The sequence below is a fragment of the Paramisgurnus dabryanus genome, chromosome 5 (genome assembly GCF_030506205.2).
Source record: "Paramisgurnus dabryanus chromosome 5, PD_genome_1.1, whole genome shotgun sequence".
In the NCBI taxonomy this organism is placed as follows: Eukaryota; Metazoa; Chordata; class Actinopteri; order Cypriniformes; family Cobitidae; genus Paramisgurnus; species Paramisgurnus dabryanus.
In genome coordinates this window covers 20,913,130-21,033,368 of record NC_133341.1, presented here as the reverse complement: position 1 = coordinate 21,033,368, position 120,239 = coordinate 20,913,130, and the positions used below count along the sequence as shown (strand labels likewise).

At 38.9% G+C, this 120,239-nt stretch overlaps 3 protein-coding genes across 5 annotated transcripts; all 3 read right to left on the bottom strand.

Annotated features, from left to right (window-relative positions):
* Positions 1 to 12,868: 12,868 nt before the first annotated feature.
* Positions 12,869 to 30,789, bottom strand: LOC135732320 (dual specificity testis-specific protein kinase 2). 2 transcript variants are annotated; one of them, XM_065250268.1, is made up of 10 exons: positions 30,454 to 30,789; positions 29,928 to 29,997; positions 22,637 to 22,830; positions 20,866 to 20,987; positions 19,870 to 19,918; positions 18,139 to 18,288; positions 15,100 to 15,267; positions 14,931 to 15,014; positions 14,720 to 14,806; positions 12,869 to 14,411 (listed from the first exon to the last, which is right to left on the bottom strand). In XM_065250268.1, the coding sequence occupies exons 2-10, from the start codon at positions 29,956 to 29,958 to the stop codon at positions 14,319 to 14,321; spliced, it is 978 nt and encodes a 325-aa protein (XP_065106340.1). In that variant the 5' UTR covers positions 29,959 to 29,997; positions 30,454 to 30,789; the 3' UTR covers positions 12,869 to 14,318. The 2 variants fall into 2 exon arrangements, with proteins under 2 accessions (XP_065106340.1, XP_065106341.1); XM_065250269.2 differs by lacking the exon at positions 29,928 to 29,997.
* A 1,877-nt stretch (positions 30,790 to 32,666) lies between these two features.
* b3galt8 (beta-1,3-galactosyltransferase 8) lies at positions 32,667 to 34,882 on the bottom strand. Its single transcript, XM_065250267.2, has 2 exons — positions 34,652 to 34,882; positions 32,667 to 34,464 (listed from the first exon to the last, which is right to left on the bottom strand). The coding sequence occupies exons 1-2, from the start codon at positions 34,652 to 34,654 to the stop codon at positions 33,592 to 33,594; spliced, it is 876 nt and encodes a 291-aa protein (XP_065106339.1). The 5' UTR covers positions 34,655 to 34,882; the 3' UTR covers positions 32,667 to 33,591.
* A 3,678-nt stretch (positions 34,883 to 38,560) lies between these two features.
* On the bottom strand, positions 38,561 to 106,294 carry tncb (tenascin Cb). 2 transcript variants are annotated; one of them, XM_065250265.1, is made up of 23 exons: positions 106,170 to 106,294; positions 67,312 to 67,849; positions 65,084 to 67,141; positions 64,674 to 64,937; positions 64,420 to 64,535; positions 63,504 to 63,657; positions 60,547 to 60,816; positions 60,187 to 60,372; positions 56,855 to 56,944; positions 55,686 to 55,949; positions 51,267 to 51,542; positions 44,846 to 45,118; positions 43,926 to 44,048; positions 43,353 to 43,496; positions 42,764 to 42,883; positions 42,521 to 42,664; positions 41,968 to 42,098; positions 41,701 to 41,833; positions 41,434 to 41,585; positions 40,704 to 40,800; positions 40,388 to 40,549; positions 40,136 to 40,299; positions 38,561 to 40,046 (listed from the first exon to the last, which is right to left on the bottom strand). In XM_065250265.1, the coding sequence occupies exons 2-23, from the start codon at positions 67,778 to 67,780 to the stop codon at positions 39,936 to 39,938; spliced, it is 5,901 nt and encodes a 1,966-aa protein (XP_065106337.1). In that variant the 5' UTR covers positions 67,781 to 67,849; positions 106,170 to 106,294; the 3' UTR covers positions 38,561 to 39,935. The 2 variants fall into 2 exon arrangements, with proteins under 2 accessions (XP_065106337.1, XP_065106336.1); XM_065250264.2 differs by lacking the exon at positions 106,170 to 106,294 and adding an exon at positions 78,552 to 78,888.
* Positions 106,295 to 120,239: the final 13,945 nt, after the last annotated feature.

Below are 120,239 nucleotides of genomic sequence, written 5' to 3'. Positions count from 1 at the left end.
TACCGAGAATGATGATAGGGTTTTTCCAGCCTTTATCTCATAGTACCCAAAAATACGCGGTGGGTTACGACCGATTTATTTACGCACCGGCTCTACAAATGTGATCCTTTAGGATGATACGCCGAGGCTCGTATTTCAATATTCAGATCGGTTTGCAGCATAGACCTGTAGACGTGTACTTCATGTGTCCATCTCCCCTCGCCTTAGACCGTTTTTCGCTCTGCGTTCATGGAGTGGACATATTAATACTAACTACATCATTCGAGCTGTCTCTCTCTCCCCGTGTCTCCATGGAAGTGCTAGTCGGCATTTAAATCTCCGAGAGAGAGAGCGTTGTTCGCATTCTGCTTATATTTACGTCAACTATAATGGCTCGTTCTTGGCAGACGTGCGCGAACACAGAGAGTTAATGCTTTGGCATCTCGCTCGTTTAAGTCATCAGGTCAGCTGGGAAAAGAGCAACTTTGCCCCGTGCAGAGGATCCTTTTCTCAGTATGGAAATAGACTCGATCGATTTATTGGCGTGTTTTACAAGAGCGCGCAACCAGTCAGTTCTGACTTGCCTCGGTTTAATTCGAGGGAAGTACGCGGTCCCTCTGAAACAATTTCAGACATATGGCAGCAGCTGCGGCGTGACATCTGCTCGAGCTGCTTCATATGAGACCGCTTCAGCATTGGTTTTACGATCGAGTCTCGAGGAGAGCGTGGCGCAACGGCATACACTGTGTAACCATTACACCTGCGTGTCATTTCAATTTTACCCCGTGGCAGACCCAGCATTTCTGATAGCAAGATATGCCTCTGAGTCGGGTCTCCTGGCATTCTGTAGCATGCGATGCCCCCAGCACGGGATGACCAGCCACGTATGACGGGCTTGCAGTCTCAGGGGTGTGCATAGCACCCCAACTGCCGCGAGCGGTGCGCTGTATATCTGGGACTTGTACGCTCCGCTATGGAGATGCGAGGGAAGGATGTATTAGCCGACACCGACAACATTGCGACTGTTGCGTTATTTACCGTTAAGGCGGTTTTTGCGCTCTCGTCACCTGTCGCATCTCGCTCGTCATCTCCTCCTTTGGAGTCAGAAGCATCTGAGGTCCCTTCGTGCCATTCACTTTCCGGGTACGCTCAAATACAGCGGCAGACGCGCTTTCCCGAGCTGCGCGCCCCGGAGAATGGCGACTCCACCCCCAGACGGTCCAGCTAATTTGGAATAAGTTCGGTCGTGCGCAGATAGATCTATTTGCGTCACCGGACGATACCCACTGTCGCCTGTTTTATTAACTAACCGAGGACAGCCTCGGCGTGGATGTGCTGACACACTGCTGGCCGCGGGGGATGCGCAAATACGCATTCACTCCAGTGAGCTTAATCGCACAGACACTGTGCAAAGTCAGGCAGGACGAGGAGAGCCTTTTATTAGTCGCCCCGTACTGGACGACCAGGAATTGGTTTTCAGAGTTAATGCTCCTCGCGACAGCCCCTCCCTGGCGATTTCCCCTGAGGAAAGACTTTCTTTCTCAAGGAAGGGGCACATTATGGCACCCGCGCCCTGACCTGTGGGATTTCCATGTATGGTCGTTGAGCGCGCGCAAGGTTTAGGTGATTTATCGCAAGCGGTATCTAACACCATCGACGCGGTACGAGCACCGTCCACAAGACGGGCTTACGCGCTTAAATGAAACCCTTTTTCGTCACCTGGTGCTCTTCGCAACGCGAGGACCCCAGAGAATGCTTAACATTGTGCTTTTATATCTTCTACATAGGTTAGATGGTAGGCTGTCCCTCCGCCATTAAAGTTGATATCGCCGCTATTTCTGCTCATCACTCACTTATTAACGGCAGTTCAGTTGGCCAGCATGATTTGGTTATTAGATTTTTAAGAGGCGCTCGCAGGCTAAACCCCTCGCGCCCTCCCTCTATTCCTCCTGAAACCTGTCCATGGTGCTGAAGCCCTACTACAGGTTCCGCGTTCGAGCCTTTGCAGTCTGCGAGTCTGAAGTTTTTGTCAATGAAAACTCTGACCCTGCTAGCATTGGTCTCCGTGAAGAGAGTAAGGAATTTACATGCATTCTCTGTTGACGATTCGTGCCTTCAGTTTGGTCCTGCTGTCTCACTGAGACCCAGACCAGGCTACGTGCCCAAAGTTCCCACCACTCCCTTCAGAGATAAGGTGGTGAGCTTGCAAGCGCTGCCCCCCGGAGGAGGGCAGACCCAACCATGGCTTTATTATGCCCCGTACGAGCGTTACGCATCTACGTGGATCGCACACAAAGCCTTAGGACCTCAGATCAGCTCTTTGTTTGTTATGGTGGTCAGCAGAGAGGGAAAGCTGTCACTAAGCAGAGGATGTCTCATTGGATAATTGATACTATCGCCCTTGCTTATAATCTGCAGGGCATTCCTTGTCCATTTAATTTGAGAGCTCACTCTACTAGAAGTGTTGCCTCATTTTGGGCATTCGCTCGTGGTTCCTCGCTAACAGACATCTGCAGAGCTGCTGGTTGGGCGACACCTAATACGTTCATTAGATTTTAGTGTTCGTGTCGAGCCTGTCTCCTCTCGTGCCCTTTCCTCGTTAGGGGAAGCACAGAGAACAGGCTCGCAGGTCGGCTTGCAGCCTCCGACTGCTGCTCCAAACTGAGCTCAGTATGGAAGGCCATCAAGGCAAAAACGCGTAATAATTTGTTTTGCCTTCCTCCGCTGCCTTGGCAGCCTGATGTTGCGGAGCATCCGCTGCCAGCCTCTCACTAGCTGCATCCTCGCGAACCTGTGTTTGGCTCGGGCATCCACACTGCGTCCCACTGGGTTCCTTTGTGAGTATTTTTCCGTGGGGTTAATCCTACTAGCCCACGTTTCCCTCAGCAGAGCACTGCTTTGCTTACACAGCCACGGCTGTCATTTATACCTCAACTACGGTTGACTTTCGCCCACCAATAGCCCTTAACGGGGCGGTGGCTTCCGCAGCGTCCCTATACCGCTCAGATAGGGCGCTTCCCAGTCGCTGGCACTACTGTGGGGTTAAAGGAACATCTAGTGCCCGGCCTTCTGCCTTAAAACCTAATTCTCCTTATCCTTAAGTGGAACGACGTGACGTCTCCGTTCCCTTCCTTCAGGGAACGAGGGTTACATACGTAACCGAGACGTTTTGTTTATACAAAACACGGCTCCCCCTTGTGTTTTTTAGAGAGATGTGCAATCATTGCGGTGATCTGTTATCATCACGATGAGGTCAAACAATCGCGATGAGACGATTATTTAATAATTGTGACAGCCCTAGTTAGAATCACTTTCTGTTAAATTTTTAGACATCCAAACCCCAACTCTAACCCAGGCGAGAATACATAAAAGTACATCCTAACCCAACCCCAAATCTAACCCCAACCCCAAACGACAATGATTTAAAAATAGGGGAAAAAAGAAAAAAAACTACATAATATGACGGGAAAAAGAAAGTTTTGCCACTGACACGAAAAACTATTCATAGAAATTCGTGCTAAGTGACATGAAAAAGACATTCATGCTTAAGGCACAAAAAAGTTGCATTTTGTGCCATGGACACAAATAAATAAATCACATTTTGCTGACTATTGGCCTTAAAGGTAGGGTAACACATTTTGAAAAATGCTAACGGTAGCCGCCTAGCAATGAAATCCCGATCCCACCCTCAAGTCAAATCGCCATCCAAAGTCACGCCTCTTTCCAAACACATGAACACGCACAGATCAGACGGTCACATCTCATGTCTCATTCACCAGTGAGAAAACTTTGCAGTACAAAGTGAATAACACTTCCAAAATAACCAACATAAACAACTGGTTTACATCAGAATTAGTTTAAGCACACGTTCGATTGTGTAGACGTAGTAACTATATCGTTATGCTAATCCGGAAAACGAACACAAATTTCATAAGCAACACAACGTTTCATCAAAGTAGAATATCTGAATCCATCTCAATACAAACATATCGCGTACCTACCTTACCAAAATAAACAGTGCAACGACCCTTTCAGACCCTTTGCCTCCTGCAGCTGTTTGAATCTCGTGGTAAAGCAGTAAAGTTACAGATGTTAATTTCGGTTTTTGCTCTTGCTCATCCAGGCAGTTTTTGCTGTTGTTGTTATAAAAGATGCATTTAGTTTTGTTGCTCCTGTGTAGGTTGTCAATTCAGCAGAAAAGTTTGGTGTTCTCGCTGTTTACAGACAGAGCGCACGTGAACGCGCCGATGACGTATGGTATCTGCGTGGACTCGCTGCGCGGTGGGAATTCAAATTACGCTTACGTATGAGGGACATAAAAGGAAACGTCCGTTCGGACCGAAATCTATGATTTGTTGAACATTTTTTGGTCCTACGCCTTTCACAGATGACATAAATTTTTACAAATACATTTAAACAACTTAACACAGTGATTGCTATCAGAATGTGAGGAGACTTTTAACCAGCATAACTAAAAATGTTTCAGGATCAAATCTGTTACCCTACCTTTAATGTATGTGAACAGTTTACCCAAATATGAAAATTCCTAAACAATACATTTGTAAGAAAAACAATTAATATTTTGAGTGTATTTAGAGATTGAAATTTTGTTTATTAAAGGAAACATCCAGATCAATGTTGTAAAATAAAAAATTGTGGCACGTTGATAGCGCTGTTTTTGACTGAGTCTTAGACACACAGAAACCATTGAAGTTAAATGCTAAGGTTAGAAGAACCGTATAAATATATCCTTTTTTTATTAGTCTCTGTAATATGGAGTAGGGTATTTTATACACTGTAAAATAAAAATCTTTAAAATTCTGCCAGCTGAGGTGCTGGAAAAATACCGTAAAATAACGGGCACAATAAAAACATTTTCTGTAATTTTACATTAGTCTGTATAAAGTAAAAATTGCATTCTGTTCTACACCTCATCTTTCAATAAACAAGCACATTTGCACACCTATTCCCAAGCAAATACAACCTTCATTAAATTCACCTCCCTCTCTTTATTCACCTCATTGGTTGCCTGTTCTGTGTGCACAAGAGCTGTTTGTATATAGCTGTATATAGCTCATGTTACCTCAGTTGTGCAGACGCTTGCTAATTTATCACCTTTACATCGTACTCCTCTTCTCCCAGATAATATTCACTTTCCCCTTGGATGAATCTTCTGGCTTCAGGCTGAGTTTCTTCATCGTTTTTGTCATTTACAGCATCCCGTCTATTTTCATTATCTGTCCTTCCACCTGGCTTCTACTCGGCTCAGTGCAACAGAATCACTCACAAAGAGCACAGTGTATTTTATAGAGCAATCCAATTTTAATATTGCCGTGTTGTCCTTCGTGTGACTGGTTTAGCTGCTATTGTCCTAATGCCTATATTATTCTGCATCTGTAATTCAGATTCTCATTAGCTTCCACATAAGTTTGCTAATCTGGGGTCCACATTAAAATATGAAAAATATTTATGATGACATAAAAAAACATAATCATATGATGCTTTATTCATATCACTAAAAACATCCTCTTAACATTTCAGAAAACCCTACAATATTGAAAATAAAGGTATTGCTGTGAATATCCTCTTGTAGCTAAGCCTGTAGGGTAAATATTAAAAGTACAGAACATTACAAATGCCACCACTGATTCCTTTAATAGCCATTAACCTACTTGGTGAACTTCCTGTCTTGACTGATATAGGCTGATGAATTACAATAATTATTCTGGATACAGTATTCATTTGAAGAGTTTGGTTCCAAAACACAATAAATCCATTTAGACTAATTTGGGTAAAAATGTGACTAGATGAAAAACAGGTTTTTAAAATAACATAAAAATTCAAATCCATAATTTGATTTTCAAAAATTTATTATAAAAACGGATTAGTAAAAACTGATTTCCGCAAAATGCCATAAATCTATTGAATCAATATATAAATGTGCATTCATCTTTGCCATATTATATTCATTTAGTTGACTAACTAAGTTAGTCAAGTATAGTCAAGTTAGTTGACTATATTCATTTAGTATACCACATTAATGGCCTTAATCAAACACTTGTCATTTTAAGAACACTGTCACTGCTGCTGTCATCCTTGGGACGTCGTCGCTGAACTTTTTTGACAGCAATCAGCTGTAAAATGTTTTGGTCCTGCTCGATTTTCGTTGACTTTGAGTAAAATAATGGAAAGTTTTTCATAAGATCACCTGGGGTCAATGTGTTAGCATGACAGAAGCTTAAAGCTGTCGTGTGAGAACAAGCAACAGCCGGCATTTTTCCTTCGCTCAAGTGCCTCTCATGTAAATTATTAGATTTTGATGGCTTATGTTTCTTTCCTGTCACCACGGGTTTATCAATGCCATCAAATTATTATTTTGTTTTTGTTTGTTTGTTGATCACAAAGTATAAAGTAGATGAGGAAAACAAGGATTCAGTGTGTATTCAAAGCAGCGCCATTATTGTTTACAATACGTGGAATGCTGCGCTGTGATTGGTTAAGCAGATTTATTGCATTCTGCAGAGAAGGAGGACTGGCGTTTGTCACGATTTGGGGAAAAAGGGAAAAAAATATTACAGAATAACACGGCGGATATCAAATTTTGCGTAAAATGGAGAATTAACTTTTAAATACTGACCTGATACAATTGGCATAACTACATTTTTTTTAAATGGCATTTATCGCGTTTTGGAACCAAACTCTTCTTTTACTCTATTTAGCTTTTTTTGTATTTTTTATTAGACATAAATGGCAGCACTCAACACAAACCGTCTCTTGTCTCTTCAAGTCCTGGCTATTGCCCCACAGACCTGATGATAAATTTGATTTAGGTTTAAAGCAGACAATTCTAGGCTTGGCATCTTATCAGCATCCCCTCAAGCTTTCAAAGAAATGAGATAATCTGGCAGTGAATGCATCTTACAGTATCTGCGTTCAGATAGCCCCCCCCTCGCTCTTTCTTTGAAGGCCACTGGTTATTTTAGCACCAGCTTTATTAGCCTGCTGACTCCTCACCCTTTAAACAAGAGCCACGATAAGTCTTTGCTGATCTATTTTTGCATCCCTAATCATTTTTCACCTTGACCTAGCACATTTTTCTTTAGAAACAGCAGCGCTTATGTTCCTACACTCATCCTCATCTCTGGACGTCACTGTCCATTTGCTTATCATTGACCCAGATGTCTTACACCATTCTATCGATCACTGGCTAACACTTTAAATAACTGACTTTTCAGAGTTTTCATTATTTAGGGCAAGGTTGCATGAGTAGTGTTTATGAAAGTTTGGATTTGATTTATTATTTACGCAATTGTATTTGGTAGGCCCAGTTAACTATCCATGCACCCTGTAATGGCAACAAATATAATTTTGTGTGCACATTGTTATTGAATAATATGGCAGCAGTAATTTTTAAATAACACTCAAATGATGTACCAGATACCCAGTGTACTCGTTTTGCATTTTAAAGACCTAGTTGGGAAGTGATGCTACACCTTTTCATATAAGTATGCCGTTCTGCTGCATCCTCCATAGTTTAGCACTCAGAAACCGACACACAAGAGTCGTGCCATTTACATTACATTCGGTAAAGGTTTTTGGAGCAAGTTTGGACTTGATTTGCATAGTCCAAGAATTTGCAATTCTTTCCATGAGCTGGATTATACAGTGAACAACAAACAGCGAATGCAGATAAAGTGTACAATTAATTCTTCTGCATGTCTCTGTGTAAAGTAGTTTGTGTATGACCCCTTAAATCAATGCTTACCACTAACCACCTTTATGATCTCTTTTTACGGTTTTCACTTTGCTTACGTTTTACTCCAAAGTAACCCTCACCGGTGGAGATCAGATAAGAAACAGACCTGTCACCAGCATAATATTCTGGGACTTGCCAGCTCTGATCGATCTCCAAACACATGCTATTGGAAAAGTTGTAAATCCCCTGTCATCTCAGCACTTCAATTACAGAAAACAACTGTAATGTACAGTCCCGTTTACACCCACCTAAACCACCAGAGAAGCTTCCTGGAATACAAATCGCTGTTTGCAGAGATTTTGCGATACAGCAAGACCTCCACTTGATGTTGTCAGCAAAAGAGAGGTCATTTTTTAAATGAACAAATTAATAGCCTTTTCTCCCAAGGGCATGGCATACATCATTACACAAATTGCTTAGTAAGTGGAATGACTTCTGAACAGAAAACCGTTGAAAAGCAAACTGTATTGCTTGTAGAGTAGAAAAGAAGATGGCACATTATAGTCTTTTTATTATGACACATAGGTAATATTCACATTGTAATTTATTTTTTGCCAAGAAAAGAAGTATATAAAATGACACAAAACACTTTGTTGTTGTTTTTGTGAGTTTATCTGAAAGAGGTTACAGCATGATAATAAATTAATGTAACTTCAATGATAAAGTTCTTGCTGACAGAGAATGGCCTTTACATAGCATTGCAATAAGGTTAAAAAGGCTGCAACCCCTTCAGCCGTGATTTATTCATCATGATACAGCAGTAGCCTCAAGTACCTTCTTACTATAACCCTTGTAATAAAGCTATAAATAGTTAAGGCACGACTTTCTTTTTCGTTTCGCTTCATTTTATGTATTGTTTTCTCATTGTTTTTCCTATTTTCTTACCATTGTCGCCTGGGGTTGGGGTTTGAATTACTTTCTGTTACATTTTTAGACATCCAAACCCCAACTCTAACCCCCAACTCCAGGTGAAAATAGTTAATAGTTTTAAAAGCGGAAGAAAAACATGTAGAAAGCAATACATAAAAGTACAATTTAAGCCCAAGCGACAATGATTTTGTAGGAAAAAAATAGAAAACAATACAATGACACGAAAAAGAAAGTCGTGCCACATACACGAAAAACTATTTATAGAAATGTATGTGAGTGACACGAAAAAGACGTTCGTGCTCATGGCAGTGGCGAAGCTACGGGTGGGCCTGGCCGGGCCTGGGCCCGCCCACTTTGAGTTGTGGCCCATCCAATCAGAAGGCCATTTTCCAGACAAATGTGTAAATAATTTAACAAAAATAAATAATAGCTATACGAATAGACGTCTTATCACAATTATATTTCATATATGTAATACAATTATAAATATTATTAAAATATAAAATATAAGTGCAAGTTTGCATGTTCAAGCAGTTTCGCAGTTTTCTTTTACCCTATTGGTGCACACGCTTGTCAACATGAAACGTTGAATATGATTCGTCAGTCATTGTTAGTTCCGCCTACGCGCGATTGAACTGAATTTGAAAACAGCGAGTCGCAAATCATCAAGTTTAACAACCTTTCCACGATGACATCTGCTTATGCCTGTTTACTTTTGGAGACGGAGACTATACATCACTCATGGAAATGTTGGATTACTGAGGAAATCTTTTCAAACGTCGTCAAAATGAAACGAGCACTTATTACTTTGATAAGACGTCATGCTGTGTCAAAGACTGTTCTTCACCACATACTGTATAAAACATATAACGTTACGCTCATCGATGATAAATGCTCGTCTGAGAAATGTATTTCTGCTTTTCTTTGCGCGAAGGGACATATTATTATCAAAGATATTGGACTTTGTTATTATGATCGAGACTTTCTCCATCTTTAACCAGAAGCCCCGTCTCAGACTAATACAGTAGGACATCTAAAGGTGAGTTCAGACATTTTCGTAATGTTTATAGTGGTGTCATTACTATTTACAGTTTATAGTCAGGAGTATTACTCCAGTCAACTATTTAAGGGGGCAGACTCTGTGTCGTGTCATAGGCTGTATGATTTACTGTTGTTGGAATAAAATGTACACTTAAATGACAACACATGCAATTTTGTATTGCGCCATGTTGTTTGATGGCCATTTTCTCATTAAATAACAATCTCTCAAACGAGTTCTTTAGTAAAATCAAATCACTAACGTTACCTGTTGAATCTGTCGTATCATATGACGCTTTCACGTCATGCATTTTGCTGACGAGGAATGACAAATCATTGTTCGGAACTATGTTCACGTAACGTAAATAACGTAAAAACTAATTCCTTTACTAATTCAGTTTATATTGAGTTCTGTGTTTTCAAGTGGATTAATAATTTGGTGTGGCACTGCCCATAGACTGTATAAAACAGGCACAGCCCCACCTGCCTATATACTGTAGACAAGCTACTGTTGGTTATTTATAAGTTGTTTTATAATTTTGGCTGCGTGCACACCAACGTTTTAAAACGCGGCTGAAAACGCCTAGAGGACGCCAAATACCAGCTGTTTTTTCAGCCTAGCGCTTTGGTTGCTGTGATACTTGAGCTGTGAGCCGGTTGGTTGTTGTGATATTTGTCCGCCGTTTGAGAACTTACATTGGCGAGCTGAGCTTTTTCAATAAATGGACAGCTGCTGGCTGTTTTGAAAAACGCCATGCTTCCATCGGGGAAAAAAAACATACGCCCACCACGGGCGTAAACATTTTGTTGTGCACGCCCCCAGTTTATGTACATTCTATGCTTTGCCCACCCTGTTTTATAAAGGCCCACCCACTTAAACATTTCTGGCTTCGCCACTGGCTCATGGCACGGTTTAAGCTGAGTTTCGTGCCATTGACACAAATAAATTAATCAAATTTTTCGTGACAATAACACGACTTTCCATGAGATCATGTTGCATTATGTTATATGTTGATTATGCCAGCATCTCTGATATTTAAAAAATAATTATTGATCACAACTTTAGCAGGCTGTGGGAAACATGAACCCCACAGAGGGTCCAGTGTTCTCTAATGCGTGTGTTTGTAGTGGAAGATTATGTCAGTGGTTCTCAAACTGGGGTCCGGGGCCCTCAGGGGTCTGCGAGACGGTGCCAGGGGGCCCCAGTTTTATGACATTTTATAAAATATATTAATTTATCATAAATTTTGTGTAATTAAACCAAAAAAATAAGCCTACTAACCAACATCACTACTTTGTATAATTTAATATGTTTTATTTAATTAAAATGTTACATTTTAGAACAGTTTTTGTCATAAATTTTCTTTGGGGGGGGGCGCGAAGGAATGCACCGTATACAAGGGGGTCGCACGCAGAAAAAGTTTGAGAACCACTGGATTATGTTAAGGTCACAGAACTGAATGAACATCAGACCTCCATCACTCCAGGTGGACATACAACATTAAACATAAAGATGATGGCTGATGAGCAGTCAGACTTGAAGGTGCAGATGTGTCATAAAACTCTTTAACAATTGCCTACGGTACTTCAAGCTTTACAACCTTTCTGGGAAGCAAGTGTACCACATAAAAAATCCGACATATGCCAAATAATAGCTTTGTGTGCTTTTTGTGATCTAGTAAAGATTATGTTTTTATTTTAATATTTTAACAGACCTCTAAGTAATAAAATGGCAGCAGTGAGACAAAACAAATACTGAGGAGGATTATAATATAATGAGTGGATAACCAAAACAAAGGCAGAAGATGTTACTAGTCAGACACACAGATGAAGGATCTGCTACAGTTGCATAGTCCTATCTGGTTCTGTCCGAGGTAAATTTTTTAAGATGAAAAGGTTATTCTAGATGAAAAATCAAGGATTATACATATTTTTTATATCTCTTCTTAATCTCTTTTTAATTCATTTAACGCCATGTAGGCTTCATTGAACACTGTGTCCCCAAATAATTAATGAAAAGCATGTGAAAAATATGAAAAAAACGTGACCAGCATGAAATCGTTAATCTTAAAAAATACTGCCATCTAATGTCGAATTTATGTCACTACACTCTAAAAAAAACCAGAAAATGTTTATATTTGACCCAGCAATGGGTTAAAAAAACAACCCCCCATATATCATATTACAACCCAACATAAGTTGAAAAAACTCAGCTTGTTTAGTGTGTAGCCTACTGGTGTTTGTAAAATGGTTTAAATAAATATTTGCATATATTGCACTTAAAATTATACTTTTTTAAAGCCATTGCTGGGTAAATATTGGACAGAACACATGTTGGGTTATAAAAAAACTATGGGCATAGGTTTATTTATTAGCCCAACATGTGTTCTCTCCAAAACATACCCAGCATTGGGTTAAAAATAACCCAGCAGAATTTAGAGTAGGCCTATACAGTGATTTTAATCTTTTGTTGTTTATGTTAATAAAATATTAGTCACCTAGTATAAACCTTAAACAACACACAAGTCTCATCTAAATATTTGCTATAATAAAAATACATCTAAGGGAAACATCAGTTATCTAAACAAGTATCTTTGATCTTTACCTTAACAAAAGCTCCCATCAGACACCTGAAAAGCCACTGTTTACTTATTCATTCACACTGGTGAAGTGTTTTCATTTGAAGACAAATGCAGGCTGTGTGAACACTAAAAACCAAATAGTTTTATTTTCTTTTACGTTAAGTAATTAAATTCTATTCTTTATAAATGTATTTTATCTCTTAAAAGGCAGGTAAGGAATAAAATGTGAAGCAGGATGTATATGTTCTTATTGTAATAAAACTTTGATTTAGATCAAAAATGATTTTTCTTTCATCCAAGTTAATTCAATACATCACATCACATTAAAGAGTTTAACCCCATGATACACTCATTATTATTCATAATTTCTAATCATTTGCATTGAGTGGTTTGATACCAAGAGCCACAATGGTCTTAGCCTGAAATATGATTAGCATTGGGTGTTTTAAGAGCCCACACTGTACAAAAAGTTGCCAGGTAACCAGACATGAAAGCAACCAAAGTTCATTGATTTCAAACCAGTAATAATTCATGCACAAAAGCTCCATATTTTACTTTACCTTTTATCAGGCAGAGAAAAACACCATCCACCTTTTGAAATTGAAATACCATTTGCCATAATAAGGAGATAATCCAACAGGTTTTCAATGGTTTTATTTGAAAAATAAACACTGTTCAAATACACTTTCTTTCATCTTTACACTAAGTATTACAAAAACACTACAAACAGAAAGATTAAGACTTTACATGATTGGGTCTGTGTACCCATGATGATGAGGTTAGCATGAAAATATTCTCTGTATGAGATTCTCAGAGGCACAGAATATCGATTTTGTTATGTTAACTTCAAAGATCTCCAAATACAATTCACAACTGCATTAAAGCATAATAAAATGTTTTATGAACTTGTATATAAATATTAATTAATAAACAATTGACAAAATAAGAACAACCATAACATTGGTGGCAAGTAATAAACTTCAGAATGTAACGTTTTCTGCCTGGCGCACCATCATTCAGCTTGATCATGATAGTTTGGCGCAAATTTCTTATGCCACATTATCGTAAAATGTTGAAAGACTATAAATGTATTAGGTGAAAGAAACTAACATAAACAATGAAGGATGTGCATTCAACTTAAATTGTTAGAGCTTTGTTGCTTGATTAAACATTGCACTGAAAAAAAAAATCACCAAACACTCAGTCAGAGCATTGAAATATAACTACTGGTGAGTCATAGCAACACAAACACCTTAAAGGCAGAAAACAATGCTCTATGGAGAGTTTACAAAGTGCATGACTTTAGCTCACAGTGAAAGTAAAAACAACAACGAGGAACTTGCTTTTGTATAAACTGCTTAACAGTAAAGAAAATACTCTCTTGACTTTTTCAAACAAGTTTGTCCTAGTACAAAAAAAAAAAACAGTCAATATATATTTGTGCATTTTGGCATTGAAAGTTTAGTACCAAAATAAAATGTTTCCTTAATAATAATAATATATACTGTATTTTTACCAAATTCTCTCTAAAAATCTTATTTGGTTATTGGAAACCATTGACATGCTTTCTGCATTTTTTAACTATTGGATAAAGTGCCGATATTTTAAATATAAAAGTATTAATATAAAACCCAGAAACACTTTTAAGTCCATAGCTTGAAATGTTGACACTGCAAACAGCTAGGCACACTTAAGCTGAAACAGTTTTATATGCTGTTAAAACAACTTGGTTTTGCAAGTCATTTCAAACTACTATTATTAAGTTTTGATAAGTTGACATAACTTATAAAAACAATTTGAAATAGTTTAATTTAATGTGTTAAGTTAACTTAAAATAAAATATATGTTGATTTGACATCACTTTTTACAGTGTGTATAATGTATATTGTATGCAGAACAAACTACATACAGTTGTGCTGAGTTAAACTGTAATGAGGGAAGCTCACCAAGCTTCAAGTCCATAAAATGTCCTTAAGCTGCTCTTGCGATGCAAAAAGCTCAGTAATAAATCTTCAGCTGGGTTTGTGATTGACTGTGTCCAGCTGTTGGTGTTCATTGCAGGGCTGATGTGATACCGAAGCACCTGCTGCAGCTCAGCCTGTCGTGAGATCAGACTCCAGACTTTCAGAGATTTCACCCAACTCCTCCTGAAGCTCTGTGAAAGAGGGTCTCCTGAAAGCCTCTATCTGAGAGTTTCAGAGAGCAATAAACAATACCATTACAAACTTTTTCTGGGAGGATATTTTATACTTTGTGGGTAGAAGAACTTTGTGACCCTGTCTCTGAAATTCAGACTTAAGTATAAGATAAGTCGGATTTCACTTTAATTTCAATCTATGATAGGGACTTACTCAGATAGTAAAGTTATATTTTTACAGGATGTTCTTCAGGATGCTTTAATGTCGAAAACCGTAAATCACAAAAATGACTTTAGCTGGGTTTTCACAGCCAGGGTGAATATTTTTCATTTTTAATGAGCAAAATAACCACCTACCAGACAGCAGCTGGCTGCCAGCTCCAAAAGATGCTGAGGACACCCACTGACCATTTTGCTGAATGCTGACACATCTAAGCCGTAGTCCTGCAACACAAACATCCACATATCCACACAGGAACAGTATTTAAAAAAGTAAACATTTTTATAAAATTATAATGTTAGATTTTGTATTTCTTTGCCTTAGTGTCAATCAAGATATTATAGTCACCTGTGTTCGTGGAAGAATTTCTGGGTCTGCTGGGATTCTAGCCAGGATTTCACACAAAACAATTCCAAAAGAGAATACATCCACCTAACATTACATAAAGCAAATGTTAAAGCAGTACGCTTTAAGGTTGAAGAGTAAGAATATTCTCTTTTAAAAAATTTTGGATCACCTTTCGGTCGTAGGGCTCTCCACGCAACATCTCGGGTGCCATCCAGAAGGCAGAGCCCACAAGTGAAAGCTTTCTGTCCTTTGCAGGAAGTTCAACCACTTCTCGAGCCAAACCAAAATCAGTCACCAGCGCCTCTCGGCCTCTGGCCGTAACCCTTATCAGACAGTTCTGTGTAAAGAGAAACATGTCCATTATTATCTCATTATAATAAAGTTAAATATTTTTTTATTTTATTTCTATTTATCTTTTTTCCAAGCATAACAAACTTGCTAGTAAACAATTGTTTTATTTTTTTATATGTTTTATTTAGGTTCTTAACCTTCATTTAAAAAATGATTTTGTTTTTACTATGAAAGGTATTGTTTAATTAGGGGTGCACCGATAAATGCCGATATACACTAATAATGCGTGGCCGATAACTATTCTGAATCACACAGCCGATATTAATCACAGCTATTTCATGTACTACCTTTGATCAGTCCTTATCAATCTGAAATCACTGTTAGTTGGAGTCGTTTATAACATGCATTTGAAAAAGCAACACTCGTTAATCATTAAACATTATTCTTTATTATCATGCAAATACCTGAAAAGGTTTGAAAAACAGCAATATAAATATATCCTAAGCAATTTCCTGGAGCTGCGTGTGTGGTTCTTCGTCTGCAGCGCATATTGAGTTTCTGCACGAGGGCGCCCTCTGGCTTTTGGATGTAGCGGCATTTCACCGTAATTCATTGAGAAGCAAAACAAGCATTATCCCCCCCAAAAAGAAAAGAAAAATAAGTACACCCCTATTTTTAATCAAGACTGAACTTTACCTAGAAAACAACAAGTATTTTATATGGGAGTTTAAACAATGTTTCTGAGACCTGGGGGCCTCAGCAAACCTCCAAGAGGTCCTCATTATGCTTTATAATGAAATAAAAACAAGCATTAAAACACAAGATAGTGTTTAATTATTTTATAACAAATATATTTCTATTCCAAACTCTGAAATATTTCATTGGGGAATAATTATGAGTCGGGAGAGGCTTTAAATATTGTTGTGGATAATGGGTGGTCCTGAAGTCAAAAGGTTGGGGTCCACTGGTTTGTAAAATGATAATGTTGTTCTTAAAAACCGCCAGAGGGGGGCGGTAAAACATGCAAAAAATTCATCAGTGTCTCCCACAAGTCACACAAATTCACAAACAACAATCACACTAACACTGCTTCACACCGCAGCCACTTAAAATAATGTTTGTGGACAAACACACAAAAAAGAAAAATGTAACCAAAGCTAAATCTATATATATATATTAAAGATAAATGATAGATTTATTAGATAAAGCAGACATAATGTCTGTAAAACAGTGGGTCTCTTGTGTAGATACTGTATCATCTTTAAAAATCACATACATACAAACAGTCAAGAAAGTCCATATTTTCACAAGTTTACTTAAAAAATTCTGAATATGTGCGTGGAGAATTGGGTATAGACATTTCAATGCCCATTGTGTGCACACGCTATGTTTATACATCAGGCCCAATGTGCCTGGTTGCTTATGCAGAACCTTGAAGGTTCAGATTAATGAAGTTTCTCGTCATCACTGTGCCTGTTTAATTAATTATTCAGCTGAGACACCTGGACATTCATCCACAGTTCCTCGCTTCCATCCCTACACACTTTTTAATCCGAAAATCAGTTTAGAGCCAGGTTATTGTGAGCTTAATTGAAAACTTAGAAGAAAGGCAACTTTAGAGACTTTCCAGCACAAGAGGATACCAGGCACGACTGAGATATTGCATAAGACCAGTGGAGCAGAAAGTGCTGATGGATGAAATCGTTGAATTGTGCATTTGGAAGAAATTAAAACCTAAACCACACTACAGGCTCTATTCCCGCACACTCTGACCCATGATTATAGGACTAAGAAAACTCCAAGCACAGCCCTGAGTCTGAAACCTCCAAATTTAGAAAAGTAGCTCATCCATATGCCAAGTGTTGCGGCAGCCTCTGGCTGTGCTGCTAATGGATGGGTTTGGATGAGAAGCACTGAGGTTTGCCAGAATGATTATAAATAAGTAAAAAAGGCAGAAAAAAAGTCAAATAACAAAGAAAATTCATACACATTATTAGACAGATATGTAGTTGATTATATGAATGAACATTGTGGGGGATGTCCTTTAAGCATCGCCAATAATCAGGATTGTGAACACCATGGGCTGAGAAACTAAAACCGAGAGCATCTGAATTTATTACTTTTCTAATGGAGATACATTACATTAATGTTTTACCATTTAACATTGTGCAATTTCTATGCGACATAAGCAATACATGAAAAAACTTTGCAACAAGAAGAGTTAAGAAAGAAGCCATGACGTATCCCGGAAAAACCCTTGCCTTTCCTCTTTTCAGGCCGAAGTGCTAGCAAATTCACACTTAGTCAATTAAGGTTTCAAAAGCATTCATTGCGTGTTAAAACCCAAGCTTTAGAGAAGTACAGTCGACTTTAACAGCTGACACAACTTCCAACAGCCCCACAAAGTTTTACGACAAATCGCAACTTTCAGGTCAGTGAAAACCAATCGATGGTCCCAGTAACAAATGTGCTAGATCACAGTTACAGTCGTCTATGTTAATTGTGTGGTTGGCATTTTTGTTTGCTCATTGTTCAAATCTGAATGGATGACAAATAGGCTGTGGCATAGGGACAAGGCCAAAGTAAACACGAAAAGAGGGGTGGGGAGGGCAAGCCTACACAATGTTTGTGCATTTTGTATTTTCAAATTAGATGGGAAGAGTGTGAGAGAGAGAAAGAGTTTATTACCATCACAATAGAGCGGCCTCGCCCCTCACCCCAGGTTTGGTAAGCACTTACGTGAATCCTGGCAACCCATTACACTCTTGCGCACAAACATCTACGTCTGAATATCTCAGGGGAAATTCTGGGTGAAGTCTAGAGCTACAGTATCTACTGATTTCTCATTAGAAGAGATCTTCAGATTATCAGTCCTTAGTTGTGTGTTTGTGTGATTGAAATGGCAATCGTGCTGTACCTTAGAGTTAAGATCTCTGTGGTAGATGTTTTTATAGTGCAGATAAATCATTCCTCTGGTGATGTCAGAGGCCAGATCCACTTTCTCTCTCCAGCACAGAGGAACGTCTTTTCTGGCCAACAGCTCCTCTAAACATCCGCCACTAACGTACTATAAAGACAAACAAGTCAGTGGGAAATAAAGTGTTACCTTTGTACTAATTGTGACATTTATATTTTACAATTTTAGTTTCTATCCCTCATGTGATTAACTCATTTCCTGCCATTTCCATTTTTTTTTAAGTTGCCTGCCAACAATTTTTGTGAGTTTTACAAAATGTCTTCCAGGAATATTTTCTTTTTAAAATATATAAACATACAAATATCAAATGAAAAAACAGACCCTCTGCTTTCAAACAAACAATAAACATACAAAATGGGAAAAAAATTCATCCTATCTTTTTTTTTTCTTTGTTTATAAACTCTTAAATATGGGTATTTTTCTTCAAAAATACAAATATTTTGCTAGAAATCAGATTCAGAACGATTATCAAAACATACAAGTCTTGTAAAATAAATATAATTAATTTTATGCATAAAAAAATTGAGAATCGAATTGCACCGTGACCTTAGAATCAAAAATGTAATGGAATCGAGGATTTGGAGAATCTTAACACCCCTATTATAAACTCTTAAATATGGGTATTTTTCTTAAAAAAATACAACATTTTAAACAAAAAGATAAAATAATTGCATATTTGTGAAATAATTTTGTTAGAAATCAGACTCAGAACGATTATCAAAACATACACGACATACACGGAGTGTAAAATGAATAAATAATTTTTTGCTTCAGTTTTTTTATAAATTGGATAAGAGCGGCATCTAGTGGAAAATCACGGTATTACAGATTATAATAAAACCTCATCAGGAACACGCTTTTTCTGTTCAAATATTTTCTCTTAACTGACGAGATAACTCTTCAATGGCGGGGAATGAGTTAAAGGTCCACTGTTTAGATTTGTAGCGGCATCTAGTGGTGAGACTGTAAATTGCAATCAAGGGGTCAGTCCACAGCTCACCCCTCCCTTTTGAAACGCATTGTGAAGCTACAGTAACCCCTACAAGACAAACATGTCATCTTCTGAGACAAAAGTAGTGATGAAACACGCTCGTAGAGCAATTTGTCCATTTAGGGCTGCTGTAGAAACATGACGGTGCAAAATGGCCACTACCATGTGAGGGGACCCGCGGTGTATGTAGATAAAAACGGCTCATTCTAAGGTTATAAAAACAATATAGGTCATTTTGTAAGACGTTTACACCACCACCAGCGGGAGCAAAGAAGCCGAAAGTCATACATTTTTTATGAGAACCGGCGGCGAGTTCCGTCGAGCAGCGGCATGTTTTGGAAATCAGCTCAACTTTATGGTAATGAGCTATGACGCGATTTGACGTCAACCAAACGGAAGGCGAAACCATTCGACATTTATAAAACGCATTAGAGCGTCCTCTACTCTCTATCTATAGCGTCGTTAGCAGGGCAGTCAAAGCATTTTTTTACACTGTGAACGTACAGTAAAGGTTACCCAAGCACCTTTAAGTTAGCGGCATTCCAAGGGTGCTTTAGCATAACAGCACTGAGATGATCCAGTGTTTATGTCACTCCAGCACTTATGTCTGTGTTTGACTCTTGATAATTGTAATATTTAATAAAATGCATAAAATAAAGACTCAAACAAATGATACTCACCTCCAGAATAGGGTATAATTTGTCCTCTTTCACACAAATACCCAGATACCTGGTAGCAGAGATGGGAGAGAAGGTCACAAAAACCTGTTATTTTGTTAAATGTCTAATAAAATAAATTTGCTTACTAAATTAAGGATTAAACATTTAATCATACACCTTAAGATAAAGATTTTTTAAGATTATGAAAACTGTGTGTCCAAATGTGAATATTGTGTACACAATACACTTTTTAACATGTAATAACTGCACATGCGTGGAAATTAAGTTACTTAAGAGGTAAAAAAAATATTCAGACCTCAATTCTCCCCGGTAATATGAGAGAACAATAAATAGGCAGTAAATATGGGTAAACATAATATTTTACTGTGTCATGGTGTAAACATATGGTTTGTTAAATTCATCAGCCCTGTCCATAGTTCAGTGTGACTGTAATCTCTACTGGGGTAATAAAAGTTGGCAGGTAACTGGAAAGTTGTGATAGATTACAGCTGCACAGGGAACTTCGATCTGGCTTTTCCTTTCATGATGCACTGGGAAAAAGCCATTCTGAGATTGCTTAGGCAAACACACACGCTCATGGTGTTAGGTTAACAGTGATGTAACTGTGTGTGTTGGGTAGGGATTTGACATGACTGTTCATGGTTATGAGCAGGAAAATGTAGCTCAGCGGGTAGAGCATTGCGCTTGCAACACAAAGCTTGGGTTTGATTGGCAGAAAACATACATGCATACACAAAAAAAATGATTTGATCAAAAGCGATTTATAGTACAGTACAACGTATTTAAATGTACATTTATTATTATGTGTATGATTTACGAGTCATATCCAAGACCTTGTCGTTGCTTTTCTTCACCAAATCTCATCCATATATGTATTTAAATGTTTGCTGGTACTGTATACAGTAATAGAAATTAGCCATATAAATGTTGATGTGATTGGAAAGTGTAGAAAATGCCCAAAACACCATTTAGATGAGGAAGATGCGGTGGTATTACCTCACTATGTTAGGGTGAGAGAGCTTCTGCAAAAGACTGATTTCTCGCACAATACTGTCCTGGTCCACATCGTTCTTGTAGATCTTTACTACCATCACTTTTCGTGTTGTATTGTGGTTCACCTGAAAATGTCAATATATTACAAACAAAAATTACAATACAAAAGAAAACAGGTAATGTAAAACTGGTTACATAAATTCAGTTTCTTTTGCTAGAATACAATCTCAAAGAAACATTATAAGGTTGTTTCCCAGACAGGGATTAGACTAGTCCTAGACTAAAAAAAATGTAAGAGCTGTCCAAACTGAAAAAAAAACTTGCACTGATATCTTAAAGCAACACTATGTAGTTTCCATGTAAAAATGACTTACAGCTTCCCAATTTGGTTGAAAAGCGCAACAGTGCCTGGTATCAGACACTCTTCTGCAGCAGGGGGAGGGGCGGGGCTGTGTTTCCTACCCTCCACCGCCACTTTCAGAGTCTGCTTGTAGCAGCTAGGAGGCTGCTCAGGTTGCAGCAACAGTACAATTTGTCCAGTTAAAAGTTGTTCTATCACTTAAATAATTTTAGAGACATTATTTAAAGGTAAAAAACTACATAGTGTTGCTTTAAAATACATCAGTACCCTTTGTTTGCCTCAAAAAGCACACAAGTAATGTTTTTAGTAAGGCATATTTGTTAAAGCTAGTTATATTTCCTAATTAAACTAAGGCCTGGCTTAAGTTAATCCCTGTCCGGAAAACCACCCCTTTATGTCCAGTCCATGTACAGGAAGTGACAGAACTGTTGGTTTGGTCTCTGTGTGCTATTCAATCATTAGTTATGTCATTTACATGGCAGAGACTCATCAGGAAACCATTAATGGGTTTGGTGTACTCAAAGATTCCTGGTTTTTTTTTTTTTTACTGTTTGCATTTGGCAGACGTTTTTATACCAAACCAGTCATCCTTATGCAGTTATACACACATACCACACTGTAAAAAGTGAAAGATTTACTTTAAAAACAAAAAACAAAAAAAACACTTTAACTGGTAACCTAAAAAAGTAGGTTTTTTACTTTAAGTGAAAATTTTAATTTGAAAAAGATTACTTTTTTAAGTGTATATGTTTTAATAGATCAAACTTTCACTTTTTTACAACGTAGAGAGCATAAAGTCTGTCAGTTTATGCAGTTACCTTATTAAGACTGAATATATCGCATGGATTCATTTTTATCTTCGGGGTGTTTTCATATATAGTTCATTTTAAAAGAACCAAACTTAAAGTGAAGCAGAAAAGGAACTAGCCGAATATGACCTCAGTCCTTTTGGTGTTCAGAATATAGTGGACTCAGAACTGAAGTAATCTCAGACGCTTTCTTGTTCACACCACAACTTCATAAGAACTCAGACCCCAGCTTTCTGTGCAGCAGTTTATTTTGATACAATGTCCAAACGACACGCGAAGTAGACCGGGAACTCATTGATTTCACATCTCAAGAAATCAAACCACAAAAGAAAAGCAAAGCGTACTCAGACGACCTCCGGATGTGGTCTGAGTTCGGTTCACTTTTGGGTCCTTTTAGGGGGTCTGAGATCACTTGGTTTGTTCGAACTAGGTGTGAAAACACCCTTAAAGATCAAGTTTTTTGCTGAGTTCGTATAATTCTGGGTAATGTTTACAGGGTATTATGTATTTTAAATACTTTATTATATTGACTGATACATTAAACACCTATCAACAAGGATTTTGTGTAGCCATTACTTTAAATACAACAAATGAAAAGTTTTACCTTGTAAACCTTTGAGAAGAAGCCACTGCCAATGAGCTCATGCGTGAAGTTTTCCCAAAACTCTAGTTTGCGAACAGCTGTGCGTAATTTCTGCCAACGGTCCACATGGCAGTATGTATCCGAAGACTCTCTAAACAGCGTCGGGCTGGTGGGCTCAGAAGAAACGTCCACCTCGCACATCCTGGAGATCTCCGCTATAGGAACCAAACACACACATCATTTTATAATTAACGTATTGAGGTATATGAGAAATACACATGAAAACTTTTACAAAAATTAAACAATAAAAGTCACTAAAGGTGACAGTGAAACACCTTTAATAATTGTTTAAAAGTGTAAAATACATCCCTCATACAGCGGGCCAAGTGCAAAAGAAAAAGCAGCTACTACTATCTAGGGGAAGCATAATGTATACGGATGATTGTAATGATCTTGGTTTCAAGCTCATAAACAGTCAATTAGTTCAATGAGCAGGAAAGCTCTTGTGGTAGGGTATAAAAGTGTCAGAATAATGAGGTCCAAAAACAGATGGGCTGCATGCAGAAAAAGACTGATCTGTAATGGCGAGAGACTGCCAGTTTGTACAGTGCAACACACATAAACAGTACAAACAAATAGTTAAAGACAAGGCTTTACATCTGCAAACAAAGTGTGCATGGAGGTGAGTTAATGGTGCCAGAATTTTCCTTATTGTATGAATTGTTATAAGGTTTAGCATTTACAACAATGTAATTTACTTGTATATACATTGGGTGTCTAAAGGCAAGATGCAATAATAGGCTTTATGCCCAGCTGCACTACTTCCTGAACTTCAGCCAGCTCCTTGTTTCCTGTCTGCCATTATTGGACAAACTGATTAATCCAGGTGTGCAAGGCCTCAGTAATTACAAACAAATTGATTAATCTAGGTGTCCCTAATTTCAGTAGTCACAACAACAATAATCAGACACACCTGGATTAATCAGTTTGTCCAATAATGGCAGACAGGAAACAAGGAGCTGGCTGCAGTTCAGGAAGTAGTGCAGCTGGGCATAAAGCCTATTACAGGATATTTGCAACACAAAATGTTTTAACACATAACTGTGGTTTTCTGGTTAGTGAGTATAGACAAATGCACACAAGAAAAGAGAATCTGTAACTAAAAATCTGTAACTTGTACATATGCTAAAATACACAATAAAGTTGGGTTAAAACAACCAAGCATAGGTTAATTTAAAACCCAACAACTGAATTTGTCAAATTTTACTCAACAACCCATTTTCAGAGTGCGCTAATACTTATAGCAATAAATGTATAAAAATACACATTTTCTGTTCTATTCAACAGAAGAAAGTAACAGAGGAAGGACAGAATTTCATTTACAGTAAAGCATTGCTTTAATGCATATGTCTTTTTTGCATTGGGGAAATGAGAAAAAAGCAGGACTTTGATATGAATAGGGACAGTTATCATAGCCCAATGATCCTGCCGGGGAACAGCACGGAGTGGCACGCTTACACAACCCGCTAGCGTTTGTCACTCGAGAGGGAATCATCTAGCCTTTTTCGTTACAGGCAGAACGCATACATGCAGCCTTTGTGCTTCCAGCACCAGGCCGTTTCAATTCACAACTGTGCAAAAGCAGAAAAAGAGCTTACAGTAAACGCTAACTAATATATGCACTCTAAAAAAAGCTTATTGAAAACATAGTTCAATGTTTTATTTATAAAGTGCTTTTTTACAATGTTAAATTGTTTCAAAGTGGCTTACAAAAAATGAATCAAAGAATCAACGCAATTAAAAATAAAATATTAAATTATAAACAAAATGATTATCTATACATTAAAGTGGTTTATGTGGATGCAAAGGACAGCTGAACGCTAATCCATTTTTAGCCAAACGTGAGAGAGTGCATGTACTGTATGCTGGATTTTTGAAACCCCCATGTACGTTGTACGCACGTATGAAGCACAGAAGATGCATTGCATCTTGTCGCAATGCGCATGTGTCGTGTACATGTACGAGTCAAATAAACTATAGTTTGGAAGGATGTGCGTTCATCCGTGCACGTACATTTGCATAGATGTACAAAAAACAGGATTTACTGAGAAAATGTATACATTTATTGGGACAGGGTTTAAGGACTAGGTCTAGTTATTTTAGGACATTTAAGCAGTTTTAACAAACATACCTCAATACACATTATTGGTGCATCTTAAGACAAAACCAAATTATTTCAGTGCAAGGTGTTTTAAGTGAAGACAGCTCAAGCATTTTAGTCTGGGACTAGGCCTAAGCACTGTCTGGGAAACCTCCCCTACTGTATATTAGCTTTAAGTATATGGCTGGGCAAAATCCAACCTTGGGTTTAAATGAAGCTATGCTGAGTTGTTTTAACGTTTTCTAGGTTAACTTAAACCCACGGTTGGGTTTGTCCATATTATACTTAACCATGGACCGAAACAGCCCAGTATGTATAATGTGTGTCTCTCTTTCTGTCTGTTTTCTCTGTTTTTATCTACTTTATTTAATCCCTGAATTATAAAGATCAACCCAAATTACAACAGTATCTAAAAAAAAGATTTCATTAAGTTGGTGGAATAACACTAAATTTGGCTTATTGAAACGCACATAATGCCTACAAAAAATACAGTCGCCTGAGGGTTGAGTTTATTACAAATGCTGAGAAAAAAACTTCCTGTAAGACACAATATTGCACACAGGTGTAAGTTTAACCATCTATCTACCACAAGCCAATTTACGAGAAAAACTGCCGGCCAACATGGAAACATGCCAACCACATCTCAAGCATGCAAGCTCATATAGCTTTAGGCAAGGATCACACCAGTTAACAGTGTAGTGATACAATTCAGCACTGGATGTGGACTCAAGCTCCCACATCTTTCGGAGGAAACAGATGCAATCTAAGTGGCAACTGACGTCTGGCACAGTAGAGGAAACCAAAGGTTTCTGATATACGAGGGTCAAAAGGAGACATTTACTCAAGTTTACACAGCGCACCCAACGTCAGAACATGCCGTCATACGGCCTGCAACCTTCACATGTACACTAGAGGAAGTCAACCCACAACGTGGACTTTGACAGGAAGACTGAGGCTTCAGTGTGCAAAATGAACATCAAATTAGTAAAAGAATGCCATTTTAAAACCTGATCGTATTGAACATAAAAACAAAACAAAAAATAAAAACAAACTTTAAGAAGATTTTCTTATGTAAGTAAATAAAACTTCATCAGTTAACAATTCAAGCCGATTCATCACAGACTGATGTTAGAACAGGAAGTTTGTGGTTAACTTTGAGTCTTCTACAATCTTGAAAGGGCAGAAATGTACAAGATCAGAGCATAGATGTCAGAATATCCCTTTTACATATCCGAGTTACATGATCACTTTTTTTAAACACTTTACGTCAATAATTTTATCTTCATTTGCTCGAAATATGGCAGTAGTTAAAGGGCACACGAGCAGCTTTCACAAAATGAATCAAAAATATGAAGTACCAATAATATATTAAAAGGTTTATGTGTAACATATAAAGTTTTCATTAGACTGCATATTTTTCTGCGTAGGGACTGCAAGGAGATAAGCGCTAAAATACTATGTGTAAGTCGTGAAATTCAGCCAGTTAATTGCTTCCACTCGCACCGTAATACGAATCCACACAAAAACCAACCTGATGTCATGAGAATTTTGCACTGTTGGAATGCATGGTCAAAATTTTTTCCCCAGCTGTCACTGAGGCAGTAAACTTTATAAAGGCCCTAATACCTACCATTTAGTACAGTTATACTGTAGGGCAGTCGTGGACTAATGGTTAATGTTGGGCTTGTAACCCCAAGGTCGCCAGTTTGACCGGACGGTGTCCTGACATTTTATCCTACCCATCAAATTGTCCTATCTTCGTGTTGGCTTAAAAGTTTTAGATTTACGTGTTAGGTAGGGAAAAGAGTTGGTTTAGGTGTTGGGTAGGGGTTAGTACTGTATGTTTTCTATGGGAGGTAGCAAAATCTGAAAAGGTAGCACAAATCAACCGAACACTGGCATGTTGCGATCATAGACTGTAAAAAAGATGGACATAGTGTCAGTGACGTCACCCATAGGTTTTTCTGAAGATCGTTTTTGAAGCTTAAAGTAGGCCTTGCCTGTCATCGCCATCTTGGCCACGTGTCACCGCACATCACTCGTGGATATCCGAAACTAAGTAAAGAGGCGGGACAAAGGTGAAGCTGAGGTGGATGGTTGCTAAAACCACGCCCACCTAGCTCAATTCTAGTGACAGCCGTGGCTGTTCAACCGTCACTCAAGTGACCACACGCTTAATTATGCAGAACTTTAAAGCTATGATTTTTATTATATTAATTCACAGTTGTCATGAAGGGCAAAATTAGCCATACAGACCAAAAACAAATTTTGTACCAGGGTGTAAATATGTTTTTTGATAAATGTACGTCTGAGGTATTTATTAGGAACTCGCAGATGCACAACTGTACTTTTTAAAAGGGTACAGCCCCAGTGACAGCTGGGGTACATATTTTTCGGACAACGTAAGAGGTGGCTAATTTATATGAAGTATGATTCTTAGTACATCCCTAACGTCGCCCCTAAACCCAATATCACGGGGTGCAATCACATCAAACAAAAACCTAAAATACGCATGAACTGCCATGATATTGTATCGCACAATTATTTGCATGAATTTTATTTACATCATGACATCAACAACAGGTTCTCTCTCTCTTCACACACAGAAAAACAGAACATTCACATTGGATTGGTGCGAAATGCAGGGGCAGTAGCTGTGAGCTTGTTCCAGATTGGATTTGTTGGAGACGACAGCAGCATTGGCATCGGCCCAGAGATCTCCCCCTCAGATTCTCTCCCACTCTCCTTCTCATTCTTTACACAAAACATCATTCAGCACAGCGGCCAGCGTGGTGTGGCAAACCGAAAAGACTGAAAGTCTTACTGATGTCGTTGCCTTTTCCATCTCTGTCTCTCTGTCCTAAGACTTTGGAGAGCAATGGACTGTGCATATCAAAACTCAGCACGAGGAATGACGCATGTAAATGTTTTCAGCAATTAAGGAGTCATAAAAATACTAAATTTAGCGGTTTTTAGGAAAATTAATCTGAAATATTGAAATAAACTATAACTGCAAACAGTCAAGAAGTAATTTTGATGACTGCTGATTCTGTATTTCATGGAAAGCTAAAGCCTTGAAAGCCTGGGTTTGCATAAAAGCAGTGCTTTATATCAGTAAGATTTATACTACTTCTTGTGAACTAATGCAAATGGACTTAAAGCTCATCTCAAAATCTGATTGACATAAAGAACATGCACTTCCTTAATATTATCTTCTGCAGAATGTTTCTATTTTGCCAGTATGACCTACATTTTTACCACCCATCTTTCTGCGAAAACCATATTGACGAAACAGCAGAAAAACAAGAAATACATAAAGAGAAAGTTCTCTTTGAGATCTTGTTGTATACGGTTTCATTGTAAACTGTATTTAGCTGATTGATTGTGAGCACAAGCATTTTATAAACATCTGATAAAACTTTATAATATAAAGATAGTCCTATATGGGCTTAAATGTATGACAAAGCCCACAGACAAGGCAGCTTCAAATCGTATTACTGCTTTTAAAAAAGTCAAAGAGCGGTGATGTATAATTACAGTAGGAAAGCATCAAAGATCAAGATTATGTCCTTGAGATCCTTTAGAAATAGATGAGTCTATTCCTCAGTTGTGCTTGGTCCTAGGCTGTTTTAAATTAAAGAGAAAGAACTGGGATGTGTCCTGTACTTTGGAAGGAGATGCAGGGAGGGAAAGCTATGTTTTCCTGTCTTTCACTAAAGGGCAGGGAGGATCTCCGCTATGTCAGCACCATGGCACATAAATGCCTCAAGTATGGGTATGGAAAATAGTAATCGAATATAAGAATAGAACAAGAAGTATATTTAAAATATGCACTTTAACTATGCAACTCACAGTGTGGGATGGACTAAACCTGTTAAACTAATAAAACGATTTGAGTTCCTATTTTATTAGTCATAAAAATCATTTACAAGACATTATAATCTTGCATTTTAGCCCTTGTGATGTCAGAAGGGGATAATAATACCGCCTCTTAATCTGCACTATCCAACCATGGCCCTGCCATTTAGTGCAGAGATCAGCTCATCTGCATTTTAAAGGACACATCAAAAACGGCACATTTTTGCTCACACCTACAAAGTGGCAATTTTAACATGCCAAAATTGCCACTTTGGCAATTATCTATATGGTATTTTGAGCTAGAACTTCATAATTTTACATTTTTAAAAAAGTTTTGTAAAATGTCACCATTTATGTACTGTATGTATGTGTGTGTTGTATAAATATCTATCAGCCCACAGAGTTGAGTTTTGGTTCCTCCCAAGGCTTTTCCTCATCTAAGTTTGTACAAAAACGAATACAGAAACTGTGAAAACATCTGTCCACTGAGTCATTAATATTAAGTCTGCCAATATACTGTACACTGAAAATGTACACTGTAAATATAGGAATATAGGAAATATATGGCCACAAGATCATGACTTTGATGGGCAAGCAACCTACTGTACTACTAAGAATCTTTTTTTTAAGTTTTTGTTCTTGTTTTTCCAGAACATTTACATTTATACATTTGGCAAATGCTTGTATCCAAAGTGATTTATAGTGCAGCATATCATTATGTGTGTACTCTGGGATCAAACCTATGACCTTTTGTGCTACAAACACAAAGTTTTCCCACTGAGCTACAACAATGATACACGGTTATATCTTGCTTTTAGAGAAATCTAGCAAAATTGTGTGATGCATTTGCTTTAAACAAGCTGTTTGCCAATGGGTGATTATTTTTCTCACCCATCAGCAAACAGCTTCTTGTTTTAAACCTCAAAAATTGTGCTAGATTTCTCTAAATTCAAGCCGTAACTGCTTCTGTCATTTTGCACCCCATATATCTTGTCTTGAGGATGTTTAGATAGTGTAGGCGTGTTGATCTGAGATGATCTGAGAATATCTATTCTGGTCACCTGCAGGCTTCCTCATTTACTCTTCATGACAAGCTCCACATGAATCCATTAACTTAAATGTCAAGTGAAAATGAAAAAAGCTCTCTATGAACCAGGCATCACTTTATTCATGTTAATATTGCCCAATGCAATAGTTAAAGAAATGCAGAAAACATGTTACCATGATTCTCATGACAGTATGTGTTTCAAATCAGTTTTGTGTATTAGAAACAAAACAGACAATGTTACTTACTGCACTGGTTTAATAAGCTATTCATGTGCATCTTGAGGTGGGTGGAGGGCCAGTGCCTATATCACAGAAGCTATGAGAAAATGACACAAGTACAATGAACAGAAACTCACAAAACACAGAAGCACATTAACAGAGCACAGAATCAGCAGGCACTAACAAACATTGAACATACATGTCAACTTAAATACAACATAAGTTTACAGGAAAGTGTTACATTTACATTTGGCTGACGCTTATCCAACAGACATTCAATCTGTATTTTATTAGTATCGAACCTGTAACCTCTGCACTACCGCAATGATCTACCATTTGAGCTATAAAAATGTACAATATAACATGAGTTGTTATACACAATATTGAATACACACTAGCTTTGAATCCGTACTGCACACCGCATTTCAACAGTCAAAATTGTTAAGAACAACACGAAGCTGACAGACGCATGAGTAGGTGGCTGATGGATATCAGGCAAAATTCAGAAAAAAAAGAGATATATCTGGAAAAAAAATGCCTCGCGGCTACTCACAGCAAACCCAGCGTCTTCACCTTCGCTGCTGATGATTGACTGATAACTGAGTGTTCAAATGAAATCGATCTTTGTTAAAGACTACACAAATTCAGTTCTTTGAGGATGAATTGAGTTTAGTTGGAGGCAAACCCGTGGCATCGCTCTTGCGTTTCTTGGAAGGAGTCCATTTTCCGTCACTTACTCAACCAAAGCAATCATCAAATATAGCAACTCCCCTTCCTTCTGACTGGCAGCTTCACTGTGGGTTTAAAGTAATCCAGAAAAGATGAAATGATGCGGGTTTAATGGGCTGCCTGTGTGTAGAAGGAAACCAATGGCAATGACGTCACGACGTTTTAGTTCGACCACGCCCACCTGTGGAGAGCAGCTGGCGCACCTTGTGTGTTGCCTGTTTAGAAAGTATTTACTCAATATTATACTTCGCTACAAGCAGTTAATGAAAATTTTTTAAAATAAAAATGTCATTACCATCTCATTCAGTTCGGTCCAAGTTTAAGCATGTGTTTTTCTAATGCTGGTATTTATTGCAGAAAAGCTGTGAAAAAAAATGTTTGCTGCAAGTCATCTGTAAAAACTCTAGTCACTTAGTCATGCCTTGTTTATGCTTCATTAACTACTCAAATCAGTGCTCAAAACAGGTTTTCTCAATATGACCCCAACAATAGTGCCAGGAACTATTTTGTCTTTTTAATTAATATATATATATACACCTTTGTTTTTATATTGCAAATCGTAAAATCTGATTGGTTCGGTGGACTGTTATCTTAAAACAACCATGTGTGTAATCATTTATACCCTTCTGTTATTACTAGGCAAAGAGCGCCATCATCTGTTAATTTGACGCACCACTATCATTATCTAAAAATATCTAAAAAAGTATTTTATTATCAAACACATTTATTTTATGTGGTTGACAAATACAGTTAATAAATTATTTTATAATAAAGCTCCACAAAAGATTTTTATAATTAATGGCTTACGGCACAAACAAGTACATTAGAATAAATGTAGCAGTGTCTGAAATCTGGTTATAATAAAAATATATTAAAAAATGTACAAACCATATAAAAATACAGCAATGTGAAAAGCACCTTATAGCAGCACACAAAAGAGCACACTGGTTTCTCCTCTCATTCAAGAATTTGGGGGATATATGGGGCCTAATGGTTAGTGTGCGTGTGTACCTGCTAATTATCACTTTGTTTGGACCAGTTGTCTGGTAATATCTGGTATTTGTCCTACATCTTTCTTAGGTTGTATAAGTGTGCCATTGAAAGCATGCTGGCTTATTTCAGTGTGTGTTCACGATTTTGCATTACCATGTAATCAATAGGGTAATGAGATAAAACATATTTGGCGTTCTATCCAAGGGAAGGTCTCCGAGCTCGGAATATTATCCCGAACCCAGAGTACTCAGCCATCTTTAGATGTACAAGCCGATTGTAAGATGATGGGGTGGAGGAGTGATGCTGCAAAAACTGTCATGGGATGGAGGTGAGGGACGGCTATATATAGAGGCCTCTTCGTGATGATTGGTTGGATTACATGACCATGTTCTTCCCGAACTTAGTTATATTAAATTCATTTAAAATGGTTCCCACCCTGGACATCTACAAGTGTTTTGTTGGAAGATATCTATGATCAAAGACCCATCTTATACTTTTAATGTAATGTTTATGGTACTGGTAAACCTGTAAATCAACTGTGCAGGCTAAAATTCTGTTTTATTTTCACATACCTGTAAGATAAATGAACACATGACTAGTCACCAACACCTGTAGGGGAGAGCGGGGCACAAAGTAACACTTTTTGGCTTTGGCTCTATCATTCAAAAACTATTTAAGGTAGATTAATTTTTTTTTTTTACACAATCAACACACACATATCTGCTACAAATGAACACTTAAAATTAGTTTGTGGGACCTACCGTTATCGTGCAATTACAATGAAAGTGACAGGAGTGCAAACATTACAAATATTTACTTCGTAAGTTGGTTTTATTGTAACAAACAGAGGGTTTCTTATAACAACAGCTAGAAAAATGATTAAAACACAATACTAAAGGTCTTACTAAAAGTGAATATTGTTAATATATCTGCCTGTAATAGATACAGGGCCTAGATTTGAGGCCCGTGCAGGGCTCTAATAGATAGATATCCACACATGTATCCATCCATGATCCTTCATCTAACCATCCTTGTATGCAATGCATATAAATAGATTTTTTTTAAAGGGCTGCGAAATTAAGACAAAAAAATTATAATTATCAGTTATTTCCCCTGATATTGTATTAACAGTTATCATTTTGATGAATAGTATTTACATTGTTTTCATTTTATTATCATTGTATACCTGATGCTTAATTGTAACACTGTGTGACAACTAACCCCGCTGTGTAAAAATGTTTTCAATCCCAGCTATCAGTAACTAGTTGCTGACATGTTTCAAAATGGTGTTATGTTTCAGGTAACAAGACAGCGGTTAAATAGGTTGTATTTGGTGACATAAGATAAAGTAATCTACTTCCATGCCTCCAAAACACTCTTTTTTTTCAATATCTTAATGAAAACACATCAAAACTTTTCATAAATTCACAGGAGATCATCTTCTGACATTAAGAGAAAAAGACCAAAAGCACAGATTGCTCGGCCCTGTATAAATATGTAGTTGCCATGTTACAAATAACCTGCTGTTGGTCTGTGTCCCGCTCACCCCTATGGTATGCACTGCACACAAGGCTTTGTATACTTGCAAACTGTTTACACAGCATTTTTGACATGAAAAGAACTACTCTGCCCTGACCCACCACAACCTTTCATACTGCTCATTTCTATTTGTCAAGGTGCTACAGTACATACAATTTTCACAGTGTTGTTGTGAAATGTTTCATACTGACACTTTTTATTTATTATTTCAGTTTTTTATCTATTTTATTATTTTTATCTTATATTTGCTGTAGCCTATATGCTGTACACCTCAGTGCCAAATTCCCTTGACAAAAAGATTCAAAAGAATCATAATAAAAACAGATGCAAATAAAACAGCCAAGTATAAATGGCCCAGGCACTTCTTATACAATGTTAATTTATTAAAGTTTAAATAAATAGAGCTGCATCCAACTGCCTGCAATCGGCATTAACATGTAAAATGAGATTTCTGAAAGTCATGCCAAATGTAAAGTAGCTGTTGTGGTTTAAAGCCATTCACTGTAATGCGCTTGGCAAAAGTACATCTTTGGTACTTCAGTTTACGCACTTCAAAAAGATTCCTGAGTCTAAGAAAGCGTGTTGAATAGACTGGATTTACTCCTAGTACCCGTAGGCATAACCCCACATAGACATCTTCAAGTGGAATCGGCCGCACAAACCTAGAAGCGAATGATATTTTTTGGGCCAGGTCAGTAGAAAATACATATGCAGCTCCTGACACATAAGGAGGAAATGAAGTTTCTGGGTAAAGATCCACTGACAGGAACCATTTGTTGTGCCTGTCCCTTTTAGGATGCCCATCCCTGATGACTGATCCTGTGATGTAGTCTTCTCCTGAGGACTCTTCTTGAGCATGCAGGTAGTTTACAAGGTGAGGCACGTTGAGAAAACTATCTGCATCGATTTTCATGCCATACCGGGCAGATTGGCAGTATGTGGCTATCCAATTCATGATCATCATTGTCTTGATTGTGAGATTCTGGTAGGTGTCCACAAAATCCATTTGAACTATGTCACCATATTCGTGGCTCTCCTTTTCCAGATGCTGCTGAAGTATTGGGTTGCTTTGTGCGGGCTGGCCGATGACAAATAACTTCAAAATATTTACACGTGACATCAAGCTCTCATGACCCCATGTGTTTCTAATGGCAGTCCTTGCCTCTGTATCTTTAAGAGTCACTGGGATAATAAGTATCAGGTAAGGTCTCTTCTTTTCGCATATATCCGGTTGGTTGAGAATATATCTATAGGATGATGGTGAGATCACATCATATAGCTCTTTAGATATAGGAGTCCTGGTCTGTAAAAAAGACGTCGAATATACGTTGCTTTTTAAAGCCAGGATGATAAAAACTGTACTTAATCCAACCGCAATCACGTACGTTAAAAGACGCCGCCAAAGTTTGGGCATATTAACAATGAAACTTAACGTTATATCTTACTGGGCCACTAAAACAGAAAGTTACAAAACAGGAAATGTTAAGTACCATAAAAGGCGAAGTCCATCTTAGCGTTTGTTTAGAAGCTTCCAACCCCCGTCTTCTTGACAACGTTTTGCTTTGAACCAGAAGTGTTGCCAGCAGTCCCGTGTTAACCGGGACGTCCCGTATTTTGGGGCGTAATTGATTTGTCCCGTGTGGGGCGTCCCGTTTTTCAGTACTACGCTGATCTAACCAGTAATACAACAGGCTTGTTCGACTTCATGTGGCGCCATAAGAACCGAGAGATAGAGAAATATGACATCAAAATCCCGCGAGAGCGAAATGAGAACTCATGCAGAGATGACTGCTATCGAAAATGCTCTCGCGGTACTTTGATGTCATCCACGTGTCGGAGCCCCCTGGAGTGCAGTTCGGACGATAGGGCGGGGAGACATTTGGGCGGTGTAGCTCCACCCACATTACGTTGTCCCCGCCTCCGACCCAGCATCGATTACATGTATCATACTGCACAACCGCAAAAATGCAATAGATGGCGCCAAATACAAATAAATGAATCTGGAATGAAGCAGCCTGATAAACTATAAACGCCGAACGCCTCGCGCCGGAGCGGCTGAAGCTGGAAAAAGTCAACTCTGTGCGGAAAAGCGCCCGACGTCATTCGCATTTTTCCCATTGTTACATGAGGGTAGAGGTCGGCATTCCTTTGTGTAGACAGAAGCTTACAGTTGCTGGGACAACCGGACCAGTTTGATTCCCCACATTTTTTAATACTTTTCATATCACATACAATAACATAACCTGCAGTCAATCTGGATTTAATAATTTAGGCTGTCCATCTCACTGTGAAAAACACGTAACTTATTAATATTTATTAATATTTTACTTTTTTTAATCTACATATTTATATAATTTTTTAAAATTTTTTGTATGGTACGTCTGTAGTACACTTGGAAACTATAAAATATACATTACATTTTCCCAAAGGAACTGGCATTGTCAGTCAACACAGAGTGCCATGTAAAGGGAAGTAGGAGAGATTCCCAACATTACAGGAAACTTTATGGTAGGAGATTTCATGCTGCATTATATGGAACAGTTACAAAGTATGCTACTTTAAAGTTTCAACTAAATTGTATCACAGCCTGATATAAAATTTAAAATGATTGGCTGAGGTATTTGACAAATGTCATTTGTTTGAAAAATAACGCCTTGTATTCACTTAAAGGTCACATTTTTCTGTGTTTTTCAAGCTACTATTGTGTTAACGGTGCACAATATAACGTGTTCATGTTTCCTGTGTAATAATACAATGTATTTTTTACACAATTTACTTATCTCTATACCGCTGTTTTCACTGTCCTAAAAACAGGCTGAAGTCTTCCTTGTTCTAAACAAACCAACTGTTCTCTGTAGTCCTTAAAATTGAATTCAGTTAAAGAAAATAAATAGCTTGGCTTCAAACTTTGAGCTTTATCATTTTAAAGGTATTATTTATGCTCTAACTAAAGTTAAAAAAAAAAAAACACCACCTTGAATGTCTTGAAACGCTACATTGTGTAATAGGGTGTATCTAATAAATCTAACAACTATGTAATAATTTTGATTATGTAATCCTCACATTCTTTCTTACACGGGCCTTTTCTTCATTCTTCTACACTATTGACTTCCTGCAGAAAGCTGCAGGCATCACCATCACCTTCCCAGTGCACTTACTGTAGAAAACACTGCCTGTGTCTGAGCTTTCAGGAGGTACCACTTGGCAGGGCTAATTTATTTAGACCTGCAATTTTAAAATCACAAATTTCTCCATGTTTCAGCAATTCTCCAAGACTAAAACTTACAAGTCTACGATTAAGACTCCTAAACTTCAATAAAAGTAGGTCTATACTCTATTTCGTGTTTTCACTTTGAATTTATTATTTTTTTTACCAACATATGCCGTGTTAATACTTAACAAAATTAAATCTTGAAATTTCAGGACTAAATACCCTATGGATCATTTATTATACCTGAAAATGACCCCTTTTTGGTTGGGAAGTTTTTGTGTGTGTCTCTTCAAATGCAAATTATCTGCTGCTTACCTATACTGAAACCTTTTTTAAATAATACAATCACCTTATTTCATTAATTATGTAAAGAAGATTTAAAATTGAAATTATGACCTAAATGTGGTCTTTGAACAAATGTGGCAGAAAACTTTAAACAATTGTCCCCCGAGACTGTTTTTAACAGGGATTTAAAAAATAAGAAATGGGCAGATTTTGTGTGTACACACACAGGCGACGTACAAGTTCAAACAACATAAAGGAATTTCTCATTGACCTGTTTAAGCAATCTTTGCCTTCTGAAGATGAGTCTATTAGAAAAGCACTGCACCCAGATGCCTGTCGTGCTGCAATTTTTCTTTACTCAGTTCTTTTTATTGCATCAATTATTTGTCTTGTACAAACCTACCCCAGTAATGCCACTAAAGGCTGTTGTTCCCCTTTATCAGAATGCATGTTATATTTTTATATCCTTGGCAAGATTTGTTGGCCTACATTTTTTAAAGACAACAAGAAATGTGTTAAGCAAAAGAGGTTCCTAACGCCCTGTAACACATTAGTGATATAAAATAAATAATCAAATGATATATATAATTCAGTGTGGCATCTGTGAATGTCCATAAAGTCAACAAACATTATCACACATGAAACGACAATTTGAGTCAATTCAATTTTATTTGCTTTTCACAATGGTTTAATTGGTACAAAACAGCTTCATATTTATAAAAACAAAAGAAACCACAGAAAAATCAGAGGACAACAAAAGTAGCAAAGAACAGCGGCTCAGATTAAACCGTACTAGTGAGCGGAGTATTAATGTCACGTATAGAAGAAAGCTCTAAGTTAAGCTAATGTCAGCTGACTCTCAAGGGGTTGAAAAAACTCCTAGGAGAAAAACCCTGCGGGAAAAAAGTCCTAGGGAGAAAAAAACCCATTGAGAGAGACTAGAGCCAGACATAGCATTGATTATAGAAAATATACTATATATTAAATACTATATTATAAAAGTTTATGGGAATAAACGCGGTTATAATAATAAGGACGCAGTTTCCTTTAACTATCCCGCCTAAAATATTTTTGAAAAGACAATCCTTTATTTATTTACTTGAATCATTTACTTGTTTACCATTAATACTTTGAAAAGTAGTTTTAAAAAATCTAGGGCCTGCACTGCTTCCGACCGTCCTGCCTTACCGTGCACACCCTACTTTTAACTCTTAGTGAGACCCTGGGGTGAACTGCAGCCCCCTGCCCGCCCTTTATCCAGAAAAGGGCACTATTCCAGATTCTGTCTAAACCTGTGGTCTAAACACAATAAACTATGGACAGACAGCCGCGTGTCCCGCCGAGGGCGCTGCACCTGAGTTAAGAAAACAATCAAAGAATCTAAGAGCAAACACCAAACACAACAGTGGCAAATCTTAATCAGGATGGGTTTGTTTTGAAAATGTTTTAGCAATGTAACCTACAAATCGCTGCCGATCGTCATTTAAAAATCGAGTAATTGTTTCATACGATAGCTCGAAACGTTGCCTTGTATTAGCATTAAGTTTAATATTTAAACATTACATAAAAGCAATACTTAAATATTTAAACATTAAATATAGAACAGCTAACAACATCTAACACCAGTATTTCTACGAAGATTTAATAATGTTTTCTAACCGCTTTACCGTTGAGTATTTAAACCCGGAGTATTTCAGAAATTTGCCAACCCGTTGATACTTACCTCAGAATGACTCGATTCAGGGAACGCTGCGCTTTATATACCTACGACGTCATAAACAAAACGTTCCATGGAAACCATGGAAACGCGTCTGTGTCACGTTAGCATCTGTGTCACGTGACTGTATTAAACACACTAAGGAAAATGTATTTTATGTGTCTAAATAAAACACAACATACAACGTTTTATTAAACAAAATCTGTTTTATTGTAAGAGGGGTTACAAAGAAAACACCTGTTGTACACCCATTTAATAAACAAACAAACAACAAAAATATTCAAATACCGAAACAAGACATAATTTACACAAGTATTGTATAGGGTCAGTGGTTTAGTCAATAGCAGGGTAAAAGGGGGTAAACACGAAGACTTATTCTGTATATTAATATTTTGCAAACAGGACTTTCACAAAAGGCTATGGGTCCCATAACCAACAGCCTGACATTTTTTCCTGTATTTGACATTTTTCTCTTTATGAGTCATCATAAACATTAAAGAAGCTCAGAATTGGTGAACACAAGATGACTAACATCCTAAATTTGATAGGTCCTGCCTTTGCTTTATTCAAAATTTTATAGGATACCAAGCAACAAATCAAGCTGAATCGCTGAATGCCAATATAGTTATAGGGTAATGGAACCACAAAGAAAGGTGCATATAAATGAACACTTACAGTAACAGCACTGTAGTGATACCAGTTTCAGATGTTAAAATGTGCCACTTGATGTGACAACTGATATGCAGAATGAACTGAGTTGAGAGAGAGAGAGAGAGAGAGAGAGAGAGAGAGAGAGAGAGAGAGAGAGAGAGAGAGAGAGAGAGAGAGAGAGAGAGAGAGAGAGAGAGAGAGAGAGAGAGAGAGAGAGAGAGAGAGAGAGAGAGAGAGAGAGAGAGAGAGAGAGAGAGAGAGAGGATGCTTAGCATTTGTCACAATCTAGAAAAAAACGAGAAATCCTCTGAGCCTCCTCACTAGATATTTTGATGCAGTCCATTTGTTATCTGCATATAAAATGTTAACTTTATCATAATGTGCCTTTCTCATTTAAAGTTTAGAGTTTAGTGAAGAGACTCCAAAAACAAACAATACCACACACAGACATTCTGCTCTCTCCAGATCTGAACATTGCTTTACTGTGATTGCATGTGAGATACAGAGAGACGATATCTTATTTTATTTTTGAACCGAAAAGCACCAGCCAAACTCAAAATCCTCCAACTGGCATTGTACTATACGGATGTTCCTGTAGCGTCTGTCTTTGGCGTGTGCTTATGACGTACAGGCACAGTGTGTAAAGCTGAACACTTCACTATGAGTCTGGAGTCACTGTCAGATTGATGTGGACGGAAGTGATACACACACAACTGTGTATGGTCTTTAGCTTTAAGAGGGATGAAGAAATTATTTGTTTCTGTCCTTCATTAACAGGAAAGCGTAGAGAGCAGGCTGGGCTCCTGGCAGTGGCTTTGGTAGATGAAGGGGATGAGGTGATGCAGGAGGGATGAATGGGCAGCTGGGGGAGGGTTGGTTGGTCGGTTGGTTGGAGTTTGAGCACAATGGTTTATGATCTCTTTCTCCTTCCTTCAAAGTTCCTGAAGTTGGAGGGCCTGATCTTCATTTCTGCAAACTCAATGGAGTGCTCATGACCCTTCCAATGGAACCAGTTTACACCCTGGAGATAAAACAATGTAGGAAAATCTAGTTATCTGTACTATACAGTGTATTTAGCATTAGACAGCTGAGAAAGTGCTTAAAATTTACCTTGCTGTGACTGTTGTCTCCATATCGGCCCATAATATTCACTCGATGACAGTTTTTATACCAGAAAGCCCCCTTATAAGATAGAGCGCAGTTGGTGACCGCTATATCTTTGTCATGATCATAGGTTGAGAATGGGCGGCCATGGTGATACGTCATCGAGTCACCTAAAAAAAAGGACAAAGAGTACATTTTTAAAAATATCTTGCACAAGAAAACATAATACTTAATATTATTTTGAATAACAGACTTTACCTGCAGTGCCACTGTATCCTCCAACATGGACTTTGTAGTGACTGCGCGGTTCTGAGACTGAAAATTTGTCATATTGCGCATATGCAGAGTCATCCTTATCTCTGAGGTCCACACGTAGTTCATATTGGCCAGTGGAGGTGATCTTATGGAGGTTAGAGAGACCTGCAGACACAGGCAATGAGATGTGTAGACTAACAGACTCTAAAGCTCGCATAACCATACAGTATATCATTTATTGGTAACAGACTAATGCCTAAGGAAATAGAGATGCCCAAAGACTTTATTAGTAATTTAATGCCGTTAGAAAAAAACTTACCCAGCCAGAATTCATCATTCAGGTCACCGAAGCCTGCAGTGTAGTTCCTCCAGTTACGGAAAAACTCGACTTTACCACTCTGTCGTCTAACAAATACCTGCGTAAAACCACCACAATATTACTGATGTGAATCTGGCATTTCAAGCACCATCAGTTAAGCTACATGAATGCTATAGTGTACAAGTGAAAAGGGTAGTTCACCCTAAAATAAAAATTATCCCATATTTTACTTACTTTCGAGCCATTCTAGATATATATGACTTTCTTCTTTCAGCCAAACACAGTTGGAGATATATTAAATATTATCTAGTCTCTTTTTAGCTTTATAATGGCATTTTAAATAAATAAATAACCTAAAAATACATAAATACATGCGCTTTTAAAATGGGGCACTATCCAATGCCATTATAAAGCTTAAAAGAAGCCAGGATATTGGCTGGAACTTAGGAAAGAAAAAAGTCATAAACCTCATTCACGTCTGTGTGAATGCACTCACAGATTCCGGAAAATCATTGGCAGTGTGAATAACCCAAAAATAAAACGATTCCGGACAAATCCCAGATGCATTTTCCGTAATGTCTGTACGCTAGGGCTACATCCACCTAGGCAGGCTTCATTTCTGGGTAAACTAAGTGATGTGACTTTACTAAATATCCCTTCTAGTTCTCAACATGATATAATATTAACCCATTAAGCATATAATTGTTTAATTTAAGAGAGGTTTACTCACGATCCATCCGCCTCCATCAGTTGTCATATCACAGTAGACCTGCAGGGGCTGACTCTCATCTCCACGCAGGTATATTGTGTACAAGCCTGAGGTTGTTTCTCCATTTAACAGAGTCTGTGTGCAGTCTTTGGGGTGCTTGTACAGGACTCCGACTTTGAAAAAGACAGAATAAAACGTCTGATCTATGGCTCATTCATTTTCATGTAATGTATTTATGATTTTTGCACCTTCTTTTATTAACAAAACAATATGCGGTAATTGGCTTACTGGTGCTGAAGACTGTAAAGATGGTTCTGCTTCTCTTTGGCCCAGCAATGGCCTGAAGTTTCACTGTGTACTCTGTGGACGCAGTAAGCTGGGACATGCTGTAAAATGTCGCTGTGGGGCTAAGAACAACCTCCTGATCCAAAAAAAGAGAAACAGGATCACACAACTTTTAGTACAGGCAGTGAAGTGCAAAATACAATCAATTCACAACATTGTGAAGAAATGAAAAACAACACTGGACTGTGTAATGACAACACCGCCACTCACCCTGACAACGCCATCAGCAGACTCAAAGCTGAGGATATACCCACTGATGTCGGCTCTTGGTGGCTGCCATGTTAACATTGCACTCTCAGTTTGAATATTACTGGCAGCCAGGTTCTGGGGAGCATCAACATCTGTGGCAGATGGTATTCAATAATTAAACTGGCATTCATTATAGTAAAAGATATTTATAGTTAAAGATAATGAACAGGCTCTGTATGAACTACTGAAATGCCACTTCAATGCAGAAGAGGCACTTAGAAGATTTCGTTTCAATTCTTTTACAAAGAATTCTTAAATGTGCCATAAATAAAATAAAAAACTGTATTTTTTCTAGGCATCGATGAATAATCAGAGCTCTGTACATAGTAATGACATATCGTGAGCCTTAAACGCGCTTGTTTCCTCATTCTTATGTAAACTTTGTGCATGCTGCTGGCCAATCTCAACTTAACACCGACTGTGATGTAACAGTTGAGATGTAAACCCCAACATTATCTCTTGATGTAGACCACGTCTGTATCAGAACAGATGGCAGATTTTTTGATAACCTTACCTGTGATGAACTCTGTAGTGGTTGCAGCGCTCTTGGCTTCCTCTCTGACTGCGTAAACCTTTACGGTGTATTTGGTGGCAGGCGTAAGATTGTTCATCTCAAACTCCACAGTGTTCCCTGATACCCTTTCCATAACTGGAGCCACTGACAGAAAAAAAACACAAATCACAGCTACCGTTTACTTAAACTTTTAAAGAAATGCTTGAAGTTCCCTAAAGAATAAATATAAACAAGTTGAATTACCCGTGTCTGCGCTGTAAGTGATGACATATCCGTCCACAGTAGCGATGGAAGGCTGCCACAACAGCAGAGCTTCTGTGTCTGTGATGTTAACTGCTGTGAGGCCTCGTGGTTTATCCAGGGCTGGAAGCCAACAGATTCACACAGAGAGATGAAAGAGGCAAGAATTATTACTTTCACTTGGACTCCATAACTAGAATTCTGCAAGTTAGGAAAGCAAAACACTTACAGCTAGCCTACCAAATACACTGTAGACAAACCAGTCTACTTTATATATGATTTTGTTGTTCGTATACATTGTGATTCGTAAATGTGCTCCAACACACTGAATTGTGGTGCTGATGTAGTTAGGAGATTAGTTCGAATCTGGCTTTACTTTTTATGCATTTAGCTTTAATCCAGTGCTTTACAAGGTACATTTATACATTTTATCTGTATTTACAGTTCCTGGGAATCAAACCCATGATGTTTTGCGATGCTAATGCAATGCTCAATAAAATGTGAACAACAGGAATACTCATTCAAATATTTTCATAATCTGAATAAATGTTTTATTTTATTTTATTTACTTTAGATAGATTCAGGTGAGTACCTGTTGTGACCCTATCTGATCCTGGCTCGCTCTCCTCCAGGCCCTTCACAGCAATGACAGTCACCTGGTAGGTGACACCAGGGGTCAGATTTAGCAACACGGTCTGAAACTCTCCTCCATCTGTTCTCAGTGTCATGGGGCTGCCTGCAGGGGGAGACAGATCAAATAATACAGACATTAAAAGATCAATAGAAGTAACTACTTTAGTCACAAGAGGGCAGCATTGGGTAACTTTTGCGGCTTATTGATACTACAATAAATGCTGTGGTGATGAATAAAAGTCTCCTTTGATTGATGACATCCTCCGATTTCACATAACCAGATGGGTCTGATCTAAAAACCTGAACAGATCTCTGGGATGCTAAAAGTGCACCATGGGATTTTATTTGTATTCGACCGATTTACGGTGAGACTGCAGTCTAAGACAATTTCCTCCTAGACAGTACGCAATATATTGCATAAGATATGATTTATAACAAACCATAAAGTAAAGAGGTACAAATAACAGTGTAATTTGCCAACAAGCACCACATGAGAACATTTCTGTACTGAAACCATGAATTTGTTACTTACCACCCTGAATGGGTACGTAAGTGACCCGGAAGTTGTCTACTCGGCTTCGAGGCGCAGTCCAGTGAACAGTAGCCGATGTATCGGTCACGTCAGAAAAGCGTATCCCCTTGGGTGTACCCAGACCTTACAAAAAGGAAACACAACAGTTACTAAGTGGGTGTTCATGCATTTGACAGACGTCTAAACTAAAAAGAAGATTTTTCCCCAGACACAACAAGTACGATTGCAAAAGAAAAAATCAGCCCGTATTAGGACAGTGAAAACAGTGGTTTACAGATAAGTAAATTGTGTGATAAATACAGCGGGGGTTTTTTTTACACGTGAAACATGAACACGTGTTATATTGACCACTGTAAACACAATCAAAGCTTCAAAAACACAAGAAGAATGGGATCTTTAAAGCTATTTCTCAACGCTGGACCTCGTAATCTTGTGTGACAGATGCATGAAGGCTAACTTGCCCCTAGTATAAAGACCCAATACTGTGACATCAGGCTCAAGTGGTGGCCTGCTGAAAATTACCAGAGACTGGCACGCAATGAGGACAAATACACAAAACAGTGGGCCATGTTTTGTAAATCACTCAGAGAAAGAAAAAATTAAGATTGGTACACCAATGAGGAAAGACAAGATGCAACCACTGTTGTTTATATGAATGTTTATAACTCTGTAAACATAATAAACATGCATATATCGTGTGATGCGATTCTCTATAAAGCATTAGCAGTGCTTAAATGGGATAGGTTAAGTTTAAGGAATGGTGATTTGGCTCGAGAAAGAGGTTAAGCTGTGATCCATTCTGCTACATATGTGTATGGTTTCATCAAAACCAAAAATAAAAAAGTATACCATAACAACCATAACAACGCGCTTGCGTCTATAGGAGATCTTTCACCAGCTTTTCTTAAAAATCCAAATACCTGTTCGAGCTACTGCTATAACGGGCTGGAATTTCCTTCCCAAAATGGTCCCCAAGAGCTCGATTTCATACACCGTATCTTCATTAAGACCTGAAACCACTTCTGTCCTTTTGTCTCCGGACACACTGATGTGGCGAAGTTGGCCTAATCCATTCGAATCAACCACTTTGATAGAGAATGCATGAAAGACGTCTTCTGGAGCTGCCCAGGTCAGTTTAAAACTGTGTGGGGTGATGTCCGAGACCAACAGATGCTCCACTTCAGGTTCAGCCACTGGTTGATAAAACAAACATTTTTGTAAATTTGATGAAATGTGCTTGGAAGAGATTAAATGACAGTAATTGCAAATCTGGGTGCCTTCTTTGTGGCGTTTTGTTATGATCAGACAATGCTGACTTAAAGACAATTCAGAAAAATGTTATTTGTTCATGGAAATACAATTTTAGAATCAATTGTTCAGCCATCAATCAATTATTCTAGTGTCTATGGCATGCGATGTTGAAATCATTGAGGCAGGAAATTCAATTTACATATTTGTATTAGAAGATGGAATGGAGTCTGTTGGTTAGTGGAAAAAATATTGACACTGATGCGTTTTCTCTATTTTCCACCATTATATTAGGTTTCAACCACATAATTGTATCTTCATATTATGCCAGTTTTACAGAGGTCAGGACAAAGCTTTTCCAGAGCAATGACATATACATAATAACCATATTGATCGAAGGGCTCATCCTGGAAACACATTTCTGTCTTCTTTTTAGCCGAACATGCATGAATGCCACTGACAATGAATAACGCAAGGACTTCTGAGAAAAACATCTCCAGCAATGCAGTTGTTATATTTAAAACTGAAAACCTAGAGCCTTGAAGATTTAAGGATGACACACCAAATGTTTTAGATTTTTAACAATAGACATGGTTGTGCCAGCCTGTGGTCCAGTTTTAATGTGCTTTGAAATTGAATCTCACTGGTGTAGTTTGATGTTTTCACACTTTCTTTGTTTTAGTCATAGATTCATTGCACCATAAAGCAGTTTTGTCAAGGTTAACACATTCAAAGTATGAGGATAAATAAACTTTGATGCAGTTCATTTTCATTCTGTTCTAAAAGTAAGCAATGTTGTATAAGCAATTCTTGAATTATTGCCTCCATATAATAAATTGCTTTATTGTTTCTTAATTTTTGTAAGTCACTTAAATGTCTGCTTAATTCCTAAATTTAAATGTAAGCAATAAGGTATGAGCTATATTGTAGATCGAATCACGGCTGAAGGGCGTTATCTGGCACAACAGCCCTCACCCGTGAGTTTTTCAGGATTCAGCACTAGCCTCGAGTACCTTTATTGCTTTTTATGAAACACAGGGCAAATATTAAAGCAAAAAGTATGTATAAACCCAACTTTCATAAAGTAAAATCAATAACACTTTACTTGAAGGGGTGTTAGATTCGCTTCATTAGGCATGAATACTCTGTCAAATAGTTTCATAACAGTGTCATGAATATTTTTCTTGACCTCAACTACAGTGGTACAAATATAATTTGTCTTAATAATGTTATTATGGGGTTAATACTCTGTCAAATAGTTTTATAACAGCATCATGAATATTCTTCATAATGTTTTTGAAGTTTCCTCTAGGTGTTATAGAAATAAAATCAATCATCCAATAATAGTATAATAATAATAAAAATTGATAAAGTTATATTTTTTGCATTTGGAGACTGATTCACCTTAAATTAAATTAAAACAGTTGAATAATGGGTTAAGCCATGCAGCGTTGGGTCCATATAGCTGAAAAACAGAGCAAAAAAAATAATCGCCCTGAAATATAATTACATTACATTAATTAATTAAATGTTTTGTTCTTTTTACTTCTATGTCAGAAAAATTCAGAACCCTCTGTGTGAGTTCTGTTAGTTGTCAGTTTTTTAATATATTTTTTATGTGCATATAAATAAAGCAGTGCTGGGAAAAGATTAATTGTGATTAATGGCATACAAAATAAAAGTTTATTTCTGCATAATATATGTGTGTGTGCTGTGTGTAATTATTATGTATATTTTATTATGTATATTTAACACTCACATATACATTTCAGAAAATTTATATATATATTATTTATATACAATTTAGAATATATAAAAATAGAAATAATTATATATACACATGTAAATGTTTCTTAAATACATACATGAATGTGTGTGTATTTATATATACAAAATAATTACACACAGCACACACTTGTATATTATGCTAAAAATTACTTTTATTTTGTATGTGATTAATCGTGATTATTCTTTTCCCAGCACTTAAATAAAGTAGAGTATAGTCTTTTGACGTGTCTGTTGCATTTTGTTAAGGCATTTAAAATTATTTGACATAGTATTAGCACTTATTGACATTTTAATGACAAGTTCAATTACTGTAGTTGAGGTCAAGAAAAATATTCATGATGCTGTTTTAAAACTATTTGACAGAATATAAAAAAATGTAAATAATATTTGAATGCAATGTTAACCTATAAAGCTAGGTTGTTTCTTAAGTTTGATAATTATTCTGATGTTTTATGTTGATGACACATGTCATGTCATGATTATGAAGGTGTCATGTCAGTCTTATGTTAAGTAAAGTGTTATCGTTACTTCACTAAACGCCGTCCTTTCGCTGAAAGAAATAGTCCCTTACTGACTGTGAACCACAACAGAATGTTTCACATGCGCAATGATACATACAATCATTGGGTGCAGGGTCATAGCTGTGATTTATTGTAATGACCAGTCAGGATCAAGGTCTGAAACTAACCAATTTACAAACTGGTATTTAATAAAAAAAAAAACTTTTTTCTAAATCGTTGCACATATTTTCTTTCCTTAATTGATAAACTAAATACACCATTTTTTTAAATCAATAAATTGATTATTAAAGTTATGATATATTCTTATTATCATAGGAATCTGATTTATTATATTAATTTATCAACAACAATCTGACTACTTTCTCCACTGCCTTAAAAGTGCATGATACAAACTTCTTCAGAGGATATTACCAATTCAGCCTGTTTAATCTGTCTGCATGCCTAATGTTTAGTTTTTAATACACTATTAAGAAGAACAATATGATTGTGGAGAGGAGGCCATTAGACCAGTAGACTGGTAATGGATGCTGAAACAGCTAAAAAGTCTCTGCGAAAAGCACGTAGGCTAAACTGAAGCGCTGACGTAATGCTACTTGTGTACAGTAATTCAGTACAACGATTATGATAAACAATAACATCCATGACTTTAAAAGTATAAAGTATTGTAGTAAAGTAATTATGAGTATTGATCTAACCAAAAGAGCCTTGCGGTCCTAAAACAAACTTTTAAAAGTAGGCTACCTCCGACCAGACTTCTTTCTAAAAAGCTCTAGATGTTGTGAAACAAAAAAGGCATTTGTTGGATCAGGAAAAGTGTTGGAAATGAAAACCAGAGAGGACAAATCCCATGGAGCTGTCCCTCTTCATTAGCACTGTTCACTTGTTTAAGAGTGTCAGTGAGGGTTTGAGGCACTTTAAGAGTACAAACATGTGCTCTCCAAAGATCACTTTCATCTGACTGCTTTCTAAGTCTCTCTGGTTTGACAAAGAGGCATCTGTTTGTGAAGGTGGAAAAAGTCGCCAGCTAATCTACACAACCAGAGTCTGGAGGCAGTTACTCTATTCTACAGCAGGCAACTAAAGCTTAATGGGATATCTGTGCTGGCACAGCAAAATGTAACAACCCGGATAAGCAGACTCGCTAAAACGCATGGAATGTTCTGCAAATATTTTCCTTTGTTAAATTTGGGATTGTTTCTTATTTGCAAAACACATACATGGTCAAGAGTTCACTATAAATCACGTGACACACAGAGGTTAACAGAAGTCTGATAAGCTCTCCTACCCCTATGCCTATTTGCATGCAGACTCAGGAAACCGCTACAACTGTGGCCCCTGCAGCCGCTGACTGATAAACGCCAAGAAAATGTGTGAAAGCGAGGAATAAGAATGAGAAGTAGCGCAGGGTCAGAAAACTGGGCGTGCATACTGAGAGATTCTTCACAAGTGGCGACAAAAACTCTTCAGGATCACTTCCATGGCAGAACGCCCCGGCTCAGCCAGCCTCTCTATTTGCTGATGCTCTGTGGAGGGGCCAACTGTAGTATGTGTCTAATAAATGTAGCAATACATATTGTACGCTTGTAGTCTAAAAACAACATCTAAATAGGACAATAATCTAATTGGATGGGTTTCCATCCAAATGTGAATCAAATCTTTTCAAAATTCGCAAAAAAAAGAAAAACCAATGGAAATTAGGTGCGTTTCCATCAAGTCGTTTGAGCGAGTTACGGTGATATTGGTAATCTAGTAACCAACAGTAAACAAAACAAGGAATGCTTGGAAAATGGAGACAGGACTGCATGTAGTCACAATGGGGCAATATATAAATTTACAAGTAGTGCAGCTTGTAATTGCAAATTGAATGTTGTGCACAAAAAAAAGGAATGCAGCATTTTTGATGAAGGCACTAGCAGCAAGGGCATTGCGACAACGTCGGGACCCGTATATGGTAAAGACAACGATAGTAGAAAAAGCTAGACGGTCAGTTCCTTGGGTTTAATGTTCACTACATCAGAATCTATTCGGCAAATGCATTTCCATCTCCCATTATTCACATTATCTATTTTTCGCATAAGTCAAAAACCATCTTAAGCGAACGTAAAAACTATTTTGCGAATTAAAGTGTTTCCATCCCTTCTTTTTGATGCCATACTTAAATGCACATAAAATCATGGTGATGGAAACATGGCAACTCTATGGTGCACCTGCAGGCTTTGCTAGTGATTATACAGATGTGCATTTGTAGGGAATCATTATAAAGCCATGCAGGTGTGTTCGAACCATATAATTAAGCAGGTGAAGGCATGTCAACTTTTCACTAAATATATCACTGGCTGGGTTTCCATCCAAATGTGAAAACAAATGCAAATTAGGTGCGTTGTTTGAGCGAATGACGGTGATATTGGTAATCTAGTAACCGACAGTAAACAAAACAAAGCACGCTTGGAAAATGGAGACAGGACTGCATGTAGTCACAATGGGGCAAGTTATTAATTGCCAAACTGAATGCTGTGCAGAGAAGAATAAATGCAGCATTTTTGATGAAGGCATTAGCAGCAAATACATTAAGACAACGTCGAACCTCATATATGGTAAAGACAACGACAGGGGAAACAGCTAGACGGTCAGTCACGTGGGTTTAATGTTCGCTACGTCAGAATTTATTCGCCAAATTCATTCTCATCTTCCATTATTCGCATTATCTCTTTTTTGCATAAATCAAAAACCACCTCAAGTGACCGTAATTTTTTTTTGCGATATAAGGGATTTTTGTTCTAAATTTGACCTTTCCATCACTTGTTTTTGATCGATACTTCAAAATGCGCATAAAATCATGGTGATGGAAACATGGCAACTGTATGGTGCACTGCAGGCTTTGCTGGTGATTATACAGATGTGCATTTGTAGGGAATCAAGCCATGCAGGTGTGTTTGAACCCTATAATTAAGCATGTGAAGGCATGTCAACCTTTTGCTAAATATATCACTGTCGACCTGAAATGAAAGCCTTGTTTGTTTGTAGAGCTATTCACATTAAAAGGGGACATATCATGAGAATCTGACTTTTTCCATGTTTAAGTGCTATAATTGAGTGCCCATGGCTTCTATCAACCGAAAATGTGTAAAAGATCAACCCAGTAAGTTAGTTTTGGTAAACCATTCTCTGTAAGAATGTGAATAAATAGGTCATTGAAATTTGGCTCCCCTCGTGATGTCAGAAGGGGATAATACCGCCGTTTAATCTGCACAATCTAACCACAGCACTGCCATTTGGTGCAGATATCAGCTCATTTGTATTTTAAAGGACACACCAAAAATGGCAAATTTTTTGCTCAAACCTACAAAGTGGCAATTTTAACATGCTAAAATAAATGATCTATATGGTATTTTGAGCTAGAATTTCACATACATACTCTGGGGACACCAAAGATTTATTTGACATCTCTAAAAAGTCTTGTAAAATGTCAGACATACGCCATTGGCTGTGGCTGGATTCAATCGACATTATTTTGATGATAACATCTATATTATAGTGGAAAATATGAGAATACGTGAAAAGTACAGTTTCAGCAATGGATGATAGCAGATGAAGAGATGAATAATCCATGAAGGCAACAAATGAAGAGTAAACAAACTGAAAGGAAAAAATGGTGTTAGTGATAATGAAGAACTGTTCATTAAGATGTTAGTTTTTGCTGCTTGAGATATGCAGCAAGAGTGACAAAGAAGAGAAGATGCCAGAAGATGACCCGGTTTGTCCAAGACTTGGCAAGCAATGATACCTGTGACGGCTTCAGCAAAGACAGGATCTACTAAATCTCCCTTGTATATCCCATACAGAGTGATCCTGTAGAAAGTACTAGGTGAGAGGTCAGTAACGGTCAGGCTGAACTCCTGGCCGGACAGGGTGTGGTTCTGGCCATCTGACAGGCCATCCGGGTCAGAAACTTCAACCAGAAAGCTATCAAACTCTTTTCCTTCCACCTCCCATGACACACTGAAGCTGTCCCAAGACACTTCAGTGACGGTGATGTTTCCCACCTGAGGCTTTTCCTCATCTAGATAACAAACAGATTAGAAGTTAATTAAAGAGGCAGGAACTGAAACATTGATCATCATGGGGAATGCGATCGAAGAGTTGACCGTTTCCTTGAGTCTTTCTGTCTTCAAGATGACAATAACATAAAGACACCATCTGAAGTGAAAAAGACAATTTTATCACAATGCAACTCTACACCAGTTTGCAGTTCGCATGAAAAAATAAAAAGAAAAGAACATCATGTTGTGAGCAGCAATAAACCTTTTAATTTGTTACTCCTAACAAATTAATCTCCATCTGTTCTAAACAAAAGAGGAACATCTGCCCTCGCTGTGAAACAGCCCTGAAAGTTGTAGTGACAAACAAACAAATTTGCAATGGGTTCCTAAGCAACTCATTAACAGCCAAGCACCTAACGCCAGTTTGCTGAAACAGCTTTGGTATTAATGGCCCAGAGAAGGCCATTAATTCTTGAAGGTTTCGCCTAGCCTGCCTGAGCAGCGGTACGCGAAACACTTCAAACATAGGAGGCAGCCATGCAATGCAGTGCAACCTATAATTGAACGTTATTGTGCATTGTCAGCATTCACAGGCAAAGAGGGGGCAGACAGCTAGGAGATGCACGGTGGGCAACCATTATCCTCTCTATGCACATTCAAGTGGGCAGAAACATGGCGTGCAAATAGGGTGAGAGACAATTGAAATGAAGTGAATGACCTTCCCAGGCATTAAGGGCCAGTTGTTGCTTTTGAAATCTGGAGAAACAATGCAAAGCTGTCAAACAGCAAAACAACTCATTGATCATCCCACATCATTCATTGGAGCTGAGATTTGGGCGAATTGATTTATTTTGTTCACTGGTTAAATAAAATGTATTTTGAGTTAAGACGTGGAAATTCCCGAGGAGTGGCCTTCACCGCATGCAGATGGAAATGGGAGGAGGTAGAATTGAAATAATGCCTTTGTCACCGTGAGATCCTTAAGCCACAAACACCTCAAGGGCGTTTGGATAAAGCTTTTGTTGAATGTGTGCACTGCCTTTTTGGCTGTACAAATAGACCACTGTATAAGCTTTTACACATGCATGTTCTTTAAACCGTAACACAATACAATGTTTGATGTTGTGTATCTATATACTGTATGAAAGGATATGATTCTTATGTTGTTGGTGCGTGCCCATTGGAAAATTGTATTGCTCTTTTATAGCACAGGAAATGTAATGGAGCTTTTCAGTTTGAAGTGTAAACTGTGCCTTAGATGTTGTATAGGTTCAATAAAGTATTACAAATAAAAATGGATTGAAATGAAAAGTAAGAATTAAGCTATACAATTCAAAAAGATGCCATAGGTCAGATCATTTGGTCTTGACAGAATTTGATGAGAAATTATACTGAAGTCTGTGAATTTAGTTGATAAATTAAACAGTTTATTTTATGTCAGATGCACGTGTGAGATTACCAACATCTGACACTTACACAAAACTTTCAATTTGCTTCTATTTAAAGGAAAACACCAGTTTTTCAATATTTTACTATGTTCTTACCTCAAATTAGATGAATTAATACATAGATTTTTTTTTCAATGTGTACACTTTTAACCTTTGTACAGCGCTTCTTGAATGTGTTAGCATTTAACTCTTTCACCGCCATTGACGAGATATATTTAGTCAATTAAGAGAAAACGCTTCCCCGCCAATGACGAGATTTTCCGTCTTTCCACAATACCCCTATTATCCACCAGGTGGCGCCCTTCCGCAACTTTTTTAACCCGGTATGCCCTATGGCAAGCGGCTGCATGTACGTGTCTGTTTTAAAGATCGCTCTGAATGGGATCTCTAAAGTCCGTCACAAAAATGGAATTATCTCTGCTTTTTGCTCAAAATGTGGTGTTTTTGCAGAAACCTACCCATATTCAAAAGCTGATTACAAAAGAACCACTGAAGGTAAGATGAAACTTTTTTTTGTTTGAAAGCAGAGAGTCTGTTCTTTCATTTGGTATATTGTATGTTTATATATTTAAAGAAGAACATTTTCTGGAAGGCATTAAACTTTTGTGAAAATCATGAAAAACGCTGGCGCTGGCTGGCAACTTTTTTTTTTAAACGCTGGCGGTGAAAGAGTTAACCTAGCCCCATTCATTCCTATGGCTCCAAACAAAAGTTTTATTTTGTGCCACCATACTTTCTTGTGTAACTACTCATGGAAGTGTTTGGTGGCTTCTAAATTCATCCCTGTTTGGAGCCATAGGAATGAATGGGGCTAGGCTAAATGCTAACACATTCACAAGGTGCTGTACAAAGATTAAAAGTGCACACATTGCAAAAAGATAGGTATGTATTAATTTGTCTAAGTTGAGGTAAGAACATAGTAAAATATTGAAAAACAGTAGTGTTTTCCTTTAATCTCATGGTTGCCTATAGGAGAAACAATGGAGATGTTAAAGAGATTACTTGAATATGTAAATGTTTTCACTCCACTAAGGGGCCAGTCACACCAATAGCGTTTATGGCAGTTGCAGGCGCCTTTTTTGAATGATATTCTATGGGCAGGGCGCGTTTGCGCGCTGTTTATGCGCGCCGAGCGCCTTGCGGTTTTTTGCCGCCTGCCGCGCACGCGTTTTTGAAGGAGCGCTGAGAGCGGAGAAGCGCCCGACGTCATTCGTGTCTTTCCATTGTCCAATCGAATGAGGGGAGAGGCGGGCCTTACGTTGTGGGGAGGGAAGTTTACAGTTGCTTTGAAGAACCGGACTCCACTCGCTCACTCTCTCCTGCGTGTTTGTGCACCTCTCATCCTCAAACAAGGTCAGAGCAAGCGTCATCTTTTTAAAGTTTCTGCTGATATGACCGTTAACAGCAAAAGAGCGCTCACGCTTCAATATTTGATTGACAAGACAGCTGACTCGGTGGTTGCTTAGCAATATGAAAAGCCGCGTCGCACTGCTCTTTTTTTTTTAAAGGCAGTGCGTCGCGCCTTGCGTTTGCAAGCGTTTAAAGCGCTTTTGGTGTGACTGAAGCCTTAGACCTGGTTGTGTCCTCATCTGTTTCTGTTTAAGGGAAGATCTTTACATCACTGCATCAAGAGATAAAATTTCTGTAAATCAGTCCAGAGATGCATTCAGTAATGTTAAAAAAGAGGGAAAACTCAGACCCAGTGGTCTCCCACCCCCCTCTTCCCAGTTCCATTATGGGTCTGAGAAAAGTATTTGCCCATGTTTGTGCCCTATGTTTAAGGCCGATAATGGCTGCTGAAACAAACGCATTGGGATTATAGTGCTGGTGATTTCAGAGACAACATTTTAACAGGAGGCTCAGCATGTGTCCTATTTATCAGTCTGCCCCACAGTTCATTGTGGTCAAATCACGAAAATCTAAAGGGGAGTGGGCTTACTCTGACATTATCACATGAATAAGCTTTCAGTGTGTGTGCGTGTGATCTTGAGAAACAATATAGCTGTCGTCTTGGAGACTAAAACAACATATATTTTGTGGGTTCTTGGTACTTAATGAATACTCTGTTATGTAAGCAAAACATTTTGGTAATAAAATGCTGGATATTTATAGCAGGAAGTAGCATCCTGACCACAGACTTTAAAAATATCCTTTATCGTCAGCTGTTGGCTTTCGCTTGTTTCTTTTAAGGAGTAAAATAAACCCACATACTGTAAATTAAAAATGAATTAAAATGAATTAAAGTTGAAGACAGAAAATTGGCAATTCCAAAATGTCCAAATGTTTCCAGTGCGTGATGGCACACTGACAACATGAACATTGTTGGATTTTTAAAGATGTTTTCTCTGAAGAAAGAGCCAGAGAAATGCTTAAATCAGATTTAAAGGACAATAACCACAGTATCAGCAAATGCCAAAAGAAATATTGACAGTCATGGAGGAGGAAAAATTGAACATAATAGATTCCTCAGTTTCTCTCGAATCCTCAGTGGCCTGCTAAATAAATCATTGAGCAAGATTTAAAAATATTGTTTTTGAGGTTTATTTCATAATCACCAAACCAATATTTCTATGATACCATTTTACCAAACAGCCTAATATTGCAAATAAACAGGGATGTGAAGAATTCTTATATATACTGACTATGTTTTATTAATCTAGGTCAGTAATATCTATGTGATGCCAACAGAGAACCAAACAGCATTAGTGGACTGACCTGTGGATGCAGACAAGATGACTGGAGCGCTCTTCATCCTTCCTCTTTCAGCAATCAGGGTGATGGTGTACAGCATGCCTGGGATCAGATTCACAAGGGTATGGGTATTGAGGCCACCTGGTACCTCCACCTCAGTTCTTTTGCCCTCCGCTGACACAAACACTAGCCTATAGAAATCGATCTTGGCCACTGGCCTCCTCCAGACCAATGCCAGTGTGGTCTCAGTGGTCTCACTCACTTCAAGATCCTTGGGAGCATCAAGAACTAAGAGGTCATGGGACATAAATTAGGAATTAGTATTATATACACCACAGTTCTCTCATATGTACACTGAAAAAAATTATTAATTCAATTTACTCTATTTTTTAAGGTAAGTGGTTGCAATCAATTTATTTAAGCTACATTTCAACATTTTTTTTCTATTTTTTTTTGTTTAAATGTAGCTTAAATAAATTGATTGCAACCACTTACCATAAAAACTTTAAGTAAACTAAATGAATCCTTTTTTTTTTAACTCAGCTTTACACTTCTGCATAAGAGACAACATTTTATCTGTTTTTGGCCGTTTATTTACATGACAGCAGTGTTTTGGGGGCCTTAAAATGCAAACTTTTGAAAGCAGATTTCACGTTTTGGAAAATTATACTGATACAATCTATATGTACACAACATAAAAGGCAAATCTGTGAAAATGGTGATGTCATCCAAATACGTATTATGTTTAAACACCTCAAATGCATAATATAGCGTTTGTATTCATTTTCACAGATCTGTCTGAAAAAAACGATTAATTAAATGTAATAAAAAAAATTTAAGGTTAGTGGTTGCAATCAATTTATTTAAGCTACATTTAAACAAAAGTTTTTTATTTTGTTATTTATGTTATTTTATTGTATCATTTTTGTTGAAATGTAGCTTAAATAAATTGATTGCAACCACTTACCTTAAAAAAATGTAGTTAATTGAATGAATATTTTTTTCAGTGTAACAGGATCGTTTTTATGAAAAAATATAATGAATATAAAGGAAAACCCTAAGTGACCATTTTGTAATAAGTTATTTCAGCAGGGCCATAACCAAAACAGACAATGAGATTAGTAAATTAATTATTAATACAGGTTTTAAACTTTGACATTTCCCCCTCTATTTTTGAACATTTCTTTACATACCAGTCACAGCATTGGTCGTTGCAGGCCAACTCTCACGTTCTTCTTTAATTGCGGTCACTCCCATTCCGTATTCAGTCCCGGGCCTGAGACCTACAAAAAAGCCAGATAAATTCAGTCCTCTTAAACCACCTGTCAAACTAAAACCATCAATCTTTCACATTGTTGATGTTTTTGGCAGCTCTAGGGTAGGCAATCGTTTTCACACTTGCCACAATCTGGTTTTGATTTCATCTGCGTTCCATATCAATCCCATTCTTTTCTGTGGCTGCATCAAAGAGCCCCTCCACAGGCCAAAAACAATGTTTGCCATCATACAAGAGATTCCCAGATCCCCACATATTCCATTCATAAGAGCCCTTAGCCAAAATCCCACACTTTGTCCCTCTTAACGCCTCTATTGGCTCCTACAGAGGTCACTGTGCAGGAGTCCCACAGCATGAAATTACGCCTAATGCAGAGGAAGCTCATTATCAATAAAATCACAGGCGTGACGACAATTACAGATAATAACTGTGTGAAAGAGACAACTAGTGAGGTGTATGAGAGAGTGAGAGAGACACTGCATTATTAGCTGAGCAGATCGTCCGCCTTATTTACAGGGAACAGGCCTCCCAAGGACAAAGAACCAAACCAGACAAAGAATCTATTATCCATTTTGAATATATTTTTCTCCCAGTCTTGATAATCCCCGCTTGGGGTAACACAGAATAAGAATTAGCGTCAAAGCTAAATGTAGAATGGAAGTGCTGCTGGGATGGAGAATGAATCTTCTTTCCCTTTTTGACTAGGATTTTCACATTGAAACACACGCTTAATTCATTTAAGGAAAATTGTCCCTTAGGCCATTTTCAAAAAAAAAGGGCAGCATCTTATTACCTTTTACTCATGACACAAAAACAAAGAGGTAGCGATGGGGTTGATTCAAAAGAGTCGATTCCTTGACTCTTAATCTCCCTAAAGTCAGATTTGACTCCAGGAAATTAATCAAATTTTTTTTATGTCCTGGTGAGACCCTAGTGATCAGTTTATTACTGAAATGTTTAAAATCTGGCTAAGTCGATCACCCCTACAAAGGGTCTTTTGTGGAAATTAGGGCATTGTACTAAATGTGACAAAGAATGCATTGAAATAATATGTTAAATTGTTCTGATGTATGGATTTATTGCGTGCATAAATTTCCAGAGACTGTTTTACACGTCTATTTACAACTCTAGGATTTGCCTTTGAAATGAAATGGACTATTTTTACCTTATTTGAAAGGGTCATGAATAATAATGTTGAGCTCTGCTCTGATGGCTGTTTCTCAGAGCAGTTCAGTTCAGTAGCTCTGTGTGTATGTGTGTAAACAGACCTTATGTCAGTCCTTCCAGAAAAACACAGTTTTTTTGTGATTGTTGCGGGCAAAAAGTCTTAATCTTGCGGCACGTTTTCTTAAAATGTTTATATTTATGCAATTTTATGCAATGAAATTGCGTGAACTTGAAAAAATAGCGGGAACTTGCAAAAACTGCGTAAACTTGCAAAAACTGTTTGCAGCTTTTGCAGCTTTTGAGTGATGTTCACGTCACTTTAGCTGTGTCCCAATTCAAAGGCTGCGACCTTCTAAGGACGTATTTTAAGACCGATTGCGTCACAGCAGCGCGACTTAAGGCCAGTAAGGCCGTCCCATTTCAAAGGATGCTTAGAATGAAGCCTCAAAATGCGTCCTCATTTCTCCGCGCTGTTAAGGATAGAACGAATGGATCCTTAACAGCCGAGGATGTCCCAAGAGTCATTGCGCGTCTGCAAGGGCTGCAAATAATGGGTGGATATTCTAAAATAAACAATTAAAACCTTTATTAAATAAAAGTGTATTTATCAGAAAAAAAATTTTCTTGTCACTGTTTTAGTATTATAAGTTCTGTTTTTTGTTAATAATATTCTTTTTATGTTGCGTATATTTCTAAGGTTGATTAATTTGGTAAACTGTTGAATAGTTTAATATACATCAACGTGCCATATTCCTAAAAATAAATTAATAATTTTTCTAATGTCATATTTATTTTAATAAGTCAGAAACGTGCAGGCGGGCGCGTGCAGCAGGTGACGCTAATTATGGATCCTCCAAAGGTTAGACCGTCTCATTTCAGTTCTCTTCGCAAACTTCTGAGGCTTCCACCTTGAAAGACCGAGTGCTCACCTTTTAAGGTCGAATGCTCATAAGGTTGCAGCCCTTGAATTGGGACACAGCTATAATCACGTCACTTCATAACGTTCCCATGGCAACAGGGGACATGGCTGCGCTTGTGTGAGGTCAATGCAACATTTTTCAACTTTCTGCTAAGATATATGTAATTTTTTATGTATGAGCCTGTGATTATGGTACAAAATTTGAGGAATAATTAATTGTTTGGAGATTGTTAATGGATTATTCTGATTCTGGTAAGTTTGTGTTTTTTTTCTGTATGGACCTGCTAAACGTAACATTAATAGAAGAACTTCAGCCTAATGCAAGCATATAGAGCTATATTAACTAGCAAATAGCGTTTACTTTGCAGTCACAACTTTTAGCATAGGTACATACAGTTTTTCATTCTACGGCACCTTTAAAGAGTAACTAAACCAACTTTTTTTAGTTAATGGTCTGTAAGAATGATGCTTTATTAGTGCTGTTCATTGATTTTAGTAATTTTTTTGACATTTGGATATAAAGTGTTTCAATACTACAATATATGGTGTAAAAACGTCTGATTGTTGCCCTCTTCAGGTTGAACGGTGGCTACTGCAGTTGAATTTTCCTATTGGATGTTGGGTCCAAAAAATGACTCGTGACGTAAGCAGGTTCAAGCTCACCACGCCCTTGTTACGATCTCACCACACACTTGATACGAGCTTAGTTCGTCCCCTCTATCTTCGTTGGGATCTTCCCACTTTTCTTGCATTTTTCAAATATTGCCAGTGGGTGGAGTCAGGCTCTGACCAGGGGTTTAGTTACTCTTTAAATACTAGAAATCTGGCAAAAGCCTAATAACAAATTCTATAAATAATCCAATTTCTATAGGTCCTCTTTGGAAATTGTATTCAAAAGCTTTGCTTCCAACACCTAACCGTTACATTGCTAATTTCATGAGAATACAAATGGTTTGGACCAGCAGTGGGTTGGTTTTCAAGTAATAAAATAAAATTGGTTTACTGAAAATTACTCCGCTCTCCAGTGTGCACAGCAGCTGAGCCTCATTTTATTCCACTTCGACATTTCAAGCATAGGTTTTAATCTCTGCAATTTGTTTGTAATTGATGTGGCCTGTAATCTCTGGAGAGAAATGATTGTGTAATTCAAAATCATCCCTCACCGGTGATTTTAGCATGAGTGATGTCTTGAGGGCCACTGGGGAAGACCAGTTCTCCATGCTCCCCGCCAGACAGTGGTCCGTATTTGATGCGGTAACTGAGGACGTTGGCTTTGCTGTTTTTCCACTCCAGAGTAATGCTCTCATCCGTCTCCTCCACTGCCTTGAGGTTCTTAGGGGCATCCAGGTCTGAAACATATCAACATGCTTCCTGTACATGAGTGGTTTTACTGCAGGGCAAGAAGAGCATAATTGCTTAAGTGCAGGTCTAAGTGCACCAAAATCACTGCTGGAGCAGACTGAAGTTTCACTTTTGAAAGAGTTTCGATTAGTCAAGTTGAAAGAAAGAGTCACTTTTCAAACCTGTTGTGAAGATTTCATTGATAGGAAAACTTGTCATCTCTCCCCTGCGGGCCATTAAAGACACTTCGTACTCTGTGTCAGGTTCCAGCTCAGACAGATGATACTGGGTATCCAGGGAGGAAAGGTTGATTGTGTTTTTGTCTGATGAATCTTTGTTTGGGCCATAAGACATGGAGATACCGTCCACGTGAGCTACAGGCTGAAGCCAGGTGATAAGAGCTGTTGAGTCTGTCACATCGCGCACTTCCACCTGGCTGGGAGCATCAATCACTGCAGATGAGAGGAGAGTTACTGTATGTGACAGCTGTGGAACGGGAAACCATTCATGCAAACAAGTGAGCTAAAAACAGTTCAGTTAAACATGTAACATAATGGGTTTCTGTGTACATGATGTATTTATATGTCGGCACATGACACATACTAGGAGAGAGTATCAGCTAAAAATAAATGCAAAAAAAGTTATGCATATATCACTAATAATAATCGGATGCGTTGATTTAATAAACAACTAAATAAAAACTACGGCAAAAGATTTATTTAAGCTTCATGATTTATTATAAATATCAAATATACTAAATAAACAAATTACTAATTAAAGGTGCATATACATTGTATATTTTGTCAATTTCCTACAGTAGCCTAAATATATCAAAACTTTATTTTTGTGAGTGGATGCAGTTGCTAAGGACTTCATTTAGACAACTTGGCAATGTTCTCAATATTTAGATTTTTGCACCCTCAGATTCAGTGGCGACCGGTGACTTCTTTTGTCGATGGCGCATGATGCGAAGTTCGTCAAAACATGTATTTAGCCCGTCATGTGTGTGGCTTGTCATGTCAAAATAGGGCTTTTCACACTGCGCTTAATCTTCGTTGTAAACCCTGCTTTTAATCCGGGGTTAAGGATCATTTCACACTTGTAATTTAGAAGCAGGGTTATCCCTAAAATTAACCTAGGGCTATGAGCACCCCAGCTCTCCTGATTTTGCCAAGTGGTCGATGTCCTCACAGCAACATTATGTTGACCCTGGGACAACATTTCAATCAACCAATCAGATTTCAGAGATAAGTTTACAGTTTGTTTTAAGTTTAAGCCTACAACCAGGATTAGCTGTTTCTAGACCATTGTTTTTCACTTATCATGTCCCTCTGATTTTAGGGTTTGGTTATGGTTAGGGTTGGGGTTTGGGGTGGGTTTAGGTTTTATTTAGAAAAATGTTGTCCTTGGGTCAACACAACATGTTGCCCTGAGGACATCAACCACTTGGCAAAATCAGCTCGAGCTATGAAACCCTGCTTGAAAGCAGGTTTAGCACCGCTTTTGTGGGGTTAACCCCGCATTGTGGTGCCAAATGCATGCAGTGTGAAATGAAGCAGGGTTAGAATGTTATGACCCTAATTAAACACAGCTGAGTAGCTAATCAAGGTGTTCAGGATTGCTTGGTAATTACAGACAGGTGTGTTGGAGCTGGGTTGGAGACTCCTGACCCAGGGTGTAGGAATGCACAGTGTGAAACGTCAAAATATGTGTTTGGCGCGTCATGTGAACCTATGTGCATCATGTGTCATGTCAAAATACGAGCCTGCTGCAGACGCTTCAAAAGGGTTTATGATAAAAAAGACGCGCTTGTGTTTGCCAGATACTCTGTCTCATGTGTAATCAGAGTTTAGTGTTACGTTGAACGTGAGCGTCTCTTTTATCATAAACCCTTTCAACACAAGTGCAGCAGGCACGTATTTTGACGTGGCGCTTGATGCACATAGGTTCACATGATGCACCGAACACATATTTTGACATGACGAGTCACACACACGACACTCCGAACACATATTTTGAATTTGCGCCCATTGGAAGGGAAGTCACCAGATTCCAGGTTTTTAAACAGTTGTATCTCAGCCAAATATTGTCCTATCTTAAGAATTATACATCAAAAATCTTTTTCAACTTTCAAATTATGTATCAATCTCAATAATAAAAAAATCAACCCTTATGGTTTTATGGTTCAGGGTCACAATTGGTTAAGTGTGCAGATCTCATTTAATTTTTGATTTATATTTGTCATTTGTTAAAGTAAGATCTGTACGTTAAATAAATGAGTAAAATATAAATAATTCGATTTTTAAATGAAACGTTTCTTTATATTGCATTAGTTTGTTATGTAGTGTTGAGAGATCACTACTGATCTCACTAGTGGAGAAGCTCTCATAATGGTGAGCGGTGTCTTTGACACATTGCATGAATGAGAAATTCACTTTCAGCACTTAGTCCAACCATAGTGCAAATCATGAAGCACAAGCATAGAAATAGAGAGTACATGGAGCATTAGAGGCATGCTGGGAGGTTTCTTTTATAAAATTTTGGAAGCTGTATACTTGTAATAAGGGGAAACTGGTAGTTGACACTGAACATTGTTATATGCCAATGCTATAATGATAGGTCTCTTTAAAGTTTAATATGCAGTGAATTTTAAAAGATGCAATTGATGAAAAAGGAAAGGCGGTGTATTTAGGAAATGTCACAGTGGTAATACGTATTTAACATATGGTTATATTTAACATGAAAGCATTAGCCATTTTTGATGTATGAAATTGGCGAAAAAATGGGAAAATATCCATTCCACAACCATTTGGAAGGAAAACTTTTTGAAAGGCTAATGAAAAGGAACTTTGTGGTTTTATCTAATGCTTTTCAAACTACAGTCGCAGCTCAGAAACTAATACACAATGACAACCAACGTTGAATTTCAAATTCTAGCTAATATGGAAATAGGAAACTATTAGAGAGTTTAGTCTCAAGAAATATCTTATATACATTTTCGTGCATAGTAACATATTCTAATCACCAAGTTCTTTTAAAACACTTCTAAACGCCTTAAAATTGAGGAATGTCTTTTGAACACCGTAAAAAAGGTCCTGAGAGAATTTTAGAATGGTAATTACTGGCGACAGCTGCTTACTTGTGACAACATTCTTGCTGGCTTGAGGTCCACGGGTGTTGTTCTTTACAACCTCCAGTTTAACCTCGTACTCCTGACCTGGTCCAAGGCCAGACTGCTCAAAGGTGGTATCAGGTGGGGTGAGAGAGTTCAAAATCTCGCCATCTTCCTCTTTCTGTCATTCAAAACACATATTTGTTAAACTAATCACATTTTATGCAAAACACTACATATATGTGTAATCTTACTGTAAATTGCTAGGAAATGCTATTTTGGTTCATGTTTACTATCTGAAAGTTATCAAGTAATATTTTAAGTATCTATGGCTGTTCTGATATAATCACTTAGGTTACAGTACAGTTAGGATTACCATATTTGAAAGACAGCAACACAAACCATCAAAGCAACCTGTGCAAGACAAAGTTAAACCCCTTTGAGCTATAGCGTAATAAGAGAGCTTGCTGAGAATAAACACTTTAGGCTTTTAGTTGATTCTACTTGTGTTCCACTTCACAGCAAGGGTTATTTTGGCATTGACATACTTGATGCGTGAATGAGACTCCCAAGCATCATTTAAAAGAGGCTTGCATGTTCTAATAGAGCTACTTTTTTGGCGACTGCTTAAGCCCTCGAAAAAAAAACATTTCAGAGACAATAACAATTCTGTGGCACATGGTCACGCATGCTGTTGCCAGGAGCTTCTTATAGGGTTTTGTTTTACAAAACCACAGACTACTCAACAGTAGCTTTTTGCTTAGTGGCACCACTCAGCTATTTTCCATTGGACGCTCTTACAGCTTCCCACTTGTTACTTGCAAATACAATTTTCCTTCATTTTACATGTTTTTGGAAAGAAAATATGAAGGAAATTATAGTTTTGCTATAAATTAGTTTTGCTAGATCATAGCTACCCTGAAGGTAATGATGATAGACTCACTGTGTTTCTGAAGATAAGGTTCCAGCCATCAAAAGAAATATTTAAGGGGTCCCATTCAACCTCCACTGTTGTCTCTTTCACTGATTTGAATTTCAAGCCCTCGGGTTCAGGAAGATCTGACAATGAGGTACAAGGAGCAATATAGCTTTAGGAAACAAGGATATGCAATACCGTATACTCAGGAAACAACAGCAAGGATTTTACACCTGATTACCTTTTGTATTCATTGACAAGCAAGGTGGTGGGTGACTTACGTGTGGCTATTCTGGCACTGACAGGAACGCTCATTTTGCTGTTCAGAATTGCAAAGACACTTATTAGATACTCTATGCCTGGTTCTAGCTCTCTGATGGTTGCATTCTTCTTTTCACCAGAAACTCTCATTTCCATTTCCAAACCACCAGGAGCCGTAGGCACGTATGTGATAAGATACTCTGTCACAACCATCTCATTGACCCATGTGAGGTCCACTGTTTCTGGGTCGACTTCAGTCACTGTCAGATCTTTGGGTGGGATGACTATAAATGAAGACAGGGCATAAAATTTATTTTATTTTCAAAAGAACATTTAGAGTTTAGAAAAAGATTTGACTGATTTTGTTCAAAAAGTTGGTGGAAGAAGGAAATATCAGCCAATATTTTCAATTCAAATAATAGTGACTTACTATCAGAACAATCCTCGCCAGTGAAGCCTAAGTCGCAAATGCACATTCCATTTAGACATTGGCCTTGGTCACTGCAGTTTCCTGGACAGGTCAGATCGGCACAGTCCTCGCCAGTGAAGCCCTCAAAGCACACGCACTTTCCATCTTCACAGAACCCACGATCCAGACAGTTGTTAGGACACGTCTTTGTACCACAGTCCTCTCCTGTGAAGTTGCTGTGACACACACATTGGCCATTTACACAGTGCCCTCGATTATGGCAGTTATTAGGGCAGGTCAACTCACTGCAGTCATTTCCAGTAAAGCCAATATGGCAAACACATTTGCCATCCACACACTGTCCACGATCATTGCAATCATTGGGACAGGTCTTAATGCTGCAATCTTCACCGGCAAAGCCCTCTTCGCAAATGCACTTGCCGTCAACACATATTCCACGGTCATGACAGTCATTGGGACAGGTCTTAATGCTGCAGTCATCTCCAGTAAATCCCTCTTCACAAATGCATTTGCCATCCACACACAGTCCACGTTCTTGGCAGTCATTGGGACAGGTCTTGATGCTACAGTCTTCTCCAGTAAAGCCCTCCTTGCAGATGCACTTGCCATCCACACAATGTCCACGTCCATGGCAGTCATTGGGACAGGTCTTGATGCTACAGTCTTCTCCAGTAAAGCCCTCCTTGCAGATGCACTTGCCATCCACACAATGTCCACGTCCATGGCAGTCATTGGGACAGGTCTTGATGCTACAGTCTTCTCCAGTAAAGCCCTCCTTGCAAATGCACTTGCCATCCACACACTGTCCATGCCCATGGCAGTCACTGGGACAGGTCTTGATGCTGCAGTCTTCTCCGGTAAAGCCCTCTTTGCAAATGCACTTGCCATCCACACATTGTCCATGACCATGGCAGTCATTAGGACAGGTCTTGATGCTGCAGTCTTCTCCAGCAAAGCCCACTTTGCAAATGCACTTGCCGTTGACACATCTCCCATGACTGTGGCAGTTATTGGGGCAGGAAATCTCTGAGCAATCCTCACCTTCATATCCAGCATTACAAATACACCTACCGTCGACACACTGTCCTCTGTCATTGCAGTAGGCGGGGCAGGGGAGAACACTGCAGTCCTCACCCTTCCACCCAGCGCCACATATACACTCCCCATTGACACAGTGACCCCTATGGCTACAGTCATTGAGGCAAGTAAGCGTGGAACAGTCATCTCCACTGTAGCCGATGTGGCAGACACACTGTCCATTCACGCATCTGCCATGGTGGTTGCAGTTATTGGGGCAGGAAATCTCTGAGCAATCATCACCTTCATATCCAGCATTACAGATACACTCACCGTCGACACACTGTCCTCTGTCATTGCAGTTGTCGGGGCAGGAGAGAACACTGCAGTCCTCACCCTCAAACCCAGGGTCACATATACACTTCCCATTGAAGCAATGACCCCTCTTGCTACAGTCATTGAGGCAAGTAAGCTTGGAACAGTCATCTCCACTGTAGCCGATGTTGCAGACACACTGTCCATTCACACATCTGCCACGGTGGTTGCAGTTTTTGGGGCAGGAAAGTTCTCCACAGTCTTCCCCAGTAAAGCCTTCATCACAATAGCAAGTTCCGTTGACACAGCGTCCACGGTCATAGCAGTCATTTGGGCAGATGAGCTCAGAGCAGTCAAACCCTGTCCAGGGCTCATCACAAACACATTCATCATCCACACAACGCCCCCTGCCTAGGCAGTTATTTGGGCAGTTGGTAAAACTGCAGTCTTCACCCAGGAAGCCCTCCTCACAGATGCAAGTCCCATCAATGCACTGACCATTCTCACCACAATCTACAGGGCACAGCTCAATTCCACAATCTTCACCACCGTAGCCCTCAAAGCAGACACACTTGCCATCCTCACATCGACCTTGGTCCTGGCAGAAGTTTGGGCAATCAGGCTCAGAGCAATTGTGCCCCTTCCAACCGGTCTCACATATACAGCTGCAGGACTCAGTGCTGTAATTTCCGTGGCCATTGCAGTAGGGTTTGGTAGTGATTTCCCCTAAAAAATAGATTTTTTGTTATTTTCGGTTTGTTCTTGACCCAATTTGTTGAAAAACACTGTCAAGATTTTTGACAGGCATTTTAAGGATTTGATAAAAGATTTTTAAGTAATGCCTAGATTTATTTTAATGATCAAACAGTCTACACCTATGTTAGATTTGGCCTTACCTGTAACTTGAGCACCGCAGCACCCTGCCCCACTGGTGCATTGCTCCCTTAGACTGGACACCTCTGCCTCTAGCATTTCCAATCTGTTCAGAAGATCTTTCAGGTCAGGGAGATTATTATTACAACCACAAGCTTGCTTGGGAATGTTAATCCTGTGCGTAAAAACAATCTGGTTGTCCCCATCCATGGTGTGTTCAATATGCTGGTCAGATTGTAACTTTGGCTTCATTTCTGTTGTTCCGGGTGAATCCAGGTCCACTGAGCAAAGGGAACCAGAGGGGACATTGATATTGTACACGTGGTTGAAGACGACAGGCTGATCAGGGCTTGGGACTGTCAAATTTTCAGTGGTTGGTGTCAACAGTGATTCTCTTCTGTGTCTAAGTACTCTTTTAACCAGACCGGCACTTGAGAGGTGGAATAAAATGGCCACTGCTACACAGGCCAGGGGCAGGCCTTGCATCCCCATGACGATTTGCTCTTACGGGACTCCAATGGGTGAATTAGACTGTTTAAAATACAGGGTTTGATTTTAATCCTGAAAAAAAAAGAAAAAATCTCTCATTATAACCTTTATAATATGTAGATTGCAGACATATTCCGATTTTATGTTTGGGATATCAGTGACTGTACCACTTTTTCTATACCAAGGAAGTGCTGTCAGTCTATCACAGGACTAACACACACAGTTTAATTCACCTGACCTACATCTCTCTAGACTGTGGGGGTAACCGGCATACACAGAACCCGCAGCAACACAAACTCCACATAGCTTAGGCTCAAATCAAGAACCTTCTTGCTGTGAGGCAACAGTGCTACCCATGAGCACTCCCCTGACCCCAGTGATGTGTTTGTAAACATACTGTAAGTAAATTTCCACCCTATTTTGTAAGCATTTTTGTACAGCTGTCCGACATAATCAATTCCCAATATAGACAGACATTATAGATGTTTTATTGCAAGTGCTTTTCATTCTATCTTTTATAATTACATTTTTTGAAGCCTAAAATGTATTGTACAAGGCTAAACATTAACTATTGATTCTGTTTGTATCCATGCCAGCCATAATCATTCATATTTAAAGACAGCATCACAACAGTGACCATTTACATGTATGCATTTGGCAAACACTTGTTTCCAAAGTGACTTACAGCGCATTACAAGGTATACATTTTATTAGAATGTTTTTCATGGGGTTCGAACATTTTAACCTTTGCAGTGCCAATGCAATCCACTACCAGTTGAACTACAGCTGCTACACATTAGCCATACAAACTCATATTTAGAGAAAAGTTTTGTGCAAAACCAATCAATCCTATATGCTAGTTTGTAACACGGCAATGTTGACAGATACTAAGTAGCACTCTAAGGTTACTGTTTCCTTGAATTGCACAAAGACTAACTTTGGCCAATAAAAGCAAGTACTCTTCTGTTAAGGAGAGCAGCACTCCAGCAGAGCTTCCTAAGACAAGCTGCCATGACACACAGCAGGCAACACCTGAATCTGGGGAGCTGCTCTCTTCTCTGACGCTCTGCCCACAGCCCATGCTGACAGATTAATACTTGCACAGAGGGGACCATCTGCAGTGCTTCCGCTGGCGTGGGTGTTCAGAGTCCCTGCTTCTCATAAAAGTTAACGTTCTTTGACCACTCTCCAGACAGCAGCACAGTTCTGAATTAACATTAAAATTCTTTACCAGAAAAAGTTATGTGTATATATGGAGCTCAGGAGACATGTCACTTTCTGCACTGGTGGGTTGAGAAAGTAATTATAATAGAAACCACTCTATTCTGAGTATGTTACTGCTCTGCATATGGTGTGAAAGGGATATTGAGCATGTCTGGCTGTACTGCAGCATGCTTATATACAGTATATTGCAATTTACTGCATCATATCCACTGCCTGTGCATTATTAGCTGTTTAAAGGTCCCATTTCTCATTTGCAAAGTTTTAATTTTGTTTACGGTGAGCAATAAAACGTGTTCATGTTTTGTGTGTAAAAAACACAGCATTTTACTTATCTCTATACCGCTGTTTTCACTGTCCTAAAAACGGCCTTACTGTATGTCTTCCTGGTTTTTATGGAGTCCCTCCTTCAAAAATACGTAACGGGTTCTGATGGTGTAGCTGGTTTAGTGTGTTGTGATTCGACAGCAGCTTAGCTTAGCTGGCCACTGGCATATTCCTGTGGGCGGATGCAAGTCAAAAACTCCTATATAGATGTCACATATCTGGTAAGTATAGGGCTGTAGTCCAAACCTTCTCTGTAGTCCAAACCAACCCTTCTCTGTAGTCTTTGAAAAGCAAATTCTGAAAATATATTGCTTGACATTGAACTTTGAGCTTTATAATTTTGCAGACATTATTTATGCTCTAACCACACCCTTACACACCAACTAAAGTTGAGATCATGCTTTAAGGATTTAAAAAAAGACTTTTTTTTAATAATGCCATAGAAATAGACTTATTTTTTAGATTTATCAAAACAGTTTACACTTTTACACTATGTTTGGTGTAGGACAGCAGACACAATTTTATCATGAATGTTATTTTCCATACAGGATGTAATTCGCCACTGTCCAAATGCTGACATGCTCACTTTAGAAAACAACATAACTAATATTACTTATAAATGTTGTGCAATGTCTTTTAGCTTACGCCTAGTCTCGTGTCATTTTTGTAAAAATGCAACCACGTTTAACCCTTTAAAGCCTTTAATCTTTTTTACAGCTGTGAATTAGATTAAACCAAGCTGCCTTCAACAACCTTAATGCCCCCAAATACCCTCCAGGGCTTCAGTAACCAAAAAGCAATACAATGCGGTAACACAGATCATAATATTGTCTAGGCTGCCTTGAGTTTTTTGGGGGGTTGGGTGTAGCTTGCAAGGTCAACAGCAGGTAATATCCTACTAAGATGTGTTTAGTGTGCGGAGAGCTTGCATTGACGTGTGATTAGATGCCTTGACAGATGAGTTGCAGTAAGAGGGATCTCACGCCCGTTGCCGCCCATTGGTGATTGGACAGACAGGGATGAATGCTTCTATGATGGAGCGCTAAAGAGGGGCTTGATGATGGGAGACTCCCGATCTGGACCCTCGGGGGTGATGGGGTCCCCGCGTCTCGTCACATCTAAACCCTGAGATTAAATCAGCAAAACAGGCAGAAAATTGCTTTGAGTCGCTTTGAGGTTTTAGTTCTGGATGGATAGCTGGCTTTTTCACTTTGAAGCCTGGCTTGCTGCCACAAGAATTGAAAAAAGAAAATAAGGACTGAGCTTGGTCTTTGTGTCAGCATTTGCTGGTCAAGAGAAGACTGTAAATTAATAAGCAACAAACAAACATTGAGGATTAGCATATGCTTGACTATCAATGAAAGAATTCTGGTTATCATCATTAAACTACTGTAGGAATATATCAACATTTTAAACTGTGGGATGCAGATAAAGCCATTCTCCTTTACTGGAGCTCTATCAACAGAGTGCTGAGCTCAGAGCCGTATGCTAATTCTACAGCTTACTGCTACTTTCAGACTTCCAGACACAATGTGACTGCAGCTTTCTCATGCCAGGACTAGTTTTTAGACATTGTTACTTTTTCAGACTCTGGCTGAGCCAGTTGGCTTCTGTGGGTCTAATGTGAGAGGAATTTCAATGCTTGGGGTAAACCTGTTGGCCCAGTGCAAGTGATCTAAATTGGCTCTATGTTGGGTTTGGTACTGAATGCTAAATATAACATTTAAAAGGGAACACCTCACATTGAGAACAAATTCGTTAATTCAGCTTAGACGATTTTTTGACCACAGTATGAAGCAAATAAGATTAGCCTCTGTATTGGTTGACAAATGTAAAGTTTGATGCTGTTCACATAATTAAGCAATTATTTAGTCAGTGGTTTGGAAGTCAGTTATATTTAACTACCTTTAGAGATTTAAGGCCCAATCCCATTTCTCTGTCTTACCCCTTCCCCTTCCCCATACCCCTTAGTTTTGCACATTCAATTGGCAAAACTAAGGGGTAGGGGTAAGACAAAGAAATGGGATTGGGCCTTAGTGTGTACCACAACTGGTCTGAGACATGAAAGTTAGAAGAAATTTGCCAAACATCAAATTACAGAGTACAAAATGTATTTTTTATATTAGTGTAAATTGGATTAGTTAAAGATTTTATTTAGGTGACGAGTAATGATGCGAAAAAGGTTTGCTAATTTGCAGATGGAAATTGTTGCTCTTTCATAGCTTAGGTAACATAATGGAGTTCTCAGTTGTGTTCCATGGAAGTCTGATATGTCTGATAAAATTCCTTGGAAGAAATAAAAGACACGAATAAGACAATATACAGCAGGGAAAATAAATTTGACACTTTATTTATTATGACTCAACTTGTATACTTAAATGTTCTGTTTTATTTTTTATAAATTCAATATTTGGCTTGATGGCTACATCTGGTGGAAATTTGTGTCATTAGCCCACTTAGAAACCCCCTACTGATAAAAATGCTGATTTGTCAAATACCTATTTTCCCCGCTGTAAGTACAAACTATTAAAATCTATTCAATTGGAATTGTCAAATGTAAGCACTGTTTGAAATATTGTTGACAACGCATGCAATCTGTTACAATACCACAAAACCAATATTACTGTTAAATGTTGTGCAATGTCTTTTAGCTTTAAGTCTTTTTAGGGAAGTCCCACCACTAAACTCCCATGTTTGCAACATCTCGATACAGTCATTTGATTTTAGTCATGCAAGACTAAACTCCTATCTACTTGAATGGGGAAAGACAGATACCTCTAAAATCACATGCTAAAGTCACAATTAATCAACATAGACAATAGACAGTTTTTATAGAGAATCGTCTGTCTTTATCGATTTATGATTGCTTCTTTTAACTTGAAGGCGGGAAGTCCGTAATTGGAGCGGCCATACTGAGCGTTGCATTGCATTTTATTCATTATCTTGTTATATCCAATATCTTCGCTGTTAATCAAAAAATTTGCTTTTTTATTCACCTCATTAATGTATAGGAAAAAAAACAGTTGAGATATTAAAGATATCTTATTTGTGATATGGGCCCTTTTCCACCATGGGGGTGGTGGTGACCTAAAAATAATGAATAGAGGCTGCCAAATACAGAAGTTACTACTGTAACTTCAATCTCTACCACACAGCCGGCTATAAAACAGTAAAAAATGCAATGGCTCCTTTAACAGTTATTTTTTTCCAGATGAATACAAAATAATTAGAGATGAAATTCATCCACAGTCTGCTGAACATGGCAAGCACATCTCTTCCTCAACCCTCATTTAGTTCATCTATGAAATCATCAAGCAGACTTAGTTTTGTAGGTCACCCATGACAGAAAGCCTTCTTGGGACGCAATCTTAATGTGGGTCGCCTGCAGTGCTGAATGAATTGGTATTGTCAGTAGACTCTTTTCACCTTAATAGATTCCACCAAAATGCCATGAGAGTTTGTTTAATACTAGAAAGGAGTCAACATCTCTATATACAGTATCATATTTTCATTCAAAATCAGTACAATGAAGTTTTTCAAATACCTACTGTCTGTAAAGCTAGATTTCAGTAAAGCTGTAAGAGAAACTGATAAAGCACAACTAAACCCCTATAACCTTTTGAAACTCTTTTGGATTCCAATTGATCGGACCGTATCCAAGGTCATTTAGACGGAGGGTTGTACAGCAATCATCTAACACAGAGATGGAGTTCCAGGACAGCTCATAACGTTGTTCAATGGTGTGTGCTTGGATCGATGGAAAAGCATACAGCCAATGTTACTGTTTCATAAATGGATTTGTAAGTCATCACCTGCCTGAGCTCACCTAGTCTCGGCTGACCATTACATTCACCAGTGATTATTTTCTTTTATTCTCATCTTTCCTTCTTTAAATCTGTAATTATTCTTTTTCTATCTCATCGCTACATTCGGTTATGCTGCGGTGCTGTGATCTGAATTCAGAGTGTCTATTCTGTCCATCACTTACATTGTGTCTCTCCGCTGGACTTAAAAACAAGCTTTTTCAGGGCTGCTGAGTATCTATGCCACAGTTCTCTATTTTGCTTGGCTTGTCTATGCTTCAGAAGTCACAGGCTGGGTTCAGTGAACGGATTGAGAAAATAAATACGTCTGGTGATAATAAAAACACAGGCACACTTTCTCACCACTGTACGTGCAATGTGAGCATAAAGGTCTTTCAAATGCCACAAAAAGTGATCTCTAACCCAAAGCTTTCTCTTGGCATTTCTCCCATGAGTGGATTGACACAAGGTGTGAAAACTAAACCAGAAACATTCTGTATGTTATGGATCTAGCTATATTTTTTTCCAAAGAAACACAATTAAGTAATAATTCACTTTTCTAGAGTGCTGGGAAATTCAACTTGGGTTAGTTTCTTAGCTGTGTTTTAGGAAAATAATAGTTGGTTTCAAGCTGACACCAGTGGCGGCCAGTGCCACCTCAGAAAACAAAATTTTGCGTTCAGGGTTTAATGTGTGTGGCTTGTCATGTCCAAATATGTGTTCGGTGCATCATGTGAACCTATGTGCATCGTGCGTTATGTGAAAATACGTGCCTGCTGAATACATGTAGAAAGGGTTCACGATAAAAGAGACGTTTAACACTAAATTTTGATAACACATGAGATTAAGCCAATATCTAGCAAATGCAAGCCTCTCTTTTATCATGAACCCTTACGAAGCGTCTGCAGCAGGCATGTTTTGACATGACACACAATGCACATAGGTTCATATGACGCATAGAACAGATATTTTGACATGACGAGCCACACACATGCTGATGTTTTGACGAGTTTCCCATAGGTGGGGTTAATTGTAACAGGCAGGGGGTTAGTTGTAACACTTGCTAAAAATTAAGGTTGTAGGCAAATATTTCAATTCTATTTTGTCTATATACTTGAAGTGGATATTGTTTATATATCTGTCTATAATAAACAAGTATCTACGCTGTATTCAATCATCCAGCCCTTTTCTAACAATACATCAATTATAAATGGATACAAATGTCTAAATATGTGAGAAAAAGCAGCACAATTATGACAAAACATTTTTTTATATGTGACCCAGTCTGTAATAACCATACTACAGTTTCTAAATCAAATTCTGAGATAATGAGCATCAAAGTCTGATTTTAGCCATTCATTTCATTATGATTTCAATCTTCATATCTTCTAAAGATATGAACAAAAAAAAATTGACACACAATTTTTTATAAGACAGTCACGTTTTTTTTTGTTGGCAGCCAGCAATCATTCGTATGTAGCGTATTTAAAACAACGGCAAGAATTACTCTAACGCTTTTCATATCATAAGTGCTAAGGGGTTAGTTATAACACAGAGTTACAATTAACCCAGCTGGGTCAAAATATTTTCAAGCCCACCAAAAAAGTTGCTAAGAGAGGCAGACGTATTTTTAAAACGATAGCATTGGATTTGGTATCTTACACACGCAACTTAGAAACCGAAAAAAAAAAATGATGAAAAAATTGACTTACATGCCACCAAAACACTCGTTCATCAATAACTCTCTGGAAAAACATTTCCAATCATTTGTGGGAGATCGTCTTTTGGCAGCGTGAAAAAACCTTGTGCAACAATGTAAACAGTCCGTGTTACAACTAACCCCGCGTTAGTTTTTGCCCCGCGCACCCGTACATATACATATCAAAATGGTACATATTAGGAAGTTTTTAAAATGCACTATCCCAGTGAAAACTGTTGTACCTTTTTTCTAAGAGTGTAGTGGTCAGCTTGAAAAAAGCAACCATATCCTAAAACACACCTTAGACTTTCCATCAGGGTAATCTAATTTCATTGTCAGGGCTTACATGTTTTTCTACTTCAATTCAATTTAAACTCAACCCAAAGACAGTATTGCGTGTAAAGTAAAATACTGTTTTATAGCCAATCTTTTCATTTTTCCTGAGGCTATATTTTCTCTCTGTATGGCGGAGGCATACGATTACACACAGACTGATGAATGAAAGACAATGCAAGATCTTTTCACAATGAAAACGCTGAGTTTCATGACAGTTGAGCCCCATTTACAGAGCTTTAATGATGCTGGAATATCAGATTGCAGAGATAAGAGGGTTTTGCGTGTGCGATAAGCCAGACTGGAGTTATGGGCTCAAGGTGTTCGCACTGCACTGAATGGACCTGCGGTTCACCGACATTGTTGCACTTTCAGCACAGTAGCATTAAAACCAGAGGAAACACGGCTCACCTACAGTGACATTGCCGAAGGTGAACACCATCATGCTGATTAAAGAGAAATGGAAAGTTTTTGACACACCGGTCAGCGTTCGAGACACTGGAGAAGTCTACAGGGATTGAACTTTAATAATTCTAGACTTTAGCCATGTGTGCTTTTCTCGCTTGTTCTCGTAAAGTCCAGATGGAAAGAATGAAGGAGGAACATTTGTTACTTGCTGTCTCATTTTACATTTCCAGCGACCGGTGACCCAGTGTTTATTAGCTTAACCTCGGTGGCTGCCAGATGCTAAAAGCACAAATTTAGTTCAAGCCCTGTCCCCAAACCATACAGACGTCTCTTTGCCATCTTGGTCCAATGAAAATAAAACTTTGTTTTTTTAGGGTTATCATGAGCTGTCACGAACTACATGTTTTTATTTGGAGCAGTCTAGATGGAGAGCAAAAACATGGTTTATATGATTTAATCGAAATGGTCAGGTCAATAAACAAAGTCAATTTATAATAGATAAACAAGACTTTAAACTTAATTTGTTTTTACATGCAAAAAGCCTCCTTCCCTGCCTAAATGGCAAGCTATTGATCATTTGTTACTCCTCTAAAATGAAAAGATGCAACCATGTTGCTCTTTGTTTGCTTATGATGGGAAATCGCTTTTTCCACCACCAAGAAATGTGTATTTCCTCAATCAATCAGATTAATTCATTATGAATGTTTCTCCTCAAAATGCACTCTTCACCATACTCTATACGCCTATAGTAATTAGTATCATCACAATATAATCCTCTTGGGTTATTCAAGTATCTAATAGAAAACACGCTCCTTTCTGCTGCAATAGGAAGAATTATTCACCCTACTGAACCCATTTTTTCACCCATATTTGAGAGAGAAAGCAATAAAAGTATCTCTTCTGTTTTATACCACCAATCTAGATATCCAGAGGTCTCCGCTTTGACACTCTTTCTACCATCACATTGCAATTTATATATTCTACAGTACATCTTTCCCAAATTGCTTTCTAGTGCAAGTAAATATCAATTTGTGCATTCCAGCATACAAGGGCATTGAGAACTAACCACAGCCACCTCTGTGGAGGACACATATGCTTGTTTCTTGCCTATACCACGAATAGGGACACCGAGCACAGGACTTTTCTATCCATCTTACATTAGCATCATACATCAATTAAAACCATCTGGGGCTGCAACACTTGTAACACATTGATGAAAATCTTTGTTCACTGATGGCGACAAATCTTTCTGAATGCCTCTGTGGCCAATTTTATGTGTGAACGAATCCATCTTTACACGCCACATTCAGAAGCAACAGATAGACACACAGACAGACAGACGAATGGATGAATGGAGAGATGGATGGATATGGAGAAAGACAGACGAATGGATGAATGGAGAGATGGATGGATATACAGAAAGACAGACAGACAGATTAGACTGACCACCAATGAAGTACACCGATAGTCTAATAGCTGCACCAAGTGCATCACCGCGCCAGAAGCAGCACGGGCTGACAGCTGTTCAAACAAAAGCTAGTTTCCCACTCAGCTTTGTTCTGACTGGCACTGTCAATGAATACTCTCCACATAGCATCATAAAACATTTAAACATTCTGTTCAGGCAACAATCATGTGTGGTTGGCACCTCTAATGTCCTCAAGATGATGATGGCAAAGAACCAAAGAGGTATTAACCACCCAGGAGGCATTAACAACATCAATTGTGTTACACTGAACAGAACAAACAGAACAAAACTGTCAAAATAATACCCTTTCAAAAAGTTCACATTTGCACTTAAAGAGTTCATTAGTATCTCATAGGTGCAAAGCAAAGAGTGCATATTAATACCTCAAAGGTACATACTGGAACCATATTAGGACCTTATTAAAAGGTACCCTCTTGGGACCAGTGTAGGGCTGTTATAAAAATGTATAATCATATTCCAAAAATCACACCTCACTTTAATTTATCATTTACATTTAAGCATTTTTATTCTAAGTGAAAAGCAGTGTAGTCTGTCATTTTTATTCTGAAAATTTTCTAAACACTGAACAGTCCGCAACCTCATTGGTGACTAACAAGGTTCCTGCATTCCCAAAAGAACCTCCCTCCAATTTAGGACCCTTGGATCCAGGGGGTCTCTGTCATAGACCTCCCACCCCCTTAAAACTCTTTCTCTCTTTCACTCTCTCTCTCTCTCTCTCTCACACACACACACACACACTCACACAGACACGTATACATAATCATGCGATGTCTCTCAACCCCTGCGCTTCTTAACCTAGACCCCTCCCCCTCAACCACACACACACACAAATTCATACAATCAGCACACATCTCCGCTTCCTCATTCTCTCAAACGGATACAACCCATCAGTACGGACAGTTCACCGATCCGAACACCCCCCCTGCGGACAAGGCGAGAAAAAGTAGCTGTCAGCCGGCAGCGGCATTACACAAGGAGCTGGAAACTAAATAGAGAAGCGCTAACACCAACCAGCTGCCGCTCTACCCGGCTGCAGAGGACACAGATACTGAGAGGGTTGACATCGTATGGCAGGTAACGGACGCAAGCTGACATCCAAGAGACCACAACTGCAGACAAGCCAGACACGTGTAGAGTTACGGCAAACTATGGTAGATCCACCCTGGTGTATTTTTCCTCTTTGGAAAGTGCAATAATTGCTGAGTTTAACCACTTCCCCTATTAACCGTAATGAGCAGCCTTAAGCAAGCTGTAATGCATCAGTTTAAACACTGCCAGACTCAGACTCAGCACTTTACTCCTCACGATATTCAACATGACATATGAAGCATTCCTTTTTTACAGCAATCCAAAGTGACACAGCATCATTCATCTGATTTTTATTCTCAATTAGATGGCTTAAAAGTGACAAACACAATAAAACACTTAGAACAGAGCAATTTAACAGTTATTATCCAGTTCTGTCATGCAAACAGGTAGAGCATCAGAGCTTACCTTAGTGAAACCAGTCCTTGAATACAAGCTCAGGGATGCGCCTCTTTCAACGGCATGAAATGTGACACCGACCAAAGGTTGCATGCATCGGGTTCCTGAGGTGCTTTTTAATTTGTCTCAAGAGAAATGACAGTTCTGTCATCCACACTGCGTCTCTACTCGGACTGAATGTGCTCCATCCAGCCACCGTGTCTGCTGATGCTGAGAGAGAGGGAATGAGTGAAAGAGAGAGGGAGGGAGGGTAAAGTCCCTTTCTTTTAAACAGTAGACACTTTGCGGTCAAACCCCACTCCCACCTACCACTCTTATATACCCCCCTTCCCTTTCTCTCTCTGACTGGAAGCTGAGGAACTGAAACGGGATGCCTCAAGGCTGTCGCAAACACACACACATACATACACATGCATCCACTTGGAGGAGTGAGAAAAAGAGAGAGAGAGAGATCATTTACTATAAACTGAAGCAGCCCAGTGATTGGATGAAATGGATATATATTCAAAGCTGCATTAACATACATTTCAAACGGAGGATAAAGAAGGAAAGATCTTGTGTGTTTGATGATGTGGATGACACGGCGGATGATGGGATTATGTACGGTGATCAGCATAATCAACCTCTAATCCCAAATCCGACCAGATTTACTATGAAAAAGAGTCTGTTTAGTCAAAGTTGCTTTTCGTAAGGTTTCAATGTCTATTCTAAATGGAACCAACCTCCGGCTTTTCACGCTTCCCTGTGCTTCTGTAAACACACATGCATTTGGAGCGTTTGGATATTCACCTTTCCATCTGCACCACATGCAAACACACACACACACACACCTCCCCCCATGTGCACTGCAGGTAGAGAAGAACACCCAACTCCACCAGCCGCAATTACCGGACTGCATCCCGCATTTTATGCAAACAGGAGTTTTTTATCTCTGAATAAACACCAAACAAAGAGTTAAGAGGCAGCAGATGGGAACATCTCTGCAATCTTCACTCCAGATTCAATTCAAACAAGGGACGATGCTCTTTAAATGTATTTCATTAGAGCGCAACCAGCGCAAGAAATGATGTCTCTCATCATGTCAAAAATTGACCTTTAGTCCTCTTGGGGGGCGAGAAAGCTCGGGAGGTACAGAGGCACCCGTGGAGACGGGGCGCTCGCCCCCCAGAGACGAATCGAGAACGTTTTTTTCTGGCGAGAGAAAATCAACCCCCATCAGTCTGTGCTCAATAAGTCATGAATCTGTGATGATATGCCTGGTCGACAAGGGATTTTAATCTAGGTCTCATTTCAGAGGCGAGAATCACTACATTTCAAATCGGGCCCAGGCACTGATCAAATTCAAATGCGTCCTTTTTTGTTCCTTTCGCGAGGCAAAAATTATATCGATTTCCTGTTTCTTTTCTGTGAAAAAATACAATGTGGGGAACAGGAGATGAACACTGGCAGAGGATATTTCCCAAGGTGAACCCAACGGAAATGTTTTTTTCTTGGTGCCGATATGTGTGCGTCTTTCTGTAAATGTATGTGGTGGGTGGTGAGGGGAAATTCAGCCAGAATGAGATCCGAACTCCCAAACCTGTACAAGAGTCTTTATGGAAGTACATTAATATAACGCCTACCATAATGTCATACATTCATCTGATACGTCTTCATTATCAGCAAGCAGAAGAACATTATACAAGTGAAGTACATAAACATCCATGATTGCGTTACTTTCTCAAGGTCTCTATCTTCCTGACGACACATATCACCCATCTCCATCTGTTCCAGCTCTCACCTTTCTCTCACACTATCTCCTTCACCGAATCCCAGCACTTCACAGGGAATAGGAGTGGCAGTGTGTGGGGGACTCCAGGTTTGTCAGGCGTCCCCGTGCCGTTGACATCCACGGGAAAACGCATCCACCTGCTTTGATTTCCCAGCTGACAACGCTGCGCATCGTTCACTGTCAGCCAGTTTTTTCCCAAGCATAACTAGACACTAGTTACATGAACCCATTTTATTTGCGAGGAGATGTTTAGACACATAATGAGGCACACATTTCAAATTTAAAAGGCACATTTAAATCCTCTGAGTCAGAGGGGAGAAAAGTCCTCCCTTACAAACATTTAGTCTGTTTCTAATAGCTTTTAAGTAGTTTTTAACAAAAACGTTTCTCTAGAAAAGAAAATTCTGTCATTATTTATTCACCCACATGTGGTTTCACAACCGTATGTCATCATTTTTTCCATGAAACACAAAAAGTTCAAATTTTGGGAGATAAAAATACAGTTTATAGTTACCAACGGGGTGACACTAGCAATTTTGGATCCTACGAAAATATACAAGGTGTACTCTACCACACCCATATTACTACAAATATTGGTGTGTGGGCCCTTAGAATAGTCCTACCTAGAATAGGTATAGGTAGACCTCCACTTCTAAAAAAAAATATAATTCTTTAGACAAAACATTTGCGAATTACTAAAGATCCAACTACCGTATTTCCAGGACTTTTTTCATAGTTTGGCTGGTCCTGCGACTTATAGTCAGGTGTGACTTGTAAGTCAGTATGAATTAATTTTGACAAATATGAACCAAGAGACAACATTACCGTCAACAGCCACGTGAGTCCGCTATATGCTGCTTCTGTAATTATTTATGTAATTCAATGATTTCAGTGATGTGGATTGACGAGCCTGCGAACTTGATGTGCGTTGGCTTGTTCTGTTCATTCAGCCTTTTCAGCGTTCCAGGTATGTTCAGTATGCTATTGTGTATTGTGTAAATAACTGTTTGTATTACCTTAACATACACACACCTATTCAGCCTCATGTTCTGTGTGCTATTGTTTTTTTAAATAAATGTGACGTATAGCCCACTGCAATGTTTTGCGTTTTCATGACGCATTTTTGATTGATGCGACTTATACTCCGGAAAATTCGGTAGAAACACAAATTATGAAATTCAGAATTCAAAAGGTAAAAATTAAGAAACTGAACCACGCATTAGGGGGCGCTGTGATGTTTGTATCTGCCACATTTGGTTTGTACTCACAAGAAGCCAAACTTAACTCATTCTCCGCCAGCCATTTTTTTGAAAAGTTGTACGCCAGCATTTTTTGTGATTTTCACAAAAGTTTCACAAAATGCCTTCCAGGAAAATTTTCTTCTAAAAATATAAAAACATACAAATATATCAAATAAACTAACTACCGAGCCCATAAGGGGACATGGAGCAAAAATTAAATAAAGTTACATTTTGCGTGCTCATGTGAAACTATCGCACGCTCCCGTGAAACTATCGCATGCTTATGTGAAACTATCGCGTGCTCAAGTGAAACTATCGCGTGCTCAAGTGAAACTATCGCGTGCTCAAGTGAAACTTTTGCGTGCACATGTGAAACTATCGCGTGGGCACGTGAAAAGGTTAAAAAAATTCTGCACATGAAGGTTAAGTGTGAGCACATGAAAGTTTCATGTGAGCACATGAAAGTTTCATGTAAGCACATGAAACTAAACTTTAGATTTTTTTACTTCCATGTCACCTTAGGGACTCGGTAAGAACAGACCCTCTGCCTTTAAACAAACAATAAACAAACATACAAACAAACAAAACGAGAAAAAAATTCATCCGCTTATAAACTCTTAAATATGGGTATTTTTCTTTTAAAATATTTTTTTTAGCAAAAGCTGAAATGATTGCATTTTTGTGAAGGAATTTGTTAGAGATCAGATTCCGGAAAATTATCAAAACATACACAGAGTTTAAAATTAGTAAATAATGTTTTGGCTTCCTTTTTTTTCATAAATTGAGTAAGTGCGCCATTAAGTGAACAATCGTGGTATTGCAGATTTACATAAAAATTCATCAGGAATTTTTTTATGCAAATGTTTTCTCTTAATTGACGAGATAACTTGTCAATGGCGGGGAGAGAGTTAAATGTGATCCAGAGTGGTTATCCAGGCACTTTGAGGACTGAAAAATCGTTGTGGTTTTTAACAGATTCTACCAACAAACCGGTATTTCTGAATGGCCTGAGGTCTGGATTAAGCAGATTTAAAGTGAAAGTATTTGATGAATGTTTAATATGTGCAGAGAGAATTCAGTCAATATCATTATCAAATAGCTGTTTAGCGGCTTTTGCATCTTAGCTCTTCATATAAATGTATGTAAACACACAATATGATTTTTTATATTTTGTACATTTAACTGAGGTTGATTAACATACAGTCGATCTTTCCTAAAGTTAGAATTTTGTGTTCCACTAAAAAAATAACAGCATCAGGAATCAGTAAACCATGAAGATGAATTAAAACTAAACTATTATCCAAACTGTTGCTTCAGCCACAAAGCAGTTGGGTATCAGGCAGCACTTCCATATTGCTTTAACCTGCAGGTATATTTATTTGAGCACTAAATACTAAAGCAACAGCTCATCTCAGTAGTTTTTCTTCCACATTATTGCACATTTGCTGCACAGAACTCAATCTACCCACAGGTAGTGTTTCTACAAATTATTAAAAAGGTTCCTGAGAGCACAGCCTGCATCCAGCCCATTTACCTACGTAATTGGTGGCAGAAATACGAGGGCTTGACTGGTAAGCAGGGCACTTTCTATCAGCAGCAGTGAGATATAATTACGAGCGGAGAAGCCCTGCCTGCGGCTGGTAAAAGTGTCAGAGGAAAGAGGGGGATGTTGAGAGCAAAGACAGTTGCAGATATGGACTCAACACTCACGGTTACCGTCATGACCTGGACGGACCTGTTTACCTCATTAAAAATGAATTTGCAAAAAATATTGGCTCGTGTCCCGTTCCCTCCCTCCCTACTCGAGTCTTATTATTATCCATTATGCAGAAGGGAGCCATTGCACAATGGGTTAACTTGGAGAAGGTCATCTGGACAGCCTGCAAAAGTTTCTGCATCTTTCTCCCATCCAGAGTTTGGCTTTGCCACCAGGGCCGAGAAATTGAAACACTAATGGTCTGTATTAGTGTAAAAAGCACAGATTAAGTGCTAAGAGAAACTAGCCATCAGTGAAATGGGTCTGTGGCTATAATTAGTTAAGCAAAGGGCTTGATCCATAATTTATTAGCAACGGCAAGTATTGGTATGAATACAGAGAAACACAGGAAGAGGTGAAAGGCTCTTTCTGCCCTCCACATTTATGCATTAATCCGGCAAAGGCGATGCATTGAATTATGGTTATTAGGGAACAGAAAACAGCCATTACTGCCCTCAAGTATAGATGGTGGCTTTTTACATAATAACAAGTGTATATAGAGATCAAAACAAGAGAGCGGATGAAAGAATGTAATGCTGTGATAGCCGAGATGGCAAGAGAAGTTCAGACCACACACAAGTCAGCACCTTTGTGCACGTATATAAAAAGCCTGTAAATTACACAGGACAAAGACAGGAGATTAGGTCTTTTCCGTGACCTCAATGACCTAAAAACCTCTGAGGGGTTCAGACCTCGGGAACCACTGAAATCGTCTCAGACTTCTGTTTTTGTTAACTAATGGTTGACGAACATCTCTCAAGCACAGAGGCATGGCATGTGAAGATCCATAAAAATTTAAGATTAACTGCCTGTCTGTGAAATTGCACCACGGATACCATGTAAGACCGCACTACACTTCCCACCATTTTACCACATGTACAAAGGCTCCTTTGAACAATTCTGATGATAAGATGGAAAAAAGGAATCACAGTAATATCAAGATCATTTACAACAGCGTTCAGGGTAATTTAGCATGTAGAATCTGCATCTTTCGTTCTTCCTCAGTTCTGTATGTTTTTACAAAGATGTTTTTTTATTCAGCATTGCGATGGAAATGGCTACACATTCTTTTAACATCAATGGTGCTGAGCACATTATAGAAAGACAAATAAATCCTATGCTTTAGAGGAGCTCACGAAAATTTGAGTTTTAGGGGTTGACACACATATGTGCGAAGTTTGCAAGCTCAATGCATAATCTACACATCATGCATTTCTATATTTACACATATGCTCTCACCAACATTACTGTATCTATTTCTAAGAATTCAAATAATGCAGACACATTATAACTAAGAATATATTTAATTTCTTATATGTTAGGAATTGTCAGTCTGTTTGTTTGAGTCAACGACCTTTTGTTGCGTTCCATCATCAGGGTACATCAGGTGGAGGCAACCTGAAACCCCAAATCTTTCATTCCTGTCAACTGCTTGTCACTGTTGGTTTGAGAATCGAATGACTATGCACATACCAGACATGTGTGGTGCTTATTTAAGATGACTATCAATAGTTGAGAAGACCACATAGTTAAGAGCCGTATGGTCTTTCAAACTCTGTATGATTAGCCACTCTTAGCCACCACATGAACACCTAACCATCTTCTAATCCTTTCTCCTTCCCTCTTCCAACAGGTATGGTCTTAAACTAAACTTATAGCACCTCTCACATAATTGCCTCTTTAAGATTAAGATTATTTACAAATATTTAGGTTTAGGCATGTAGCAGACGCTTTGATCCAAAGCACTTTACAAAGATTAGGAAACAATCATTTTTGTAAGTCACTTTGGATAAAGATGTCTGCTATATGCCTAAATGTAATTAGGGGATGTAGGGGATGGTGGGCATGAATGAGGCATCCACTGAGTGCATGAGGTTAAAATAAGCATCACTACTGTAGAATGCCAGAGCCACATTGAGGCTTTGTCCAAAATAGCCCCCCATACCCTCATTTAGTATTCACTACACTATATTAGTCAACCAAAATAGTTCACTCGAAGGAGTAAATGAAAACGAATGAGTGAATCCGGACATTTATGCTCGCTGAAACCACTGACGTGCGGGCTTCATCTTCCAACGAGGCGCGAGAATTCATTCGGCCGCACCTCAGTGAACAGCTGTAAGTTTACATTGATTGTACCCTTGTTATTGCGGTGCATTGTTGGGTTGAATGAGTGCACTCAATAATGTTCACTATGATTTTGGACACAACTAAAAATGAATGTTCCCTCAAATAGTGCACTATTTAAGAGTATAGGGAGCTATACACTATATTGGCAAAAGTTTCGGGACACCTGTACATGAATCTGAATGACATCCCATTTATAATCCATAGGGTTAAATAATTAGTTGGTCCACCCTTTGCAGCTATAACAGCTTCAGCTCTTCTTGGAAGACTTTCAACAAGGTTTAGGAGTGTGTATGGGAATTTTTTACCATTCTTCTAAAAGCACATTTGTAAGGTCAGACACTGATGTTGGACAAGAAGGCCTCGCTCCAATTCATCCCAAAGATGTTCTATTGGGCCAGTCTAGTTCCTCAACACCAAACCCACTCATCCATGTCTTTATGTACCTTGTTTTGTGCACTGGTGCACATTCATGTTGGAACAGAAAGGGGCCATCCCAAAGCTGTTCCCACAAAGTTGTGAGCATGAACTTGTCCAAAATGTCTTGGTATGATGAAGCATTAAGAGTTCCTTTCACTGAAAGTGATTGGAACACCTGAATTCAATGATTTGAAGGGATGTCCCAAATATTTTGGCACTATAGTGTATTTCAGGAGCTAACAGTATCAACTATGTCATGTCATACAAACCATACTCATTCTCTAGTACACAGTATTTCATTAAATGATAGTAGATTTAAGAACATTTTATAAGTAGATTTGGCCAGGATTCCTATTAATGGAGACTATGGAGTAACCCTGACAGATATATGTATTAATAAAAGTATCATATTTACTTCTTTTATGCTTTCGTTCTTTATTTTCCTTTAAGAATTAAATTAACAATTAGGCATGCTAACTGTTAGCTCTGGCGTGAATTCACGCACCACCACAGACAGCCCACACACATGCGCTGAGAGCTCTGTATACTCAATGTGTTCTCCGTTTAACTATTCTCCCAAATGACAGGCACCAGTGCAAGAGAAATATTAGCTGACCTAGCAAGAAGAAGCTGTGAAAATAGGCAATTTACCCCGGTGTGTCTGCCTAAAACCTGTGCATAGGTATTTACCGTTTATACAATACAAGATGTTGCTATTTTTTATGAGACTGCAGTTAAACGCATTAAAAGGACAGTGTATTTTTAAAGTAAAGTACAAAAAAATGGATTTAAAACAAACATTTTGTAAACTATGCTTATTGCTGGCTCCCTTGACAAAATGCTCTCTCATTAGTACAGTAAGTCGCTCTGGATTAAAGCATCTACTAACAAATGAATGTTATAATATTCATCCATTCATTCTCCAAACCCGTGTGTCCTTTGGAGAGTCTAGCATTGTGAATTGTATGCAGACAGGTTGCCAGTCCATGGCAAAATAAAATAACATTATATTATACTACTACTGTATATAATAATCTTATATAGTAAATAGTAGGATCTTTTTAAAGGGTACTGCTGCCGTATATTTGGATGGATTTTACCCTGTCCCTAACAATTATAAACCAAACCTCATCCTTTGCTTCATTACATTGTTTTTCAAACACAATGTTAATAGGTGCATGAGTGAAAGGACAAGATAAGGTTAATAACACAATGAATCTTATTCTGAGCACTTCACTCTTATAGTCTATGCTGACTAAAGTATGTCTCTCTCTCTGACTGATATTTCACTTCTCTCCTTAGCTCCCCATCTTTTCTTTCAAATCCTCATCCCTCCCTCCCTCCCTCCCTCCGTCCATCTCCATCTGACTTTCCACAAACAGCTCCAATGACATTGCACGATCTCCTGTGCCTCTGCGGACACAGCGTAATCCCCACAACACCATCACGCGTTCAACTCTGAATGACTGTTTACCCCTGTGACTTTTGCTAGTTTTGACAAAAGACGACACTCTTATCCAATGTCCCCTGCCTCTCCTTCCCTTCACAAAATAAATGGGGTAATTCATCAGTTAAGATATGTTGTGGCACTTTTATCACAATGTTCGGTCTTTCCCTTCACCTTATCGAGTCGGGAAATATTGAGCAGAATATGAGCGTCTATCCGAACCCTCAGAGCATTAAGCCGTATCTCTGGCAACACTGGGAATGAGGTGTCGTTACCGGTGCTGAGTAGAGAGACAGACCGCCAGTTAGGGTGGATGATTTATTCATACAAAGCAGGCAGAGACACAGGTCTGCGTGTCAGGGTGTATTTCAGCGGAGATTAAGATGTCCTGGAGGTTTATGTCTCTGTTTCCCAGAGCCGGGAGTGCAATAACATGTGTTGACTGCGTGCCGCTGTGAAGACTAAGCTTTGGTATTCCAGCGAAGCTTTACAAGGTTATCTTTTGACAAACATAGGTGCTTCACAAATCCTGTCATTGGAAAACTCTTTCGGCTGCAGTTTTCTTAGGTGATAACTGCCTGAAATGCAACCTACAAATTTCAAGTGTAGTCTTTTTATAACTTAACTGATAGTTTGCTGTTGGATGGATTGGGTGCCGGGATATTGCGTTGGCAGCATGACAGGAGATTTCCTGGATAGTCTCATTTAAGAGTTTAGCTTCGTGATATTCCCGCACGGCTCTGTCTGTGCTTTGGATCGTCTTTAGCTTCTTCTTTGTCCTCTCTCTCTGCCATGCATCTCTGCTTAGATGAATGAGAGGGCGGAGAAGGAACAAAGAATGGGTATTTTTTACGGGGCAGATGAGCTCAGTTGAGGTTATGGCAGCCATCTCAATAGAGATCTGCTGGGAATTCTATGGATGGGTATTGTCATTCTCAAGCTGATCTTAGGTCAGCTTTATTCTACTCAAGATCCTATACTGTCAGAGAAATTGGTCAAAATGGTCCCTAGCTGTCAGTGGGGCGCTACCCTTTCAAAACGTACACCTTTGCATGTACAATAAAGAGTTCATATTAGTAGGGGTGCGCGGGGCAAAAACTAACACGGGGTAAGTTGTAACACAGACTGTTTACATTGTTGCAAAGGTTGAGCGTTTTATTTTTCCGGTATTTTTTTCACGCTGCCAAAAGACGATCTCGCGCAAATTATTGGAAATGTATAATGTTTTTCCAAAGAGTTATTGATGAACAAGTGTTTTGGTGGCATGTACATTTTTTCATCCAATGTTTTTTTTGGTTTCTAAATTGGGTGTGTAAGATACCAAATCCAATGCTATGTCATATTAATCAGCGTCTTGTTGACTAAAACATAGCATCGTTTTGAAATATGTCTTCAGCTCTTGGCAACTTTTTTGGTGGGCTTGAAAATACTTTGACCCAGCGGGGTTAATTGTAACGCTGTGTTACAACTAACCCCTCAGCACTTACGATATGAAAACCGCTAACGTTAGTGTAATTCTCGCCATTGTTTTAAATAGGCTACACACGAATGATTGCTGGCTGCCAACAAAATAAACGTGCCTGTTTTATCAAAAATCGTGTGTCAAATGTATTTTTGTTCATATCTTTAATATTGATTGAATAAGGTCACGTCAAAGATTGAAATCATAATGAAAAAAATGGCTAAAATCAGACTTTAATGCTCATTATCTCAACTGTAGTATAATTATTACAGACTGGGTCACATATAAAAAAAGTTTTGTCATAATTGTGCTGCTTTTTCTCACATATTTAGACATTTGTATCCATTTATAATTGAACTATTATTAGAAAAGGTCTGGATAATGGAATACAGTGTGGATGGATACCTGACTATTATAGACAGATATATAAACAATATCCACTTCAAGTATATAGACAAAATAGTATTGAAATATTTGTCTGTAAACTTAATTTTTAGCTAGTGTTACAACTAACCCCCTGCCTGTTACAATTAACCCCATCTATGGGGTTAGTTGTAACGTTTGCACTTCTGTCACGTTTGGTGTAATTGTCCAAGAATGGTTAGTACTATAAACAAACTTCAAATGTTCATTTGTAGCAGAGATGTGTGTGTTGCTTTTGCAAAAATAGAATTAATCAAACAAAAAAAAATTGAATGATTGAGCCAAAACCAAAAAGCGTTAGGTTGTGCGCCACTCTCCGCTACCTCTAATGTACATATTGGTACCAAATTAATACAAATATGTACATAAATGGAACATATTGGACCTTTTTAAAGGGTACTGCCCCAGTGACACCTAGAGACCATTTTTTCTGACAGACTATAGCAGATCAGGACTCAGATCAGTGACTCTGTAAGCAATGCAGTATACTGTCAACTGAGTATTGTCTGCACTAATGAGACAGGTGTCAGCTTCAGCAATGTGTGTGTGCTGTCTGTACACACAGCTAATTTCAATCTGTTTTCTGCAAGTGTCCAACACGACAGGTAACAGGCTACTCATGTAATACGCCTGAGATTGTTCTGCATTTTGCTAGATTAAAGCGATATCGAAATATTTTAGTTGCACTCCAGATATAGATTGGGTATCACGGTCTGTAATATTCAAATTGGTTAAAGTTTCATTCTGCCATCATATATTTCATTTCATAATGGCTGTTAAACTGCATATATGTTGTCTTTGGTAGCCAAACGTAACATTTTAAATCTCTAAACTGTGCTTAGTTCATGTCTCTCATATCACTTCACAGTGTCTTTGTTTTGTTAATAAACAAAATTAAACTTGAATCAATATTTAATGTCTATTTAATTACTTATTTGGCAAGTAGCCATGCACTGTAACAATATAATCGACACTCATCTGGTCATTATCGTAAAACAAACCTCTGCAGGATAATACAAGAAGACCTATTATCATTAACATAATGACTGACTGGCTGACTGTAGCTATATTATCACTTATACATGGCATACCGTGCAAACATTGTGATTTCACCAAATGCCTTCCCTTGAGAGACGTATATAAGCCTGTCTGTCATCTAAATGTCATCTTTTCTGTGCGATAGCCTGCCATTTCCGTATGACAGCTTCCAGCGTGCTCTTTCTCGCAAGACCTCTGAAATATCATTCCTTGGCAAAGGCACTATTGAATCCCACCTCCCAATAATGTTCGCCCTCAACTCTGTCCTTTCCTTCTTTTTTCTTCTTATCTCCACTTTCTTGCATCTGCATATCCACATCCCTCGTATGAGTAATCCTGCAGGGTGCTAAATAGAGGACAAGTCACGCCTCACCGCATCAGCAAGCTCTGTCAACTCCTCAGAACACACACAGACCACAATCTTTCACACACATACATTCACACGTTTTCATACATTATGCACTTATGCCTATGCAGAACACACACCACAAATGTCAGTCATATTCCACCTGGAATAGAAAATTCACCTGCATTTGACTAAGAAATGTAACACTTCATATTATTCCACCAAGTTGTGTTAACAATAACCTCTAACCACTTTTCTCCCTGACAAAATTTGAGCCAATAATGTAACTGGGTTACATCATAGAGAGTTATATAGTACAGTCATGCAGAGATGCTTCATATTTTTGTCATTAGAGAAACAATAATGCCAAAAAAATCTTTAAAGCTAGCACAGATGCCTTTATATCATGGAAGCAATGTTTAAATGTGGTGAAATAGAGATGAAGCAAACAAAGTCTGACGATAAAGAAGTAGTCTGTTAATCAAAAGAATACACTCACACAGCATTACAACATTGCATCAGTTTAATGGCTTCATTCACCTCAGCGGAAAGCAAAAAGAAAATTAGCTGACGAAATGAAAAAAAGTCAGTGTTCAGATTTATTTAGCTTCATGTGTGTGTGGTGTCATTAGTCCCTTTCATTACTGGTAAACTGCAGTTAACAGATTTTGTGTGAACAGAATCTTTCTGGTCAATCAGTGCTGCCAATTTACCAGTATGAGATGATTACCAGTAATTTATTGGTAACCATTTCCGTTGGGCGGTATACCACAAATCCATTTCATGGATGATATGTTTCACAGTATATATGTTTTAAGCTTTATGTTTGTATAGTTTTTGGAATTTGCAGAAATTTGCCACTCACTAATAAGCTTTTAACTAAATGCTCACCATAGTTTTAAAAATATAATATGTTAAAGTTAGTGTTAAAGTGAAAATGCACTAAAGACAACAACAGATATGGAGCCAGATTTACTAAACGGTGCAAATTATCACAAGAGCGCAAATAAATAAATAAATTGCCAATGGGAGTGGTAATAACTGGGGGTTATTTACAAAAGAAGATCAATAAAATACAACAGGCACAAAAGCTAATTTCCATAATAACCAACACAATTTACTAAGAGCAGCGCATATTAGTTCAGGGTCGCAAATTAGCAGAGCTAATGAGGTGCAGATGATCTACTTACGCCTGATGTGCTTGAGTTCAGCACCACAGACATCTTAGCTGAAAATTCAGATAGTGAAATCTCCTTAGCCTGGGTGCCAGCCGATCTTAGCCCCGCCCACAACATATTGAGGACGGGAAGATCGGTCTGGGGCTTCTCCATTGAGGAGCTACTATGCGAGACCCAAAGCTGGTCGACCAATCAAATTGTCAGGGCGGGCTTTATACGATGATGGACAGATGATCAACAGTAACGTAATCAACCACGTCACCAAAGAGCGCGTGTGTTGAATCTATTTACAACGAAATGGCTGGCGCTGTAGAATTCAGATGTGTGGATTCTGACATTGAGTCTGTTCTTACAGATATCGACAGAGCATTGATTTAAAAAGAGGAACAGAGAAACGCGATCAAGGCATTTGTTGATCGGAAAGATGTTTTTGCCGTCCTTCCTACGGAATTTGGCAAAAGGTGGACGCACTTATGGAGGACCAGGTTAAAGAAGCAACTAAAATAGGTATCATTGCAACTCGGCATGCACGACAAGATGGATATAATTAGTGGTCGTTGCCAGCTTCTTTTCGGAACCCTGGAATCGTGGCTGCTGAATAAGTGGAGGGACATGCTAGGCTCCGATAGCCTGACTCCGCCCTCCTACGTGCTTCCGCTTAATTTTCATTTTCGCTTCAGTACTACGTCTGGGACTGCTGTGTAGAGTTTCGTTTTCTCCTGCAAAAATCTGCAGGTCCAATCAGCGAACAGATGGGGGTGGCTAAGAACGATGACGTTGAGGTTGTGCGTCAGTTTGAGTTGTAGTTCAGTAATGGTAGCGGAGAAAGACGTGAGAAAAGCTATTCGGTCCGTTGTTGAAAACTGCCGAATATACAAAAGTTAAAGCCGGAGCAAGAACCAGGTTTGCTAAGTTTTGTTGGTCTGATTATTCGGACTTGTTGTTTCCGGCCAGTTTCAGCGCTTGATATACGTCACGACCACACGTTAGCGATCGCCTATGGCAGATCCTGAGTGACTCTGGGCAGATCCAATAGTTTTAAACTTCAAAAGAGGACCCTCCTTAACGGAAGTAATGCTTTGCAATGGAGCGTGGCCAGACTCTCTGTACAAATGAAATGAATGTATGAGAGTCTGGTTGGACCAGGCTAAGGCTCCGATATTTTTCAAGCAAACGTAATGGGTATCGTCAGGGACAGGGGCGGTTCTAGGATTTCATTCTTAGGGGGGCTTAGCCCTCAGTGATGATGTGAAGAGAGCATTGTGATGCCTTTTTGCAAATTCATTGAGTATTATTATATTAATAAATTCATGTAGGCTACATACATTACATTTCTATATAGTTCCAAGCCCTTATGATTTTTTGATTTAACCTAATAACAAAAAACCTGTACAGATATAAAGGTATAAAAGTTATTTATCACTATTATTTATTATTGTGTATCTTGAATTAAAGTTTATGTATACTATATGTATATGTAAAGTTTAATGAATGCTAACAATTTATATGAGAATTTATACGAGTCAGACTGTACTTTTAGTTATACTTTATACATCAGTTTTACTTTCCAGATGTCTCATGCATGCTTGTAGCATGCATAATCTGATTCATAAACTTACAACAACCTGCACTGATCTAAATATGACTGTAATAAATCAAACATGACCCCTTTAGTTCCTGATCGGAAAATAAAAGATGTTATGTTTTAAAACAACATAAGGGTGAGTAAATAATGGAATTATGTTTATTTTAGGGGCTCATAACCTTTATCATGACTATGAAACTGCTACAGTCACTTTATTCATAATCTCTTAGCTGTCTCTGACCCCTTCAGTCTCTCTAACTCTTTCTCCACCTGTTTGCTCTCCTTTCCAGCATTTAAAAAACTTTATATATCCATCTATAAAAGCAAACAAGTCACATGTTGTTTATAGTCTATCTTATTTGTGCGTTTCATACAAAATGTGTAAGAGCACTTGGTGTGTTACATGTCAGGTGTGTGTGTTTGTTTGTTTGTGTGTCCGTGCGTAGCTTATGTGTGATGGCGGTGTTTACAGAAATTTTGTGGGTTAAACTCAAAATGATACATTTCTCAATTGCACATTCTAAAATTTACTATCATATTATTCACAGCTAGTATTACTTTTAACTAGAAAAAGGCAAAAATACTGACTCCACTCGTGGTTACGACGCGTGCGCAGAACAGCAAAGCTAATCAAATATGCCTCATGAACTCGTAATTCTTTTTCATATAAATGTTCTGCATTTTGAATTATTTTAATTATTTTCTTCAAATAAATAGTTTTTACAAATAAATAAAACTTCAGAAAAATATATTTGATAGTTTGGTAGAAATATTAAGAGGGGGGCTAAGATGACAGATAGGGTGTCTGGAGCCCCCCTAAAAAGGGTCTAGAACCACCCCTGGTCAGGGATTAAGTTCAACTAATGTACAAATGGTAAGAGATAGTCTTACTGTATGACTAAGTAAATACTTAATGTTGTGATATAAAAGAAATGTTGTAAACATAGTAGGTGTTGATGTACGTTCGCTAGTATAATCACAATGTTAGTGTCATTGTAGCGAAATAACTAGCAATTCGGTCAGGCTGCAAAAGACGTCATTTCAACATACGTCACACACTCCGTTGCTCTGATTGGTCGTAGGTCTATCCAATTGAGTGCAGAGGCATTTTTCGGTTGAGACACGCCTCATAATCATAGCCCAATGGAGCGGTATCAAACTCAAATTCGGGCTAGAATTGATGCTGCGTTCCAGATAGGTTTTTAAACCCGTGAGTTACGACTTCAAAACCACGACTCACGACCCTATGCGTTCCAGGCAGCCTGTAACTCGTGTTTTTACAACCTTCTACCGGTGAAAGTGCACTGGAACGGCAGTCAAACCCGTGACTTCCCACCCGTGAACTCGTACTAGATCGATGTACTCCCAGTTCAGAGTCGTGAGTCGTGGTTTTGAAGTCGTGAGTTACGGGTTACAGGTTGCCTGGAACGCAGCATGAGTATGACAACGTCAGGCTAGAAACTCCTAGAAATGCAGTAAGGTTGTAGTTGTAAAAATTACTAGACCTCATCTTTTCAGCGTTAATTATCCACTGCGTGTCTTTAGTAAATCCTGAAGGTCGTTATTTAACGCCAAAATAATGGTTTGCGCTGGCGCAAGCTGTTAGTTAATTTGGCCCTAAGTCTTGATAGACAGAATCTTGTTTTTAAAACAGTTATTTATTTTTTTAGGCTATATAAGATGCATTGTATTTTGTATTTATGCATGCAGTACATTAAACATAGGTCATAAATAAAACAAACAAGTATGAATATATGTTCAGAAAACTTTACATATATTCACAGAATTATGTGCAGGAAGTGCATTCTTTATTTGGTGGCACAGCTCCAAATAAGAGACCTCTGCATGAGCACTGAGAGAGTAAATGAGAGAGTGAGAGAGAGATCTGTGGTGGATTCACTGGCGCTTATTATGAAATTACTAGTTTATTTGTTGTAAGTAGATTATTTCCCATTTCTCTGCAACACTCAGGCTGAGTCCCAATTCACATACTATCCACCCTAAATAGTATGCGAAACTAATAGTCCCTAGCTGTCACTGGGGCAATACACTTTCAAAAAGTATACTTTTGCACCTAAAGAGTATATAAGAGGTACATAATGGTACCAAATGTATATCTGTACCTAAATGGTACATTTTAGGACCTTTTTGACAGGGTGCTGCTTCAGTGACAGCTAGGGACCATATTTTGTCAGTGTGGTCAAACATTTTTCATTTTTGCACAGTTATGATATTGAACTACAGAAATATGCATTTTGATATATAAGTAAATATGCATATTTTATGCATAAGTGAATGTCTGTTACTAAATAATTGCAATTAATTTCATGTCAATACATTTGTTTGATACTATTAACAAACTAACTCTCATGTGACCAGTCCCAGAAGACTGCTCAGTGTTTACAGGTCTTTGGGTTGTAAGGTTTAGCTTTAGAAGATATCCCAGCTTGTGTCTTCTCACCCTGAGCTAGACATAGACAGCTCACCCAACCAAACTCTGACACGCTCCAGACAGCAAACACGCAGAGGCCAGAAGAACCACTGATGTGGGTTTATGTATGTTATTGAACAGCCTCTTCAAACCAAAATAAATCAGGGATGAAGAGCAAAGCTTATTGCTTTGAGACTTTAAACAAACAACTTCAGTTTCCTTGTTGAGAAGTAAAAGAGATTAGGGTGGCAAACAGATAAAACGGAAGAACTTGGGATTTAAACATTGATTTAAGGTAAGATGGGCTCCATAGAAAATGTGTGCTACTGTATTACATCAATGCAATATACGGACTTTGACATTTTATATGCACTTCAAATGTAAATGCATGGGACATTTGTAACCCCATGGAAGCCTCCATAAAAATTCCTTGCTCTTCATTTGAAGCTCTGCATCCTGTTCAATGCTTAATGCTATTTTTCATGGTCAGAAACAAGAAAACGCTAACATAATTTAGACATTTACATGCATATAAAAGCTACCGAGTACGGCAGAATCATTCTTTCCAGGTGTTTCACAATGCAACCGTAATCACTTTGAGACAACCATCCAATGCAAGAAAAATACAAAGATGGGACACGTCCAGATGTCCTCATGTATATTGTTTCTTCAGCTGTCCACATCATTTTATTACCACCTCCACAATTTTTTACGACTCTTACTTTTCTCCCTCTGTCACAACTATAAGCACAAAAACAAACCCTGGTCACCTTCAGGCGCCAATCACGCCTATTGTTTGCGCTTAAGTTCTCTCCAAGGATAAAGCAAGTGCAATTACAGCCTGAAAAATTCCAACAGCAACGGTCCACAGATCTCCACGGACTCTCCGGGGACCCAGGTGTGCTGAAAAACAGAGAAAGTCTGCAGTGCATATACCTTAATCGCTGTTTGCATGGCATTCTCGTTTTTACAAAAGTATGTGACGCTCTACAACCCAAATCTGTAGCTAATAACTCTTGCCATCAACACACTGTAAATTACCATTTACCCCCTTTTTACTGGCTCTGGGGAAGGGGGTTGCAGTGTTACCCCTACGATAAACTACCAGTTCAGATTTCTAAGATGCCCACAAACCTCCTGGAGCGGTAGGTTTTTTTCGTATCCTACATACGACCCTCAAAAACTATAATGGAAGCATGTTTTCAATTTACCCCATGCAAGGCAAACCTATACAATTTTGCCAATTCTGTTAAAGAAAACATTATGCTTGAAACACTCCATGACGTGGGACAATCCATACTGTATGGAGCAAAAAACAATAACATGTTTTGTGTAAAACGACAAGAATGCAAGTAGCAACACTGTATGTCTATCAAATTTTCAAGTTCCATATGTTGTTAATATGCTCTCAGATTCAAGCTCCTATCCGAAATGTTTAGAAATGCAGTGCTGAACAGATGTTTAATGCATTCATGTGTCATGATCCATATACCTATAAAAAGGTTTGTTTATAACTGCAAATTAAATATTCACATTTACATTCATGTTAACAATCAAATCCCCATCCTGCTTCTCTCACCAGCTATCAAAGGATTAAAAATAACATATAGACAGTGCCAGAAAAAAAGAGAGAAAATGTGTTTGTTAAAGGTGAAAAGGTTCATTTGTATTCTACTTTAATGGTTTCTTGACAAAAATATGTATTGCAAAATGAATGATAGGTTTTGTAACGCATTTAACCTCCCGTTGTGAAAAAAAAAATAGATCACTAACACCAAATCTCATTTTTCAAAGACTGCGTGTCTATGAATCATGGGATCCATTGTGATCTTCAGCAAACACACATCTGATAAGCCCCCCGCACATGCAGGACCCGGCGAAAGGTTACACCCTTGTCTAAGAAACTCGACTATTTATGACATATGAAAGTTAATATACAGCCACCTCCTGTGGTCTCTAAAAGTTCACAATGCCAAATGTCAAGACCTGTGTGAGAGTAACAAAGATAAACGACTGGCCAAATGGAAAATAATCTGCAACATATTTCTCATTGAAATGTTTATGGAGTGTGACATCATCAATTGAATTGGTTTAAGCTGCTTCAGCAGTGTAGAGTCACATACACAAACATCTTTTATGTTTTAAAATGCTGATCTTACGGTTATATCTGCTGTGCTTCGATTAGAAACATATACGTTTTAAAATAACAACATGAGACGTAAAAGCAAGATGCCAGCTTTGTTTTAACATACGGTGTGAAAACTCATTATGGTGTTTTTCAATCATTTAGCAATTACAATAATCTTTTTTTTTGTTTTTAGGCTTTTAATTTCTTTGGTAACGCTTTAGATTACAGCCCGGAAAGTACTGGGTAAGTACAGCGAATTTACAGCGTATGTTTCTGTAATTATAGTTTACTTATGAAGTACGTACGTGTAATTATAAGGGAACAATTTATAAAATTTGGGGAATAAAGGGGTAACAACCAGGAAAAATACAAATAATATATGCAGTAAAGTACTGTGTAAGTACAGCGAATTTACAGCATACATTTCTGTAATTATAGTGTACTTATAAAGTACATATGTGTAATTTTAAGGGAAAAATTTATAATATTTTGGGAATAAAGGGGTAACAAGTTCCACTTTAATTTACAGCCCGCAGATGTTGTATTTACTCTTTAACTACGTGAAACAAGGGGGTAACAAGTGCCACTTTAAATTACAGACCGCAGATCGTACTAATAAACATAAACTATGTTTATAAACGTACTAATAGCATAAACACATTTTTGTTGTTTAGTAATCTCCATCATCATGCATCATGAAATGATAAAATATGTTTAAAAAAAAATTTACTCTCAAACATAAGATTGTTTTGCATGTAGCCTACGCCATATCACGCACGTAAGCCTAATATTTGAATTGTTAGTCCGAAGTTATGAATTACTTACTGTATAAATATTTTGTAATTTCCCACGTTTTTAGCATATAAGTCATACATACCATGTAATATTGAAATAGTTAGCCCTTAGTTATAAAATACTTACTGCATATATTATTTGTATTTTTCCTGGTTGTTACCCCTTTGTTCCCCAAGTATTATAAATTGTTCCCTTATAATTACACGTACGTACTTCATAAGTAAACTATAATTACAGAAACATATGCTGTAAATTCGCTGTACTTACGCAGTACTTTACTGCATATATTATTTGTATTTTTCCTGGTTGTTACCCCTTTATTCCCCAAATATTATAAATTGTTCCCTTACAATTACACGTACGTACTTTATAAGTAAACTATAATTACAGAAACATACGCTGTAAATTCGCTGTACTTATGCAGTACTTTCCGGGCTGTAATCTAAAGCGTAAACATTTCTTTTTTTATAGGCCAGTACAGATTTTGACAAGAAAGTACAGGGTGAAGAGGGGAGAATGAGATTGGATGAGAGCCAGGTATTGAAGTTGGGTCACCGGAAAACATGAGTGCCGCCCATGAGGCTGTCAACTCGGGAAAAAATACATTTGTTTTCTTTTCTTAGAAACCTTTCAAATAATTAAGATTTTTTGGAAAATCCAAATCTTCACATTTTCTATTTCTGTTCAAGAAAATACGAAAAAAAATCTATGTATGTGTAAATACTGTATTTGTTTCCCACACTTTATACAATGTAATAGGTAGCAAATTTAAATTACACTTCTTTGCTGGCAAAAATCAATTTCTTGCCCTTCTAGGCAAAATGTAATGAAAATTTATTGAGAAAATACCATCCGATTATCTGAGGAAAATTCTTATGTATTTCCAAAGCAATCACCCAGAGATATATCACCTACCATAGTTACCATGACAACATATTACTTTTGTGTTTTCATTATTCACGGCAACCAATTCCACACCAGATCTACAAGCCATGAGCATGACACTCCAGTATAACATTTACAAACATCCCCATGCAATGATAATATGGATGACTTGAACATTCAATCTAAGCAAACGAAACGTGAAATTAGTGTTTTGTTCCTCTAAAGTTTTTTGCTTTCATTGCTTCATTTCATTTGAGGTTTAACATCTTGTCTTCACAAGGATAAGTGATACTGTACATGTCTGTGCTAAAATAATTGTTTGGGTGTAATTGGAGACACACATTTGCTTGAGGCCGTGACCTTTGCTGTGCACTCGATAAGGTACGAAATTACAATATAGGCCTTTCGATCCATCATTCAATAGTCATATTCATAATCATACACCCAGGTGAGTCTGAATCCGTAAGGTGATGGATTTCTTAGCAATCCCATGAACCCACAGAGATTTTCACTTCTTTGTTTCATAGCAACAAGCTGACACTGAGCAGAATCTCCGTCCTTTAAAACAACAAGCCCTTAAAACTCCCCAGTAATTTAATGCTTAACTTCAAAGCCGAGGCTTGGTTCATGAAGATGGAAAGAAAGTGATGTCCAAAAACCATAAAACGAAATTACTCCGTTTTCATTATTTCACCACAGAGACGCATTCTCACAGAAATCCATCGACTTGAGGAGAAGATATGAGTGACTCAAGACCTTTTGCTCAAAATCTCATCAAATACGGCTGAGTTATTCAAACATCAGTTAAATTAGCATTTCTCATTGATTGACTGCCAGCTCAAGCATTCAAAAATATGCAGAAAACAGAACAGATTATTGGATCTGTCGGATTAAACTGCATGGGTATGTCTGTGATGTCTTTCAATTAATAAAAAAATAAGGGAAACAATAATGGCAAGAATTTAAATTTAAACAGCATCTATTTCATTGCTAAAAAAACAACATTATTTTGTGCGTTTACTTTGGGGTATGAACCTTTGCATATCAGTAACATGTACTAAAACACTCTTACACACCAAAGGAAATTTAAGGGTGTTTTCACATCTGTAGTGTGGTTCATTTGGTACGGACCAAAAGCAGAAAATGATACATTGTAGCTTTTTTAGCAGTTTTTGGTTACTTTTCACACCACACTGATTGCTCTGGTCTGAACGAACCAAAATTCAGTGATGTGATAAGATCCACATTACTCATTGGCCACATGTATTCAAACGTATTTCCTAAACTGCTTCTCGATTGATCAGAATCAATGTGCGAAAAATGACAACAGAACCCCGGAAGTAAACAAAAAAAGGAAAATACAGCAGACACCATGGACAGACAGCTGCACGCTGTAATTATGTCTCAGTGGTTGTTATACATAGTTTGTATACAGCACTCTAGACAAACTGTTCATTTCCAGAATGAATCGCGGATGCAGCTTGAAAACAGCGTTTTAATGCACTACAAATGGCAAAGACACCAAATTTCTGAGGCTCTGCCCACACCTCCTCGCAACTCCATGTATGTCCGCGACTGTCATTGTGCTAATATTGCTAATAGAAACTGTCATCAAACACTTTCTCATCCAATAATGCACTGCGCAGCTGACAACGTCAGCTGGTTTAGTCCAAAATGCGCAGTACTTTTGCAGTTAGGTCGTTCAATCTCGGATTGTGTTCTCACAACAAACGAACTGCTCTAGAGTGCGTTCGAAAGCGTACCAAGACCACCACTTTAAGGAGGTCTCAATCCGCTTGTTTGGTCCGCTTTTGGTGCGCACCAGAGTTCGATTGCTGCATTCTCACCTGCCCAAACAAACAACATCAAGTGAGCAATCGAACTCTGGTACGATTCAATCGAACTTAATGAGACAGGTGTGAAAGCACCCTTAAAACGTGAATCGGACAGTAGGTGCTCTTTAAACTTAACACTGAGTGCATTTACATGCACAGTCTTACGCCGATTATGCTTAATAAACTGATAACACGTGGGGTCATGTAAACGCGTAAAGCGGTTTTCTTTAATCGGGGAAAGCCCCAACCCAGTCTCACCCCATGGCGTCAATATTTGACGACACTTGACCATGCGTCAATATGTTGACGCGGAGGGTATACCTTTCGCGTCACTTTTTGACGAACTGGGGACTTCAATACTATCAGGTACGCGAAATTCTCTTTCCTATTTTCTTACCATTTTCTACCATTTTCGCGTCGGTTTAGGGTTAGATTTACATAATGACATCCCTACCCAAACCTATCCCTAACCCCAATGTCAGTTGACAACTGTTTAATTTCGCGTACCTGATAGTATTGAAGTCCCCAGTTCGTCAAAAAGTGACGCGAAAGGTATACCCTCCGCGTCAACATATTGACGCATGGTCAAGTGTCGTCAAATATTGACGCCATGGGTGTGAGACTGTGTTGAAAGCCCATAAACAGCGTAAGCAAAAACCGATCGGCACAGGTAGTTTTTTGCTCATTACACCAATTTCGCGTGGCATGTAAACACCTTAACCCGCTTTCTCGCGGTTTTGTCCATGTGCGCATGTCTCCACGTATGAAAGATAAATGTCACACGCGGAAGTAAGCGCAAGGTAACGCATAAAAGTCTCCGCTCGACTAAAGCAGTTGGCAGAGAAACTGTGAAAATAAAAGCTCATGTTACATTTACAGGTTCTGCAGACATGAAGAGAGATACAACAGTACAGCTTAAGGCAGATATGTCGTTGACTTTTTGATCGACTATTGTGTACTATAGGCGGTGACGTCACTGCCTGCGAGAAAACTGATAATTCTCCAAGTCCCATGTAAACGCAGTTGTCTGCATAGCCAGCTTATTGATTTGCATGTAAACGCATGAAAACAGTTTTCTGTAATAAGCAGATTTTTGATAGTTATCCGCTTATTCTGTGCATGTAAACGTACTCACTGATATATAATAATAATAATTCGTTACATTTATATAGCGCTTTTTTCTGCAGACCTTAAAGCGCTTTACATATGAATGGGGGAATCTCCTCAACCACCACCAATATCAATCAAATTACAAAAAATCTGGGGTTGTTTCAACTTATGGTAGGGTCAAATATGGATAAATCAAACTGCTGGGTTAAAATTAAGATAGAAACAGTTGGGTTTGTCCATATTTGACCCAACCATGTGTGTATGATGCGTATTGCTGTTATGTCAAGCCAAGTTAAATGTAATGAACATTGAAACCCATAAAACCCAATTTCAGCTGTATTTCCACTTTGGCACACTGATGTCTTACAAGCAGTGCTAAAAACTTTGCCAAAACCACTTCTTCTGCATCCAATGAAACCATCTGTGGAATATTCCCTCTCCGTGAGACAGCACGGGCACTGAAACAAGGAGTCAAAATGTACAAGAAGCCCAGATGGTGAGAAAAAATTTGATCAGAGAAGAAAAGATATGAAAGAAAGAGCACTAAGTCATCTCTGCTCTACCCTCAGTTGTCATCACCTGTCCCCTCAGACGGGTCTGAGACCTTAAGAGCCCTCAGATACTAAATTACTCTCCCTTTCTCCTCCGGTTCTCTCATTTCTCTTTCTACCAGTCAATCAACACAGCCTGGCATGCATTCCTGACCGCTGGCTTAAAGCAAGGTCAGATCTAGCAAGACATGTAAAGTTCAAGCAGAACATCTGAGAAGATTAACAGAGGTGAATAACCTCAACCCTGTCTATTTTTCCTCCTCCTCACAGAGATCTACAGTATAATGCAACTGTGTATTCGCTGCTGGTTTTTCTCTCCACCCAGACCATTTAATGACTGGTGCATCCATTTATCTCAATATTCACTCCGTGACATAAAGTAAGACTGAATGGGCTAGGCTTACAGGGCTCATTCATGTGTGACTGACATGCACAGCAGACCCCTGATCCCATTGTGGGCCGGGTTGCAGACGCCTGCAAAGTCCATTAGAGAAAAGGGGTGTGCATTGAAATGCTGGGAGAGTATCAGAGAAGAATGAATGGATGTGGTGGCCCTCTTGTTTTTGTTTCCGTAAATTCTACTGTGTGTGCCGCTAGCAGGGTTTAGGACAAAGAACGTACTGTTTCATTCTCAAGGTGCAAGAGAGAGGATGGAGACCCACCACAGCAGCACATTCACATTCTTCTGCAACTGCTGAAACACTTCATACCCCCCCATATCTCTATCTATAACTTCCGTTATATTTAACATTAGCTGGGTTTCCATCCAAAAATGAATCTTTTCAAAATTCACACAAAAAAGAAAAACAAACAAATGTGAATTATTTAATTATTAAGTTATTTCAATGATTGACGGTGGTATTGGTAACCAAGAAGACGCGCTTAAGAAAATGGAGACAGGACTGCATGTAGTTATGATTGTGCATAAATTATTATTATAAATGTACTAAATTTATGGTGTTTAAAGGTCATGTTCTTCCTGATCCCAGTTTTTAAATATTAGTTGTGTGTAATGTTTCTGTTAGAGCATAAATAATACCTGTAAAATGATAAAGCTCACTGCAAGTTCACTGCCAGACGAAATATTTTCTTTAACAGAATTCCCTTTTCAAAGCCTACAGCAAATGACCGGTTTGGACTACAGCCCTCTACTTCCTTCCTTCCCAGTTTTTGACTAAACTACGCCCACAGGAATACGTCAGTCGCCAGCTAAGCGGCTCTGGCTAGCTAAGATACTACTATCGAATCACAACACACTAAACAAACTACACAATCAGAACTCGTTACGTATTTCTGAAGGAGGGACTTCATAGAACAAGGAAGACATGAGCCCATTTTACGACAATGAAAACAGCGGTATACAGATAAGTAAATTGTGTGAAAAATACCGCTTTTTACACGTGAAACATGAACACATGTTATATTGTGCACTGTAAACACAATCAAAGCTTCAAAAACACAGAAAGAACAGGACCTGTAAAATCACACTAGCAGCAAGGGCATTACAACGATGTCGAGCCCCATAGATGGGAAAGACAACGTCAACTGATACAGCAAGACGATCAGTAATTTGGGTTTCGTTGTGTCAGAATTTATTCGGCAAATTCTCTCTCCCATTATTCGCATTTACCCTTTTTCACATAAGTCCAAAACCACCTCAATTGAGCATAAAAACGTTTTGCGAATTAATGGATTTTTATTCGAAATTTGGCATTTCGATCACTTGTTTCTATGCAATACAAAATGGCACAAAATCATGGTGATGGAAACCCAGCTATTGATAAACAGACTTAATGCAAATTTATATGAATGCAATAAAAATATCTATGAATACGATACAAAATATATCCTTTATAAAATGTTTATGTTTCTTTTGTTACACATTTTGAATTCAAAGACATTTGCAATGATTTGGTCTCTGCTTCTTCACCTCATAACTTGCAATCCATATAAATCTTTACTGTACAGTTACAGTATATACACATATATTTAAATTAATTTATACACATACAGTATTGATATTTGCACTTCTAGCTAGATTAGCATTTCATTGGCCCTGTACTTGTACTTTGCCCAATGACAATTGAACCTAATCTAATATTATATAAAGGAGGGTTGTTTTGGACTGGGACTTGTCTCTTATATTCATGAGACAAAAAGTCCTGGTTTGACTTGGACGACCCTCGTATATACAGTAGTGTGCAAAAGTCTTAGGCCACCATGCCACAATTAGATGTGTTGTTTTTTTGCATATTTCCTGTATTTTCTGTTTGTATCTTAATAAAATGAATTGAAAAATAAATATGAATGGACAAAAGTCTGGTGGTGGTGGCCTAAGACTTTTGCACAGTATTGTAAATCTTTGATAACTTACATTTTTATGTGCTATTTAGATCATATAAAAATACTAACACATAATGACACTGTATAATTACAGTAAATGATTACTGTAGCCACAAAAAGTTTCCAAAATGAATTCACAATTTAACATTTGGTCTAATCAAGCATTTCTTTAGAAAATTTGGTTACAACATTTTGTCTATGGTTTTACATAGGTGCACTTTAATAGCACATAAATGGCTATTAAAAACTGCCCACCTACACAAACTGTACTTTGTATCTTGCTCTGAGCCAGTACATAAGAATCCTGATGTAACAAGCATATTGCAATACATGTTTAAACATCATCCAGCTAAAACCTTTCCACATCTTTGTTCCTCAGCCTTATTAGTAGCCTACTGAAAAGTTTTCAGTGAAAAGTCACATCCCTTCATAAAGCACTACTGAGTCATCCAACCAGAAAATAAAACCCAAGGATAATCACAGCACTGCCTTTTCTCCTCGTTTTTCAGTCTCACACAGCGTCTCAAACAGCAGGTTTCATTCCCATCGTGCCCTGAGACTATCAGAGCATAGTTTGATCAAGCGACTGTATGGGTTCATCCAGTCCCAAAATGACATGTAATACAGATATAAAGATAGAGATCGCTCAACATCTTTCCAGCATCACATGTCCAGTAAGCCCATGACAGGCTTACTTACCCAAAACAATCACCTACATTGTGAAAGTAATGAATCACATAATCCTAAAATATTACCCAATGCAAGGCAACCCCCAACTGCTCCTCTTCTTTCACCCCCTGTAAATGTCCCCCATCAAATACGGTTAGTAGAGGTAGAGAAGGGCAGTGAATACGAGTGTGTCTGCACACAATTACCATCCTTGCACAACTCTAAGGCATTTTTATCAGAATCCCTCCTCTGGAGACTGGCATATGGCTGCACCATATCGGCCGTCTGTGATATGCCCTGCTATTGACACACCAAGTTATTATTACCTCCTGTGAGCTCTTAAAGTAGCAGCAGTAAACATCTCCATGCTCTATTAATCTGCTGGTATGATTGCTTGCATTCAAATAAAAAACAGAAGGTACGTAACTATAGATAATGCAGGTTAATAAACAACATGATCTCACAAAGTTCCGTGGGATAGTCACGGAATTTTTTGCTAATTTTTCCGTGGCATTCTCACGGATCTCCGCATATTTCCGTGGCCCTGCCACGGACTTTCTTTTCCGTGGCATTCTCACGGATTGGTTACTCAACTGCTTTTTCCTATTTTCAAACCATTGTCGCTTCGGTTTAGGGTTAGATTTGGTGTTTGCGTTAGTATGTCACTTTAAGTATTGGTTTATACTATTTTTTCTGATGTATTCTTTTATATTTTCTAAACTTTAATCAATTGTCGCCTGGTGTTGGGGTTAGAGTTGGGTTTGGGTAGGGATGTCATTTTATGTAAATCTAACCCTAAACCGAAGCGACAATGGTAAGAAAATAGGACAAAACAGTTGAGTAACCAATCCGTGAGAATGCCACGGAAAAGAAAGTCCGTGGCAGGGCCACGGAAATATGAGGAGATCCGTGAGAATGCCACGGAAAAATGAGCAAAAAATTCCGTGACTGTGCCACGGAAATTCGTGAGATCAGGTTGTTAATAAATTAAGCGATAATACAATTTGAAAATCATAGGTTTGTGGTGTCCAAACTCGGTCCTGGAGCGCTGGTGTCCTGAAGAGTTTAAACATCTGTTTGAAGCAAATCTCATACAAGCAATTTGAACACAACACAAGACTAAAGTGGGCAGCTGCAATGATAGCGTCGCTTGTGTCATGTTTGCCCACATATGGGGCTGATATCCCCTTCTCAATAAGTACTTACTTGATCTTCCATCACTCAAAAAAATGATTCAAGCCCTTCTTAGAAATGACACATTAAAATTGTGTTCAATTAATTTAAAATACCTCATTAAGAGCAATAAGTATATTTATTTAATTAGTCTAACACAAAATGAATATGTACTATAATTGATTGATTTCTTTTTAATTGCGTTAACACAATTAGTTTGAGTTAAGGTTCTGGAAAAAGAGATTCCCAGAATGCTTTGCATGCAACTGTCACAGGGTGACTATGATAGGGCGGAACCAAAAGCGGCTGAGATTGGTTCCGCCCGAAGATGGTTTCCACCCAGACTGAATCTCCCAAACACCCTTACTTCCTGGTCTCCTTGACAACGGAATCACGGCTTAGGAGCAACAGGTGTGCAGAGTTAATGTGGCGAATCGGGATTGGAGGATGTGTAAAGATGAGACGGATAAATAGAATGGCAGAAACACAATGAGAGGGAGTTGGATTTCCGGGGCGAGTGCCGCTCCGCCAAGGGCGGACCACAACCCACACTTCCTGAGAAGAGCCTAGAGCGCCGTTGATCCGGGGATCGCTTGGAAAGCGAGCGAAAAGAGTGCGGGGCTAAGAGAAGCGAAGGAAGGGAGTGTGACTGTATAGTACAGGAGCAGCGGCTGCTGCAGTGTTGTGTTGTTGTGTGGCCACGGAAACCGACCCGGTGGAGAGAGAGAGAGTGGAGGCCTGGGTAGAATCTTCATAGAAGGAGCAAAGTTCGCTAGTGACTGAGTTAAGGACGTATTAAGGATACGATCGACTGGGCTGAGTACGTAACGAATACTTACCGCTGTGATGTGGATGTGCTGTCATGTGTTGACGTTGTTGGAGCAGCCATATTGAAGAGTCTTCGCTGAAGGCCTCGTTGAGGACGAGTTACAGCGGTGGGTGAGCTAAACGGGAAAGCAGAACAGCAGAGTGTCATCTATAGTGTGATTCCCCCGATGTTGTTTATGAAGTATTATGGAGCTTTATTTTCCTGACGTGTGTTGTGAGTCTACTACTCAGTGTGCGGCCCCACTGTGGAGAGAAGTGTGGGTGAGCCGTGAAATAGTACTGGAAGGCCACTGTGTCGTCAAGTACTGGTAAATGCATGTGAGTAATATCGTACACTATAGCCAGTGATACTGAAGAGGGTATATTACCTGACGTGTGTTGTGGAGTTTAGCACACAGATTTGCGGCCCCACTGTGGAGAGAAGCGTGGGCGAGCCGAGGAGTTTAATCAGGAGTAAGCGCAGGAGGTCCGGCGTTCATCCTTTAAGCACTTTTTCCCCCTCCGCTAAGAACAACGCCCAGCCAAGCCACACGACGAGCCCGGGTTGAGTTTTGGCTCCGTCCTTAGTCACGAAAAGTGTGAGGAGTGCCGTGGGTGAGTCATTGCCTTCATTGTGTATGTGTGTGTACACTTAAGCTTTCAGAGGAGTGCTGTGCTTGTGTCGACAGGAGCCACTACGAACCAGAGGAGTCGTGAGGAGAGTACAGCCCGTTGGGGCTAGAGGAGCGTGGATTTAAGGCAAATATTTATTAGGGCTGTCAAAAGATTAATCGTGATTAATCACATCTAAAATAAAAGTTTGTGTTTACATAACATATGTGTGTGTAGTGTGTATAATTAATATTTATATATAAAAACACACACAGTCATGTATATATTTAAGAAAAATTGGTTATATTTATATATAAAATATTTATATTTCTATATAATATAAATTATATAAATGTTTATACAGTATATAAATGCAAATATTTCTTAAATATACACATGAATGTGTGTGTATTTATATATACATAATAATTATACACATTACACACACATATGTTATGTAAACACAAACTTTTATTTTAGATGTGATTAATCACGATTAATCTTTTGACAGCCCTAATATTTATTGGACCTTCTGAGTGTGAAGTGACGGATCCTTTCTGGCTCCAAACCTGAAAAAGAAGTTAAAGTCTCAGTCCCTTGTGTAAACTCTTACCTCTGCTTACAGCTCCAAAACTGAAAAAGAAAGAAGTCTCAGTCCCTTGTGTAAACTCTTACCTCTGCTTACAGCTCCAAACCTGAGTAGAAAGTTAAAGTTGCAGTTACCTGTGTAAACTCTTACCTCTGCTTACAGCTCCAAGCCTGAGAAGGAAGTTAAAGTCGCAGTTACTTTTGTAAACTCTTATCTCCGCTTACAATCCCAGCCACGAACACAGATCCAAATGCCCCCCCCCCTTGCTATGAAGGCCCGAGGACTGGGATGTTCTTTTTTTAAATATTTAAATCCCCTTATTACCTTTTAATGTTTAATAAAAGTTGTCAAATTTTAATACTTTGTCTGTCTGGTCATTGGGGTGTTTTGGGACCTCCTCGGGGTGGAAATAGGAGGAGTGTGACCCGTGACAGGGGCGGTCTGCTTCTCCGACCTGTGACACAACTGCTTTTGGAGAGTAATTTTTTTAATTAAGTGTTATTTTATGCATTTTTAGGTAAAGAGAAAGACTTAATAGTGTTTAATGTCCGTTTATCTTATTGATTTAGAAGCGTTTGTGTTATATTTTTTCAAATTGTTTGGTTACCATCGTGCAGAAGAGTGGCCCTTGTGGTTAGGTTGTGGATGTGACGTATTTCTCTCAATGAGCACTAACTGTGTTAATGCCTGTTTGGAGATCAGTCTCTTTTCAAATGCTCATCCAAAGTATCATATGTTATTATTAGCATGCTAACATGTGCTTATGCTAATTAGAATGATATAAAAATGTTTTATATAAAATAACAGAATTGAGTTATTCAAACTACAATAAATTGAGTTGAGGCAACTAATGGAGTATTGCTATTTACTTTAAATTGAGTTGGACTAACTCAATATATTTTTATTGTGTAAAGCAGTTTTTTATGAGTTAGGGGTACACATTCATATTGGATGGAAATCCTGGCCACAATTTTATTGAGTTAATCCAATGAATTATTTTTTTTGAGTGTATCAAAAAAAAAAGGGGGCACACAACTAGTACAATTGGATTTGCAGGGAATCCTTTCAGCTGCTGACAAAGGGTCAACCAGGCTCGGAAAATAATACTCTTCCCAAATCCCATTGGCAAACAGGTCAAAATATTTATTTTTGACTCCACTAACTGCCTCAAGCAAAACTGATTTTGAAAATCCAATGTTTAGCTGATCATGATGATAACTGCTCCTTATTAATACCCACGTAAACACCACTGCTTCTCTTCCTTGTTTGAGTTTTGTTTCCCGGGTGACCAAAAATAATTGTGACACTTCCGAAAATTTGGTTTATTTCAACAAATAAGAAATGACTTTGACATTCCTGATGAGTTTCCAGTAAAGTGTGCCATATGCATCAGACGTTTGGCCAACGTTCCGTGGGCGTGACATCTGAGACAAGGGCACCCCTGACTTATGTAGTCTAAAATGATGAATTATGAGCAAAGCTGCTTAAATATAAGGGTATGAATAATAATTCTTAAAGCTACATTGAGTACATGAAACTGACAGTTTAATTTTTATTTAGTCTTTAATACACTCTTAAAATAAAAGTGCTTCACGATGCCATAGAGGAACTGTTTTTGGCTTAATGGTGCCATAAAGAACCTTTAACATCCAAAGAACCTTTCTCTTCCAAAAACAATTCTGTTTGTGGTAAAAATGTTCTGTAGATTATAAAAAAGTATAAATTAAATAGTTTTTCAAAGAACCTTTAACTGAATGGTTCTTTGAGAAACCAAAAATGTTTTTTTCTCTATTCAATTACTTTAAAGAACCTTTTAAGCACTTTTAGTTTTAAGAGTGTACAGTAACTTGATTGTAAGAGTGTTGACACACCCCTGACCCTGGAAACATGTCCTTTATCACCGCTACCAAGACTTCCATGTCTAATCACTATGGTGAGTGAGATATTTAGTCAGACCATATACTGTATAATGTTATGGTACCTTTTCTGTATGCATGAGTCACCACAGCTTTCTTCATTTCTTTCATTCTTATAAAGTGTGTTTTCATTATAAATTATAGACTTTCACTGTAGATGCCCTCACATATGTTGCTGCCATTACAGTTCTCATGTCTGACCTCAGTTTAACCATCGGTTGAAAGATGTCTTTTCATGTGTGTTAGTAGGACACAATTGGAAAATGAGCTCACTGTTTGAATCAGCCACAGGAAAGCTGAGGAGCCTAAGCTGTACTTTCTGTTAATAAGAGAGAAAGAATCCAAGTGATGCTAGGTCCTATTTGTCCTCCAGGGTTTCTCTGATTACTACAAGACTGAGTCAGAGTCTGGACATTTTATACGACTCAGCAGCGGATGGGGGTAAAATAAAGCCTTGAATGAGGCAAACATACCCCAAACACAAAGCCTATGAGCCAAGAACATGACTGAACGGCCTGTCCAAAGTTCTGGAACACAGCTCAGCATGGTGTGATCCTAAAATATCATCTTAAAGGTACAGTATCAGATGATTATTAGGAATATCTTGAAGGTATTCATAATTTTCCCATCGTTTTGTGATTGAATGGTCCCCGTGTGATTAGGAAAGTCTGAGAGAGTATGATGTCAGAACAGTTCACCACAGTCCCACGGATACGGAGCTCCGAGTGTCACTGAGGAGCCTGTTTAAGTATCGCAGTAGAGGAGATGATTGCATCAGTTGTTGTGAGAAATATAAAAGGAACTGGCTCTGATGCACTTCAGCTGGCACTGGATCCTATAGCAGAATGTTTAACTCTCCAAAGAGATCTTCAACAGACCCTAGCTGTAAATAACACCCACAACTCACTTACTTCAGATGTCTTTAGATTCGACTGAAAGGAAAACAGTCTATTTTAGTTCAGAAGAGTTAACTGCATACCTGTCCTTATTGATCTTCTTGTTGTCAGATGAAAACAGCCACAGCTAAAAGTGCTGTTGAAAGTGTTTTTCTCCTCATTTTTTGACATTAATTGGCTGCCAAGTGCACTTGACTGTGGAAAGATGAAGCTTTCTCTCCACGTCACTTCAGGGGATTCAATTCAGGGGAGCTGAGGCCAAATGAGTTTTGTTTTTGCCAGAGCCCGGTGGGGAGCAGGGGACAGCTGGGTGGTGTGTATTCAGTGTGGGTTCGCACTGAAGTCCAGTGGCCGTTAAGTGTCATGTAAACTCACTACTCACAGCCTTCTTTATACCCATTTCAGGAGCCAAGTCGGGCATGTCATCAAAGAACGGACATTTCATTGTGCAAGTTCAGGCTCATGTCTTGGAAGTAAGCCAAGGATGTTGCCAAAACAAAACAAAACCAAACAGTCTAAGAATGGTCAAGAAAACTTGACCTAACTGCAAATGATCATGTTTGTGTAAAAATCAGGCAAACTTGAGGTAGAACCTGAACCTTACAGAAATAAATGTTACTGGTTTTATAGCAATACTCAAAAAACTAGTGAACCAAAGAATCTAACACTTTAGACTGTAGTACATCATGTATTTTACATGTGTGTTATTGATGTAAACAGTTTCCATTAAAGATGTTTTTTACTACAGTTCTCCAGGCATTTTCACTTTAACCTAACACATCCGTAATTCCCAGTTCAAACCTGCCCCTTATGCAAAAAAGATGAATAAACGATGACATAATTAATTTCATTTTTGGGTTAACCATCACTTTAAGCTTAACCTTGCACATTTATCTGACATTCGATCAGAGTGGGATTCTGGACTTAATCTGCCGTGATCCATTTTGTTTATGTGCTTTCCTGACTGCGGTCTGTAATGCTGATATGTGTTGATTTAGCAGGACTTCACTAAAGGTGAACTACCTAAAGTTTACTCACTCCACAAGAGTTCCTTTGTCCCGGCAGATTTCTTAAACTTTTAAGGGTAATTATATTCTTTATCCTGCAAACTATGACGATGCAATTAGGATCAGCTTACAGAAAAAAGCTCTTGTCGGCTTACAAAGAGGTCTAGACATTTATAAACAGAAGTTGCGGAGCCAAAACGTCAACACAATGGACTAAAAGAGACTATATGTGACCTTGCAATTAAGGCTAAAGTCTCATAATCTAATTTTGAGATTAGGAGCATTCAAATTTGAGTTAATTTATTGATTTAAATTTCATTTCAATCTTTGACGTAACCTTACTAAAATACATAATAAAAATATCAAAGTTATCTATTTTATGTAGAAAACTGTAAAAATGTCTTCACATATTATTTCAGGATGCTGATTGGGTTGTTCAAATGTTATGTGATTAACAAACAAATGGTCGAGCCTTGGATTAACTTAACAATTTAATAAAAATTAAATTTACACTAGTAACAGAATGGGCCCTATTTTAACGATCTAAGCGCATTGTCTAAAGCGCACAGCGAAACGTCTAAATGGGCGTGTCCGAATACACTTTTGCTAATTTAACGACGGGAAAATGGTTTGTGTGCTGAGCGCATGTTCGAAAAGGGTTGGTCCTATTTTTTAATGAGTAATGGGAGTATTTTGGGTGTAACGTGCAATAAACCAATGAGAGTCTGAGCTCTCATCGCCTTTAAAAGCCAGTTGCACTGGCGCTATGTCTAATCCCTATTTAGATGACGGACTTTGTAAAGTCTTTGTAAAAATACTTTATTTGTAACAAACAGGAGATAAAGAATTTACAAACGGCTCTCCGCACGTTTCAGCACTTGGACAGCGTCATTTTTTACTTAAGATTTTTTTAAGCATTACTTAAAAATGTTTCTCGTCTCACCATATCCACAGGTACAGAGTCATCATATACAATAAATCCGCGAGGTTGCATTTAAAAAAACATTTAAAAACAGATGCATTTGTTTAAAGCAAAGCATTTATTTACTTACCAGGCTATAGCTGAAGCAGCTCTTTGCGCCTTCCAAGGTCTCATAATTGGTACTCATTTATGTCCAAGAGACTCAATAATAATCTTTTACATTCAATCCTTTAATCTTTCATATTTAAAAGCGTTTTTGTGCTGCTGCGCATTCATGTATGTGATAAGCAAACCCGCGTTGTCGTCCTGTTTATAGGCGCATATTATTAATGCGCTCTTTAAATAACAAAAACATATTGTGCCATTGACTTTAGACTTTAGACCAGGTTTTTGTTGGTCAATGGCGTAGTCTATTTTAGTTGCCTCAAAATAGCAACGCGCCAACAATGCACCTGAACACACCTCGTTTTCAGACCAGAACCCCCATGGGCGCAAAAGGGGGTGCAAATGCATTTGCTATTTAAACAACGTGGCGCTAAATGTGAAAATTATAATTGCGCAGGGTGGAAACTAGCAAAAGACACTTGCGTCGCGCATTGCGCTGCATTGCGCCTGGTGTAAGATAGAGCCCTAAATCATGGTTAGTAAACCTTTGGAAACCACATGCACAGAACTCCAGCTTTTCACATTGAAATGAGAGGTGACATTACAATTTTCCTGTCTCAACAGCTGAATTACAAAACTACATGCTCTGCTTTGCCAATCTCGCTTTTTCTGGTTCAGTGAAACCTTTCATTACATGCTTCAATCACTGGTTTCTATGGAAACTTCTGTCTAATGCATAACTCGACTTAAAATTATATAAAGGTGGTCATTTTCCATACACCAAACTTATGTTAACATGACAGCTAGAAAAACACACAGACACAGTATCCATCATCTGATATCCTTTCTAATTTATAATTTAAAGCCACACCTTTATAAGATTTCAAAGATAACACATGATCACCATTATTCTAAAATGTGGAAAAAATAAAAAGAATGATGTGATCCTAAAGTATTATGTGTGAACACATGCTCAAGAGATATGGAAAAGAAATTGAAAATCCATTATCAACACTGTAGAGGAACGCAGTGCTTGCAAACACATTAAATGTTACAAACTTGATAGCATAATGATATCCACTGCTCTGTTGGCATGTATTCCTCACCCTGTCTACAAAGTCCAACCTCCCTTCTTGCCAAGGTAATTCAGGAGCAATTCTGTAACCAAATACTTCACAAAGCCTCTCTTGGCAAGCCACTCTCCACAGTCTCGCTCTGTGTTTTGCATTGGACAGCTATGATATTCATAGGTTTCCTTGGTGAATTTAAGCTACCATCTCATATTCTTTGTCTGATTAAGGTTACCCTTAAAAGGTTTCTTTGCTTCGCTTATAAAAGTTTACTTTACAGAGGCTGTACAGTACAAGGACACAGACACATGAAGATCACTGCTTGGAGGCTTGTTCAATATTTGCTTGGCTATATGCAATTTACAGAGTTTAACATAAACCCTCTTACCCTGTACATCACAGCTAAATCAATGCACATGTGCAGCCTCCAAGATTTCCGTTCCTATTGGCAACCGTGAGAAGGTCCACTGGCTCTAAAACAAATAGGGAAGTACACTGTATTGAGGGTGTGTGATGAAAATGAGAAGAAATTACTTCTGAAAGTTATCATTCTCAATAAAACAATGTACTGAGGGCAGTTAAACAGAAATATAATTTATCGAATCTATATTTTTGCTTATGCGACGATGCTTTATTTAAACAAAATCACCTGAAACACTGCTGTTAGTTTTCACCAGTAATACAAAATAAACCATACATTTACACATTTTGGCACGCTTTTATCCAAACCGTCTAACAGTGCATTAAAGCTACAGTATATACACTCACCTAAAGGATTATTAGGAACACCTGTTCAATTTCTCATTAATGCAATTATCTAATCAATCAATTCCCCAAATGCATTTAGGGGTGTGGTCCTGGTCAAGACAATCTCCTGAACTCCAAACTGAATGTCAGAATGGGAAAGAAAGGTGATTTAAGCAATTTTGAGCGTGGCATGGTTGTTGGTGCCAGTCGGGCCAGTCTTAGTATTTCACAATCTGCTCAGTTACTGGGACAAACATTTCTAGGGTTTACAAAGAATGGTGTGAAAAGGGAAAACATCCAGTATTCGGCAGTCCTGTGGGTGAAAATGCCTTGTTGATGCTAGAGGTCAGAGAAGAATGGGCCGACTGATTCAAGCTGATAGAAGAGCAACTTTGACTGAAATAACCGAGTTTGTTACAACCGAGGTATGCAGCAAAGCATTTGTGAAGCCACAACGCGCACAACCTTGAGGCGGATGGGCTACAACAGCAGAAGACCCCAACGGTCATCACTCATCTTCACTACACATAGGAAAAAGGGGCTACAATTTGCACAAGCTCACCAAAATTGGTCAGTTGAATACTGGAAAAATTTTGCCTGGTCTGATGAGTCTGGATTTCTGTTGAGACATTGATCTTTGTTACCAACTGTGCAGGCTGCTGCTGGTGGTGAAATGGTGTGGGGGATGTTTTCTTGGCACACTTTAGGCTTCTTAGTGCCAATTTGGCATTGTTTAAATGCCATGGCCTACCTGAGCATTGTTTCTGGCCGTTTTGAAGGTGAAAGTGGGTCCAACACAATATTAGTATGGAGTTCCTAATAATCCTTAAGGTTTTTTTATCAGTATGTGTGTTTCCTGGGATCAAACCCACAACCTTTTGTGCTGATAACACAATGCTCTAGCAGTTCCCTTTCAGTCGGTCACTACGACGTCACGTCGTGACCGACGAATTGGGAACTCGCTTAGAGAGACCAATCTGCTTCGAATACTACTAAAACGCCAATGAACTTGGCATTGAGATATTTGCATAATGCTGGCGCCGCCCCGCCAGGTGCGTATATAAGCCACAGGTGCAAATATGGAAATTAGCTTTTTTCGCTTCGAAAGCCGGCATTATCTGCTACTGAGAAGCTACTCTCTGCTCTTCTGGGAACGGTTGCTGAAGTTGATTGACAAGCAGTACTGACACAGCGGACGCTCGCAGTATTCCACTGCTCTGCATCTTTTTTGTTTTGAGTTTAGTGTGTGCGTTGCCTCTCCCTGTGCGCATCATCAGCTGAGCACCTAAGAGTGATTTCCCTAAAGAGTGATACGTGAGAGCTCTGTGTCTTTTTAAAGACAGCCACTCTCTCGTATATTCGGAGATCAGCGTCCTTTTCAGGATAGCTTTTCCTCCGTGCGATCTTGGATGCGAGAAGTACAGGGATTCCAGTGACGGTCACGAGCGCTGTCTTCGTGCTTGGCATCGAGCACTCCGAGGCTGCGTTCGTGGAGAGCTTTTGCTCTCTCTGTGAGAGCATAACCCTCTTGGATTGCGGAGACGACTGTCGTTTCTACGGGAACGGCGTCCGCGCCTTTGCAGTGCTGAACGCCGCCACGGTGCGGCTGTCAAGCGCTCGCAGGACGCTCTTCGCATCACTACGCTGAGTAGGACGGAGGATGCGTCCTTCACCTACCGGCCTTCTCATCCTCAGCCGGTTCAGGCTCCGGTGGAGACTGCAGAGTCGTGTTCTGCGATTTCTGCCGAATCCACTGGACCTCCTTCTGGTCCCGTCACTTCTACAGCATCAGAGGGGTGCCCACTTTTTCCCTCCGAGGCGGAGTCTTCCCGGAGATGGCGGCCGTGCCCGCTCGAGCGGCGGAAACGGTAGAGTTGGAGGGGTTAATCCCTCTCCGCCCGAACCATCCCGCCCACATGATTGGTACTTCGGAGCTGCCCGGGCCTCTAAGGTCCTCACCTCCTGTGCCTGCCTTTCCCGACGGCACGAAGAGCTGACGTGATTTGCGGCCGTCTCGGCCGTTCAGCTTCACCCCTCATCTCCCTCACTAACGGAGCCGCTAAGGGGGGGATCCCTTCAGTTGAGCGGGGGGTTGCGATGCAGCTGCGTTCCTGGAGGGACCTCCCAACCCTTCCCTCCCGTGTTTGTATAGACAGTCGTCCGGTTACGGGCGCTGCCCATCAGGCATGCGGAGACGCGGCTTCAGCCCTGCACGCATTAACGTACTGCAGGTTCACCAAACGAGGCTTTAGAGATATACGAGGGAAGCCGCGACCTTCGGTCGTGCGATGTCCACCACAGTGTTCAAGATCGCCACCCTTGGCTATGTCTGACTTATATGACGGAACAACTTCATGAATGCTCCTGTCTCACAGACCGGCCTCTTCGGCGAGCCCGGGGAGTCGTACAGCTCCGCTGCGCAGACTGAGGCGATCTCCTAGGTCGTGCCCCGGCGGATGAGAGCTGCCCTGGTCCACCAACGCCGGCTCCTCAGTCTGCCTCTCGCCGTCCGCGTCCTGCGGCGGCCACCTCCGTTCCCCTCCTCGGACCCCATCTCGGCAGCGCAGGGGAACCGGTCGTCAGCAGCTCGCCCCGCCCGCTTAGCCGCTTCCCGTGAAAATCGGGAGTTTAAGTGGCCAGAGACGGGCGACCCGGAGTGGCAGAGGATCACTCTTCAGGAGACAGTGATTCGCTCCTTCCCCCGGTAGAGGGTCGGGTGGAAAATCCTTGGTTTGCATATGTTCCACCGGCTGTCCAGCCGGTACCCACTTAACCACACATAAGAGTGCATTCCTCTTTCCTCTCCAGGTCTCCGGAGGATCGAGAGAGCCGTGAGCGTACACCTGCTCACCCTACCTCTCCTCTATCGCCAGCGGGTGTCCTGAGGAGTCCGAGCTCTCCACTGAGCAGACCGGACCACCAGCACCCTCATCGGAGTCTGCGCTCTCCGCAGAGGAGACCAGACGACCGTCACCCTCAGCGGGCTCAGGTCAGTGTCTCACACACACATACTGTAGATGTTTATGCTGTCACAGCAGACGCACCGGCAGTATCACCTGTCTCGCTTCGCTGCCCCACCGCGGGTACTTCGGTAGTGTCGTTAATTCTCCTCGTACGGTCCCGGGATGCTTCGCTTCAGTTCCCAGCCCGTCTCGTTGGGTTTTACGCACTATCCGCCTCGGTTACGTAATACAATTACCGGCACTCCCCCAAATTCTCGGGCATTCGTTTCACTATTGTGAAGCGTCCGATGCACATGTACTGCGTGCAAAAGTCGATGTCCTGCTGGCGAAGGACGTTTCGAGCCGGTCCCTCTTACCGAGAATGATGATAGGGTTTTTCCAGCCTTTATCTCATAGTACCCAAAAATACGCGGTGGGTTACGACCGATTTATTTACGCACCGGCTCTACAAATCTGATCCTTTAGGATGATACGCCGAGGCTCGTATTTCAATATTCAGATCGGGTTGCAGCATAGACCTGTAGACGTGTACTTCATGTGTCCATCTCCCCTCGCCTTAGACCGTTTTTTCGCTCTGCGTTCATGGAGTGGACATACTAATACTAAGTACACCATTCGAGCTGTCTCTCTCTCCCCGTGTCTCCATGTGCTAGTCACGGCATTTAAATCTCCGAGAGAGAGAGCGTTGTTCGCATTCTGCTTATATTTACGTCAACTATAATGGCTCGTTCTTGGCAAACGTGCGCGAACACAGAGATTTAATGCTTCAGCATCTCGCTCGTTTAAGTCATCAGGTCAGCTGGGAAAAGAGCAACTTTGCCCCGTGCAGAGGATCCTTTTCTCAGTATGGAAATAGACTCGATCGATTTATTGGCGTGTTTTACAAGAGCGCGCAACCAGTCAGTTCTGACTTGCCTCGGTTTAATTCGAGGAAGTACGCGGTCCCTCTGAAACAATTTCAGAAGCTCCTGGACATATGGCAGCAGCTGCGGCGTGACATCTGCTCGAGCTGCTTCATATGAGACCGCTTCAGCATTGGTTCTACGATCGAGTCTCGAGGAGAGCGTGGCGCAATGGCATACACCGTGTACCATTACACCTGCGTGTCATTTCTATTTTACCCCGTGGTCAGACCCAGCATTTCTGATAGCAATATATGCCTCTGAGTCGGGTCTCCTGGCATTCTGTAGCATGCGATGCCCCCAGCACGGGATGAGCAGCCACGTATGACGGGCTTGCAGTCTCAGGGGTGTGCATAGCACCCCAACTGCCGCGAGCGGTGCGCTGTATATCTGGGACTTGTACGCTCCGCTATGGAGATGCGAGGGAAGGATGTATTAGCCGACACC

Coding starts and splice junctions, on each gene's coding strand:
- LOC135732320 (XM_065250268.1), bottom strand. CDS start 29,958: ATGCACATGAATAGCTTATTAAACCAGTGCA. Junction 20,988..22,636: donor TCTTCTCAAAGGTTTACAAG/GTAAAACTTTTC, acceptor TGACATTTTCAG/GTGAACCACAATACAACACG. Junction 14,412..14,719: donor TGGCAGCCAGCTGCTGTCTG/GTAGGTGGTTAT, acceptor TGAAACTCTCAG/ATAGAGGCTTTCAGGAGACC.
- tncb (XM_065250265.1), bottom strand. CDS start 67,780: ATGGGGATGCAAGGCCTGCCCCTGGCCTGTGTAGCAGTGGCCATTTTA. Junction 42,099..42,520: donor CACTACAGAGTTCATCACAG/GTAAGGTTATCA, acceptor CATCTGCCACAG/ATGTTGATGCTCCCCAGAAC. Junction 40,550..40,703: donor GAATGATGAATTCTGGCTGG/GTAAGTTTTTTT, acceptor CTGTGTCTGCAG/GTCTCTCTAACCTCCATAAG.